This window comes from Molothrus aeneus, chromosome 13 (assembly GCF_037042795.1).
Source record: "Molothrus aeneus isolate 106 chromosome 13, BPBGC_Maene_1.0, whole genome shotgun sequence".
Lineage (NCBI taxonomy): Eukaryota > Metazoa > Chordata > Aves > Passeriformes > Icteridae > Molothrus > Molothrus aeneus.
The window spans coordinates 19,223,812-19,334,062 of NC_089658.1; the positions used below are offsets into that span (position 1 = coordinate 19,223,812).

The 110,251-nt window shown below is 48.6% G+C and overlaps 3 protein-coding genes across 3 annotated transcripts in view; all 3 read left to right on the forward strand.

Annotated features, from left to right (window-relative positions):
• Positions 1 to 16,652, forward strand: part of MAP2K5 (mitogen-activated protein kinase kinase 5) — a 120,135-nt gene extending 103,483 nt beyond the window's left edge. The window contains exons 21-22 of the mRNA XM_066558594.1: positions 543 to 588; positions 16,441 to 16,652. Coding sequence (XP_066414691.1) covers positions 543 to 588; positions 16,441 to 16,542 — 148 coding nt within the window. The 3' untranslated portion in view covers positions 16,543 to 16,652. The remainder of the gene's footprint in view (positions 1 to 542; positions 589 to 16,440) is intronic.
• Positions 16,653 to 24,229: 7,577 nt separating this feature from the next.
• SKOR1 (SKI family transcriptional corepressor 1) lies at positions 24,230 to 29,520 on the forward strand. Its single transcript, XM_066558857.1, has 9 exons — positions 24,230 to 24,287; positions 25,104 to 27,100; positions 27,177 to 27,273; positions 27,614 to 27,721; positions 27,802 to 27,873; positions 28,073 to 28,147; positions 28,226 to 28,300; positions 28,832 to 28,897; positions 28,979 to 29,520. The coding sequence occupies exons 2-9, from the start codon at positions 25,121 to 25,123 to the stop codon at positions 29,074 to 29,076; spliced, it is 2,571 nt and encodes an 856-aa protein (XP_066414954.1). The 5' UTR covers positions 24,230 to 24,287; positions 25,104 to 25,120; the 3' UTR covers positions 29,077 to 29,520.
• A 20,513-nt stretch (positions 29,521 to 50,033) lies between these two features.
• PIAS1 (protein inhibitor of activated STAT 1) lies at positions 50,034 to 104,980 on the forward strand. Its single transcript, XM_066559128.1, is given in 15 exon segments — positions 50,034 to 50,079; positions 50,082 to 50,158; positions 73,513 to 73,957; positions 86,986 to 87,070; positions 87,807 to 87,854; positions 88,703 to 88,793; positions 89,302 to 89,436; positions 92,867 to 92,972; positions 94,468 to 94,541; positions 99,116 to 99,276; positions 100,793 to 100,923; positions 101,146 to 101,323; positions 102,797 to 102,939; positions 103,140 to 103,177; positions 104,684 to 104,980. Coding segments are annotated over 15 exon segments (2,055 nt in total).
• The last annotated feature ends 5,271 nt before the right edge of the window (positions 104,981 to 110,251 follow it).

Genomic DNA, 110,251 nt, shown 5'->3' on the forward strand with positions numbered 1-110,251 from the left:
AAGTACAATTGAAAAAAAGGGGAATCAGATCCACATACCTGCTGTTTTTCAGGGGTTTCTGTATTTACACACCTTTCTTGGTTACAAACAGTGTGGAGCCCTACATCCCATAAGGGAAGGCTGGGAGGGACAAAAAAATCCCTTAATATTTGGGGACTGTTAGGAACCCCATGACTGAAATTCTGAAACCCCATACACTGAAATTCTTCACTCTGTGATAAAAGGGATAAAATACAATTGGAAAAATGGGAATCAGCTCTCTGTACCTCCAGGTTTTTGGGGATCTCTGTATTTACACAGTTTTCATGGTGACAAACAGTGTGGAGCCCTACACCCCCTAAGGGAAGGCTGGGAGGGAGGAAAAACCCAAAATTAATATTTTGGTTACTGGTAGGAACCCTGTCTTCCATCAGCACCTGCTAAATTTAAGAAATACACTGGAACTCTTCACTCTGTGATAAAAAGGATAAAATACAATTCAATCTTTCAACATTTCAAAACAAGCAGTTGTTTTGATACAAACATTTTGTTTTATGACACAGCATGAAGAAGCAGCCAAAGGAAAGGCCAGCACCTGAAGATTTAATGGTGAGTGAAACCTCAGTTTGGATTTGTCAGTGAATATTTCTATTTACATAGAAATTTATCTCTTTTTTCCTGCATTTTTCAGTGTGCTCAGTGTATTTCTCTCTAAACTCTTCTGCTTGTGCAGCAATTCCATATTTGCACCCAAAGCAAGGGTGGAATTGTGGTTCTGAAGTTGGTGGGTATTTTGCTGTTGCCTTCATTTGTGATTTGGGGAGTTAATTCAGAACTTTCACAGCCATTATCGAGGTTCAGTCAAAACCATTTTGGTGCTTGATACACATTTTCTTGCAGTTTGGATGTCCAGGGATTACAGCTTAATGTAGGTCACTTCTTGTCAGCATTTGCCAGCCTGAACCTTCCCAAAAGTGAGGATTGAAAACAGAGAGTGGGGTTAAAATGTGTATTTTAATGAAATGCAAGAGCCACTGTTTTCAGTGATGGTCATATAAAAGGAAACCAGATTGGCTGCAGGAGAATGAGAATATTTGGTGAGGTGTGTCCATGGAAGGGCTTGAAATCTGAGCTCAGAGCCCACTTCTTGTGCAATTGTCATTTTTCAGTTATTAATTATTGCTAAATACAGCAATTTATGTAGACTCCCAATCCCCTCTGGCTCGTGTCAAACACCTTTAATTTTAAAATGTTTCCTTACTTCCCTTTATATTCCGCTCGCTGTAACTCAAAAGCCTCTCTAAAATCATCATGATTTATTTGAAATGAAATATACATTTCAATATACATATTTATTTGAAATGAACATACATGTGTGCATGAAATATACAGGGATAATTGGAAGACTGGAATAATTGTAAGGGACTTGGACAGGATCAGGACACTGGTGCATCCTCTCATTTCTTGCTACTAAGAAAGAGAATATTCTCATTGCTTCTGTGAGAATAAACAAGTTTTTCTCCTGCAGCAGTTCTCTAGTTAAAGGCTAATCTGTGAAGATGCCCAGGGGCAGGTGTCTCAAATCCAGACCAGTCTCTCTCCTGGTTAGGAGGTATTTAACTGTGAATCTCATTTTAGGGATATTGACTCCACCAAATCTGCACTTGGAGTTGGGCACCTGCTTAAATATCTCACTGAAATGAAACCTTCAGGTTTATCAGAGCCCCTCCACTTTGGGTTTTCTCCCACCAAAGGCCAATTTTTGTCTTTTTTATGAACTTTTGATGGCTGGGGAATTCTTGCAGTTAGTCACATCTGAGAAAACTTGGAGCAGGTTCTGGAGCTGCAGCCACATTTACCTCGTGCTCTGTTCTGCCATGGCTGGGTGCCTCAGCTATTAAAACAATGGAATGGGCTTTCAGAAAACCTCTCTCTGCTTGCAAATGCACATTTTGGTGATGCAATAGGCCTGCCACTTATAAATAAAACATCTGCAGATCCCAGCGCCCCCCAGAAGTGTGCGTGGGGATGGTTGTGAGCAATAACACCACTCCAGGGTGTAGAGCCATAAAAATGAGGCCAAAGGGTGAGTGCCTGCAGTAGCAGGGAAGTGCACAGATTTATCTTTCCAACTACATGCCCTGGAGTGTGCTGGGCCCCTTTAAAGGAGGTGTTTTGTGAAATTATTTGGAAATTCCGGCGCCTCTGGGAAAAAAAAAAAAAAATAAAAAAGGAGCGTTCCTACTTTTTAAACAATTTAATGCATTTTTTTTCCCCACCTCCTTTTTAGTCAGTTAGAAATGAGCTTGCAACAACGAGTAGTAAAACAGGAGCTGCTCACTCCTTTAGATTATAGAGGATATATGTAATATTATATATATTATATATTATATATTTATACTTTTATTTAATATTACATATAAACATAATTATAATTAATTATTAATTATACTTCATTATTAATTATATTAACTATAACATTAATTATATTATTATATACTGTGGTTTCTTTTATCTTGTATTATAATTAATAATAATTAATGGTTTTATAATTGATATTATTTATATAATATGTTTATAGGTTTCTTTTTATTTATATATTATATATTTATGGAGTCAAACCCTTTGTATTTTTGCTTTTTCTCAGTCTTCTCAGGGAGCACTTTATTTATGAAATCAATATGAATATACACATTAGCATTATGTGTCTGTGTACACAGATATGCACACACCATATCTGTGCCTAAATATGTGTGCAGAAATTAATTTATAGTTTCTGGAAAACGGGGCCGGAAAAAAACCAAAACTTTAAATATTGTGGAATTAATGAGGTTGGAGAAGCTCTCCAAGGTCATGGAGTCCTCACCTTGAGCAGAGCACTGAGTGCCACATTCCCTGGGCACAAAAATCCTGTGAATTCTGGAATTCCTCACCACTGCATCCTTTAATTCCATCTTGCTGAAATTGCCACGTGGCTCTGGTGGATGGAAGGAATGCACAGAGGGATGCAGTGAAGCCCTGCATCTTCAAGGTCACCTTCTCACTGATTTAAACCAGAGCAGGGTTTCACCTTGTTATTGCAGTTGGGGTTGGTTTATTTTAATTAAAAGCAATGTTCCAGCAATGATGGGAGGTGTCACACACACCCATCCTCACCTGCAGACACAGCTGTGCTGGGAGTCACTGGTTTGTGACCAGTTTAGGATAACTAAGTACTGAAAGCAAGTTGAAGGGAGCAGAAGATGAATCTTTCCCTCCTCTGCTGAAAATCAGTGGATTTTAGGGGCATTTGAGGAGCTGAGTGCCAATATCTGAAGTGCCAGGTTGGCACCCCCACCAGAGTCCTGGGATGGATTTCCCCTGCCTGTCATGCATAAAGCCCTTTTTTATAAAACCCAAAATGTTCATTTTGTCAGGAAATAGGGCCAAAGCTGAGGCTGAGTGAAATTCCTGTTTGAAGGCAGGTTTTTCATTACCACAGATGTCTATGTTCAGGTGGATCAGGCTCCTGTACTTATTTATTTCATTATTTATTTACTCACTGCCCTTTCTTCCCTGCAGCCATGCCCAAAATAAGATATCCCATTGGTTTTTCTGGATGTACATAATCAAATCAACTGACTTCTTCCACAGCAGTGAAATAAGGAACTTCACCAAGTAATGAGAGAAAGATTGTCCATTCAGGGAAAGGAACAACCTCAGAATTTACCAGTGGTCATCCTGAACTTGCTCTAAAATGCTGCTCTTTTATCTCCAGTTTGTTCCCTCTTAAGAGAAAGGCAGAGAGCCAATTAAATGAATCTATTCCTGTATTATCACAGGGAGGGCTGCACAGCACATTCCTCTCTGTCTCTCCCCTCCCTTTCTAACATGAAAATCTCAACAATTCTTCTGTAGAAAGAGATTTTCCCCCTTTGCTGTTGCGTTTTTTGCCAGAAACACAGAGTTTTTCTGGCTCTCAGGGCAGTGCTCATTCAGGAGTTGTGCTGTGGCAGCTGCAGGAAGGTTTCTATTCTTGTTTAAACCCAGGGAAGGTTTAAACTCCTGTTCCTGTTTTTAATTCCCTTGTTGTACTTGTGGGAGGTGTGGGAACAGGCAGCCAGAATGCATTTCTGAGTCTCTTAACATCTTGACACGTGTCTTAAGATATTTAAATATACAAACTAACTGTTTGTCTGGGAAAAAATACCCATTACAGCCAATAAAATCAGGGTGCCTGGTCCAGAGCCACTGCTGGAATGGAGAAGGGGGATTGCTGGATGCATAGGAGTAGGAAATTTCAAAATTGCATTAGGCATTGAAATAAATAAAATACCAAAGGAGAACCAAAGGTTTTCCAGTATGTCAGTGGCTTTGACAGAGATGATATACAATTTATCACACAATGTTTAAATGGACACATTTAATTTTTTTTAATTTTAATAACTTAAACTAAATTTATTTTAAGCGATTTAAAATTTGTTTTAAAATGAAATTAAGTATCAACGTAAGAAACATCAGTAATTTAAATTTTTTACTCCTGTTTAAGCCCAGGGAAGGTTTAAAGTCTTGTTTAAAGCCAGGGAAGGTTTAACTCCAGTTTAAGCCCAGGGATGGTTTAAAGTCTTGTTTAAAGCCAGGGAAGGTTTAACTCCTGTTTAAACCCAGGGATGGTTTAAAGTCTTGTTTAAAGCCAGGGAAGGTTTAACTCCTGTTTAAACCCAGGGAAGGTTTAAAGTCCTGTTTGAAGCCAGGACAGGTTTAACTGCTGTTTGAAGGCAGGGAAGGTTTAACTCCTGTTTAAACCCAGGGAAGGTTTAACTCCTGTTTAAACCCAGGGAAGGTTTAACTCCTGTTTAAACCCAGAGTCCAGGGCAGCAGCCAGGCTGGGGCTGGGCCTGTATTTACGGTATTTTCCCAAAGCTTTCCATCCTAAGCTCTATTTAATGGAATCTATGCATAGTAAGTAATCAGGTCAGAGAGAAGCAGCATCCCCTGTTTGAGATCAATCGCTGGCTAATACTTTATCTAGGCCACTTTATTATCTCATGCTGATTCCATTCCCATTCTCCTCCTCCTTTGTAGTGTGCACTTCAGCTGTGGTAAAACTACGCCTGGCATACATATTAAAAACATATACCCATTCTATCTGTATGTAAATGGGGGAGGCACAGCTGGATATTGCAGGAGTTTGATTTACTAATAGTTATTATCTGTTCTAGCTGTTCAGAGGCAGGGAGAGTTGCAGAAAACAAGCTAGCGCAGAAATTGCCTTTATGATATCACTGCCCTGCTTTGGTAATTGTTTAAAATCTCTTCTTTAGCTGCAAGCTTGGCCCCGGCTGCTGCAGATTGTTGGTGCTTTTTTTGGAATTGCTGGAGCCTCTTGGTGAGGGGTTTTTTGTTGTTAGTGCAGCACTGAACTCCTCCGTGATGGTTATTGGAACGAAAGGTGTTTACGTAAAAAATGGTATTTGAAGCACCAAAAGTCAGGAATGGAGCAGTTATTCTGTTGTGCTCTCCTGTGGAGGCATCAAAGCACAGCCTTTAGGGTTTCTCAAGGAAAAATTGGGCAGGGAGATGATGCAGTCACCTCCTGCACTCCATTACTTTTGCACAGATCTAATGATTCTTCTTCAAGTTGTCAGCACAACCAGGAGCTTGTCTCCTTCTTAAAATTTAAATTACTGGTGCTTCTTATGTTAATATATTATCAATTTAAATTGTATCAATTTAAACATTGTGTGATAAATTCTACATCATCTGTGTCAAAGCCACTGACATGCTGGAAAACCTGTTCTCCTTTGGTATTTTATTTATTTCAATGCCTAATACAATTTTGAAATTTCCCATTCCTATGCATCCAGCAATCCCCCTCCCCATTCCAGGAATGGCTCTGGACCAGGCACCCTGATTTTATTGGCTGTAATGGGTATTTTTTCCCAGATAAACAGTTAGCTTGTATATTTAAATATCTTAAGACGTGTCAAGATATTAGAGACTCAGAAATGCATTCTGGCTGCCTGTTCCCACATCTCCCACAAGATGAAATTAAAAATGTAAGGTTTTACGTAGCTGGATTTTAAGTAGCTATATTTTATGTAGCTTTATTTCAGAGGGTCTGCACAGTAGCTAAACATATTTGCAAGTTAGTTGTGTTAAACCCCTGCTTTCAGCTCTCAGGAAGCACTTTTATGGTTTAAACAAACAAATGGAGGATCAGCATAATCCTGCCTGGATTTTCATCTAAAGCCCCAGAATAAAGCCAATAAAACACTGGTGCTTAGGTTTGTCAATTAAGGGCTTTCCCCCAGTGGTATCAGTGAGGAGCCAGGGCTGGGGTTTGGATGATGATGGTTTTTGGGATGGACCAGAGGGCTCTCAGCACTTCCCTGTGCACAGACACAGAGATCCATGCTTGTTGTGTGCACCTATCCAGATGTTTGGGCACCCTTGCTGAATCACAGGGAGCCAAGAATTTTCCCTCTTTGGCTACTTTGTTTTATCCTGGGCTGGTGCAGGATCTCCCATCAGGGCTGATAGAATTGTCTGTGCTTGGAGCTGTGATGAATGGCTTTGTTTGCAGATGTGCAGCCTCTCCTCTGTCACAACGATCCCAGTTATTCACTCCATGACAAGGGGAAGTTCTGACAGACACCAAACACAAGCAGATGTGAAGGAAAGGGCTCTCTCCTGGTTTCTCAAGGAAAAAAAAATACAGAGCCAAGTATTTTAGCTGTTGTAAACATAGAATTGTGTAGGTTGGGAAAGAATTTTTAGGATCAGCCAGTTCAATCATGAAATATATGTGGTAAATAATGAACTGGGTCTTCAGTCTCTCAGTTCAGACATGCAGTGGACGAAGAGTTCTGGATCAAATCTTGGATACACTGAAGACAAATCAGAATTTATATTGAAGCAAGGATTTCACAGCAGAGCTCAGGATGCTCCTGTCACTGCGTGCTCAGTATCTTCCTTGCCCAAGGTAGCTTAAGAGGAAAAAAATCTGTGTTTCTTCAGGTGGCAGCATTCCTCACTGAGCTGAAATTGGGAGAGGTGGGTCAGGGATATTTCCCCTTCTGTCTTTCAAAAAAAAAAAAGCGGGGGGAAAGCCATCTCTGTCCTTTGGGGTGTGAGTTCATCTGTGCCACTTGAGAAATCAGCTCTTGAAATGGAGACATCCATTCTATCAGTGTCACTAAATCCAGCAACCACCCAAGAGCAGGATGGTGACAGGTTATGGGGTGGTGCCTTCATTCCCTGCCTGCTGCACCCATTGCCATGGGATCACCCAGTTCCCCCAGCAAATGGGAATATCTGGGAATAATATCTGGGAATAAATGGGAATATTCCCCTCCTACCATGCCATAGAGCTGCACAAAACAGCAGCACTTCCCTGTGAAATGTGAAAAGGAGTAACTCGAGTAGGCTCAAAGGTGTTGAAAATCTAAGGAAATTGGACAAAAACGAATTGGCAACAGCTTAGAGGGATACAGTTCATATTTTTTGGTTACTTGAGTCTCCTGGGCTTTGCAGTTTAATTTGAGCAAATGTTTCATTTGGCACTGCTGGTTGTTCAGTAGTTCTCCAGGCACAGGGACAAATATTTACATCTCACTCATTTTGGTAGCAGAATTGCAAATCTTTCAATTACTGGATATTGAGAAATTGTGCATTTGCCTTGTTGATACTTGATTTCAGCTGTCTTCCTTATGTATTTATTTTGAAAAATTGAGGAAAACAAAAATGCTAGCAGTTCCAAAATAAGACCCCTATCTTTAAATCCCAGAATACTGTCCTTTCTATTCATTCCAAATCCATCAAGGAATTTGCTCTAACAGGCAACTGTTGAAATCCACATACGATTTTTATTTGTGTAGTGAAACTGGCATTTTAAATCTATTCAGACACTCTGCATAGATTAAAATGGCTGGTGCTTGTGCACTACCAGCTACATGTGGGTCTCTAGTCCAATTAGCACCTCAGGACACTCCTGCAGTATTAAATAAGAGTAATAATTGCCTATGAATAAGCAGAGTATAAAGCAGGAGATAGAGATATGGCTTCTTAGTGACCTGTGTGCATTATGCCTCAAATCCCTTAATCAGATTTGTGCCGCTTGATTCTTCCATCCGCAGAAATTCTGCTGGAGGATCAGGGCCTAAAGTAGTAAAAAATCAATTAATACGACTTTCTAATTTGTGCAGTTGACAAAAAAAAAAAAAGGAAAAAAAACCCCGCATATAAATAGGGGACATTTTTCTCCTGAAGAGGGGCCGTGCTGAAAGATTTTTTAATTGGATTTTCATTGTGATTGACAGCGCTTGATTATGACAGTAACTTTATTTGGCTGGACTGTTAGAGCCCCCTTGTTCAGGGTGGTTTTTTTCCCTTTTTTCCCCATCAAAGGCCTTTTTTTCTCGGTGGCATTCCCGGCGGAGAGGCAGAGTTTGTGAAAGAGCCTTTTAGCACCTTTGTTGCCGCCATCCCTGGTGACGATTGGGCCCAGCTGGTTGCAGGTCGCAAAATGCTCCTCTCACAAAGAGAAATCTCCCTGGCCTCCATCATTTTAAGAGCTCCAGAAACCTGTTGAGGATTAGAAGTAGCTTTAGATGTGAAATGAGTGTTAAGTATTAGTAATCGGGAGATTAGGGCCCCGGGGACAACGGGAGATAAACAACCGCAATTAAGGCAAATCTGCCAGAGTAAACAAAATTGAGCAGAAACAGATGCCCTCGCCATTTTGGGGGATTGATTGGAGGGCACCGAGGAATCGATTTTTGTCTTGTTTACACTTCCAAACCCCGGTGATAAACTGGGAGGCTAAATATTTCATAGCGCCTGATTTTAGTTAATTTTTCTCGGCTCCTCACAGTGACCAGGCCCGGCCTCGCTCAGCCTTCACAGGGAGCAGCTAATTGCCTATGAAGGGCCCCTGTGTTTAAATGGGCTTGACAGGAATTTAAATTTTGTTTCAATCAACCTCTGTGCTCACAGCCTGCTCCAGTTTCTAATTTTTAAATTAAACATGATTTCTTTTTTATTTATTTTCCTTTTTTTAAGCCGCAGCCTCCCCTCTGGAGCTGGCTGCTGGCGCTTCCACCCGGGGCAGAGCTTGGAGCATGTGGCTTTATTGAGGCTGAAACCCCAAAATATAACCCTGGAAAAGTTCATTGTCCCATCAATGGGCATCTGCCTGCTTGGATTTGATGGGAGAGGTTGGGGAAACACTCAGCTGCTGTAAATCGGGATGGGCCTGTGCCTGCTGGGCTGGGGACAGCCAGGTTTCCACCAGGGAAAGGCTCCCCTGGATTAAAACACAGCTCTGAGCAGGGAAATGGTGCTGGTGGCCTCGGTCCTCGCTCAGTGACCTTGGGAGGGATTCAAAGGAATTTATTTTTTTTCCCCAAGCCAACTAGTAGTGATGTATTTTGCTCTCTCTGTGTTTTCAGCAGGGCTCTGTGCGTTTATTCCAGCATTGTTTCACACCTGAGCTTTCTCTGCTCCTCAGACAAGGGGATTTGGCAGCACCTTCCCCTCCATCATTTAATACTTTACTGAGTCCCTTCACAGAGCCTGCCAAACACGGGGATGTCATTTTGCACTCCGTGCAGGCAGTGTGCAGCCATGGAATGCAGGATGATCGTAGTGGTACTTCTAAAAACAACTTGTTCATTTGCAGAAACTTCATCACAAAAATGCTAACGAAGTACGAGCTGTTCCATTCTCCCTTTTTGCTTCCAGCCACATCATTTTCAGAGTTTTTTTTTTGCTTTTGTTAATTGTTGTTATTTGTGCGTGTGTGCACACAGCATTTTCTTCTCCAAGGTTTGGGTAAAAAACATTTAGGAGATTGTTTCAGTTTACTTCAGCTTAGTAATTTGCTTAGCAATTTTTTTTTTTCCCCAGCACAAAAACTTGGGGAAAACAGTTGTTTTCTTCACCCTTCCCCCTGAGTCTAGGGGAGCACTTAGTCCTTGTTTGAGGGAAATTCTGTGTCAGCTTTGAATTCCTGAGGAGCTCTGTTTGGTGTCACTGAGACCATTCCTGTGCAGGAGCTGAGGACACTTCTGCAGGTGCAGCTCCACCAGAGTTGAGGTCAGGTGTGCCTTTCTGGTGTGAATCTCTGCTCTTTCTGAGCCCCCACTCCCTCGTTCTCATCACAGCCAGGTCTTGAAGCTCACGAACTGCCTCGATTTCAAATGAAGCCCCACCAGAAGATGTGCTCCAGGCACACACCTAATGAGCTCCAGCTACTAATGGGCACTGAGGCCACAAACCAGACCAGAGCTGGGCAAAAGTCAAAGCTCTTCCATCCCCAAAATGTTGCACCGAGCGTTTCACTCAGCAGAGCTGCTTCTGTTGTCGACAGCTTGCTAATGTTGACAGACTCCATCAGCCTTGGGCCACTCTCCCCATTCCTCCTCTGCAGCTCTCCTTAACCTCAGCAGCACTTGCAGAAGTAAACTCCAGTTAGATTTCGGTTGCTTTAGTTTGTTTTAAGAGTTTTTAAGAGTCATAACACAAAAAGTGAAATACCTTTGCTGGGAGCTGGCTTGTTTTTAGCCGAGCAGCGCGAGGAGTGCCAAGGACAGTTTCTGCTTTAACAACTAATATCAAAAGCAAAGCTGCTGTGGAAAGAATGGTCTGCAGATGGGCAAATAGATTCCTCTGTGCCACAGCCAAACCCTAAACCCTGTAGTAAATTTCAGACCAGTCTTTGCCACAGGAAGGGAGCAAATACAGACCCAGGGTCCTGCAGGAGGAGGGGGTGAGGGGTTTGAAGCCAGGGCCAGCTGGGGAGTGGAGCTGCTCCAATTCCTGCTGTTCTCACCTGAAAAATTCCCTCTTGACCCTTTGTCTGCTGATGAGTTGCCAGCTTGGACACATCAGTCAAGTGCACGAGGGGTCTCTGAGCTCTGTTTTGGGGTCACCAGCTGTCCAAAGCCTGGGAAAATAATATTTTAATCATAATAAAGAATCTGTGTTGCTGTTTAAAAATGGTAATTTGGGTGAGGTGCGTAGACAGTTGCTGTTCAGGTTAAGGTGTTGAGGTCAAAGTTAAGGTGTTTTTCCTCTTGGTCCATCCATCAAGCCTGGGGACTGTTGTTATTTGAATACAAATTCTGTAAATTCCAGGAGAGTTTTGGTGCCTCAACAAAACTAAACCAGCTGAAAATCGTTTGCAATTAACTTTATCATATAAAAAGGAGAAATGCATTGGTGAAAGTCAATCTACAAACAAATAATAGGGGAAAAAAGTACTTCTTTAAAAAAAAAAAAAAGGAAGAAATATAACCCCAGGGCTTCAGTGCTTAGTTGTGTTATCCATTTATCTTTGTTTTGCACCATCTTTTCACTGTCTCACATATCATCAGAGGGATAAAATCATTAGTGTGCTAATCTAGGTAGCCATAGTTCTAAGGCTGACCTAGGCTAATCTGCCTTTGCAATTGCAAGTACTATGTTTGACTCCTCTGAAAGTAACCTTAAATTGTAGTCTTGTAAGAATTCCAGAGCTGTATCCTTCACTCCTTCTCCTAATGAGGTTATGACCAAATGCTCATTATAATTGCTTTAGACTCCTTTTAATTTTCAAGCTTATTAATCATAAGAAGAGTTATTTAAAATTGCATAAATTAATCTTAGATTAAAAGCCCATCAAAGCCTCGAAACAATTAAGAATAAGTAGGATTTCCCTGGGGCAGCAAGTTTTATTTTAATAGTGTAGTCAGGTGGATATCAGAACATTGAAGTATGGTAGTGATTAATGTATGCAAAATTTAAATGAGAGTTTTTAAATGGCAAATCTAAATCACATATTGACCTAACTGTAGGCTTTAACTGCATTGTCTGTCATATATTTAAACTGTTTAGTAATCAACATTTTAATTACAGTGTATGTTAGGGAGGCCATGCAACAAACAAAACTCCCCACTTCCCGAGTGGAGCTGCTCAGCAGGCTGGGCTCTGCTCTCAGCTGAGGAGAGAGGAAGGAGCAGAAACTTGCAGGAAAATAACCAGACTTGGTTTTCCCTATGGATGTGTTCCTGTTCCTGCCTCATCTCCAGCCAGAAAACGCCACTGGTCCATGCTGGGAGGGCCCAGGGTTGGATGGGAGCAGCCTGGGCTGGTGGCAGGTGTGGGAGGAGGAGGAATGGGTGGGTGTTAAGGTCCTTCCAGCCCATGAGTGGGGGATGCCATGGTTCTGTGGTGCCATGGTTTCACCCCCTGCTCTGGGGCTTTGTCTCCAGTGCCCAGCTGAGCACAGCTCTGGGGTGCTGGAGCCTCTCTGGTGCAGTGAGCACAGTCCTTGCCCTCAATAGTCTGAGGACAGAACAGTGAGAGAGAACTGGGCCAGCAAACCTCGCTCCCAGATCAGGCACAGTCCCAAGGAGGAGCTGCAGTTTTAGGGTTAAGCTCAATCTGTGATCTGCAATCCCGTTTGGAAGAGACAAGGAGGCTGCAGCTGACCTTGCTGCAGCTTTGGGACACTGGGGACACTCTTGGCAGACGCACAGACTGAGCCTCCCAGTCCCTGCTGTTCCAAGCACTTCAGGTGCTCACACTTCCCTTAAAAGGGTTTTAAAAATCCCAAAATTTCAAAAGGAAAACAAGAGATGGAGCAGCTGGATCACACTGGAATAGTGTCCTGCAGGGCCCTTTCACCCATAGGAATGTTCTGTGTCTCTGTGGATTCACCTGTGCTCTGCCTTCAGAGTTCTCACCCCACTCAGGCCTCAGAAGCTGCGTGGAGCATCCCCTGAGGATGCCCTGCCACCTTCTGTGCCTGTGAATTAGCCATGTTTTGGGAGTCTGCAGTGAGAGAATTGGCCTGAGGATTCCTCGCTGCTATTCCTGGCTGTGGGAGCCGCAGTTGGATCCTGTGGATAGCTGGCACAGATAATTAGAGCAGCTTTTAGTGTGGCTTGTCCTTGGAGGCAGCAGCTCGAGATGGAAAATCTTCCAACACTGGAGGCAGGGCTGGAGTGATGAAATCCTGACACGTGCTGAGGGCACTGCAGGGGGACCCGGGGTCAGTTCGGGGTGTTTGGGTTACTCAGCACTTTGTGTTTCCAGGAATTCTGGGAAGCTCTTTGGGTCACTCAGCACTTTGTGTTTCCAGGAATTCTGGGAAGCTGGTACAGCTCTAGAGCTGAGCTTTGTGTTTGTCCTGTTGGAGGTGGGACTTGACCCCGTTAAACATGAGGATGGGCAGGATTTCCCATCAAATCCATACCCTGAGTTTGTACAAGAGCCATGCACAGCACAGGCACCTCAGGAGCAATGGGAGAACCAACTGGGATGTGCTGCTAGACAGCCAAGTTGGAATTCTTTGGAGTTGGAGGGATGAGCTGCTAGCCAGGCTTTCCTGATTTAACATTTGAACAGAGCACCTGGAGTGGGGGAAGGCCTGGAACATCCCACCTGCTCTGGGAGCAGCAGGGATTTGGTGTTTTACTCATGTTTCACATGGAGTTGGTGCTGGCAGGGCTGGAATTCTGCTCAGGGGCTGGAATTCTGCTCAGGTGAAACGGGGAAAAACAGATCCCAGGTGTCCAACAGAGAGCTGGGTCAGAGGCTGCTCTTCCCATTCCCAACTCCTGCTGCCAGGGAGGAATTAGGGAATGGCAGGGAAGGGGAGCAGGCTTCCAGCTTACACTCTGTTCTTCCCAGGTGCTGCTGTGTTTTGTGCAGGAAAAGCTGCATCTGATGCATTCAGGGCATGCCAAGACCACCCAATAAACTGCTCCATCTTCCTGATCCCCCCTCTAAAAAGCTGCAAGTTAAGCAGCGAGTGAGCTTCCCTCAGAGCAGCCTGCAGCCAGCAGTAATATTTATTTTCTCTATTTGTTTTAAGCCTGGGAAGGCTGTGGTTTCCTGCACACTGTCCTGATGGAGCCCTGCCCAGCGAGCGTGCAGTGCCCCCAGCCCTAATGTGCCATTAATGATAGGTTAATGTACAGTATAATGTTTTTTGGACTATGGGTTCATTACACTTCTGAGTGCAAGGTCCTTCTGCAGAGCGCCCAAGGTCCCATTGCATTATATCATGCAATAAAAATACCCTTTTCATATCACACACTAATAAACTGTATTTGAAATGCTGTCTGAGGACAAGGCCATTGTCTTCATAGGCTGTGGCTGCAACAGTTGGGATCTTTTTTATTGTGGTTTTTTGTGGCGTTGAGTTCAGAATTTTTTTAAATGGAAGGCATGGTTTGTCTGTGCTGCTTGGTGATAAATGGAGTTCAGGCTGGGAGGGTTCCTGGAAAAAGGAATGGTAGAAGGGTGGCACCACTGCAAGCAGTGCAGTGCCACTCATTTCCCAACCTTCCTTGCATAAGCATGAGGAATTTTATTATCATTTTTAATTTGCTGCCCTCCCCAGTCAGCCTCTAACTGTGCCAGGGGAAAAAAATATAAGGAGGTGCTGGAGTGGGTTAGATCTCATGTTCTCCCACCATTTGGATCCAGGCTCCTGCCATGTTCTGGGCCCCAGGGAGCACCACCCTGGGGAGGAAAATCTCTCATTTTTGGGGGTTTCCAAGGAAATCTGTGGCTGAGTGGCATTTCACTCTGGAAGTGTCCTTTGTCACCATTCCAGGCTGGTAGCTGCCTGTTCCATGGACCTTTAGAGCAGTCTGACATAAACACTGACACCTTTTGTGCCTGGGATCCCAGGCATTGCATGAGGGGCACTGTTGATGGTCTGCCTGTCCTTTGGCATTGGTCTGAGCCTCCCTGGTGCTCTCCAAACACAAACATTTTATGGCCAGAGGGTCCTGTTGGTGGGAGAGGCTTTCCTGAAGCTCTGCTCTTCCCTGGATTTGTGTGTGAGAGGCAGTGGAAGCTGTTCCCTGTGCTTTAGACTGAAGAGCTGAAGGGATTCGGAGCTGTGGGTGATTATTTTGTGTCCCAGAGGGAATTTCATCCACCTGGAGCAGAGCTGCACTCTCCAGGTGGGCACTTGGAGCTGGAAAAGGCCCATGCACCTGCAGCCCTGCTCAGGATGCCATGCAAGCTCTGTGGCAGTAAGCTCAGGGTGGGTTATTGTCAGAAACAAAGATTTTTTTATAGGCCAGAGGAGAAGGCCATGGAAGCAAATTGCTGAATTTTAGGGGTAGATAAAATGATGGAACTTTTACCCTTGAATAATGGGGATTTAATTGACTGGGCTAAATGATTGATGGTTGGTGAGCACTGAGTTGGAATTACCAGGGCTCTGTGTTCAGGGGGGCACTGCCCTTTTAATTTCCTGTCAGGTATTTAAATCCTTCACCTCCCCCTCTGCCAGGAGCTGCCCTGTGAAAGAGTTAAACCTGTCTGGTGGGACACTGCACCTCGAGAAATGTACCCTTTATCAAGAGAACCAGAAGAGACAAGTTCATTTAAAAAGCCTGGTTTGTCATTGTTTATCTCATTTTCAGGCTTGACACACAAAATTAGGCTGCCTGACACTCACTGGGGGCCAGCCCTGGCCCTGTCCTGCCTGATCTTTCCAGCTCCAGGCTCTGCAGCAGCCACTTCCCACTCCCTGTAGGATTCCCAGTGCATCCCACTGAGCCAGGGCACAGCACACCAGTACCAGGCCAGTAAGAAAAACCACTTTGGTGCTGGATTTTCTACCTCTCTCCTGCTGGCTGTGATGAGTTCCAGGTGTTTCTAAGGCTGAATATTTAAAAACCTGGCATCTGAGGTTTCAGAGCTGATATTTCATTTGGAGCAGCCTAAATGGAGGGAAATCCTGGGGGTGAGGGGGCTCTGGCTGCGGGGTCTCTCCATCCTAAAGGGGAAGGGACTGGCTGGAGTATTTGGGTTTGGCTGCCCCAGAGCATCTGCTTTGCCCTGTCTGTGCCTCCTGAGTGTTCTCTGCTGCTTCTCTCTGGTGTCCTTGGCTGTTCTGCTGAAGAGGTGAAACAGCTGCTTCTAGGCTGTGTTGGAAATAAAAGCATTTATCTTATTCCTGCACTTTTCTACCCAAAACCACCCCAGTGCTGGGGCAGAACACCTCATCCTGTCACTCCCTGCCTTGTCCAGTCCCTCTCCAGCTCTCCTGGATCCCCTTTAAGCTCTGGAAGGTCAGTGCATGTGAAGGATGCACGGTTGTTTGTTAAAAAGGTGAATTTTAGGACATCACATGCATTTACAAGCAGAGGGGCAGATTAACAGGGTTTTTTTGGTTTATCATTTTACCCAAACACCATTCAGCGACTGCTCAGCTGTCCTGGAAAGGGGCTGGCTCAAAACACAACGAGCAAATGGAATAACAAAACCAAAAAGAGCATTTCCAAGGAGTCTGGGCTGCCTCTTCCTGCTCAGAACAGGCTGTGTGGGTACCACGGATCTGCAGGGAAATCCACTGCTCTGAGCCGGTGCTTTATGGCCCTGCTGTGGCTGTAAGCGTGGGATGCTGCAGGGGCTTTGTGCTGCAGAAGGGCTGTGTGTCTGTCCTGGCTGACCCTGGCTGTCCCCTTGCAGGGCCACCCCTTCGTGGTGCAGTACAACGACGGCAATGCTGAGGTGGTGTCCATGTGGGTGTGCAGGATGCTGGAGGAGCGGCGAGCCCAGGGAGCCCAGTGAGCCCTGCAGCACCCCAGGGGCTCTTCCCACACCAGGATCTCCACCTTTGGACTCCCAGCTTATCCAGATCCTGTTCTACTCCAACTGTTTCCTAGAAGCATCAACAAAATCAGGGTGTTTGTTGGCTGCCTTTCCCTCACCGCCGCGTTAAGGAATTTTCTTAATTGTTTCTTTTGTTGCTGAGCAATTTCCAGGTTTACCTTCAGTTATACTGTACACAGCCTTAAAGCAAGTATTTTATATCTCTATTTTTGGGTTACTGAATGTTCTGTTTCCTGACTCCAGAGTATTTTTTAACTGCTGCTCCTATCCAAGTGTCCAGAGGATTTCCTGACGAGTTGGTGGCTGTCTCTGAGTGCAGGCAGCCACTAAATACTGGGTTTAAGTGTAAAACAAAAGCAAACAGACAAAAAAAAGAGAAATATTTGGCTTGCCCACCCTGTGAGGAGGTGAGGGGTGCCAGGAGGGTCAGCATCACACCAGTGAATGACTGGGAATGCCCTCTCTGCTCCCAGTGCCAGCTGCTGGGGCATGAGGAGCACCCATGGCCAGGCTCTGCAGGCTGAACCAGAGAGGGTTTGCTGAGGTGGAAAAGGGGAGGGGAAAGAGGACAGGGCTCTGGTCTGGAGCCGAGCTGGGAATGTTTCCCTGGAGAAGGGAAGGATCCAGGAACCCTCAGAGCCCTTGCAGGGCCTGAAGGGGCTCCAGGAGAGCTGGAGAGGGGCTGGGGACAAGGGATGGAGGGACAGGACACAGGGAATGGCTCCCAGTGCCAGAGGGCAGGGATGGATGGGACATTGGGAATAATCCTTCCCTGGGAGCGGGGGGAGGCCCTGGCACAGCTGTGGGTTCAGCCAGGCCAAGCACAGGCTCCAGGTTTGGTGTTCCAGGAAAAAGGAATGGCTGCAATGTCCTGCAATTCCTGGGGACGTTTCCACAACAGACCAACACAGGTTGAGTCATTCCTTGTGTAAAAATGCTTATTAAAAGGAAAAAAAAACATAAACCATGGATGTGAGAGGCAGGTTTGGGGTGAGCGAGTTGGGTGGGAGGAGGTTGGGGTTTGTTTGCTTGTCTTTGCATTAGAAATAAACTTTTGCTAAAAAATAAAAAAAGACTCAGGTGGTTTATTTTCTACCAGCAGCTTCAACCCCCCCCACAATTCAGTGAATTATTCCTCCCGAACCACTGCAAATCCTAAATGTTATTCTGGAAGCAGCCTGGAAAAGACTTGCTTTCCTTCCTTGGAGGGATCGTTTGTCTTCTTTTGAAGTGTAGAGGTTGCAGGCATGAACTTACAGACTAAAGTTTGTCTTAATTGCTCTGATGTCACAACCTCGCTGGCAGATAACAGGCAATGAATGAGGCAGCAGCCCCCGTTCCTCCAGGTCCTTTTGCTAAAGTGAGACAAATTCCCTCCCTGTGAGCCAGGCAGGGCATGGCAGCGCTGCCATTTATTTATCCCTAACAGTTCCAGCAGCTTTCCCTGGATAAAAGGGCTCTCTCTCCCTCTCTCTCTCAGATTTGGTTTAAAACTCAGCAATCCCAGGGCTTTTCCTGCTGCTTTTCCTGCCAGGGAGTTTGGGAGGGGAGGACTCGCCCTGAAAATCCGTGTGGGATGGAGCTGGGAAAAACCTCCTGGTTAAAGCAGGGACAGAATTAACCTTCATGTGGTTCATCAGGGGGGATGAGTCCAGGGGAACTGGGGGCTCCATCCCTTCCCTCTCCCAAATCCTGGGATTCAGTGCAGCCAGGGATCTGCTCATCTGCCTCTTCCCAGCAGAATCTGGGCAGTGGGGTTGGATGAGAGGGCAGAGGAGGGAAGTTTGGGATTGAGCAGCTCCTCTCAACCTTGCTGGCGTTCCCAGCTGAGACCTTCCCAAAGCCCCCCCTCCTGCCTGGATATGGGCTCTGGGCTGGTTTGTCCCCATGTGGACCCCAATTCCTGCACCACCCATCAGCACCGAGGGGCACAGCTCAGGGGGAGGGGGAATGCAGGAAATGTGGCCAGGACTGAGCTCACCCGCGTCCTGAACCCGGCCCAGGCTCCCCTCCCTGCACCAAGAACATCCCAGTCCGTGTCTGTGCCCTGTGGGATGCGGGTGAGCCTGGCCTGGGGCACCCCAGCAGTGCAGGAACCCCAAACCTGCCCCAAGGGATCCCCCAGCACCACCGGGCTGCTTTGGGGCTGAGCAAATCCTGCCTCAGGACACTCGGAGATGACACCAAACATGCCCCGGGCTCTGCCTTGTGTGTAACATCACCCTGTTCCCAAAACGTCCAGCGATGGGAATGAAGCTCCAGGGAGGTTTTCCTGGAAGTGCTGGGTGCAGGGAAGGGGCTCAGCAGTGCTGCTCTCCCCACAGGCAGGAGCTGACCCAAACCTGGGGCTGCTCAGGGATGTTTTTTCCCTCTCTCCTCTTTCCTGCTGCATTTTTTTTTTAGGGGGGGTCTGAATTGTGGCATTTCTTGGCTGGAAAGGTTGCAGGAAGTGCAGCAATATCACACCCTACAGCTGAGTCCTGCACAGAGGATGGCATCAGGGGTGTGTAATGAATTCAGCAGAGGATCCACAGCTGCAGAGTGAACCCCAATCCCACTCCTCACCCCAGCAGCCCCACAGCAGTGTCACCTCTGTCTCCCCTCCTATAACCTCAGTGATGATGATCCCCATGGGAGTGTGCATGTGGGAAAGACGGAATATGTCCCGTCTGTGCCAAAACTTCCAATATTTTCCACATTTCCCTTTCCCACTGCCAGGCAAAGCTCCCGTGAGAAGAGCCCGTGGAAGATCGCCTTTAAATCGGCACAGAATTAGAAAATATTTTGTTTCTCGCATCCCGTGGCCAAACCCAGCCCGCTGTCAGCATTCCAAAGGCAAAGCGCCCGTCTTTGTTTTCCGGAGAGCAGCCCGAACAGCCGGGAGGGGAGGCGGGGTCCTTTACCTGCCGCTGTCCCCCGGCCCCCAGTGTGGTGGCGTTAATACCTGAGCCATCGCCGGGAGCAGCTCTCGGGAGCTGCATTTGATCCCTGGATACCCGAGAGGAAAAGCCAGCGGGAGGGTTGGAGCTGTGGGTGCCCTGGGTGCTTTCCTGCCGGTCCTGCGGGGAAAGTTCACCTGGAGGCATCCACGGCACAGGGATGGACCGCGGGAGCGTGCGGGCAAAACCTGGGAATCTGGGGCTTTGCTGGGGGAAAAAAACCTCCTGCAGGGAGCCAAATGCACTGGTGGAGAGCGAGAGCTGCGGGAGAAGCGGGGACAGAGGGGGCGATGGCACCGCAGCGGGCACTGGCCTGGCTCGGCTCTGTGGCCCCGGCAGGACAACCCGGGAGCCACCACATCCCACAGGAGCTGCCCTGGGAACCCCCGGGAGCTGCAGCCTGGGCTGGGCAGGGGCAGGAGGGGCAGAGGGCAGAGCAGGGACTGTCCCAGGTCGCGGCTCCGCTCTGCCGGGGCTGCTCCGGGGGCAGGGCACACACACAGAGCCCCTTCGGGCAGGGAACAGGAGCGGCCAGTCCCGCCTCCAGGACGTTCCAGGGGTGCCCAGGCTCCTCAGCTTCTCGGACACATCTCCGTGCTCTTCATCTCACTCCCGTTGGGATGTGACAAACACAGAGAGAACCCCGGGGAGCCGTCCTTGCCCAGCTGCCACGGGCCCATCAGGGCACAAACACAGCCCAGGTGCCCCCGGTTACCCGAGAGCCTCAGAGGATCCAGCCGTGCCCCTCAGCCCCTCCCGAGGTGCCCCTCTGCCCCCCGGGCAGGGTATTTATGGTGCCTCTGCCCGGGGAAGCAGGCAAGGAGCAGCCCGAATGCTGCAGCTGGGTGGGAGCGATGTCCCCGCGGGGACAGCCAGGCCTGGGGGGCACAGGGGCTCTCCAGGGGAGGACTGGAGCCCACGGGATGATGGTGAGGTCCTGAGCTGTAACCGGGGCTTTAGGGCACCTCATCGTCAGCATTCCCGGGGGGTTTCACAGGCACCAGAATTTGGGGTCTGTCCTCTAAACTTTGTGGCCTCCTCCTGCTCCCCCAGCTCACCAGCCTGGACTGGGAAAACCTAACGGGGAAAAAAGAAATTTAAAAATCTCCTATTCCGGTATTTGGTCGCACCGAATAAAAAAAAAAAAAAGGTTGTGCAAGCTGCTCTAGAGGAAGGTGTCCCTGCCCATGGAGGTGGGGTTGGAACGAGAGGAGCTTTAAGGTCTCTCCTAACTCAAAGCAGCCACAGCGAGCCTGTGATCCTGCTCCTTTCCCGTCGGGAAGCTGCAGCCGGAGCTGCAGGAGCGGCGCTGACCCGGGGCTGCGTTACCTTCGGCAGAGGCTCTGTCTGTCCATAAAGCACCGTGCGCGCCCGGGACAGGATTTATGGATTGAGCCTTCCCGGCTGCGGCTGCTCCCGGCGCCGGGCCCGCGGCGCAAGTTCAAGGTTGGTGAGAGCCGGAGAGCCCGGGAGGTGTTTAATGGCAAATGGATGTCTGGGGCTTTTATGGGCAGCAGCAGCAGGAGGAGGAGGAAAACTTCCCCGCGGCCGAGCAGAGCGGCCAGGCCCGCGCAGGTGAGTGCGGCTCCGTCCCGGAGCGGGCACGGCACGGACTGAAGCGCTGCCCTGGCCTCGTCCTGCTCCATCCCTGCCCGGTGCTCGGCTCCACCCCATCAGTGAATTCGTGCCTATCGATCCCGCACTCTCCGCAGCCGCTCCGGCCCAGGAACACCGGGAGGTTCAGAGGCGCAGGGAGGGCTCGGGGGGCCACAGAGGTGAGGGGAGGGGGACAAGGGGACAGCAGCTGCGGGTTGGGCCTGGGGCACACTGGGGACAGCCAGGGCTGTGTTGTGGGGATGAAGGATGTGTGGGGTGTCATGGGAGGCACGGAGGGGGCCATGGGAAAGGGGGTGCACACACTGGGGATGCACGGAGGAGGCGCAGCGGGTGGGGGTCAGGTGTGCCCAGCCCTGGGAAGGGATCCCGGGGCGCTCCGAGAGGAAGCCCCAGGCTCCCCGGAGCCCCGCACGGCTCCCCCCGGCCCGCGGGGGCTCGGCAGCCGGGTCAGGCGGAGTGTGCCCGGCCTGCAGAGAGCCGCCGCCCGCTCCCTTTGTCAATGTCCAGTAATTAAAATGTCACCGTTTAATTTTCAGGCCTCTCGGAGCAATCTTTTCCTAATAAAGGGTCTAATCGAAACGCTCCTTCCCCCGCCTCGGCGGGAAGGGCCGCGGAAGAGGCTGCGGAGGTGCAGAGCCGCCGCGGATCGATGGAGAGAAGCCCGGATTGATCGGCCTCTAAAATTAAATTTATTGGGGTCATGGTTTTATATGGTGCTGATACAACTGTTAAATGGGGAACATTCATTTCCAATAGGAGGCGTTTATTAAACTTCCACTGAATTAGACCGCCGTGATTTATGTGGCAATCTCGGCTCAGCCCTCCAGGAGCGCGGGGCCTTCCGCGCCCGCCACGCGTGATTATTTATTTATACACCCGTGACACGGCTCCCTAAGTTTTAACCTAAATTATCCCCCGGCTTCGTCTGCCAGCGGCACCGGCCCGGGGAACGGGGAAGGATGGGGGGTCCCGTCGGGGCGCTGCGCCCTCCCCGCCGGCCGCGGCCCCTCCGCGCCCCCCGGCCCCGGGGGTGTCCCCGGGGGGGGTCCCCGGTTTGGGGGGCGGCGGAGCCCGCAAACGTCCCGGCTCTCGCGTGCGGCGATCGTTGAGCGTTAATTAGAAATTCATTACAATTAAAAGCCGCGCGCACACGCCTTAATTACATCTGATTTTTAATTCCGAATCCGTGTTTACACAGTAAGCGAGACGTACCTCCTGATTATCCCCAATACTCTTTATACTGTACTAATTATGTAAATTAAACCTAATTAACTGACAAAAACTGCAGTCAATTCAACTGTTAAAAGATACGGCGATTGCGAGGAGCGGGGAGCGCGGCCGGGGCGGCGGGGCCGGGGTCGGGCCCGGGGCCGCTCCCCTCCCCGGGGCTCCGCGCCGCCGTCGGGGCGAGCTGGGGGCCGCCTCCGCCGCTGCGGGCTCGGGCTGAGCTCCGCGGACACCGGGCAGAGGCAGGGCCCGGGCAAGGGCACGGCGGAGGGAACCGGGGCAGAGCCGCGTCCTCCCGGAGCGCCCCCCTCTCCTCCCGGTCCCGGCGGCACCGGCTCGGTCCGCGCCGCCGCCCGCTCCCGGTGCCTCGCAGCCTGGCGCGGCTCCTGCGGCTCCCGGGCGCGGCGGGATCGCCCCAAACGCGGTGCCGAGAGGGGCAGCGGGGCTCGACCAGCGCGGGAGCGTCTCACCGCGCTCCTGCCTCCGTATGGCTGGAGGAGGGGGGGCTGGCGAGGATAAATAATTAAAAGGCGAGGAATAATTACCGGCTCGGGTTGCGATCATTGCGGGAAGGCCGCGCCGCAAGGCCCGGCCGGCAGCGCCCGGTCCGCGTCCCCCCCGACGGGGCGTCCCGGGGGGAGCCGCGGCCGCTGTCCCGCGTGGGAGCGCGGCCGGAGCTCGGCTCTCCGCGGAGGAGAAGGGCGGCTCCGCACCCGCGTTCCGCTCCGCGCCGGCTCCGCCGCATCCTCCCGGTGCCGCCGGTGATGGCGGGGAAGGAAGGCGCGGGGGCACACACAAAAGTGATAGCTGGGGGCGATCCGCGCCGTTATTAACTTCTGTTTGATCGCTGTAATTGCGCCGATCGCGGCCGGACGCGATGATTAATTACAGTTTAATTAACGTGGCCGTGACGAGCGCCGCATGCGGGAACCCAACCCGGGCAGGGATGCGGCGAGAGGCCCCCGCCACGCCGGCACGACCGGCGGACACCGGAGCGCCGGGTCCCCCAAGCCGCTCCGCCGGTCCTGTCGGCCGGTCCTGCCGGTGTGGCGTGAGCCCCCGTGGGGAACGAAAAACCCGAGCTCGCCCCTCTCCGCCCCCTCCTCCCGGCGATTTCGTTGCCGCCCGATGTCCCCCGCTCGGCCCCGGTACCGCTCCCGCACCCGCGCCCCGCACCGGAGCGCGCATCCCGGCTGCGAGAGGGATGCGCGGTAGCAGCGCATCCCCGATTTCGATGGGGTCCCTCCGCCGCTCTCCCCGGGCTCCTCTTTTCGTTACCGCCCGCTCCCCGCGCAAACTTTCAACGAGCATCGCTCCCCCCGGGCTGGCGGCACGGCGGGAGGCGGGCGCGGGGGGGGACACGGGGGCGCGGATTCCCACGCAGGTGCGGCGCGGAGCTGATCCCCGCTCTTACCTCGCGCTGCCCGGGCGGGTCCCCGCTCGGTGGCGGCCCCCCACGCCCTCCCCCCCCCCCCCGCTCCCTCCCCGTTCCGCCGTGCCTTAAAGCCGCGCCGTGATTGACTGGAGCGCATCGGTGATTGACGGCGGCGGGGTCCCGGAGGCCGTTAATGTAAATATGCTGGTGCTAAGTGGGTGTGTCTTCCCGTTATTTTAGCTGTCACCGGATCAATGTGCAGCGTCTCCAAGTACGGATCCGGATCCTCCCTCGGTGGCGCGGCTGGTCACTCGCTCTTGTTGCATCTCGCCCGGGCGGACGCGGCGGCGGCGGGGCGGGCGGCGGCCCCGAGGCGTCGGTGAAGGGCGCGCCCGCTGCCCGCCCGCCCCGCGCCCCGCAGCTCCGGCTGCCCCGGGAACGGGCTCGCTGCGGACGGGCCCCCCCGGCCGATGGCGGCCCCGGCTCCGGGCTGCGGCCCCTAGTCCCGAGCAGAGCCTGCACGTCCAGCCGGGCTCCGCGGCGCGGTGAGTGCGAGCGGGAGGCGGATGGAGGGGTGGGCACGGGGATGGGGGGGGGCGCAAAGCTGGGCGCGTTTTCGGGACTCGCTCCCCGTTATTTTGTGTAATTACCACGGAAGCGGCTTAAGCACCGGGAGCCCTCCCCGCTAAGCCAATTTGCCTGGCTCGCTACTGCCCTTCTGCTACGTGCGGCGGGCGCTGCCCGCCCCGGCCCCTAATCCGCCCGCGCCTAATCGCCTGCCGGGGACACCACAAAGGGGCTCCGGGCCACCGCGCCCGCTGCCCCGCTCCGCCCGCGGGCACCGAGCGCCAAGTTTGGGCCCGCCCGCTCCGGCCCGCGGCTCGGGCCCCCGGGACGCGCCGGCCGCATCCTCCGGCGCGTTTCGTTGGAAGCCGCCCGGAGCCCGCCGCAAACCCGGCACGGCACGGCCCGGCGAGCCGGCACAAAGGGAAGGGACGCGGCACCTCCCGGGAACTCGGCGAGGGAGAAAGCGGAGGTGGTGACCCCCCCGGGGTGCCCTTGCCCCGGGCTCCCGGGGCCGCTCAGCCGCGGGGCCGCGCCCGGCGGGCGGATGCGGCGGCGCTCGGTACCGGCAGCCGCGGCGCGGGGGATGCGCTCCGGCCTCGCCGGACCCCGCCGGCCGGGGAGGGTCCTGCGGCAGCGCCCGAGGGGCTCCGGGTCAAGGCCGGCAGCGCCGAGCGAGGAGCGGGGGGGATCGGGCGCGCCGCGGAGCGCGGGGCCCCGGGAGCGGCGGGCCGGGAGCGGCGGCGGGGCCCGGGGAGCGCCTCTAACCTGCGCCTTTCCCCGATCTCGTTTTGCAGGGGCGTTTTGGGGGGGAATGGAGGCGATCGCCAGTCAGATGGGAAATGGGAGAGATGCAAGCTCCTCCCCAAATTCAAAGCAAGAGCTGCAGCCGTACCAGGGCTCCAATACCCTCAAGCCCAACCAAGTGGGTGAGACCTCCCTGTACGGCGTGCCCATCGTGTCCCTGGTCATCGACGGGCAGGAGCGGCTGTGCCTGGCGCAGATCTCCAACACGCTGCTCAAGAACTACAGCTACAATGAGATCCACAACCGGCGCGTGGCCCTGGGCATCACCTGCGTGCAGTGCACGCCGGTGCAGCTGGAGATCCTGCGGCGGGCCGGGGCCATGCCCATCTCCTCCCGCCGCTGCGGCATGATCACCAAGAGGGAGGCGGAGCGGCTCTGCAAGTCCTTCCTGGGCGAGCACAAGCCGCCCAAGCTGCCCGAGAACTTCGCCTTCGACGTGGTGCACGAGTGCGCCTGGGGCTCCCGGGGCAGCTTCATCCCGGCGCGCTACAACAGCTCCCGCGCCAAGTGCATCAAGTGCAGCTACTGCAGCATGTACTTCTCGCCCAACAAGTTCATCTTCCACTCCCACCGCACCCCGGACTCCAAGTACACCCAGCCCGACGCCGCCAACTTCAACTCCTGGCGCCGCCACCTCAAGCTCAGCGACAAGACGGCCACGGAGGAGCTGTCGCACGCCTGGGAGGATGTCAAGGCCATGTTCAACGGCGGCACCCGCAAGCGGACCTTCTCCCTGCAAGGGGCGGCCGCCGGCGGGCCCGGGGCCGGCTCCCCCGCCGCCAAGGCCGCCCTGCACCCGGCGCCGCCCGCCGGCCCCGAGCTGGCCCCGGCGCACAAGAGCCTCCGGTGCAGCGGGCAGGAGGCGGCGGGCGAGCGCGGCGCGCTGGGGCTGGCGGCGGCGCACGGCGGGGCCGCGGGCGCGCACGGCGGGGCGGGCGCGGTGCGCAGCTACCCGGTGATCCCGGTGCCCAGCAAGGGCTTCGGGATGCTGCAGAAGCTGCCGCCGCCGCTCTTCCCGCACCCCTACGGCTTCCCCGCCGCCGCGTTCGGACTGTGCCCCAAGAAGCAGGAGGAGGCGCTGGGCGGCGCGGGGGGCGGCGAGGCGGGTAAGGGCGGCGCGCTGCCCCCCGGCATGTTCTGGGGACCCCCGCACCCCCACCCGCACCAGCCGGCCCAGCCGCCGCACCAGCCCGGCGCCGCCAAGGACACCGGCGTGTACCCCTCGTTCCCCGTGTTCTGGCCGGCCGCCGGCAGCCTGCCCGTGCCGCCCTACCCCGCGCAGAGCCCGGCCAAGGCGGCCGCCACCGCCGTGGTGGTGGCGGCGGCGGCAGCGGCGGCGGCGGCGGCGGCCGAGCCGGCGGGGCTGGCGGGGCGGCACGGGGAGCTGGAGGGCTCGGAGCCCTCGGGCAGCGGCCGCAGCAGCGCCACCCCGCAGGAGGGCGCGGGCGCCGAGGGCGAGCGCTGCCCCAGCGCCCTGTCGCGGGCGGCGGGCGAGGAGGAGCGCTCCGGGGACGAGGCGCTGCTGGCCCCGCTGCCGCTGCCCAGGAAGGGCAGTTACCTGTCCGCCTTCCGCCCGGTGGTGAAGGACGCCGAGAGCATCGCCAAGCTCTACGGCACCCGCGAGGCGTTCGGCGGCGCGGGGCCCCGCGGCCCCGGCTACCTCTCGCCGGACTTCCTCAGCGAGGGCAGCTCCAGCTACCGCTCGCTGTCCCCCGGCGGCGACACGGCCGAGGAGCCCGAGGTGGACGTGGAGTCCAACCGCTTCCCGGAGGACGAGGAGGAGGAGGCCGCCGCCGTGCCCGCCGTGGCCCCCGCCGAGGGCCGGGAGCCGCCGCCGCCGCGGCTGCTGGCCGGGCCCGAGGAGCCGCCGCCGCCGCCCGCCGGGGCCGAGGGGCCCGAGGAGAAGCCGGGCGAGGCGGGGGCGCAGGAGGGCGGCCCAGCCCCCGACGGCAGCCCCGAGCGCAGCGGCAGCAGCGGCGCCTACGAGGTGTGGGGCCGGGGGGGGGATCTGCCCTCGGGGGTCCCCGCGGGGCCGGGCCCGCTCCTGACTCGCTCTTTTGTAGGTGTTCGCGCCCGAGAGGGGGGAGCTCCTGCAGCCGCTGAAGCCCGCAGCCTCCCTGGGAGCCCCCGCCGCCTTCCTCTGCACCCCCGAGGCCAAGGGTAACGCGGGCCGGGCTGCGCAGCGAGGGCTCAGCCCCGGGGGGGGCGCCGAGGGGCCGCTTTCGTTTGGGGCTTTCGGGAGAAAAGCGAAACAAACGGGATCCGGGCGGGGAACGGGGCCGGGGCCCCCCCGGGCCCGGGGATGCCGCGGCCGGTGCGGCGGGGATGGGCCGGGGGGCCGAGCTCCTGCCCACAAGCTACTTACTTTCCAACGGCAAAGCGATTAGGATGTCCGCTAAGAAGGTTTTAACGAGGGCTTTGTCCGTAATTATGTAATTAAGGATATATCAGGACCATACTTTCATTGCTTACGGTTGAAAATCGGTTTATTAACTTTAAGAGCAAGATAAAGAAGACAATCACTCCGCGGCGGAGGATTTAGAGAGCAGAAAATCCTATCAGGACCAAAGGAATGTCTCTCATGCCAGCCCTGTAAATACCGACAGAGGTAAGCACCGCTCCGCGGGGCGATGCGCGGCCCCTCCGCGGGCCCCCCCGGCGGGGCTGACGCCGCTCTGGCCCCCGCAGGCGAGGAAGGGCTCGCCATGGATGTCACCGGCACGCAGCTGGTGGAGAAGGACATCGAGAACCTGGCCCGAGGTGAGGAGCGGGGCTCGGGGTGCGGGGCTGGGGTCACGGCACCCCTCGGCCTCTCCCCGCGGCCCGAGGTATTTGTGTTTTGTGCAGGAGTGATTAACTCCTGTGATTAATGTAACGTAATGCGATTAGCGCCGCGCCGAGCCGCCTCCAGATGGAAAAGTGCGGGTTCCCCTCAACCCCGCCGTGTATTTTTAAACAGATGAGTTACAAAAACTGGTCCTGGAGCAAATGGAGCTGAGGAAAAAGCTGGAGAGGGACTTCCAGAGCCTGAAAGGTACCGGTGCCCCATCCCCTGCCCACGGCCCGCCCCGGCCGGGCAGGGGGGGCGCGGCGCTGACCCCCGGCCCCACAGATAACTTCCAGGACCAGATGAAGCGGGAGCTGGCGTACCGGGAGGAGATGGTGCAGCAGCTGCAGATCGTGCGAGGTAAGGCCGAGCCCGTTAGTACTTTTATTTTTGTTTTATTTCTTTTATTTTCCTTTTTAAAATTTTAATTTCATTTTATTTATTTCTGCTTTTTTGTTTGTTTGGCCGAGGGGGTTACAGTTTATTTTTGTGTTTTTTGTTTGTGTGGGGTTTTGTTTGTTTGGAGTTTTTTTGGTTTTGAGATTTTCTTTTCTTTTTTCCTGTTCGTTGTTGGTTTTGTTTGTTTTTTTCTTGTTTGTTTGTTTGGTTTGGTTTGGTTTTGCTTTTGTTTCGTTCTGTACCTTTTCCTGCCCTCCAACTCCTCTCGCGATTCCGAGCTGCCCCGCAAAGGGCTGCGAGGCATCGTTCGCAAGGCAGCGAGCGAGCCTCCCCTCCCGCAATCGCTCCCACTCGGGCTAAACTAAAAACCCGAGCCGTGAAACGCCTCACCTGGCGAGCCGGGAAAGCCGTGCCCGGCTCTGCGCCCCTGTCCCCCCGTCCCCCTGCCCTGGGCGGGCTCAGCCCTCAGCCAGCGCCGCTCCCCCGTCGCAGACACGCTGTGCAACGAGCTGGACCAGGAGCGGAAAGCGCGCTACGCCATCCAGCAGAAGTTGAAAGGTACCGGGGGCGTCTCGGAGGTCTCGGGGGGACCCTCCCCGCCCGGGGGAGCCCCGGGGCTGACGGCTCGGTCCCTTGCAGAGGCTCACGACGCGCTGCACCACTTCTCCTGCAAGATGCTGACCCCGCGGCACTGCACCGGGAACTGCTCCTTCAAGCCGCCGCTGCTGCCCCAGTGAGCCCCCCGGGCCCCCACCCCGAAGCCATGCGGGCAGAGCCCACACAAGCCATTCCCACGAGGAGCCACCTGTACATAGAGGACTCGGAGCCCGGCTTTGCTCGGACTGGCGCCAGGGCGGGGGGCGGCCCCCGCTCCGCCTCCCCCTCCCTCCCCGTGTGTCCGCTTCTTCCACCCTCGTCCAGACTGGAAACAAAAGTGGCTATGTGCAATGGATATAAATGTACTGTGATTCTCTTGGTACAGTATTTGTCGGATTTTTATTTATTTATGATGTATATCTATCTCCCCCTGCCCTCCTTTCCCCCCATCCCTGTAAATTCTGGATGTAACGGCACTTTAACGGGCGGCCCGCGACTCCCGAGGCACAACAACGCTCGCCCGCTCTGGGGACAGCCCCCTCTGTACGTGACTTTGGTTCTTTAATAAAAACACGCTTGGAGAAGCCGCCTGGTGCGTGGGGCTGGCCCGGGGCTCGGGGGTCCCCGGCCGGGCCGGCGGCGGGAGGGGCTGTCCCGGGGCCCCGCCGGGCTCCCCGCGCAGCCGGAGCTCATTAATGCCCACTTATATGCTCCTTTCACACATGAAGGTACCGCATTAATGAGCTCGGAGAGCGGGCGCGGAGGTGCGCGCACACCTATTGGCCCGAAATAGCCGTTTTTTAGCCCAGAAATAACCTGGCAGCGCTGCGGGGCCGGGCTGGGGAGCGGGGCGGCACCGGGGGATGCAGAGAGCACCGCGGGACCGGGACCGGGGCAGGGATGCGGGCCCGGAGCATCCCGGGGCTCGGGGCCGAGGGAGGCAGCGGAGGGGCCCGGGGCTGCCCATGGCGGGGTCCGGCCGACCCCGGGAGCCAGGTGGACAAGGAGCCGCTGTTAATTAGCGCCGGGCTCATTAGGCCGTTCCGCGGCCTGCGCCGCCACCGCGTGGGCGCAGCCGGAGGTGCAGCGCCTCAATTCTCCCCCTAATTCCGAGCTCGGGATCAGCTGAGCGGGGGCAGCATCGCCCACCCAGCCCCGAGCGGGAGGAGGAGGAGGAGGAGGCACTCCCAGCCAGCGCAGGGGGGCACGGTCGGGGGGGGATGAAGGCTAAAAACCCTCGGGGCTTAGCCCCTCGGGGGATGAAGGCTAAAAACCCCGATGAGGTTTTTGGGGTTTTGTCTGTCTGGGTCTCAGAGAACGTTCTCAAGGCTCCTCTGCCCCATCCCTGGAGTGCCCAAGGCCGGGTTGGACGGGGCTTGGAGCAGCCTGGAGTAGCGGGAGGTTCCCTGTTCATGGCAGGGGCTGGAATGGGATGAGCTTTAAGGTCTCTTCCCAGCCATTCTGGGATTCTGGGATTCTCCCTTCGGTCTCGGCCACCCTGCACAGGACATCCCGAGTGTGACCCTGGGCAGAGCAGCGGGGCTGGCGGCGCCCCCAGGCAGGTGAGTGCAGGGGGGATCACCCTGCAGGACACGGAGGGGACCCAGGTGTGACCCAGGGAGGTGAATTCAGGGTCTGAGTTGAGCCGAGAGGCCCTCATTGAGGGAATGAAACATTTGGACACTTTGGAGTTTGTAGAGGGGTAGCAGAACATTTCCCTCTGCCTTTTGTGCCTCTCTGAGTCGTTGGTGCCACCTCACAGAAGTGGCACTGGGTGACCCCACGGAGGAGGTGCCCTGGGTGTCTCTCCAGCCCATAATTTCACCCAGGCCCCGCTGAGCCCACCTGCCCCAGCGGTGCCTCCCGACACAGGCACAGAAATGAGCCATTAGGTTGTATTAATATTGCCCCACTACTTAGTGCTCATTAAAATGTGCTTTGCAGAATTTAATATGCGGCTTGAAATGACACAACGTATTAAGTGCTTAATATACTAGAAATTATGAAACTATTACAGTCTAAGTAATATGAAATAATTAGAGTGAATTAAACTTCACTGGCAGAATGAGGGAAAGGCTTCAATTTTTTTATAGTTGGTGGGTTTTTTTTTTTTGTTGCTGTTGTTTAGTCTCAAAACAGTTGAATGCGATAACAGCCCCTGAAAATAAACAGCCAGAGTCAGGATTTTTAAATAATTAAAGCAGGAAGGAGCCCGGAGCGCCTGTGTGTGAGGAACCGGGGACGGGGGAAGGAGAAGCTCCGCGGATGGAGCCGCTCTTTCGGGCGGGTGGCGGAGCGGCCCCGGAGCGGCCCAGCCCCGGCCCCATCTGCCGCTGCCGTCCCTGCCGGGGCTCCCGGGACAGAGCAGCGGCTCCCGCTGCCGCACGGCCCGGCCGGCAGCGCCCACCTCGGGGGGTGCAGGCACCGGGGACCCCCGGGAAAACCCCGGCAGGGATTCCCCCCTTGGGAAGCGCTCGGAGCCATCGCGCGGGTGCTGGGGTTGAATTCCGGGGGCTTTTCCTGGTGGGAGGGGATTCCTGGGGCCGGGGGATGCCCTCAGGAGGGTCTCCAGCAGCGATGCCAAGCGCCAGCTTTAAACAGGGGGGTGGGAATGGATGGGAGTGGGTGGGAATGCGCCACTGGGCACCGAGCGTGTCCCAAACCTCTGCTGCTCCCCGTGTGGATGAGTTTTAGATGGGATTTGGGGATGGAATTGTTCCCTGTGAGGGTGGGGAGGGCTGGGATGGAATTCCCAGCGCAGCTGTGGCTGCCCCTGGATCCCTGGCAGTGCCCGAGGCCAGGCCGGAGCACCCTGGGATGGTGGCAGGGATGGCCCTGGATGGGCTCTAAGCTCCTTCCCACCCCAATTCCCGATTCCAGGAAGGCGCCAGGAGGTGGCGGCTCAGCCCAGCGCTCTCCTCCGGCGCTGGGATCGAGCGGAGCTTTTGTGCTCCTGCCCCGGCGAGTGCCCGGGCTGCCCCTGGGCAGGCACGGGCTGGTGCCAGCCCGGGCAGGACGCGACATTTGCGCTCCCCAGGTGCCTGTCCCCATCTCTGGGGATGTCCCAGCCCTGCCCGCTGCTCCCCGCTCGCTGTGGCCCCACCGGGGTGGCAGATAAGGGACAGCGCTGCCCCCGGTGCCAGCGGGACTTTGTGCCCGGGACCATCACAGCCCGGCCAGTTCCGCTGCTCGTCCCCTTATCCCGTCCCCAGATCGGCGCTTTGGCCACGAGGATCCCGCGGACGCTGCCGGAGCCGAGGTACACAAACCCCGCTGTCCCTTCCCTGCATCCCGAGCGCCTCAGGAACGATCCGTGCCCGGGGGGCTGCACCGGCTGCTCCCAGCCCCAGCGCTCCCTTGGGATGCATCCAGCAGGATCCGCTCCATCGCCTTCCCGGGGCATCCTCTGGGCATCCTCCTCCTCCTCCTCCTCCTCCTCCTCTCCCGGCCCAAGGCTGTGAGCCCCCGGGGCTTTTTCCCCGCCCCAGCCCTGCTGCGACCCTTTGGGGACGATCCCGTGGTCCCGCAGGGATGCTGGCAGATTCCCAGGATCCTGCCCACCCTGGATGCGTTTGTCCAGGATCTCAGGAGCACCTGGAGGGTTCAGGTGTGACCAGAATGATCCCGTGAACTGTTGGCTGCCTGCAAATCCACAAAGATCTTCCTTGGGGAAAATCCCAGGGTCTGGCTGAGGACAAGGTGATGTTTACACAAGGAACCTCCTTGGCTGGCCAGTGTCCTTTGGGTTGAAATCCAGCATTTTAGGGGTGAGTGTGAACAGGACAGCAAGGGCCTGTGCATGAACAGGGCAGTCCACATGCGAGGAGGGGTGGCTTCAATTAAATTGATTGAATTTTGGATGCTAATAAGACTTTTTGTGCGTGCATTGTGAGAAGGGAGTGAGCAGGGCAGCCCTGCCTTGCTTACAGAACCACTTTTATTTTCACACAGCAAATCGAACGCTGTGATTCTCCTGGAAACTTAAAGCACATTTTCCTGGGGTTTTTTTTTTGCCCCTCAAAAGCTGACAATCCCTCCCTTTGATTTCTTCTGTGACTCTTAACAAAGCTGTGGGATCTGCTCCTTTTGGAGGGACTGTTTATTGGAGATCTTGCACCTTAAGATGCAATCATAAGGTTCTGCATCTTATTTGATGTTATTTGGAGATCTCCAGGCTGAGCAGCTCCATCTCCTCCCCCTGTCCTCCCAAGGGGGGTGTTCCAGTCCCCCCACCTTCACAGCCACCTCCAGGAGCTCCCTGTCCCTCCTGTCCCTCCTGTCCCAGGGCTCCGGGCCCTTCTGCAGGTGAGGGCTGAGTGGGGCAGGATCCCCTCCCTGACCCCTGGTGCAGGTGGGAAATGCTGCAGAACTCCTGCCCCGAAGGAAAAACCCTTCGGAAGAGGCCAGGAGCACTTTTTGGGAATCCCTTGGAGCTGCCCTGGCTCTGGAGTGGGGCTCAGCTCGGGCTGGAAGGGCCATTAATGTCACCTTGCCCAGCCCTGTGCTCTCAGGGCCCTGCCAAGTCTAGCACGTTTTAATTTGCTCCTTTCCCAGGCATTCCTGGGTTTATGGCTCTGCTCAGCCGGCATGGAAAGCTCCCTCCAGAGGGTCACTCCACGCCATAACCTTTGCGGGCTCCCTGGAGGAAGCTGATGTGCTATTCCCTGGAAGGTTTCCACCTGAACAGGGGCTTTGGGCTGGATTTTGTGGGAATTTGGAAGCCGGCAGGAGCCGTGTCTCTGGTGATTCTGTCTGAAGCTGGGGTTGTTACTCTGCTGCCTGCTTTAAAGGCTCCCTTGTTTTCAGGTAGGACGGATTTGGGAACACGCTAATTGTGTAAAAATTAAAGAGAAAGGGGGGGGAAAAGGAGAAACCTGGGAGAAAATGGATTTTAGTGATGCCTGCACCACGTTGAGGAGCACATTTGGAGCTGGTTACCACCTGCAGCATGAGGCCAAAGCAAACACCACCAGCCCAGCCAGCTCTGGCTGCGTGGTTGCCATAAACCATTGCAAGGGCATCCAGACTAGCACAGCCCTGGAACCACTTCTAGGATTAGGCCTTACTCCCTTGAAAAATAAACCTTGGCAAGAGCTCCGTTCTCCCCAATAAAAATTCCGTTTTCACAGCTCTAATCAAGTTTTCCAGAGCCGTGGTCCAAATGAGAAACTGCACACAGAATCTCTGACCCGGGAGAAGGAGACGGAGCCCTGCATTTAGAGCTGTGCCAGGCTGGAAATTTCCAAAGTTCCCGGTGTCTCACCCGTGGCAGAGCCCTGGAGTGTCCCAGGAAATCTGCTCCTGGCACAGCAAAGCTCTGCCACGACCAAATTCCTGCTCCCAGGTGGGTGAGGCTCCTCTGCAGGGCTCTTCGGGGAGAGCTGGCACTGTCCAGCCTGGAGAAGAGAAGGTTCTGGAACATCTCAGAGCCCCCTGCAGGGCCTGAAGAGGCTCCAGGAGAGCTGGAGAGGGACTGGGGATGAGGGATGGAGGGACAGGACCCAGGGAATGGCTTCGAATTGGAAAATGGGAAATTTGGGTGGGACTTTGGGAAGGAATTGTTCCCTGGGAGGGTGGGCAGGGGCTGGGATGGAATTCTCAGAGCAGCTGGGGGATGTTCCCAGGGCCAGGCTGGACACTGGGGCTTGGAGCAGCCAGGGCCAGTGGAAGGAGTCCCTGCCCACGGAACTGGACGATTCCAGAACTCCACGATTCCATGAACTCCTCCATTGAGTCTACCCATGAAAGGAGGATCCACACCACACCTGATCTTCGTGTCTGAAGATGCTCAGGAACAAAAACCTGGGGTGAGGCTGGGGCTGGAATGCCCCTGTGGGCTCCCAGCTGTGGCAGCACGCTGGATTCCGTGGCACCAGGGGCTTACAGAACACCTTTTATGGAGCTCTTGGCAGGAAAACAACGTGTAGAAATAACAGATGTGGCAAATCACAACCACGTTCTGAGAGCTCGCTGCAGCTCGGTTTTCTGGAAACAATGGGCTGGGTTTAAATTGGTTTGGGGTTTTTGTTATTTTTTTTTCTTCAAGAAAACCTCCATGGGCAAAGAAATGGTTGAAAGAAGGGGGGAAAGGCTGAAAGTGCAGATGGGGATTCGTGCAGATTTGAAAGTGCAGATTTGTCTAAAGAGATGGGCAGGAGGGTTGAGCCTTGGAGAGCTCCTTGGGACCTGCAGTGAGATTTTCCTTCTGAGGCCACCAAGTTCCTGGGATGGATCCCAAGGGAATGAAGTAACCCAGTGTCCCCATAAGCAATTGTCCTTCTGGGACATCCCTGTGGAAATGTGGCACTGCCTGAGGCTGGAAGGACGGGGCTGGGGGTGTGGATTCTATCACATCTGTCAGAGCTGGGGCAGTTCTCTCTGTCCATGGGGCAGTTTTCTTTATCTCCCCCACAGCCAATCCTCCCTCCAGGAGATCTCTGCTCTTCATGGGCCATTCATTATTAATTATCTGCTGTCCATGGGCCAGTAATCATTAATTACCTGCTGTCCATGGCCACTGAGTGTCCCTGCATGGCTGATCCAATTCCATCATCCCATGGGGGGATGCTCCGCCCAGGGGGAGGAGCCAAGCATTCCTACCTGGATACAATCTGAATTTTGGAACACCCAGTGCATTGCCAGAGGAGCAGCTTCTGCTGCCCTGCATGGCCAGAGGGAGCCCAGGCCCATCTCCAGCAGCCCTGGAGCTGCAGAGGAAAACTCCCCCCTTGTGCAGGATCCCTGCTCCAGCAGAGCCACAGCTGGCACTGCAGGAGGGCTGAGCCCCCATGGGATGGGGCTGTGCCACCCCCTGACACACAGGTGGCAGGGACTGCTCTCACTCTGGCAGTGTTGGTTTGTATTACTGCATTTTTAAATTTTATTTTTTATTTTAATTTTCAATTTAATTTTTCAAATTTTTTAAAAATTTAATTCATTTTCATTTTTCCTAATGAATAACTGCTATTCCTACTCCCATATCTTTGCCCGAGAGCCCCTTAATTTCAAAATTACAATAATTCAAGAGGGAGAGGGTTTACATTTTCCATGTCAGGGGAGGCTCCTGCCCTCCTGAGCAGAGCAGGACAGGCCCTGGGGGCATGGCTGGGTCGGTGCCTGGACCATTCTTGCAGGGATTTTCCAGCCTGATGATTCCCCGATGGTCCCTTCTGCAAAGGCTGCGGGTTTGGGATGAGCTGGGATGACAGTGGCTGTATCCATGTTTTCCTGGGGTTTTCTGGGGTGGGCTGGCTCTGCAGCTCCTCAGAGGCGCTGGAAGCAGCAGCAATGTGGATTTTCCCCCAGGCCCCTCCCAGGGGAGCAGAGCAGAAGGGACAGGCTGTGCCTGCCCGGCTGATAAAGAGGAACAAACTCAATTGAGCACCACCAAACCTCTCTGTTTGTCACGGGACACGGCGTCCTGAGCACCTCCAACCAGACCCAGCCCTTTAAACCATGGCTATTGTGGGATAGTGCTGGGGGTTGGGTGCTTTTTTGGTTTTAAACCCTTTTTTTAAAATTTAAAACCTTTTTTTTTAATATTTAAACTCTTTTTTGTTTTTTTGTTCTAAACCTCTTTTCTGGCCATCACTTTACAGCTGATTTTTACTTGGACATATGGGAACATCCCTGGTACAGCAGGTCTGTCATAACCCTGCTTCCCAGAGGGGAATTTGGCCTCCAGTCTGCTCCAGGATGTGCCATTAATCCATAATTTATTGTTTGGGAGAGCCCAGATGTGAGCACAGGAGCAGCCACTCCGCAGCAATTTTGGCCAAGAGGTGCCAATTATTTGTTGGTATCATTTGAAAGAATTTTGGGTCCCCAGACAGGAGAAAACTGCAGGACATCTTCAATGGGAAGGGGAAAAGCAGTGCTAACAGTCTGTCTTTATTAGCAGAGAAAAGAAAGATATTTTAGCTAAAGGCTTCCAACTTGGAAAAAAAAAAGGAAAAAAAAAGGAAAATTCAGCTGAAAGAGAGAAGTTACTGTTTTGAAAGAGTTCGCTGGGTGGAGACATCAAACAGAAAGGATCTTGTGTAATTCTGCTTTTTTAGTCTAATGCTAAATTCACCCCTTTATTCCTTGGCTTTCCCACAGGGAGATGGCTGAGGAATGCTCAGGGAAAAGCTGATTTTTGGAGAGGCTGGCAGCATGTGGCATCTCCCAGGATCAGCCCCAGCCACTGCTGTCTCTCATTTTTGCCCAGACAGCTGATATTCCCCAGCTCTTCCCACCCTCCAAGTCCTCTGCAAGTGTTAAGTATTTTTTTGCATCCAGCAAATGGAACAATAAGGGAGGACTTAATTTTCCCATCTGTCAACTCATCCCGAACAAATTGTGCGTCTTCCTCTTCGGAGTGAAATCTCAGCTAAATTAAAAGCTTTAGTGTTCATTTTCATGTAGCAGAGGTTCTGGAGGAAATTCTGTCATCACATTTCTGCCTGCTTTTTTGTTTGTTTGTTTTACTTTTTATTTTTATTTTTATTTTTTATTTTTTACATGTGTCGCGAATGGCGGATGGTTTGTTTCTGGAGCTTGGGTGGTGGCTCTGTCTGAGGTATCCAGCCTGGAATTGTGCTGGATTGTCCCCAGAGTAATGCTGGGCAGGTTGAAGCCAGAATTATCATGGAATTCTGGAAGAGTTGGGGCTGGAGGGACCTTAAATCCCATCATGGGATTTAGTGCCACAGCAGGGACACCTTCCCCTGTCCCAGGGTGCTCCAGCCTGGCCTTGGGCACTGCCAGGGATCCAGGGGCAGCCCCAGCTCCTCTGGGAATTCCATCCCAGCCCTCCCCACCCTCACAGGGAACAATTCCATCCCAAAATCCCATCCCTCCCTGCCCTCTGGAGTTCCCTGTGTCCTGTCCCTCCAAGTCCCTCTCCTGGAGCATCTCTGGGCTCTGCCAGGAGCCTCCCTCTCTTCTCCAGGCTGAAGTTTCGGGGCACAAACGCCGTGTTAAGGAAATCCAGGGTGAGTTTTTTTGGAGGTATTTCTGTGCTGCTGCAGAGCTCGAGGGTCAGGAGCCCCTGGTGGCAGCACAGCTGCCACCCTGCCCTGCTGAGGGCACAGCCAGGCCGGGGCGCGCTGCTCCCTTCTGCCTCTGAGCTGGGCCTGCAGCAGGGGGTGGCACCAGGGGCGTTTGGGGTGTCCCAAGAGGGGTCTTGGGTGTCCCAAGGGGCGTTTGGGGTGGCACAAGAAGCATTTTGGGCATCCCAGGGGGCATTTTGGGTGGCTCAAGAGGGGTTTTGGCTGTCACAAGAGGTGTTTTGGGTGCAGGAACCCCCTTTTCTCTCACAGTTTTATTTCCTTGCAGATGCTGTCTGTCCTCCCCTGGGCCTGTCCCTCCTGCTGTCCCAACGTCACCCTGCTGGCCGGCTCAGATAAGGGCTCCAGGGGCAGATAAGAAGTTCCTCCCCTTCTCCTCCCTCTTCTGGAGCAGCAGCAAATGGTGAGGCTGAGCTTTGACAGCCCCACAAACCCCCAGGAAAGTGAAACCAATCCCACCCCCTCCCAGGCTCTGGGAAAAACATTTGTCAACGCAAATCTTTGGTGAGAGAAGTGAAATAATAACAAAAAAAAAGTTGGCTCCTCTCGTCCTCAGCAGCCCTAAGCCACCCCTGAGGTTCCAGGGTTGGGTTACCTGGAGCAAAACCCTGCTCTGTGATGTGGCAAGGACACACCCTGCAGGAGACAGGTAGGAATTTGGCTCTGGAGCTGTTTTCATGGGAAAACAAAAGGGTTTCTGTGACAGTGCAGAACAAGTGCCAGCTCCAGGCTATGAACTCTCCCCAGCCCCTGGTAGCTGCAGGATGTCCCTCACAAGGGCCCTCCAAGCCAGCAGCAGCTTTTCCCACCCTTCCCAATCAGCCTGAGAGCAAGGGGGTGACAAATCCCAGGAAACTGGGAGAATTTCAGGGCAAATCAATGCCTTCTCCTCATTGCCTGGTGCTTGTCCCTCAGTGAGGCATTCCCAGGGGGCACCCATGGATGCAGGAGGAGCAGGAATCCTGCTGGGATGTTGGGAGGAGCTGTGGGACTGCCCCACGCTGATCATGATGCCTTGGGGAGGCTGCCCTGGAGCAGAGGCTGGGCAGAGCTCCAGAATAAAGCAGGGATTCATTCAAAGCATCTCCTCCATGGATGCACCTTGGGCAGCACCAGAGCCCAGCCAGGGCTGCACCCAAGATGAACCAAAATGGCCCCAAAATGCACGGCCGGGCACGGGCTCTGTCCCTGGGATCAGTTCTGCTCCATTTGCACCTTGCAGTTCATTGTCCCATCCCAGCTTTAGCCCCTGCAGTCCCACCCTGCTTGTTTTTCTCTCTCCAGCCCACGGGGTTTGTGCTCTGGGGCTGAGGTTTGGGTCATTTGTCCTTGGTGCCCAGCTGGAGCAGGAATTGTTTTGTCTCCCTGCTCTGTGCACAGAGCTCACCATCCCTCATGTGAAGCCCAGACTCCACTGAAGCAGCAGAGAACCTGGAAAATATAAAATCCAAACCTGAGGCATCAGGAGAAGGGGCAGAGGCAGCTCCTGCCTGGGCCAGGGGTGTTGGGAGCTGCTGGTGACTCCAGGCAGGATCCAGGCAGGAGCTTTGGAGCAGATCAGGGTCAGGAATTTGTCAGTGCTGATGTCAGAACAGGGATGCTGTCATGTTGATCTCCGCTGGTGGCTCAAGGCTGGGCTGTGCAGCCCCCAGTGAGTGAGAGCACAGGGGCAGGAAGGGGCAGGAAAAGCTCCGGAGTGTTTGGGTCAGAGCTGCAGACAAAGGGCTCTTTGTGCCCAGAGCTGACAATGACAAATAAAGAGGAACCTGTTGATCTAGGGGAGAAACGGAGGATTATGGACAGATCACATGGGGAGGAAAAGACCTTGGCTGCTTGTCTGGCTGTCAGTCTGGCCCTTCGTTAAAGCACTTTGCTTAAATTAAATATATTTTTAAAAAATTAAAATCTAAAATACAAAAAACTCTTAAAACTCTAAATCTATAAACTAAAACTTCAACACCAAATTTAATATAAAACCTTAAAAAAAACCTTCTAAACTTAAATATTAAAAATAATAAAAATTTATAACTTAAAATAAAAAATAAACACATTTAAAATTTAAAATAAAAGCACTTTAAATAAAAATAGTAAAATAAAAAATTAAAATATAAAAAATAACGACAAAAATAAAGAAAAATTTAAATACAATACTACAGAAATATTATCTAGTATAAATATAAATAATTATATAAATATTATGTTATGAATATATAAAGATAAAATATTATAAATGTATTCTAAATATATTATGTAATATATTAAAATTATGAATATATTTACATTTACGTTGATATAAGTTATAAATATAATATATAAAATATATTACGATTATGATTATATAAATATTATATATTATAAATATTAAAATTTAATATGAATTAAAATAGAGTACATTTAGATATCATAATTAAGTAAAAAACCTTAGACCATAACATAAATATAACATCAAAACTTAGGCTATAACCTATGGCACGAGCTCCTGTGCTTTTTCCTCAGCAGAGGGGATCTGCTCCTCGCTGGCTCCCAGCCAGCCCCGAGGCATCAGGACAAGAATCAGTGTTTGCAAAGCCCTGTGATGGCAGCAGCGAGGCTCAGCCCCACTGTCTGTCCATAAACCCAGGACACAAAGAAAAGCGGTAACAAAACGCCTGTAACTCAGCAAAGTTCCTGGAAGGAGCCCAAAAGCCGTGTCTAATGCTAATAATAAGCGTGTTTCCCAAAGGTAACATTTGATTTCTCTCCAAAACGAAACATATTTGAAGCCCTGCCTGGTTGGGGCTGTATAGGAGATTAACTGGGGCGCTTTAATGTGTGCCTGGGTTTGTAAAGCCTCCAGCCAGCTCTGGAGGAGCTGCCCCAGCCCTGACAAGATCCACAAAACACTTCCCAGATAGCGTGGTGTTTTTCACAGCAAGCCTGGAAAAATCCGGGGCAGGGCTTTGGGTCTGTGGCACGCACATCTGGCCCGTGCAGAGCCCAGAGTGGCGTGCACAGAGCATGCTGACCAGAAATATTTGTGCTGAGCATCGATGGGCTGCCCAAAATGACCTCCAGAGCCTGCAGAGCACCGTGGATTCCTAAAAAAATCTATCCCGGCCCATTATGTGCTGGAATGCATCTGAGTGCTCCAGGGGAGCCTCTGCTCGGGGAGACTGATGGAAATGGGGGGGATTTGGGATAAATCATGGTTGTGGGGGAATCACAACAGAATGTTTCCCCCTGTTTTATTTATTTATCTCGATTTATTTATCTTGATCTCGTTATCTTTCCAGCTGGGGGAGGGGAGGGGAGCCCCAGAGGGAGAGAGGCCCTGGGAGTGCTTGCCGTCAGTGCAGATAATGCACTTGCAAGTGCTCTCTCCTTTACTGGTTTTCCGTAAACCGCTGGGCACAGCTTCCCGGCGATAATGGCAGAGCTGTGCCTGTGCCAGCAAGGATTGACTTCCAAACAAAAAAGGAGAGCGCAGCTCCTTGGGATGGTTTAGTCTGGGAGCTCCCCCCGGGGTTCCACCTCTCCTTCCTGTGGAACAGAGCGTTCCTCCCTTCCCTGGAGTTCATCCCAAAGACACAACAAACCCAAACATCCTCCTCCTCCTCCTCCTCCTCCTCCTCCTGGAAGTGCGTGCTCAGGGAGGCCTGGAGTCCCCAGCCCTGGATGCTGAGCCTCCAGAATCCTGGAATGGTTTGGCTCGGAAGGCACCTCAGAGCTCCCCTCATTGTCCCAGGTATCCAAGGAATTCTGGATGTGGCACTGAGGTGACAAGGTGGGGATGGGGCACAGCCTGGACTCGATGACCTTGGAGGGCTTTTCCAGCCTCAGGGATTCTGGAATTCCTGCTCACCAACCACAGCCTTTTTCCAAGCACTGCTCTTCCTTCCCCTTTGCCATCCTGATTTTCCACCCTGGTAGTGGGTGATACATTCCCAGAACAGCTGGATTAGGCCTAGGGTTCAATTAGCCTCATTAAAAGTATAAAATAATAATTCCTCATTAAAAGTATAAAATAATAATTCCTCATTAAAAATATAAACTAATAATTCTTTGTTCGAAGTGTAAACTAATAATTCCTTGTTCCAAGTTGGTTTGCTATGGACAGCCCCACCAGGGCTTTGGTGCCTGATGATGGAGTGGGGGCTGAGTTTTTCTTTTAATGCTATTTTTTAACTGGAGGCAGCTCTATTTATGTGATGTGGGAGGGTAATTTTTAGGACTGGATGACCTTGGAGGGCTTTTCCAGCCTCAGGGATTCTGGAATTCCTGCTCACCAACCAGAGCCTTTTTCCAAGCATTGCTCTTCCTTCCCCCTTTGCCATCCTGATTTTTCACCCTGGTTGTGCTGGATTAGGCCTAGGGTCCAATCAACCTCATTAGAAGTTAAAATCATTACACTAATAATTCCTCATTAAAAATATAAACTAATAGTTCCTCATTCAGAATATAAACTAAGAGAATTCCTCGTTCCAAGTTGGTTTTCCATGGACAGCCCCACCAGGGATTTAGTGCCTGACACTGGAGCTGGGGCTCAGCTTTTTTTTTTAGTACTATTTTTTATCTGGAGGCAGCTCTATTTATCTGTGCTTTGGGAGGGTAATTTAATGGGTAAATATAATCTTTATTAATATTTTCTTTGTTAACTCATTGATGTTGGTAAAGAGCTTTGAAGATGAAAGCGCTGCGTGCAATAAATATTAACGTTATTCCAACTTATTTGAATGTTGCCAGCATTCCAGCTCCAACATCTTTCATCCAAGAATCTCAAAGTGCTTTTCCAAATGTTAATTAATTTCCTCTCAGCAGTCCAGGGAGACACCTTTTATCAGCAGCATCTTCCTTTCCCCAAGGAGTCCTTCCGAGTGCATTTCACCCCACGGATTTGGGCAAACTCAGGGAATGTGGCAGGAGTTTTTCTGGGATGGATCCAAGAATTCCTGCCTCCCGTTTTCCCAGCCCTGCTGCCCGACAGCATTCCCTTCCTGGGAGTGGGGTGTGACACTCAGCTGCTTTTATTGGTGGCTCTCGAAAGAAATAAAAACAGACAAGGATCACAGGCCCCACCCAGGGCAGGGGAGGAAATGGAACTCTTCCAAATCAGGATGGTCCCAATCAGGAATCCAGGAATTTTCAGGATTTTTGATGTGCAGGAGGAAATCCTGATGGGATGTTGAGTCAGAATCTTGTAATTCTTGCTTAAAAGATTATTAAAATGGAAATATTTTCGGAAATGCAGCACAGGTGAAGATCTGAGCTGAAGGAAATGAAACTCTTCCAAATCAGGATGGTCCCAATCAGGAATCCAGCATTTTTCAGGATTTTTGATATTTAATTTTTTGTTTTTTTCAGGAGGAAATCTTGATGGGATGTTGAGTCAGAATCTTCTAATTCTTACTTAAAAGATCATTAAAATGGATTTTTTTTCCTGAAATGCAGCACAGGTGAAGGTTTGAGCTGAAGGAAATGAAACTCTTCCAAATCATGATGATCAGGAATCCATGAATTTTCAGGATTGTTGATCTGCAGGACGAAATCTTGATGGGTTGTTGAGTCAGGATCTCGTAAATTTTATTTACAAGACCATTAAAATGGAAATATTTTCTCGGGTGAAGATCTAAGCTGAAGGAAATGAAACTTTTCAAAATCAGGATGATCCCAGTAAGGGATCCACCAATTTCCAGGATTTTTGATATTTCAGTTTTTGTTTTTTCAGGAGGAAATCTTGATGGGATGATGAGTCAGAATCTCGTAATCCTTATTGGAAAGACCATTAAAATGGAAATATTTTCTGAAATGCAGCACAGGTGAGGATCTGAACTGCAGGGCAAATGCTGCAGGTGAAAATTCCCCTGAAAAACCCTCCCCAGTCCAGAGGTGAGTGAGTGATGAGCCAAAAAAAGAGGATTTCGAGACAATGTGACTCCAGCAGGCCATGAGAACAATGAGAAGTTCAAAAATAGCACTATTGACTGGTGGAAAAACAACATACATATAATTTTCAGGTAATTACTGCAGCATAATTAGCTGGGTTGTTTTCACATGAGCCATCTGAAATGAGCTCTGCTTGCTGCTGGAGCTCAGCTTTATTTGCAGCATTCCCATGACTCAGGGGATGCTGGAAGAGGAGGGATTGGGTGAAAAATGAAGATTTTTTTTTTTTTCCCTAGCTGAGCCCATCTCAGGGCACAGCCTGGCTGCTGCTGCTTTATCCTGAGTTTATACTGGGTTTTAGGCAAAAAAAAAAAAAAAAAAAAAAAAAAGGAAATTTGGAGCAAAATCTACTCTGTAGGAATTCCTTGTGTGGTCCATAATGGGAATTATAGGACAGGAAAGAGACTCAAATTGGAACAGGCCTTTTTCTAGATCACTCTATAGGAAAAATTATTATAAATTCAGATTATATGATAATATCAGCATTTTATGTGCACTATGTGAATGGAGGGATGGGGGAACATCCTAAGGACTCACTCTCCAAGTTCTGGAAAATGTGAGTTATTTTTATTTCTTTGTTTTATTGCCACAGGCTTTGCTTATTAAGAATCATTTACTATCTGTAGAGAAACAACTTCTGACTTAAGCACTGGGGCCTAAAAAATCACTTTTAATTGGAATGAGAGAGTTCCTCCCAGTGACACCCTGGGTTTGTTGATGCTGGAAGTCTGGAGAGTGCAATTAAAAGCCTCCCTCACCTCTGTGATGATATTTGGGAAATAAATGCAGCTTTCTGGAGTTTTTCTCCTCATGTTTGAATAGTTTTTTGGCCAATTTGAAGCTTCTGGAGAATTTGATGTTTTCAGTTTTGCCTGGCTTTGAATTTCTGAGCTCCCCAGGACCTGCTGTGGTTGCCTTTTACTCTTTCTTTTTGTGCTGCATCCACAAATTATGAAAATGGGTGCTAATGACCAAAAAAAAAAAAAAAAATCCCAATCATGATTCATGGAAATGGAATTTTGTTGACAAAAAGAGGGGGATTTAACTTGGCCAAAGGAAATGCTTTTCCAACTGGAGATGAATATCTCAGGAATGACCATTTCTTCTCAGAGACAGAACTATTCCAGTTTTAATTTCAGAAAAAACAAAATAGAATAATTCAAATAAAGACCTGGAGAAAAGCAAGCAGATCCACCCAAAAGGGGCAGTTTTTCCAGACAGAGAAGTCCCAAAAGTGAATTTTGGGTGAGTAAAACGAAGGTGAGGAGGATGCTGGGGCAGGAAACGCTGTCACCTCCCCTGGGCTGGCCACACCTTGTCCCAGTACAAACCAGCAGCTCCCACAATCCTGGAATGGTTGGGCCTGGAAGGCACCTCAAAGCTCTCCTCCTCCTCCAGCTGTCCCCAAATCTGCTCCTGAGGTCCCCAGGCGTCCCCAAACCCCGTCCAGGTGTCCCTTAGACCCCCCTCAACCCCTTCCCCATGTCCCCAGGTGTCCCTAACCCTGTCCCTGATGTGCCTCAGTGTCCCCAGCCCTGGTCCTGGTGACCCCACGTGTCCACAGTCCTGGTCCCGGTGTCTCTGGGTGTCCCCAGCCCTGTTCCCAACATTCCCAGGAGTCCCCAAACCCTGTCCAGGTGTCCCTCACCATGTCCCCAGGTGTTGCCAATGCTGCTTTGGATGTCCCCAGGTGTCCCCAAACCCTGTCCAGGTGTCCCCAACCCTGTCCCCAGTGTCCCCCCCTCATCTGCAGGCAGGTGGCCCAGACCAGTACAGACATGGATGGGGGACTGGGGGATACTGGGATCTACTGGGAGCCCCTCCCACCCAAGATCATCCCGGGAATGCAAATCCTGGGCAAGAAGGGGCTGATTGTTGTGGCCACGGCCATTGTCCTGCAGCTGCAGGGCCCTGTGGGGCTGGGGAGTGACAGCGGCTGGGCTGGGAATTCTGTCACTCCAGGCTGGGAATACAGGTGGGAATTCTGTCATTCCAGGCTGGGAATACAGGTGGGAATTCTGTCATTCCAGGCTGGGAATTCTGTCATTCCAGGCTGGGAATACAGGTGGGAATTCTGTCATTCCAGGCTGGGAATTCTGTCATTCCAGGCTGGGAATACAGGTGGGAATTCTGTCATTCCAGGCTGGGAATTCTGTCATTCCAAGCTGGGAATACAGGTGGGAATTCTGTCATTCTAGGCTGGGAATTCTGTCATTCCAGGCTGGGAATATGGGCTGGGAATTCTGTCACTCCAAGCTGGGAATTCTCTCACTCCAGGCTGGGAATACAGCTGGGAATTCTGTCATTCCAGGCCAGGAATACAATCTAGGTGTGCAGGGCAGCCCCAAAATGAGGTGAGAAATGCAAATGTCTGTAAATGTTTGCAGAAATCGCAGCGGGGCAGAGTTTGTGCAAAGCCACAGCGGGGCGTGAACTCGAGCGGCGTGGGCAGAGCCTGGGTGCCAGAGGAGGGAAAATCCAGGGAGCAGGGAAATGAGGGATGTGTCACCCCGTGACACCGCTCACGTCATTAACAATTACACAAACTCATTTGCGTGCGCTTCCCACAGGGCCACGGCTGGGGTGACGTTCCCAAATGCTCCAGGATCCCTAAATTCAGGTCTGAGCTCCCCCTCTGGGAGTTCCCCCCACAGGAAAGTTTCCTTTCTGAGCAGCAGCCCTCGTTTGGGCCCAGTCTGGGAGAGGGTGGAAACACAACACGGTATAATTTGGTCTGATATTGCTCTTGGATGTGGGTTTTGGGGAGGTGTTTGTGCCAGCCCTCTCCACATCAACTTCCTGCTCAGCACAAGGAGCCACGTGTGTTGTTATAAAGTTAAAAATGGGTTTGTTTTATCAGATATGGGCTATTCCATTGTCTTCTCGTGCAGCCAAGTAATTTTCACTGAAATATTCCTCTTTTTGTCCCTCAGAAAAGGGTATTTCACACATTTCGTGCCTGCAACAACCTTGGCAATAAAGGGATTTGAAGGGCTTGGTTGTGTTTTCTATCAAGAAATAGTAACTGAGAGTCTCTCATTAAATCAGTTTTATTCAGGCTCAGAAATGCCCTTATATTACTTTAAAGCAAAGAGTAAATTTGGATTATTAGGCAAAAAGGGAAAACTCTTGGATACTGGGACTAATGAAAACAATATGTTCTGAGAAAAAAATGCATATCTTTAAAAAATATTATTGTGTCTGAACATGGCTTTGAGCGTGTGAGTTATGTGACACGAAACATTTTTGGGGAAGTTACGGAAGAGGAAAATAAAAGAAATGGGCGAGTAGGAGACAGATTCTTAAGTCATTTATTTTACTGTGATACGGCCAAAAGGGGGAAATGCAACTTTGGAAAATTGGGAATTGAAAATAACAAAATTTTGGAGGGTTGAGGGAAATCTTGGTCTTTCGTTTTCTCTCCCCACAGAGGTTAAAAATCAAAAAAATATCATAGCTTTAGCTCAGAAGCAGGACAACTGGAGGATTGTTTTGGGGCTGTTCTCCCCTACTCCATTTGCATCCCAGTATTTTCTTCTGGAAATGGAGAGAAAAGGAAAGATTTAACTTTCTGACAGATCTGAGTGCTGCCATCACTGCCACAGCTGGAGCCACTGAGAGCACCTCTGGAAATGACTGCGTGTTGACAAAGGCTTTTTTTGGCAATAAACCATCATCTGAGCCTCGGGAGCAGAGAGGAACAAAATTTCACTACATGTAAATAATAGCCTAAAAATAGAAGCGCAGATTGTTTTTCTCATTAAGTTCCTTCTCCATCCTCCAGTATATTCTGCACTGAAAAGGGAGTGACTATCAAAAAGCCCAAACTAAAAAAAAAAAAAAAAAAGAAGAGCCTGGGTGAGGTTTGGCTGTAAAAAACACTGGCAGGACCATTTTAAACCTGATTTTCTGTATCCCCTTTTTTAGTTCTCTTCCTTATTTTAATGCAGCTGAAGCCATTCTGGGGCTGTTTTATTTAAGTGAGTTTTGAGAGAGGACGCTGTGGTTTATGGCCATGTGTCAAGTTTGATAGTGTTGTGCCATGATTTAGCAAAACACTTTGAAGCACATGTCCACATCCCACTGAATTTGGTAGGAAGTGAAGAAGCAGAGGAAAAGCTGTTTGGCTGTGCAGCAGCTTCATTCAGGGGGAAAAAAATACAAAAGTGATCGAAATAAACCAAGGATTTGTCTCCACACAATTACAGAGCTTTAAGGCCAATTTCTCTCAACTTGATGTGAGCTCATTGATCATATTAGATCATGATTATGACGTGTGTTTAATAATTTCAAATGAAAGGGTTCTGCACTGGGCTGCCTCAGACCACTGAAATAGACGGGCTAATTATGGGAGCCGTGGGCGTTCTGGAGTCATCTGACTTTTATTTTTTTTAGCAATCTCACCGAGCACCCTGCCCCCTCCCCAAACCAGCCTTTCAGACACTGGGAGAAATCTTCATTACACACAGGATTATCAGAGTGCTGCTCGTCAGCCTCCTCTAATTGCTGCTCATTTTCCGAGTGCTTCGTTTGAGCGTGGCAGAGCTCCAGGAGAACAGTGGCCATCCATGGAACTGGGATGAGGAAAGAGGGGTGTCAGCCAGGAGTTCCCCCGATTTTCTGCCAGGCTGGAGAAGATTTCTGGGTGAAATGCTTGGAAATGAAAAGTTTGGAAAGAGATACGAGTTGTTTGCTTTGTATCAGGACTTCATATATCCTCACCATAAACAGGATGCCATCAAAAATCTGCTTATTGAAGACATAAAATTTATATATATATATGTTCATATATTTATTTATATATGTTTAAATAATTTATATATGTTCCTTTTCTAGGTTAAGTGTATGTGACTTGTCCACCTTGGTCAAAATCCATACAGTTTTGTCCTGAAATGATGGGATGTGACACATCCTGATACCATTCCATTGTCATCCCTATTTACTAGGAGTTGTTTTCTTCAGGTCTTCATATAAATATTCTTACCAATAACCAGCATTGTATCAAAAAGCTCCTTAAACACATTTGACACCTCTCTCCCATTCTTCCCTTAACACAAACTACCTAATTTTAAATCCTGGGTAACCCTCTGAGTCAAATGTTTCAAATTTAAATTCTGTAACTACCTCTCGTGGTTATCTTACCCCAAGGTTCCCTGCACGCCTTGTTTGATTCTGCAGAGCTGGGACGTTAAAGCTTTATTTTATTTTCAGTGTCCATAATCTAAGTGCTTTCTGAATGTAGGATGATGGATTTTATGGCAGCTATGGAAAAATAGGAAATTTTGTTTTCTTTGTTCCATTCTGTGCATTAAGGTGAAGGCCAAGGAGAGAAATTGTCATGGTGATCTATATTTATGGAATAACACACAGGTAGAAAGAAGCTGAATCAAGCTATAGTGACTTAAATACTAATATTTAATCTACCCAAATTCACAACTAATGCCGTCATCTTGCCAGGCAGAATTTTGGTAGATATTTTCCCCTCTGGCTTGCTGTTGAAAGAGCACAAATTTTATTCAAAATTGACACGAAATGGGCGTATTTGGATCCAAATTCTCTGCTCTTTGGGACTCCTAAAACACCTGTAGTGCTGTTCCTCGGTAACAGGAAAACCCGGGAGAACTCACGGTGATTCCTGAACTTCTCGGCATTAGCCCAGGGAAATAAAAATTACAATTCCCCGAAATAAAGTTCATTATTTCCCGCTTGGTGCAGACCAGGAGCCGGAGGTTCCGCCGGCGCCCTCTGAGGTACCCCAGCCCCATCCCGTTCCACTCCTAAAGGTCTGAAGCCCGCGGATTAAGTAGCAGGAAGCGGAGTTCCAAAATCCCACTTTAATCAATTTATTTATTACTGCAGGAAGGCGCATCCACCGCTCCCCTGGGGCGATCCGCGGGGCTGAGGGGGGCTGAGGGGAGCCGGGGCCGCCCGGAGGGACCCGCGCCCCTCACGGAGCGCGCAGCGAGGCCGGCAGCACCGCGGGGGCCGCGCCGCGCACGGCGAAACTTTACGGGCAGGGCGGCGGCCCGGGGCGGCTCGGGAGCCGCAGCGAGAGCCCGGCGGGTGCGGCGGCCGCGGGCCGAGGGCTCGGAGCGGCGGGGACGGCCCGGCCGAGGAGGCACAAAATGGCGCCGCGATTCAAACGCTGCGCGCTGCGGGCGGGCGGGGCGGCGGGGGGGGGCGGTGTCCCGGCGGGGTTCACTGCGCCTGCGCGCAGAGTCGCAAGATGGCGGACAGTGCGGAACTAAAGGTAAAGCGCAGCTCCGGGTCCCCCCGCGGCGCCGCCGGGGCCGCGGCCGAGACCGGCCCGGGGCGAGACGAGCCCCGCCGGGGCGGCCGCGGCAGAGCCCCGCCGGCAGCGAGGGCTGAGGGGCGGGGTGGGTGGGGAGCGGAGCGCGGAGCTGCCTCCCCTCGCCGCCCCCCCTCGCCGGCCGCGCTCCGCCGGGCGGCCCCGCCGGCAACCGGGGCAGCGCGGGCGGCTCCGCTCCGCGCCCGCCGGGTCGGGCCGCGCCGCCGCGGGCTGAGGGCGGCGGCCGGGGGAGCCCCCGCGGGGGGCGGCGCGGCCGCTGCCGGGGCGGGGGACGGAGCCCCGGGCGCCCCGCGAAGTTTGCAGGGGAGTCCGGCGGGAGCGACCCCCGGCAGCGGCGGTGACAGCGGGGGCAGCGCGCCGGGGAGGCCGGCTCGCCGCCCCTCCGGTAAATAAAGAACGTCACAAGCAGATGTGGAGGAGTTCCGCGGTGTTGAGCTGGCGGCCGTCCCTGTCATCCTGCGGAACGCGTGCAAACGGGGCGCTCCGAGCCGCCCCGCAGCCCGGCCGGCGCTGCCCGGGCGGGGGTCGCTGCGTTTGGGGCGGTTTTGGAGGATTTTTGGGGGGGGTTTGGGCGCTCACCCGCGGGGCAGGAGCGGGAGGAGCTCTGCCGGACGCGGAACTTCGCGTTTCCTAACGCGCAGGAGAATCAGCAGTTCTGAGGAAGAGCAGCATGCATAGAGGGTGGTAAGGGTAAGCATCCGCCCCAAAATCCGAGGAAAGGACCCCCCGAAACTTTGCGGGAGCTTTGAGGCCGTGCGTGGGTGCAGACTGAGCCCTGCACGCCCTGCAGGGTGCTAAAAAGTTGCAGAGTTTCCTCGCAGTTGTCACAGGGTCGTTATTCACCAGGAGGGCTCCTGCCTCTTGAAGTTCGCAGAGTGAACGGCACGAATCAGGTGGATATGAAATGTGTACGGGCACGGGCGTGTTAAACGTGTAGCATAAACTACGGAATACGTCAAGTATGACTAAGGAGATACTTTGTCTTTCCCTCAGTTTTCTGTGTATCAAAGGTATTGTGCACTTTCGTTTTTAGATGCTTAAGGAGCTGTCAGCAGGCGAAGAAATATCAAATCTTGGGTGTGCTCTGGCTTGTGTGGGTCAGGAGCCTTCAGATCCTCCTTTAAATCCTCCCCTGGCCTTCGTTTTTCTGGGTATCTTCAGACCACATTGTATTGCTTGAGCTGTGTAGTCCTTAAGCCTTTTTTCTTTTCAAACTCAGCTTCCCACATAACGAGATCAAAGGGTTAAGATGTGATTCCAGTGCTCAACTTTTTTGTTAATTTTAGCGTGGCAAATGGAATAGTGTGTTTTGGTAAGTAACTGCGAGAGTTTCGTGGTGCACAGCAGCCAGCTTGGCTTTATGTGATGCCTTTATTAGCAAGAGGGATTCAAAAGGAGTTCAAAGAGATGGGAGATAGGGAATAAAGTCATTCCAAACCTCTTTATTGATCACGGTAAGAAATCTCCTTCTTGAGAATCAGCAGAGAAAAAGCAGATTTTTTTAAAATTTATGTTTCCTAAAGCGCCGTTGCTGCCTCAGGGTTGTGGAGGGCAAATGGCAAAGTTACTGTTTTACTGTCAATCTCAGTTTTCTGCTCAGGTTATGATCGGAGTGGCACTTGCAGGCAGGGGCTGGAGGGTGGCTCTCTGTGAAAAGTTGGGCTTTTTTTCTGTAGCGACAGGAGCTCGGCAGTTTGCTTAACAAAAAAGTCATTACTTCATAAATTCACACTTGGAAGACCTCAGGACATTTCTGAATTTTTTTTTTGTCTTTAAACTTCAAAAGGCGCGTGGGTGGGTCCTGCTCTGTCAGGAAGGAGAGGGGGGCACAGAATCTCCTGCTTGGGCTTGGAGCTGTCACCCTGCAGCTCTCCAGGCTCTCGGGTGCTGCAGGAGCTCAGTGCTCCTCAGAAAAATGTGGCTCGTGGGAAACCCTGACATCGTGGCTGGGGACACTGGCTATTTTTTCAAGCAGGAGTAAATCCCCAGAAAACGTGCTTTTCAAGTTCGTTGTTTTTTTTTTTTTTTTTTTTTTTGAGAGTTGAAAGGTAGCTAAGGGAGGGTTTGTGATTAAGACTCTGCTCTTTGAAGAATGACCAGTGAATTTCTTTAATTATTTTCTTAGGTAAAGCCTTGTACGGTTCTCCTCTGATTAATTAGCAAATGGGATTGATTTCAGGTTTAGTGACCTTTAAAAACTAAAATCAACTGTAATACTTGGGTTGGGACTCTTTTGCCTGGCCAGAAAAAGTTGGTCAGAAAAACTTACTCAAGTTTCTAAAACTTTGTTGCCTTCCTGTGCTAAGAACCCTGGGGCTATGTGTGGGGAGCATGTGGAAATTAGGGAATGTGATATGATGGGTGCTATTGCCAAAGGAAAATTAAAGTTCTTGCTCCCTCCAGAAAAACAGTGGTCAGTCTTACTTGCCACAATTTTTCATGGAGTTTTAATCATGAAATTGCCTTTCCTGTAATCTGTTTTCTTACCACAAGCAAGGGCCTTTCAGCCTTTTTTGCCCCCATTTGGGATTGTTTGTTCTGTGGGGAAAAAAAAAAAAAAGTCAGATAAGATGAAACACAACTTTGTAGATCCCAGCCTTGTGAGGTTCCTGAATTCCTGGGTACTCAGGAAGGTTGGGGTAAATTGAAGCAGTATGTTTTCCTTTCTGCTGCTGAAATAAGGTAACTGCAAAGTTTGTTCTTCTGCAGAGTTCTCCCTCACTCCATAGGCTGAGGCATATGTGAATTTTCCTGATCTTAATTACTATTCCTGTCTAATTGCACCCAGACTCTCATTTATCTCAAGGTAAGCTATTTAAAGCTCTTTCTAATTGGAAGGAGTATACTTGAGTGATTAAATCTTTCCTTCAATATTTCTTACATCTCTTTAAATTGGTTATTAGATTGTTGTGATCTTTGCCTTCCACTCCAGCATTTTGGAAATCATTACACAGTTTGCAATAATCAATTCAATTAACCACGGATCAAAGAATGAAAAAGAAAAGCTTATGTTCAAGTATTGTCATTCTTGATACTGTCCTAAGAAGTTGGTTTGGAAAGCACATGCTGGGAGGTTTTCTCCTTTGTTCTCTCTCCTTTTAAGAAAGTGCCTTTGGGGATTGAAGAGATCCCTGGTGTGTTTCTTGTTAGACATAATTTATACTTAAAAAAAAGTGAGCCAAGAGTTTGAATGAAAATTCATCACAGCATTTCCACACAATGGTGAGGAACACAAACCACTTAGAAATATTCTCAGTTGGGAAATACCCCTCCCTGAAATCCAGGGAGGCACTTTTGGGATAACAGTGACAAATGGACCTGTGGAATTGCATCCCTAATTTTAATAAACATAATCTACCTGTTTCAGTGTTCAATTAGAATTTTACACTTCTGCATTACGAGCTCTTCCTGCTTAATCCTTTTATAAGTTGCTGAGGTTGTGTGTTGCTGAGATTAAAGTAAATATAATCCACTTTTCATTGTTATCTGAGCCCTTGGATTACGTTTGCTCATGCTCTAATTTGGTGTGTGCCAGCACAATTGTATTTTTCACTGGTTTTTGGACTGGGTATCTTTTTTTTTGAGCCTTAGGTCATCAGCACTGGGGTTGCAGATATCAGAGGGATAAAATTGGCAGCTGAACTGTGCAAGCCTCAATCCATAACCCTTTTTTATGGCCATGAAACCGCAGATTGTTGCATGCTGCACATAAATACAGTGCCAGAGAACTCTGGGTAAACCTTCCCCATCCTGGGAGGATCTCTGGGTCTGTGCAAGTCAAATTCACTTGAGGAGGAAGGTATCAGCACCAGCATTTTGTAGTGGTTATTTTGAATGGATATACAGATGATTTTCTTTTGGCTATAAGGGTATTTAGGAATCCCAGTTAGAAGCAGGCAGGAAATGCACCTTATTCAGCTTTATTGGGCAAGAAAAATGATCCTGCAGGGAGGAGAAGTGCTCAGGATTGCCTGGCCATTGGTGAGAATGTTCATGGATGGGGGCACACAAGAGAAACAGTGAACAGCATCCCACGGAGCAGGGTGTGGGGAGCTGGGCTGCCTCTGATACTGGGGCTATTTATAGGGATGGAGCCTGAGTGCTGTGGTTTAGAGCCTGCCCTGCATCCAGCAGAGCCCAGGGAGGGCAGACTGGTCCCTAATGCGTTTGGCACGGTGGGCTGGAGTTCCTGGAATCTCTTCTCAGGGAAATCAGCCTCTCATCAGCTCTCTTCAGTGCCATTAGAGTGAAAACCAAACCAGAGCTTCAGGCACTTGAGGCTCGAGTGCTCCCTGTAATTGTTCTGAGATACCCCCAGCCCTGTCCTTTCTCTGGAGCATCTCCTGGAAACCTTGTTTGTCCTAAAGCTTGGGGTGAGGTGAGGGCTGACCCTTTGGAGCATCTCCTGGAATTCTTGTTTGTCTTAAAGCTTAGAGTAAGGGTGGTTCTGACCCTTTGGAGCATCTCCTGGAATTCTTGTTTGTCTTAAAGCTTAGGGTGGTTCTGACCCTTTGGAGCATCTCCTGGAATTCTTGTTTGTCTTAAAGCTTAGAGTAAGGGTGGTTCTGACCCTTTGGAGCATCTCCTGGAATTCTTGTTTGTCCTAAAGCTTAGGGTGGTTCTGACCCTTTAGAGCATCTCCTGGAATTCTTGTTTGTCCTAAAGCTTAGGGTGCTTCTGACCCTTTGGAGCATCTCCTGGAATTCCTGTTTGTCCTAAAGCTTGAAGTGAGTTGGGGGCTGACCCTTTGGAGCATCTCCTGGGATTGTTTGTCCTAAAGCTTGGAGTGAGGTGGGCTGGTGCTCTCCATCCCTGTGGCATTGGGCTGTGCTGAAACGATGGAATTTGAAGCCGTAGTCCTTTGGTTGCTTGGGAACCAGCATTTTGAGAGGGTTAAGTTTTGGATCTCTCAGTGTCCCAGAGGATTTGTGGCTGGAGAATGGATTTTTTCTCTTGGGGCTTTTCTCTTACGCGGGGTGTTGGTGTTTGGCTCTTGGCTCCACGAGGAGAGAATTTCACCTCCAGAGCTGAAGTTGTGTCAGAAATGTCTCTTTGCTTTTGCTGCTGTGCTTTCAGTGTAGAAACTTCTGCTTTACAGGTGCCCTTCTAATGGAAAACTTGGCTTTATCACCCTCCATAAAAAGTAGTAAAAGCCTTTTGAAAACCCCAGATTTCAGGGAAGAATGCAAACAAGGCTTTTACGTGAAAAACTTCTCTGTAAATACCTTGTGTGCCTCAGCTTGTGCTGCCCCCCTTCACCTCTGGTTAACAGAATTTTGCCTGCAAGAATCACAAATAAATGTTTGTGTTGGTTGTTCTTGAGCAGGAGAAAAGGGGAAATGCCCATCTGGAGTGACTGCTGGGGCAGCTGGATTTTGGGATCCTCTTGCTGAAGCTCAGGTATTGATTGTGCTCTGTCACTGCTCCAGCTCTGTGCAGACCAGTAAGTGCTGAGAGTGTTGGTTTGGACTTTTTAAAGTGGAGATGATTGGATTTTATGATGCAGAAATTGCACGTAGTACCTTCAGTAGCAGTCTGTTCATGGAAACAAATGCCTTTCTTAAAAGTAGAGTGAGTAGAGAGAGCAGATATTCAAAAATCTTTTGCAAGGGAGGGGGATGAGGAGGAGAAAGGAGCCTACAAAGGGCTGCTTATTTCTGTAATTTTACTCAACGCTATCAAAGCCATTTCAAACGTAGTCACTGCCATAAAATGTGGCTATTTCAAAGTAAATTAAAAGCTTGGGGGCTACAAGACAAACTAGAAGTATTAAAGCTTTGAGAATAGATGGAGCTGAGGATGGGGCCAGGAGATGGTAGTTTTGCTCTGATCTTGCAGGTTTTCAGGCAGAATTCTGTGGAACCAGGTGAACAGGATGTTATTGTCCCTTCAAACCTTTTCTTCTCCCTCTTTGGCTGAGGCTCCTGTGGCTGGTTCAGCTGCATTGATCCAGGAGCTGCTCAGCAATTTGCTTCATCTGGTTTTCCCTTTGGGACTGGGGCTGGCTGTGGCTGTCCCTGTCTGTTGTGTCCCTTCAGAGCGCTCTGCAGATTGGATTCCAAGGCTGGGGAGGAGTGGGAGGGTATTATGGGCTTGTCTGGAATATGGGAAACAAAGAAATGAAAAACCAGGGTACAATTAGACCAGAGGTCAGCCTGAGCTTGACCTTCACGTCTACGGGAGATGATATACAAGAGATTTATATGGGAAGTGGCAGGATAATTAATGGGAAGGAAGAGGAGCCTCCTAAAGGCTGTGCTTGGGGAGAAGGGAGCCCTGGGCCCTGCAGCAGAGCAGGGACTCTGTGGCCACGTGGAGGTTTATTTAGGGGACAGAGATAAGTGCTGTCACCTCATGGGCTGCACTGCAGATGCTCCACAGTGAACTTCCCGTGTTTGGGTTAGGAAATGGGAATGAGCTGGCTGGACCCATGGGAGTAAACATGGCTGGGCCCTGCCTGGGCTGCAGGAAATGCTCCAGTGGCCATTTCCATCCGGGAAGGACGCCTGACAGCAGGACAGGGAGCAGGGGGCGGCTCCTGTCTCTGCCCTGCTTTGGGGCTCACACAGCCAGCAGCTCCTCCTGCACAAATGGTGGAGCATCCCTTTATCTCTGTAGGGACTTCCTTCCCTGTCCCTTATCTGGTGGTGGTGTATCCTGAGTGCTTTTTCCCAGTTTCCAGCCCCAATATAAATGCTCATGCTGAATTCTTTAAACCAGAGTTCAGCAGGGATCTCCCATTGGTTTTTCATGGTGTTTCTTTCCATTTGACACCTTCTTGATCCTGACCACAGATCATTCAGTGATTCTGGTTGGGAGGCAATCTCCAGCCCAGGCTGGATCAGCTGTGGGGTCAGAACAGGTCACTCAGGGCTTGGTCCAGTCTGGTCTGTGAAACTTGAGGGATGGAGATGGCACCACTTCTGTGGGCAGCCTCTTCCCTGGCTTAGCTGCTTTCATGGTGAAAACAGGGTTGGTTTGGCCTTTTTGGTCTCCATGCTGGGCCTCCTCCTTCAGCTTGTGCTGTGTTTCAGTGGGAGGATCGTGGCTGTTTCCGTGGTGACCTCCTGGACACGTTGGAAGGTTGCCAGGAGGTTGCTCCAAAGCCTTCTCTGCACCAGGCTGAACGAGTCCTGTTCCCAAACCTGCTGCCAGGTCATCCTGCTGGACCTCACCTCTTTGACACAGAATTTCTGGGAACGGGATTTGGGCAGGTGATTCCATGCCACGGCGTCGTTCTTGAGGAGTTTGTACTCCTGAGGGTTTCTGTTCGTGCACATCCTCAGCAGCGTGCAAAAGTAGTTCCTGAGACTGTCCACTGATACCAAGGGAAAGGTGGGAATTGCTCCCAAAAATTGAAATTTCATAAGAGGGGAGAAGGTGACACGCAGCTCTTCACCAGGAGGCTCCATGAAATTAATGTTCATGTTGAACCCCTCCTACTCCTTCCCCTTCTCCGTTAAATCCATGGCTCTAAAGCACCTGGAAAACTGAGCTCAATCTCCTCCTTGCTTGGCTGCAACACCTGAAGCTGCATCTTTTGTGGTCACAGTCAGTGGAGTGTGCAAACATGTGAGAAATGTTCTCAGGAATTCGTGCTGGGCACAACTTAGAGGCCTGGCTTTTCTGAGCTGGGCTTATACGAGATATTCAACTGCAAATGGGATATACAGGATGGTTTATAGAAGATACCCAACTGAGAAATGATTAGTTAGTGTGCAAAATAGAATATAGGATGAAAATAGCAGCAAAGTGAGTTTTCCTTGGCAGTTTAGCTTAGGTGCAGCTCCCTATTCTGTATTTTTTTTTTTTTTTGTAAAAAGCAGAAGCCAAATGCAGTAGGGATAATTTGGTTCAGGTAAAATCCGTGGTGTGAGCTGCAGGAGAGTCCTGTGAAGAGTTGTGTGGATGAGAATGTTTTTGATACATTCATTCCTCATCTTGTTTCTCGAGACTCCCTTGACAAAATGATCTCACTTCTGTGCAGATGTTGTATCTCGTTTCCCTGGTGCAAAATAAGAGCCTTTGAAGCAGTCCAAGTATTTGTGGAGATTTTCAGCTTCCTGGAAAAGCTGTTGGAGGCAGCTCTGCTCAGGCTCTGGATGGAGCTGTGAGTGCACCTAGAAATGCACAGCACCAGGAACGTGGGACAGAAACAAAGCTGTTCTTTTTGGTAGGTTCTGTGTTGATTTAACAGCCTCTCATCTGTGAATCTGCTGAGGCCACTCCATGGCAGGGCTTCAGGATTTTTTTTTTTTATTTCAAGTATCAGAACTGTTGTTGGTTTGAATCACAAGGATTTGAAATAATATTTTTCTAAGGGTGTCCACCCAGGTTTTCATTCAGCTAATTTCTACTTTTGCCTCTTTGCTGCTAAAATGTCTCTTTCTGTTCTGCAGTGACATTTTTATTTGAGGCCCTCGACAATGTCACTTGGCTTTTAGAGGAAATGGCTGAAAACAAACGTGTTAGAAACTGATTTTTGGGGATGGAAAAGTGGCTGTGGTGGTTCAGACCAAGGGTCCATCCGGCCTGGCGGTGTCTCCTGCAGCTCCTAGAAATGTGTGAGTGAGGAGAAGCAGCAACAGGGCAAAGTGGGAGAAATCCCCTCCCTGCAATATTCTCCCATCTGCAGCCACTTCCAGCTCAGCCCTCTGCATCCAGTGGGATGCATGAGCCATCCTAGATCTATTTTCAAGTGCCTTTCCAGGTTTCCTTGAACCTTTATAACCTGATATTGTTCCCAGTATTTTGGAAGGGATTTCTGACCCTGCTTGTGTAGTTTGGAGCCCAGTTCCATCCCTGGGTGTTGTGATGGAGGAGGACAGACACCTCCTCCCTGTCCATCTCCGTGTGCTGCTCATGGTTTCCTAGATTGGATCACAGCTGTCCCCAGGTCCTCTATTTTTAGGTTGAAAACTCTGAGCTTTCATTATTTCTTCATTAGGGAAGTCATGCTGGACTTCTGCCATCTTCTGACATTTCCACTTCTCATCTGTGTATATATGTATATATAATTATTTTATATGTTTCTTGTGATGATACCACCGAACCCACCCACATTTGGACCTTTGGATGAAGCAGGAATTGACATAATTTAGAATAATTTTTCTTTTTGCTCTGTGCTCCCTCCCAGCCATTTCTCCCAGTGATCTGTGTGCTCGCAGCTGAGCTGATGTTCCCATACCTGTGTTTACCTTGGGCCCAGCAGTGGCAAAGGCCACCCTGCAAAGCTCTGGGCTGGCTGCTCTGCTTTCCCCACAAGTTCTGCACATTAAACTGGGCTCTGCCAGCGATGCTCCATCCTTCAAACCCTGCAGACCCAGGCTTTTCTGGCTGTGCAGGAACAGGTTAAGCCCAGAGTGCCAGTGCAGGGACTCCATGCATGACCTTCCCCTATTGTTTGCTCAGAACAGCTCAGCCCCACGGTAACAGAAGAACTTTGAATAGCTGAGCATCCAGGGCCTGCCTTCACTGTCTTAAAGGAGTTCTCGATGCTGGAGGAATGCTCAGCTCGTGTGTGCAGAGTGGGTTTTCATCGTTTCCTTTGACCTGTTCTGCTGTTCTTAAACACGTGGAGGACTCTGAGCTGGTGCCAGGCTGCGTGGAGGGGAAGCTGAGATGTGTTGGAACTTGTTTCCCACGTTCAGTTCACTCCAAAAGTTTGGTAGAATGTGCCTCTGTTTTTTAGAGGCCATTCACACAGTTTGGTAAAAGGCTTGAGATAATTAATAATTAATTAACTGCGTGGACTCCACTTCTTGGGCCCACACGATGATGTCTTGATGTCTTTATTTGTATTTTTCCTTTTGACATGGAGGCTGAGCAGTATTGTGAAGCAGTTAAAACATCCTTACCTGGAAGCAGGAGCTGTAGGTTGTTACCTAGTGAGTGGATCAGGAGGCACAAAGGTGAACTCAGTTCATACAAAAAATCTCTACTGAAACCCAGAAATTGCCTTGTTTTGTCAGCAGACCCTAAATAATCCTGTGTGTGTAAAAGAGACAGGCAGGGTATAAATTCATGAACGTGTGAGAGTTATTCAGAGGCCATTAATGAGCTGCAAAAGCCTTGTCTATATGCAAATTCCTATTCAGGGTGGGATTTGGATGAGGTGCTTAATGAGGTGGGGCAGAGGTTTGGTCAGTCAGGATGAAAAGGAGCAGTGATGGAACATCCTCCTCCCTCTGCCCCCAGAGTGGGATGGGAATGGGGGGAGGAGGGCTTGGAAAACCGAGGGAATGTGGAAGCAGAAACTGCAGCTCTGCCTCTCTCACTTGGTTGGGATTTTGATCATTTTGCTATCAGAGTTTTCTCTTTGGATCCCGGTTCATTCCCAGCGAATGCAGGATCCCGTTTGAGTTTACTTGCAGTGCTTTTCATGGATTTGAAATCCTAGGTGTGGCTGAAACTTGGCTTCTAAAAATCCCCTCATTCCATCGAGGGGTTTGTCTCTGTGCAGGGTAGGGGTTATTGTGGCAATAAATTAACTGGATTCAGTCTGATTGTGAGGAAGAGTGTCTGGAGGATGAGGTGTGGGGTTAGGGGAATGAAATCTCCCTCTTCCACCAAGCAATGGCCTTAGCATGTGCCAGAGTGCTGGGAAAATGTTCCTAAAGGCCCTGCTGAGCTCTGTGTGGGCCAGGAAAATATTGCATACAGAATATATAGAATTTCCTAACTCGCTGCGTGCTTGAGCCTATAGGTAACACTCTGGTAATACACATAAAAATGCAGTTTTCTGGCATGGACAGCTCTGGAAGCTGGAAGGACAGAATAGCCCAGATTTTGAGGGCTGAAATAGGATTGTTGTGTTGGGATCAGCTTTGCCAGCAGTCCAGGCCTTGCCTAAGATGCATCTTCGGCTGTGTTTTCATTCCAAACCGATTGGAATCTCCTCATTGAGGGCTGAAGAAAAGCAGGAAGATCTGCTCCCTCTGCCATTCTTCTGCCCTCTCGGTGCACTTTGCACAGTGGGGAGAAGCCCTGCTTGGGGCTGATATGAAAAACTGAATTTCCTGCTCCCCCTTTCCCTTTCTGTGTGCCCGAGGCTCTTTGGGCTCCAGCCCTGGGAGCTGCATTCGGGCCTTGGCACGTGCTGCTGCCATGTAGAGTGTAGAATTTATTTATTTAATTTATTAAATTAATATATTAACATTTATTTATTTATTTATTTATTTATTTATTTATTTATTATACATAACTAACTAACTAAATAAATAGCAGTTCTGTGAGGACATGAGGTTTTTTTTTTTCAATGGGAGCTGAACTTTTCCCTGCCAGGATTTTCACCTGGGCTTGAATTCGCATCATAGAAGTCCTTTTGCTGATTTCTCTAATTATAAAATACATTTCAACACTTTATCTGTGTCAATATATGATGTAAATTTAAATTCTGTACTATAAATATAGATTTTGATTATCATATTTATTTATTTATAACAAATAAATAAATTGCAGTTCTGTCGTGACAGAATCTTTTCAATGGGAGCTGAAGAACTCCCTGCCAGGATTTTCACCTGGGCTTGAATTCGCATCATAGAACTCCTTTTGCTGATTTCTCTAATTATAAAATACATTTCAACACTTTATCTGTGTCAATATATGATGTAAATTTAAATTCTGTACTATAAATATAGATTTTGATTATCATATTTATTTATTTATAACAAATAAATAAATTGCAGTTCTGTCGTGACAGAATCTTTTCAATGGGAGCTGAAGAACTCCCTGCCAGGATTTTCACCTGGGCTTGGATTCACATCACAGAATTTATTTTTTTTTCTGATTTCTTTAATAATAAAATACATTTTAGCACTTTAATCAGTATCATTATGGGATGTAAATGTAAATCCTATACCATATAATAAATAAATTGCAATAAGTAAATCATTCCAGACTCATGGAAACACAAGTTTCTTGGTGCAGGTACCTAAAAACCTGACCCTGTGGATCCACAAGTAGATGCTTCTATAAAATAGAAAGGGGCAGCAATTCTAATAGAACAATCAAATTCTTAACTAATACAGTGGGAAAACATCTCAGAGGCACAAATCCTTTATTTAAATATCATAAGAACAGAATGTAAAAAGACAATTTCTCAGGATCCTTCAAGCTCTTCATTAATCTTGCTGACTTATGACTACATAAAAAACTCCAAACCTGTGTACTTTGGCTGCCTGAGGTAATTGCTGTGCGTGGCTTTGAAGACCTTAGGAAATAAAGAAATGTGGAATTTTCTTTGAAATTTGCCTTTTTCCATGCAGGTGCCAGGGTGGTTGCTTGGTGGAATCCTTGCTCTCTGCTGGTGTTTGCAGAGGGAACTCCAGGGCTCGTTTCTGTGATCACATTCAGGCTAATTGGTGGCAGTAATCAATTATTATTTCAGTGCTGCTAGAGGGGCACAGGCTGCTTGGCCAGGGGATTTCAGAGGCATTTGTTTGTCAGCAGATTTATTTCCTTTGGGAAGGGGAATCTTTTAGTGATAAATTATCATTTCCCATATCTGATGTTTTAGCTTATGTCATACTTTCCCCCCTTTTTTTCCCCCTTTTCCCCCCCTTTTTTTCCCCCCCTTTTTTTCCCCCCCTTTTTTTCCCCCCTTTTTTTCCCCCCCTTTTTTTCCCCCCCTTTTTTTCCCCCCCTTTTTTTCCCCCCCTTTTTTTCCCCCCCTTTTTCCCCCCCCCCTTTTCCCCCCCCTTTTTTCTCCCCCCCCTTTTTTCCCCCCTTTTTCCCCCCCCGTTTCCCCCCCCGTTTCCCCCCCCGTTTCCCCCCCCCGTTTCCCCCCCCGTTTCCCCCCCCCGTTTCCCCCCCCCGTTTCCCCCCCCCGTTTCCCCCCCCCGTTTCCCCCCCCCGTTTTCCCCCCCCGTTTTCCCCCCCCGTTTTCCCCCCCCGTTTTCCCCCCCCTTTTCCCCCCCCTTTTCCCCCCCCTTTTTTCTCTCCCCCTTTTCTCCCCCCTTTTTCCCCCCCCTTTTTCCCCCCCCTTTTTCCCCCCCCCTTTTTCCCCCCCCTTTTTCCCCCCCTTTTTTCCCCCCCCTTTTTCCCCCCCCCTTTTTCCCCCCCCCTTTTTCCCCCCCCCTTTTTCCCCCCCCTTTTTTCCCCCATTTTAAGCTGTTTTGGAGCTGTTAGTGGAGGTTTTTTCTGTATTCCAGGGAAAATCCCAACAAACCTCCAGTGGGATGGATGTGACCAGGGTGATCCTGGTCCTTGGTACCCCCTGACAAAGCCTGAGCTCCAGCCTTGGGAATTAATTTCTTGAAGGGAATTTTGTCTCAAATTCCGAAAGAAACCATGAATTTTGTCATGTTCCAGTTTGGCTTTCGTGATTTTTTCCTTTTTCCAGTGTGAATTGTGAGCTGATCACTCCAGTTTTGCAGTTTTCCCTCTCTTGGGGCATTAGCAGAGCCATTGGTTACTTTTCAGGGAAATGAGATTCAATTATGTACTGCCTTCACCCTGCTGTTCAGCACTTTGCAATTCAGTATCCAAATTTAATATGATTCTTAATTAAAACTTCTTGAGATACCAGAATAATAGTCAGGGCTGATGTCGTCTGTCTCCTGTGCTGCATCCTGGAAAATGGGACAAATGAGGAGAAAAAAGGGGATAGTTTGGGTGTATTTGAGTGCATAATCTCATCTCTTGAAGTGTTAGCTCATTTGGAGCTAATTAATAGCAAAGTTTTAGTGGATAACTAATTTTTCACTTAGGCCACGTGGGGAATAAATCACTTTGCAAGGTACAGAAATAAGATAGTATTTTCAAATCTTGGAGGCACATCCGCATCTCTTATGTCAGTAATTTATTTTAATCAGGCTGGAGGTGACCAACACAGGCCAAGCAATGCTGGCTGTTGGTGCAGCAGAGATTTCCAGAGTTTTACCAGCAAACATCCCCCTGGGTGTGGGAATGTTGCTCTTGGTGAGTGTGTCCTGCTGCTGACAGGCTCTGGGAGCTGCTCCTGGAGTACATTCATGGAATTCCAGGTGCATTCTTCTCCAGCTTTCCCTCCAAATTCACTTACAAAAGCTCCCTGTGCTTCACGCAGGTATTTGAGATATTTAGGAAGTGAGCAGAGCTTGTCTCTGGTTGGGAAAGGGAGTCTGACAGGAAAATCCAGTCTGGAAATCCCAAATCACCCCAAGAGCTGCTGGGACCATTTCTTCTGTGTTAATTGTGGATTCCACAGCGGATATTTTATTGTTTTAAACCACGGAGGGAGGGGAAATCCATGTGCATTTGTGACCTCCCATGTGGCTTCTTGGTCCCATCTTTTTTTACAGACAGACAGCATTTCAGACTGTGCCTGAGTGCTCTGACAGTTGTTTTATTTTGATTAGAAGCTGTGATCCTGAGTGGACACTGGGTTTAGGAAGCTCTTTGCACATCTGTCTGCATCTGCCTGGGGCTCCAGTGCACCTCATCCCAGAGGAGCTGGCTCTTGTGTCAGCCAGCAAGGCTTTGGTGAAGAATATCCTTCATAAAAAGTCAATTTGTCTGGCAGTGACCCTCTCCCAAATAATTGTCTTCACCCTTAGCCTCAGGTGTGTTTGCAGAGAGGCTCCTGTGTCAGATCCAGGAATTCCTAAACTGGAATTTCTGCCTTTGCTCGAAATCATTCCCAGCTGCTAAGAGAAAAAACACCAGGCACAATTAAGTTTAAGCATGGCTGAAAAGAACCTGGAGTCTCCAAGAAAATGGAGATTACCACTGTGTCAGCAACCTTATTTAATACCAAAAGCAATAATATCCTTCACCTAGCAGGGAAATTCTCCTGGGCCTGGTAAAACTTTCGTTACGGATTAAGATAAAACGGGGCTTGCTTTAAATCAAACCTGCTTTAGACATGACTTAAGTCTTGGCAGACTTCTCCTAACAAATCTCTCTCACAGCTGGAGCAAATCCCTGCCCCAGCAGCTCTGCCCAGCGTGGCTGGTGTGTCCTCATTGTCACCACACAAAAACCCCGCAGGGCTCAGGGGAAAACTCTGAATTTGGGGGCTCTGCCTGGATCCTACAGAAAACCCCACAGGCTTCAGTGGAAAACTCTGAATTTGGGGGCTCTGGCTGGATCCTACAAAAAACCCCGCAGGGCTCAGGGGAAAACTCTGAATTTGGGGGCTCTGGCTGGATCCTACGAAAAAACCCACAGGGCTCAGTGAGCAAACTCTGAATTTGGGGGTCTGGTCACACACTTGGGCTGAATACCACAAAAGCCCCACAGGGCTCAAGTGGGCAAACTCTGAATTTGGGGTGTGTGGTTGTCCAGTTTGGCCCGATCTCCCTCTGAGAGGAAAAAACTGTAGGAAAAGGGCTGGATTTGAGGTCTAGAAGGGCACTAAAGTGCCAGGTTTAGGTATTTCCCATCTCCCAGAGCACAGCCAAATCCCACAGGCATCTGCCAAAAGCACAGGACAACCTGTAAGAGATGGGGATTATGTTAAAAATTGCAAATTCTGCCTTTGGCCAGCAGCAGTTCAGGGGGCTGGAGCTGCCTCTGTTTGTTTTTCCAATATCCTGTCACTCGTCACTGAGTTTTGGGACTTTCATCACTGTGGGTTTTTGGGATCCAGGCAGTGACAGACATGCCAAAGAACTCGGTAACATCACTGGGGTGGGATCAGCTGGAGAGCTCTGGCTGGAATTTACAGGCTGGAATTTCAATTTATCGGTGTTCAGGTATGAAACAGCATCACTGGGCTTCCTAAAACTGAATTTGGGCATTTATTCAGGTATGAAAAAAAGCATCACTGAGCTTCCTAAAACTCACTGAATTTGGGGATAGTCAGGTTTCACCAACATAATAAACTAGAAGAAGTGCTTGCCAGGGGAATATTCCTTGGATTAATTATTATCTGTGGAATTCCAAGTTCTGTACCAGTCCCATGGGCAGGTGCAGAAGGATTTTGGTGGGAGATCCTGCCCAGAAGCTTCCACTTCAAGTGCTGCAGTTTTTATGATCTCCTCCCTGCCAGCTTCTTCATGTTAGCACTGAGCTTAAAGCTATAGAACCTGAGCTTAAAATGGCACGATCACAGAATGGTTAAGGCTGAAAAGGCTGGTTCGAGGGTCAGAATGTTTCTATAAATAGGTTTGCAGCCATGGAATTGAGAAGGAAATCTGCTGTTTGTGAGCCTGCAAAGGTAAATAACACCTGCTGGCTGCAGCTCTGTGGCAGGGAATGCATTGCTGGGGAAAATCAGGAATGCAGCTTGAATTTAAGGAAGCCCAGATCTCTGGGGGCGCCCTCAGCAGCTCTGCCCAGGCTGTTTGGGCATTTCCAGCGTTGTTTGGTTGGCTGATTTTCACTGTTTCAAGCCTGTTTTTCTTGTTAGCTGTTCAGTTTGCTCCCACAGTTACGACCTGGCCTTTCAGCACTGATACCCTGTGTAAACAGAGCTTTCTTTGATGAGGAAAGCCTCCTGTATGTGCAACAAAATCATATTTATACCTGCTACTGCCTGGTTCCTTTACTCCTCTAGTTCTGCCTTCATTCCCAAAACCTTGCAGGTGCCACTCCAGCCGAAGAAGAGCTTTTCCTGATGAAACCCTCCTTAAAGGATGTTGCATCTTTATGATTGTTCTCCTGTGCCTCTGCTCTGCTTTGAATTGCAGGGGCTCCAACCTGTGGCTGTTTTGGTTGCTGGACAAAGGCAGGAAGTCCCAGGCTGTCACTGCAGCTTCCCGGGGCTTGCTTCGCTCCCTCCTGCAGATTTTTGGGAGAAAGAGCTCGATTTTTATAGTTCAGCACTGAGAGTTCCTTCCCTTGGGTGAGCCTTGCAGGTGGGATTTAGGGTTAGGGGATGGGGGTTATTAAAAATGGGGATGTTTTAACCTTTGTGATTGGCCAGGTTCACAAATCTGAAATATGCCAGAAGCCAGGAGTTCTGTGTGAGTGTCACTTTTCCAGAACATTCCTCGCAGGGTTAAGGAGGCTGCTCAGAGCTTGCAGGAGCTGTATTTTTACAGCTGGGGGCTGGAGTTTACTGGGATTCATTCAGAACCATTTCCATACTCATCTGACACTTCCTTGTTGCTTTTGTTAGAGAAAAAAAAGATCAATTTTAATTTTTTTTTAACCTGTCTTTTAGAAGTGATTACAGAATTCCTTTTTGATAAGGGAGAGATTTCCATTTGTGTTGGCCTTCACCTTTGAAGGAATTTGCTGCTCTCTTCTGTCATAATGACCCTTAATTACTAAAAGATCACTAAAGCTAATCACTGTGTTTCAATAACAAATTTACTGTCACTGCCTGAAATTGATGTTTATAAATCAGTGATCTCCCATTTCTTTTTTTCTCTCTTTTTACTCATTCTCTTCCATCTTTTCACTGGGGTTTGAGGTGATTTTTTTATTTCATTCCTATTTTTCTCCCCCCTTAATCTTTCAGGTTAATGCTTGGAGGACTGGGGAGAACCTGCTGGATTGCTTTAGGCACAGAATGTGGTGTGGGCCCAAGCCAAATGCTTCTTCTTGTGCTGGCAAATAATTTAAATATGTTTTGGAGCTTATTCCCTGCTTCTACTTATCATAAACATCCAGGAATAACTCGTTGGATTCTCCTGATAGATCCTAGGGTTGATAACTGGAGAAATATCTTTAAAAAAAAAAAAAACATGGATCAAACTTGGATTTGAATATTCTGCTTTGAGGACGGTTTTGGTGCTGCTGGATGGGTGAAAAATGCTCAGCCTTGTCCATCACTCTGTGGATGCTGCACAGTTTATTAAAAATATAACTAAATATTGGTTTTTACCTCTCAGATAAATCCCTCCCTTCTAAAAATGGGGGAAATAATTCAGGTTCACAGATTATTTGCCTGAATAATCAGTGCCTGTGAGACCAGCCACAGGTTATCCAGGGAATGTCTTATCCAGAGGCACCAACACTTGGATTTTATTTATTTTTAAGCTTAATTCCCAATTTTCATGGGTCATGGAGACAAGATGCTACTCCTGAAATGCTCTGTGCTGAGGGCTGGAATTCCTTGAGCTCAGTTTGGGAATTTTTCCTTGGCTGGAACATCTGGGTTTGTGTGGAAAGCCAAATTTCATCCCTGCTGTTGCAGAGAAAATCCAAGTAAATGATTCTTACCTTCACCAGTTTTCATCTTGAATAGCTTTTTAAAAAATGTCCTGATTATTTTGGGCAAGAGCTGTAGGTAGAAGATCCCTTCCCTATGGATGATCACCCAGAGAGCCTGAGGGCAATGACATCAGTGCTGCCCATGGATTACTCCCATGTATTTCAATTATTTGGTTTCAATTATTATATTTCAACATATACTTCAATTATTTCTTTTCCAAATCTCCTGGGTGGAATACTCCTTGTTTCCAGGTGGATTCTTTCCGAGTGTTTCCTCAACACACAGAAATTTGGGATGCATGGGATGACACAGCCGGAAAAATGGCCCAGGTTGGACCCAGTGAGCACAGGGAGGTGGGAAAACAGCCTGGCCTCTGTCCCACCTCTCACAGACAGTTGTGGGGCTGGTTGGATGGCAGCAAACGCCCTGAGGGGTTTGGGAAGGCTGTGCTGCTGGGATGTTGGGATGCAGGGATAAGGAATCCATGGGTGATGCAGTTTTGGTGCAGGAACACGCGGTTGGGTTGGGTTGGGTTGGGTTGTGGAGCAGGAAATGTCAGGGGTGTGTTCAGAGATCCCTTCCTCACTCCAGGAAGGTCTTCACAGGCAGGCAGAGCAGAAATGTGCCACCACCCCCTGCCAAGCTGGGTTTTTGGAAAGCATCTTCTGACTTTCGCTCTCTGAAAAATGTTTCTCACCATCCTCATCCTCTTTTTGAGCCCTGAGTGCTCCCTCAGTGCCAGAATGCACAATACCAGTGCGTGCTTGATGCTGGGATTTGTTGGAAACCAGTTTGAAACTGAGTGCCAAAACCTCGACCTTTTTAGAGCCAAACAGCATCAGCTCCTCGTGCACTGCAGTGCTGTTTGCAGGAATGAATGTTCCCCCAGCCCAACACCTGGAATTGCAGCGTGCAGGATTTCTCTGCAGCCAGTCCTTGGGAGCCCTGCCTGTCCTTTCATTTCTCTGCAGTTCAGCTTTTTGCCGTTGTTTTGTTACTTTATTTCCTGTTAGGATAGAGAAATCCCCACATTTTGCTCGTTCTGCTCAGCAGCCAGGGCTGGGGCAGTTGTTTGTTATTTGGGGGCAGTCTTTGTGCTGGGGTTTGTACCTGGCAGGTGCCAGTGATCTCTGTGCTCCACTGCTGCAGGCAACAGGAGAGAAAAGCAACATTTCCTGCAGCAAAACTCTTTGTGTCTTTGCCCTTCAGCTCTGCTGCTGCAGCTGAGCCAGCGAGCGCTTGGAGTTGAGGTGAGGTGAGATGTGACAGAGAAAATGGGAGAAATTGAGGCTTTTCCTGGATTTTCCTGGTGTGTTTGGCAGCACTTGGGTTGTTCCCCTGCTGTGTTATCCTGCCTGTCCCAGGCTCAGGATACCATGGATCAGAGCATGGAGAGGGCTTGGGTTTCTGCTGGTGGAGCTGGCTTGGTGTCAGATTATGCCCTTTTCTGACCCTGAGATGGGGCAACTGAGAGGTGGTTTAAAACTTTTATTCCATTTTCAGTCTCATGTGAAGGGTGAGACAATACAGATGTTATAATTCACACCATCACAGTCAGAGGCCAACTATTTCCTAATTACATTAAAGTGTTTCTTGGACTATCAGCTTTAGCCACACCATGCTGTAAATGCCTTAAAGCTAATAGTCTAAAATTACCCCTTGTGGGTCCTACCACAATGCATCTTTCACAGTTCTATTTCTCTAAAATATCTAGTTTTATTTGTAAGGCCATCCTTTGAAATTGTTTCTAGTTCTTTCTCTGTCAGCAGTGTCTGTCCTGTTCCATGGCATTTCTGAGTCAGCATTTCTTATCTCTTACAAATCCATTTCCCACAGGTTGGGTCCTGTAAACCACAGCTGGATTGGAGGAGGGACAGGAATTCTCCTGTGGATGTTGTAGGAGACTTTTCCCAGCTCAGCTTCCCAGGGGCACCGACCCCTGGCAGTGCCCTGTGCAAGGTGGGCATGGTTTGAGGCATTGCCTCCCTGTGATGTGGATAGGAGGTTTATCTATAAATTACGAAAGTATAATAAACACACCAGGTTTATTGCTGGTTTTAAGGATGGATCTGTCAGGGCCCTGAACGCTGCAAACAAAATTGTTCTTGTCCTCCTGTGCGAGGAATGCGCCGGGTGGGGAAGATGTGGGGATTTTGTTTGTTTTGGGCTCTGAGGCTGGCTCCAGCATGGCCCCTGCTCTCTGTGTGCTCATTCCAGCTCGCCTTTACCTTAAAAATGGAAATGATCCAGCGTGGAGCAGGAGCTTCTCCCTTGCCTCGGTTATTTCTTAATCCTCTTGTGCTCTTGGCGAGCTGAGCCCGTGAGTTTATCGCAAAACAAGAACAGAGTGAAGCTCTGAGAGGTTCTGCCTGTTCAGGAAGTGACTTTTAATGGTGGTGGCATGAAACCCTTCAGCTGTAACTACTCATTCTGTTGAAGAAGTGTTTGTATAGCATTATAAATAGTGTTTTTCCATGTTTCAAATCTATTTGTTTCACTTTCCTTTCAGCTGTCAACACTTCAGATTGGAGCTGAAATGCCTTATTCTTTTAAGACATCTTCATTTCTTACCAAGTACCTCGTCTGTTCTCATTAGTGGCTCTCTGACAGTCTCAGAGTTAAGTGTGAAGAAGGTTCTTGGGGTATTCAGGGAAAGAAAAGAACTCCAGTTCTATCCAAAGGGTTTGTGGAAGGCTGCAGCAAGGATTTGCAGCAAGGTTCCCGAGCTGTGGTTCAGCAGAGCAGAAATCTTGTGGCAAATTTGACTGCAAACCTCATTAAAGACATGAATCATCTCATTTAGGGCTTTTAAATACCAGGAGCAGTTTCAGTGGAGGGAAAACCTCCCGTGGACACCTGGGCAGTGAAGATCTCTTGCAGGTACTGAAGCTCTGAGGAGATGGTGGGAGTTTTGGGCTGGTTTTCTTAAAGCCAAGGGTAGCACCTTTCTAGTCTTGGCACTTGAGGTTTGAGGAATTAATGTGGAAAAAATCAGAGCAGTGTTGGAGACTGAGCACTTTGCACAGTTTGAAGGACCAGAGAGGATGGGAGCATTTGTAGTCAAATTCAGAGATGTCAAATGGAAATTCTGGTCTGGGTCTCCATCCTTCAGTGGCTGGGAAATTGCAGAGCCCTCCCTCGTGTCCTGCATTAGCTGCTTTGGTCCCAAATCCATCCATCAAGTGTTGTTTGGAATCAGATCTTCTGGGGTTTGCTACAGAATGCTCAGGGTGTTTCATGCAGAAGATTCAGGCAGCCTGTCACATCGATGGCTTGTAGGCATTGCATTTCTGTACGATTCCTTGGGAATCCAAACTTCTGCAGGGATATCATCCTCCCAGCTGGTGTCTCAGGCCTTCTGATGATGAGCAAGCCCCTGTCGAGCTCTGAAATGTATTTTTCAATAAAAACCAGGCCCTGAAGTTGATTTTCTGGCTCCTGCCTGCCCAGTTGATGCACACTGGTGCTTACTGGTTTCACTGGTTTGGGAAGTGTTTTTCTCAGTTCCGGGAGAAGTGGAACAGGTGACAAGTTGTACCGGTGTGATTCATTGGATCCTGTTGGGAGGCACTAAATGGCTGTGCTAATGAAGATGCTAATTAGCAGAGGGCAAAGCCCAGCTTCCCACTCAAACAGGACCCACAGCTCTGCTGGGAGAAGAGCAGAGCTGGAAGGGGAGGAAGTTTCCTTTAACCCAGGAAGGTGACAAGGCTCAAATGGGATTATGTTCTCTCTCCTTGCACTGTCATTGATCTCCTTGCTTTGAACCTGTGTGGACCAGTTCTGCTGCATGGCAGAAGCTGAGGGAGGCTCGTGGAATTGCTGTTTGGAGTTGAGGACTGGCACAGCTTGGATGTTGTCAGTGTACAACTGCTTTTACATCCAGCTAGAGCAAGAAAAAAATCCGTACCATCAAAGATTCTAGCAAGCGATTAAAAAATAATTAGTTACAACCTTTATTTTGCACCGAGTCCTTTGCTCAGCTTTTTGCCCACGGAATGGAAATGCCTTTAGAAATCTCTCATTGCAGACTCGAAAATAAACACTGAGCATTGTAATAACTACTGAGCATTGTATTAAATACCTGAGCAGTGTAAAAGGGGGCAGAGCAGGGGCACAGAGCCTTGAAAACTTAATGCTTAACGGGCTTCAAGCCCTTTCTGGTGTCGTGAGGATGCTGAAGTCACCTGTTAATTCTTTTGTTTTGTTTCTGCTGAGGATTCTGGAATTCACCTGTTAACCCTTTGTTTTGTTTCTTTGAAGCAAATGGTTCTGAGCCTTGGCGAGGGTGCTGAATTTACCTGTTAAGCCTTTGGTTTGTTTCTTTGAAGCAAACGGTTATAAGCCCTGGGTGAGGGGGGTGAAAGTCACCTGTTAACCCTTTGTTTTGTTTATGGTGAGGATACTGAAGTCAGCTGTTAACCCTTTGTTTTGTTTCTGGTGAGGGTGCTGAATTCACCTGATAACCCTTTGGGGTTTTTTATGGTGAGGACACTGAAGTCACCTGTTAACTCTTTGTTTTGCTTCTTCGAAGCGAATGGTTTTGAGCCTTGGGTGAGGATGCTCAAGTCCCCTGTTAACCCTTTGTTTTGTTTCTGGTGAGGGTGCTGAATTCACCTGTTAACCCTTTGGTTTGTTTCTTTGAAACAAATGGTTCTGAGCCTTGGTGAGGGGGCTAAAGTCACCTGTTAACCCTTTGTTTTATTTCTGATGAGAATGCTCAAGTCACCTGTTAACCCTTTGATTTGTTTCTTTGAAGTAAATGATTATAAGCCTTGGGTGAGGGTGCTGAATTCACCTGTTAACCCTTTGTTTTGTTTCTTTGAAGTAAATGGTTCTGAGCCCTGTTGAGGGTGCTGAAAGTCACCTGTTAACCCTTTGGTTTGTTTCTTTGAAGCAAATGGTTATAAGCCTGGGTAAGGGTGCTGAAGTCCCCTGTTAACCCTTTGTTTTGTTTCTGGTGAGGGTGCTGAATTCACCTGTTAACCCTTTGTTTTGTTTGTGAGGATGCTGAAGGTCACCTGTTGACGCTCTGTTTTGTTTCTGGTGAGGGTGCTGAATTCACCTGTTAACCCTTTGTTTTGTTTCTTTGAAGCAAATGGTTACAAGCCTTGGGTGAGGGTGCTGAATTCCCCCGTTAACCCTTTGTTTTGTTTCTGGTGAGGATTCTGGGAGTCACCTGCTAACCCTCTGTTTTGTTTCTTTGAAGCAAATGGTTATGAGCCTTCGAGTTTCGGAGCTGCAGGTGCTGCTGGGCTACGCGGGCAGGAACAAGCACGGCCGCAAACACGAACTGCTGACCAAAGCCCTGCACCTGCTCAAGGCCGGCTGCAGCCCCGCCGTCCAGATGAAAATCAAAGAACTCTATAGGAGAAGGTTCCCCCAGAAAATCATGACCCCAGCAGACCTGTCCATCCCCAGCGTGCACTCGAGCTCCATGCCGGCCACGCTGTCGCCTTCCACCATTCCACAGCTGGGCTACGACGGCCACCCCGCCACGTCCCCCCTGCTCCCCGTGTCGCTGCTGGGACCCAAACACGAACTGGAACTGCCCCACCTCACCTCGGCCCTGCACCCCGTGCACCCCGACATCAAGCTGCAGAAACTCCCCTTTTACGACTTGCTGGATGAGCTGATCAAACCGACCAGCCTGGGTAAGGAGAGCTCCTGCAGCGCTCGCTGGGTTTGGGGGAAAATGGTCAGATTCAGCTGCTGCTGCAGCAGCAGCAAAGGGTTAAATATTGCATCACAGCAGTGTTTAGAGAATTGCTATTTTTGGTAACTTTTGGAACAGATTGTTCTACATGGAGAGACATCTTACCTAACACTCATTAGTTGCTTTAGCTGAGCCTCTAAATATGGTTTAAACATCCGTTATTTTAAGGGGGGGGCTTTGAGAAAAAACAAACTAAATCTTAGGGAAAAAAAAAGGGAAAAAAAAAACCCGGTCTGCTTATAAACCACAGAGTTTCATTATTAAAAAAAAACACCCCAAAGTAAACAGAACTATCCCCAAATCCGTCAGGCTTCTAGAATGTTCTCTCCGTGCTGGGAAGGAGTGCCAGGCTGGAAATTTGCTGGATCCATTACAGCCTGAGCATCTGAATTTAGGGTTCTTTTGCAGTTGTGGCCACTTCCCTTGCAGCTGATTTTTGTGTGCAGGTATAAATCACTGGTGGAGCTGCTGAGGAGAATCTGCTGCTCCCAGAGCGTTATATAATGTGTGATTTTCCAGGCTCCATGGAGCCCTGCACAGCATGGTTAACTTCTAATACTCCTCAGTATTGCCTAAATGCACCAGGCCTGGTGGTTTCTGTGTGGTGGAACCTTCTGCTGGCTTGAAACCCCGGGAAAGATTCCCTGCTGGTAGGAGGAGCAGATTGGTGAGAGGAGATCTGGGGAGAGAGGGTGGGTGAGTGAGAAAAAAAAAAAGTCCTTAGCAGAAGAAATCCCTTGTAAACAAAGCTGAGCAGGTACTTTCCAGTGACAGTCTGGAGGGCTGGGGGATGTGGGAGGCCTGATGTGTGACTGCTGAGGTTGTCTGTGCATTTCTGAAGGATCTGGCACAGTATTTTGCCTTTTTTTTTTTAATTTTTTTTTTTTAGCTTTAGCTGCTGTAATTGAGGGAAAAGCAGAGAGATTTTTGGTAATTTGATCTCGTGGTTCAGGTGTTCTTTGCAGAGGTGCACTGTATCTGTTTAGCTTTAATCTGAGCCCTAATTGCTGAATAACCATTCCAGGCAGTGCTGGTGCTGGGAGCTAACGAGGTGCTCAGTATGAGTCTCATCACTTTTACGGCAGAAATACTTCAGAATAAGGCTGTAATTTCCACAAGACATTCCAGTGCAGGAGTGATGGTGTGCATTTATTTATTTGTCTATTTATTCCTGGATGTGGGAAGAGCCCCTTGCTGTCAGCTCTGAGTAGGACAGAGCACCCCAAACCCAGGGATCATCCTTCACTCCCTGCCAGGTCTCAGGCCTCAGGAGCTGATGGACAGTGGGATATTCCTCCCCTTTGTGGAGTGTCAGGGTAAGAAAATGGGAAGTGCAATTCCAAACAGATACCTTTGGAAGCAATCCCTGCCCTTTCTGGTAACATCAGGAATGTTTGGGGCTTGTTTTGTGTGGGGATTCTGTTTGTCTGAAGGAATCCTATTGAAAAGCCTTTGAGTTGAGAGTTTGGGGGGGAGAGCTTCAGTATCCACCATAAAATTCTGGAATGGTTTGGCTTGGAAAGGACCTTAAGGCCCATCCCCACACCTCCCACTGTCCCTGGCCTTGGACACTGCAGGGATCCAGGGCAGCCACAGCTCCTCTGGGAATTCATCCCAGCCCCTCCCCAGCCTGTTCAGGCTCAGATTCATTTTCTCCATTTATGCATTTGCTGATACTTTGACTACAAAATCTGGAATCATTTGTAGAACGTTTGCCCCAGATGGTCTGGGCATCCTTCTGTGTGCTGCCAGCAGTGTGGGTTTCCTCAAGTGTCCCATGTGTGGGTTCCCTGGTTTGTTTTCCACTGGCAGATATTACTGCAGCCACTCAGAACTTGGAATTTAGCCATTGTTTCAGCATCTCCCGCTTGCTTTTTCCCATCAGATTACTCATGGGATAGGGATAAAGGACTTTTGAATTGACTCTGGTTCCCTCCCCCACAAGGGTGAACTGGTGACCCGATGTGGGGTTTGGAATAATTCTCTGCTTGCTTGAGACAGAAGGGAAAGAAAATGTGTGTGTGAGAGAGAAGAATCTGTGTAATTCAAACTTCACACCCTCCTGAAATGACATAAAACCGGGCAAAGCCGGTCCTTGGGTGCTGGGATCGCCCCTGGTCGTTCCCAAGTGCAGGTGGCACAGCTGGCAAGGCTTGCTCCAGTTTTCTGTCCCTTTGAGAAGTGATGGTTGGTTGAAGAAGCAATAACTCGAGCGAGCCTCAGGGCAGGGAGTTGCCCAGCAGGGCACTTGAGCAGGCATTCTGTACCCAAATATTTCGTGTGGGTGGGTAGCACACAGCTAATGCGAGGAACAGATAAGGAAATGAAATCTGCTAACTCTTATTCGTGCCATCAGGAACAAAAGGAGGAAATAGAAATTCTTATATATTTAAATAGAAATTTTTATATTTGAATGCAGCCCCAGCCTGGGATTCAGAGGGATGTGCTGGGCTGGGTTCATGGAATGCAGGGATTTCTCCATGCCTGCCCTTCTCACCAGCAACCTGGGATTCTGGGCCGGATCCCGGAATCCCTGAGGCTGGAAAAGCCCTCCAGGATCAGAGTCCAGCCTTTGCTCATCACCTTGTCCCCAGCCCCGGCCCTGAGTGCCACGTCCAGTGCTCCTTGGCCACTGCAGGGGTGAGACAAAGAGCCATTTGTTCCTTTGCAGTGGAGCTGTTGAATTTGATCCACATTTATTAGTCACCCTCCCTGCCAAGTGCAGAAAGCACGGGGATGGGATGGGTTTGTGTCCCAGCCAGCCAGGAAAGCTCCTCGTTCTGAAATGTGTGCTTGCAGCTCTCTGCCCCTGCTTAACCACCATTTTCAGGGACTTTACATTTTTTAATAAGGATTTTTTTGTGTTTGGAGGAAAAGCTGTCCACTCTGGCTTTGATGGAATGTTTGCCTTATTCCTGTGCTTCTCTGTTGTTCTCCTAATAGGATCAAAAGAGGAGAATTAAGGTTGTTTGTCAAGTGAAGCTGCAGCTCTCCCTTAATTCCCCCATTTCCAGCCCCCAGAGCACAGACATTGCTAATTGGTTGTTTTTTAAGCACATTTTCTAAAAGTAACTCCTAACACACAGATAAGATCTCTTTTGTGTGCTGAGATATGTTTGCTGTGAGTAGCAAGGCCCAGAATTTGCCAGATTATTGTGGAAGGGACACGAGATAGTTAAACAGCATCTTAAAAATGCCTCTTGTTACAGCAAATGTCATTCCTAATTGCTGGAGCTGTGTAGTTGTTCCAAAAAACATTTTAACTGGCTTAGGGGTCTTTACTTACCTGTAAGGGAAATGAAGCTGTTTTATTTTTTTTTTCCAATTGAAAGGATTAAAGAGGCTGTGAGCTCTCCTCCTGTTTAAAATCAGTCCAAACGGCACAAGGATCATCCTCCTGCAGTTTATTTGCTGTGCTTCAGCTCTCAGTGATACAAACACAGCCCTGGAAGTTGGATCTGAGCCAGAGAAATGAGAATTTTTACCTGCGGCCTCCTGGAAGGAAGAGGCACAGATCAGTCATTATCCCTCAGAGGCAGCAGAATTCCAGCTCCATCAGAGCTTCCAGTGAGGCACTCTTGATGGAGGGCTCAGGTTAATTCCTTCATTTCTGTGCTCTGCTACCAGGGTTTCTGCAGGCAGCAGCATTTCCCCCTCAGGGGCTGATTCCCACCCTGCATTTGTGCCTTGCACTTCCCGTGGATTTTCCTGTGGCTGTGAGTGATCCTGGTGCCTCAGACCTGGAGCCAGATCTTGCACTGAGCTGCCTAAAATCTCGAGGGTGCCTGTAGTTCAAGGTACAGCCATTAAACAATTAAACAATTCAGTGCACGAGAAAGCTGGGCTGGAACCCATGAAAGTTTTGTTTGGCAAGAATTTCTCCTTTTTCTCTATCAGCGAGCTGATCTCGTGCTCTGTGCAATTGCTATTATGGTTTATATGAAAGTCACGCTTTTACTGTCTGCTGTGTTTATTATTTTTTTGAAATGTACTTTGTGGGAGGAAGTTCAACAAAACACTAAATTCTCAACTCAGCTTTGAGTTCTCTGACTTCCGGCCCTGCAGCTTTTAACTGTGCAAGAATGGGGTGAAATATTGGCTCTGTGCTGGGGCTGAGCTGGAATTACAGCACATTTGGGGTTCTTTAGTTGCATTTGCATGTGCTGGGCCCCAGGTTGGGCTTTCCACAGTTGAGAGTTTCTTTTGAGAGAGCTTCAAGCAACTGGGTAGCTCCTAAAAAAAAAGGATTTATTGAGGTTTTCTTCAGCTGATTGCTCAATCTCCTTGTGTGTGCAGCTGAGGTCAGTGAGGTTCCAGGCCATGGATGTCCCCAAGATTCCAGGCCATGGAGTCTTTTGAGAGAGCTTTAAGCTACTGGGTAACTCCTAAAAAAATGGATTTATTCAGGTTTTCTTCAGCTGATTGCTCAATCTCCTCGTGCGTGGAGCTGAGGTCAGTGAGGTTCCAGGCCATGGATGTCCCCAGGGTTCCAGGCCATGGATGTCCCCAGGGTTCCAGGCCATGGATGTCCTGAAGATTCCAGGCCATGGATGTCCTGAAGATTCCAGGCCATGGATGTCCCGAAGATTCCAGGCCATGGATGTCCTGAAGATTCCAGGCCATGGATGTCCCCAGGGTTCCAGGCCATGGATGTCCCCAAGATTCCAGGCCCTGACAAAGTTTCCAGGCCCTGCAAAGGACTTTCTTTGGACGTGGATGTCCAAAGGTTCCATGAGAGGACATGGATGTTTCCAGGCATGGCTGGAATGGAGCTGGGAAGCCATTTGGCTTCCAGAGAATCACAGAGAATATAAAGTATCCTGAGTTAGGACAAACAAGGGACAAAACCCATCTCCCTGGCCCAGCAATCCTGTCTTGTGCCTAAGGAAAAAACTTTTCTTGTTGAGAGAAGAACTTCTTCAGAACAGGGATGTGGCAGTGCTGCCTTTGTGCTGCTCCTTTGAAGTGGCTGACTTGGTGCTTTTAGCAATAAAAGTTCAAATATCAAAGCCTGAAAGCAGCATTGGAGTTGTGGGACGTAATTCAGGTGTCTGCAGGAATCAAGGGGCTGAATTTGAGTAAGGAGGATCCTCTGGTGTTCCTTCCCTCTGGAAAAATGATGGGTCAGGTGAGACCCAGGGATACAGGAGAGGAGAGCTGGAATCCATCCCCAGAGGTGGCTGGGAGAGTGAAGGGTTTGGCCATGGAATGTTGGCATGGAAGTGTCCCCTGATCTTCCTGCAGGTCTTCAGGAATGCTCCACCCCACGAGTGATTTAAAGAATGAATAATCACACATAAATGTCTGTCCAATTGCACATAATTTCCAGCTGATCTCTTCTGTCTTCTGTTTATACAACATATCAGAAAGAGTTATAAAATCCATAATATTTATGGATTAATTGTAGCCCTTGGAGTATTTCCAGGCTATTTTCATATATATCTTTAGGCACAATTTCAAATAAGCTCCTTCACATCTCTTTACTCCCTTCCTTTCCCACCCCCAGGGTGGCTCTGCCTGTTCCTCCTGAGGATTAACTGTGAGTTGAACAGAATCTAAAATTGATTTGAAGGGATGAATGCAGCAGCTGACCAGAGCCAGGGCTCAGTTTTTCACCCGTTCCAAGGTGGAGAACGTGGCCCTGGCACTTTCCTTTCCTCAGGGTGTTTGTGGGCACAGCTGTGACCTCTGGGGGTCCCAGAAGGGCTCCTCAGGGGAAGAAGGATTTGGGTGTTTACCAAAATCCTTCCCCTCAAGTGGTTTTGAAGCGTTTGGAAAGGTCAGGGGTGCAGCATCCATTGTGATAATTGGAATGAAGCAGAATGGCCAAGGTGGGACAAAAAGCAGCGGGAATTTGGGATTTCTCTTGGCTCTGGAGCTCAGATCTCCTGAATCCCACAGCTTGTGTAGGGCATGGCTGAAGGGTGTCAGGTATTGGATTTTGGGGTGCAGAGTCCTGCTTTGGCAGGGGCTGGGATGGATTTAGTGGTGGCTGAGAGGCTTTCCCAGGGAGAGGATCTGGCTGCTCCCAGCCCCATCCTGCTCACTCCAGCTGCATTTAATGCAGCAGGAAATGCAGGAATGGTGGGTGTGGGCTGGAAGTGCTGCTGCTTCCAGAACGTGACAGAGCTGGGGGCTCAGAGGCAGGAAGTGTTGATGTATAAATAAACACTGGGTTACTGGGGAACTCCAGAATTTGGGGTGGCTTTAAAGGCCATCCTGAGATTGATGCCTCAGGTTTGGATTTTATATTTTCCAGGTTCTCTGCTGCTTCAGTGGGTGGGTCTGGGCTTCACATGAGGGATGGTGAGCTCTGTGCACAGAGCAGGGACACAAAACAATTCCTGCTCCAGCTGGGCACCAAGGACCAATGACCCAAACCTCAGCCCCAGAGCACAAACCCCGTGGGCTGGAGAGAGAAAAACAAGCAGGGTGGGACTGCAGGGGCTAAAGCTGGGATGGGACAATGAACTGCAAGGTGCAAATGGAGCAGAACTGATCCCAGGGACAGAGCCCGTGCCCGGCCGTGCATTTTGGGGCCATTTTGGTTCATCTTGGGTGCAGCCCTGGCTGGGCTCTGGTGCTGCCCAGGGTGGATCCATGGAGGAGATGCTTGGAATGAATCCCTGCTTTATTCTGGAGCTCTGCCCAGCCTCTGCTCCAGGGCAGCCTTCCCAAGGCATCAATTTGAGCTCCCTCATCAAGGTGGATCCTCTCAGCATTTTCCTCCCCCAGAGCCCCTTGGATTGAGCTTCTCCTCAGCTCCAGCACAGCCTCAGCTGCTGCTCCAGGGGCAGCTGGGGAAGGAGCCCTGGGCAGGGGGATCCCAGGGCTCCCCACACTTGGGGTGCTGTCACAGATTTCCTGCCCTGCAGCAGGCTTTGCACTCAAACCTCTCTGAATTCTCACATTTTCAAAGCTGTGCCCTCATCTGAGCACAGTTTTGGTCTGGTTGGGAGGCAGAGGTGAAATTTTCAGCAGCGGTGTTTGATAGAGGATTGAACATGAATTGATAAAATGCCTTCTGTTGTTTAAAGGAAAAGCAGAATGAGGCACCTCACCTGTCTGGGGAGGGAAAACAAGAACTGGGGAATGTCCTGGGCTGGGAACAGACACCCCAACCTCCCACCCTGTGCATCCCTGAGAGCATTGCCCCAGTATTCCTGGAGTTGTTGGGAATGTGCCCATTCCCCGGGGAGCTGTCCCAGTCCCCCCCAGCCTCAGGGGAAAATCCTTGTCCTGATTCCCATCCCAAACCCCAGACCCAGCATCCCTCCTGCCCCTGGGCACATGAGGAAGCTGGAAACTCCGTGAGGAATTATGGAAGCCCCAGGAAATTCCACATTTCTGGTTAATATTTGGACAAATTTAGCTATTCCAGACCATTAGTTAGTGAATAACCAATGGGGCATCTCTTGTTTTTCTTACAGCATGCAGCAAAAGTTTCCTCTGCTCCTCATCCTCTTCCTTACAGCTCTTTTTGCCTTTGGAAACGAACACAATTATTGGGAATCATTGGGAATGGGCCCGTGTAATGATATCTTAGATAATTCTTGTGTAAAGTGCAAGTTTAATTTTAGTCCAGGCCTTTCTTTAATACATTCCCTTCAGTATTTAATAATTGGCGATGCTGGCAGGAAGATGAACCTCAGTTTATTGGTGCTTAGGGGGCATCACCATCCCAACTCCGAGATCCCAAAAATTCCTGAAGGATTTGAAGGTGTCTGTGCCTGAGTGGAAATTGAGAGAGTGGCTTTTTCTCAAGACAGCAAGAGGTGTTTTACTGCAGAAAGATTGTGTGGCTATTTTTAGCCCTGGGTACTGGTGAGGTGGAACAGAATATTTTTAGAGCTGTAGAAAATGCAGCCACTCAAGCTGGGTTCTTTTTTTCACGCTGGTGCTGGAGGGGTTTTCCAAAATAAAGAGCAGAATTAGTGGAAAATGGCTTTTCTGGACCATTTTTATTTATTAAATAGGTGATCGATGGATATACATATATATTTATATATACGTACATGTACAGTGCATATTTATATTTATATTTATATTTATATTTATATTTATATTTATATTTATATTTATATTTATATTTATATTTATATTTATATTTATATTTATATTTATATTTATATTTATACTCCTATACGATTTTAAGTGGTTTGACCCTGTGAATACCGTGTGTTAAAACAGTTTTCCCTCAAATTTTGGAAACTTTTTACCTCAGTGAAGTGTTTTAAGGAAATCCACAACCAGCAGGGCATAATTTTGTCCCTCAGTTAATCTGTACCAATCCTGGATCATTCCTGGAGTGAGGGAAGCCTGGAATAATTTAGGAAATGTTGATGAAATTAGGAAAAGAAAAGTTTGGGAGAAGAAACTCTGTAACTTTTTAGGTATTTTGACTTTTCCAAACTCTGTTGCATTCACGGTGCAAAAGAAAATGTTTTGATATTTAATAAATCATAGTTCTGGAAAAGAAACAATGAACCCAACCCCCCAGAAACATTTCTGGCATCTTTCTGAAGAATGTCCATATTAACTCTGTTGTCCTGGCTTGATTCCAGCTTTATTGGATTATAAATTCTATTTCCATCCTCTTGGTTTTCAATTGCAGATCTATTTTTACCTTTCTTTTGTTAAATCATAATCGTTGTTTGCAGGGCACAGTTGTTTTTGTAGCCATCAGAATGATTTTTTTTTTTGTCTAAAACTGTATTTTTCTAGTTTTAATCATCCTCCAGAACTTCAAAAAGTAAATTATGTGCTTGATTTGCCAGGATCTGTTCGGTGTTTTAAACACAGCAGATACACCAGATGAATTAACAGAAATCTGTCAGCTTTTCTGCACCCTGAAATTCCAAATTCCCAGTATTCCTGCCTTGAAGAATCTCGGATCTTTGGGAATAGAGGAGTTGGAGGCGGAGATAAACACAGAAATTTGGTTTTTAGGGGAACAGCTGCTCAGTGTTTAATGTGGTTTGGTGGGATCCTCCCGCATCGTTTGTGGGGTCAGCAGATCTGGAAGGGCTCGATGTGGGCATAGAAAGATGATAAGGGAGAAGATTAGAGAAAACCACAAAGAAAAATCAGATTTTGTCTCTTTTTTAGAGGCAGCTGCACATGCAAGGGGCAGAGTGGTATCCTGGGAGTAGCTGAGGAGCCTGACCATAGCTCAGTTGTAGTTTCAGGGAGCTCCTTGCCGCCTCCCCGTGCCTGCTCTGCTCCGTCTGTCAGGAGTTTGGAAATATTTTGATTGCCTTTTGGAGCATCTTTGCCTAATTAGCAGCTTTTCCTTCCCTTCCCTCCTTGCAATCTGGCCAGGCTCCCGTGGCAGTCACAGCGAGGGCTGCGCACAGAGCAGGGCTGGGGAGCAGGGGAGGCAGAGCTGCCCTCCAGGGATCAGGGATCCAGCAGGGATCAGGGATCCAGCAGGGATCAGGGATCCAGCACGGATCAGGGATCCAGCAGGGATCAGGGTTTGCTCACAGGCACTGGGACACAGTCAGCGAGCACAGAACTCCAGGAGGATTTGGGTTGGAGGGGGGAGCTGAAATCCCATCCCCATCCCATGGATCCCATCCCCATCCCATGGATCCCATCCCATGGATCCCATGGATCCCATGGATCCCATCCCCATCCCATGGATCCCATGGATCCCATCCCATGGATCCCATCCCCATCCCATGGATCCCATGGATCCGATCCCATCCCCATCCCATGGATCCCATCCGATGGATCCCATCCCATCTCATGAATCCCATGGATTGTATTCCCATCCCATCCCCATCCCATGGATCCCATCCCCATCCCATGGATCCCATCCCCATCCCATGGATCCCATCCCATCCCATGGATCCCATCCCCATCCCATGGATCCCATCCCATCCCATGGATCCCATCCCCATCCCATCTCATCTCATGGATCCCATCCCCATCTCATGGATCCCATCCCATCTCATGGATCCCATCCCATCTCATGGATTTCATGGATCCCATCCCCATCCCATGGATCCCATCCCCATCCCATGGATCCCATCCCCATCTCATGGATCCCATGGATCCCATCCCCATCCCATGGATCCCATCCCATCCCATGGATCCCATCTCATCTCATGGATCCCATCCCCATCCCATGGATCCCATCCCATCCCATGGATCCCATCTCATCCCATGGATCCCATCCCCATCCCATGGATCCCATCCCATCCCATGGATCCCATCCCATCTCATGGATCCCATGGATCCCATCCCCATCCCATGGATCCCATCCCATCCCATGGATCCCATCCCCATCCCATGGATCCCATCCCCATCCCATGTATCCCATGGATCCCATCCCCATCTCATGGATCCCATCCCCATCCCATGGATCCCATGGATCCCATCCCATCTCATGGATCCCATCCCATCTCATGGATTTCATGGATCCCATCCCCACACCCTCCACTATCCCAGGGTGTTCCAAGCCTTCTCTTGGACATCCCAGGGATCCAGGGAGCTTCTCTGGGAATTCCATCCCAGCCCCTCAGAGTTTCTCTGGGAATTCCATCCCATCCCCTCCCCACAATCCCAGGGAGGAATTCCTTCCCAAATCCCATCTAACCCCATTTCCTGGCCATTTAAACCCATCCCTCTTGACCTAAAGTCCCTTTCCAAATCTCCTCTTTGAGGCTGCAGCAGTAACTGCACCAACACAAAATAAATACAAAAATACAAAACAACCCCAAATCTCAAGAAGAACCGTCAGAGGCCTTTTTGAATTCAGTTTTTGGTTCAAGCAGAGGCTTTTTGAAGTTTTCTGTCCTGGCACAGCTCCTGAGGGAGAGCTGGAGCAGGGAAAGCTCCCATGGCAGCACTCAGGGGATGTCCTTTCCCATTTTCTCCCAAACAAAAGTATAAATGCTTTAATCTGACAAGTACTACAGTTGGATGTTAGGAAATATTATTTCCTGGGAGAGTGGATAAGTATTGAAAGAGCTTTCCCAGGGAAGGGCTCAAAAAATCCAATTTTGATTTAATCGCCAAGGTGCTCTTCAGTCAGGAGTTGAACCTGGTGAGCTTTGAGGTCTTTTCCAACCTTAATAACTCAGATTCTGTGAATATGGAAGTTCAAGCCCCATTTTTCATATCACTGTTTAGTAAAGATAAATCTGTTACCAACACGAGCAGAGGAAAAAGGATTGAATTTCAGAACCTTGGGTCAAAACTTTGGCACAGTTTTCCTGCTGCACACAAATTCAGTTCCTCCTCTTTGCCCATTTCCCTGCTGGATTTTTTATTGCAAAAAAAGATGGGAAAGGGAAAATATTGGGAGATCCAAGGAATTTTGGTAGTTGCTGGTTGGCTTCTCTGGATAATTGAGCTTTAAATGAAGGTGGCATTAGTTAAATAGTCAGCAGTTTTTAATTAGTGAAGTGCTGGAGCTCACACCAAAGGTTCCCAAAAACCTTCCAGAACTTTTCTAATAAAGCCAAAATTGACCGTTTCCAGGCTAAAGCAAATAATACCTGGGAGAAAAATCAACCTAGCAGAAAAACCCATGGAAAAGGAGGAAATAACAACTGGAATTCCCTCATTTCTCTGCAGTGCATGAGCTTGGCTAATTCAGCTTTTGTTAATTAGAGTTTGTAATTGTGATCTTGCCATTTATAGCTAAAAATAGGTGTCAAATTCTATGGAAGAGCAAATGTGAAAGCAGATTTTCATTGTTAATTGTATACATTGTGTCTGTTTCCTGCAGACATTGGATGCAGGAAATGTATGCATTTCAAAATCCGAGTTATTTATAAAAGTTAATTCTTTCTCAAAGATTCCAAACAGCAGCTTCATGTCCCTGTTCCTGCTCATGCACAGCAGCAAATCATGGGATCAGTGAAGGATTTTGGAGCAGTGTGATGCAGGAAAGATTAAAAAAATGGAATTTTGGGAGGTTCCTGCTGCAATATTTACACTCAGTGTCTTTGCTATTGTTGGTTTCAACCCACCACACGCTGCTTGGAACAAAATCTCAATTCTCACCCTGAAATACTCACTCAGCTGTCACTCAGGGATGAGTCAAGAATGCATTATAGTAAACCAAAAAATGGGAAATTTATCCAGTGTTTAGTGCACAGATAATTATATTGATTTATTCAGAATAACTGTATTATATTATATAATATTTATTCAGATATTTATTCAGAACTTACAAAATGATGAAGAATAATGAGATTGAAGTGCAACTTAGGAGCAGCTTTTCATTCACTGTGTGTTGGTGAGTGTGTGGAATCATTCTCTGGGGAGGTGATGCTTTCGGTTGATGATTTAAAAAACCTTTTTCATTGCTGCAGTGGCCCTGTGAAGGGCTGTGTTTTAGCTAAAACCACTATTTTAGAGATATTTAACATTAGTTTCCAGCAGGAGCATTTTACTCTTGAGCACTGTTTGGTTCTGGAGCGCTGTGGCACAGAGTGGGAAGGCTTTAAAATCAGATTTTATGGCTGCGGATCTCATGAGTTCTTGGCTTATTCTGCATATATTTAGTGCATTGAAGTCCAAAAAACATCAAACTGAAATGTGAGATGTCCCACGTGTTGTGCTCAGCCCCTCTGTGAACTTTGACAGGCCGAGCCTGATCTGGTGCATGGAGGGAAATAAAAAAGTGATTGATGAGAAATCCTCAGATGTATTTTTATTTCATATCAGGGCACGTTTGACATGAAATTACAGCGATAAAAAGCCTTGATTTGCCTCAGCTCTGCTGTTATCTCCAGCCCCATTTTAATGTACACTTTATAGGCACATAAAGTTTGTTCATTGTATTTTTATTTACAGGAGGCTTCCAATGGCAACTTCCTCAAAAGCTCTTCAGAGCCAGATGTGTCTGATGCTCCTGGAGTTAAAAAAAAAACCCCTGTGTGTTCTGACTCGATGTAATTATTTCCTGATTGCCCTGGCTGCTTTTTGATGCTCTCTGCTCTCTTGCAGCCTCAGACAACAGCCAGAGGTTTCGAGAAACCTGCTTTGCCTTCGCGCTGACGCCGCAGCAAGTGCAGCAGATCAGCAGCTCCATGTGAGTGGGCTCCAGCAGCCCTGAAATCCCAACAATCCGCCCCAAATCCACCCAGCTTTCCACAGCCCTGCTTGGGGACCGCAGGGGAAAACTCCTCTGGGGGATTTGTTTGTCTTGTTGTATGGGGAGCAGAGAATTCAGCCCCACCACTGAGTTTGGGGTGGGTTTCGCTGGTGTTAAGCGCCCTGAAAATCCAGAATTCTGCTTCCTGCAGCTCTTCCTTGCCACCACTTTCTCTGTTAATTCGTTATAAAGTTGTGACTTCATGGTGATCCATCAGAATTTTCTTTCTAATATACAAAAAAGCCAAAAAATCCCACAGAAACAACCCATAAAACGCATAACTCACCAAAACAAAAAAAAACTAAACAAAATCCCCCCAAAAAACCAGCAAAAAACCCCAGCAAACAAACAAAACAAAACCAAAACAAAAAACCTAAAAAATGAAAACAAGAAAAAACCTCTAACAAAAACCCCCACAAAAATAGAGGTCAGACACAAATTTATTTACCTCAAAAAATAAAAACTCTTCCTTTTAACCTCTCTTGAGAGTGGTGGTTTGAGCAGGAGCGGCAAAGTCTGGTGTGCATTACATACATACCTGAAAGTGTGAATTTTCCATTTTTTTATGTAAAGATAAGATGAACTTCCAGCAAACTCTTGAGGAATCTGTATTGCAATACTGAGAAGTCTTGTGAACAGCAGGATATTTTAATCCATTTTCTCTTGTTTCCAGGGATATTTCTGGGACCAAATGTGACTTCACAGTACAGGTCCAGCTAAGGTAGGGATTTTGCTGCCTGTTGGTTTTTAGGATTTACCTGCCCAGCAGGTTGGGAATTCCTGGATGGAAAAGAGCTGATTTTCCTCATCCTGGTTGATTTTCTTGTCAGTGAATCCTTCCTGTAATTCCACCTTGGTCATTCCAAATCCATGAGCAGGGAGGGTTGTTTTTCTTAGCATGGGCATTCCAAGATCTGCTTCTTTAGGCACTTTGGGAGTCACCAGCCTGGTGAATTTGGGGGATTTTTAATCAATCATAAATGGATTAAATCTTGTGTCTCAGCCTGGTGGGGTGGGATGGACCAAGGGTGAGGAGGGGATGAGGGAAACCAACCCCTCTTGGATGATCCATGGGCAGGGATGGGGCAGGTCCCTGGAAGGAAGCCAGGGCAGCTGAGAGGTTCTGCTGCTCCTTGGGATGATGCTCATGGTCCTGCTGGCAGCAGGAAGGGTGTGTCCTGCTGGGACCCAGCAGCAAAAACACCTCTTTGAGCTGGAAAGAAATAAATCCAACAGCAGAAACCGCCTGGAGCTGCAGCTGGGACGGGGGAAATGGCGTTTGTGACACCTTGGTCTTGTGTGGAGAGGTCAGGCTGCAGAAGAGGCAAAGAAGAAATTGGGGGTGGGATGAGTCAGGCTGAGGAATTCAAGGAATCTGAGGAGGAACCTCCAGGCTGCTGAAGCACTGTGATTTTGGGGGGTTTTCCTGCTCAGTGGCATCATTGGAGGGCTGTGTTTAGCAAGATCTGTCGTGATTTCAGAGCTCCGTGGAAAAACAATTCCTTCTGGGAAGAGATGATCTTTAGATCAGTGTAGAAGTGAAAGATGATGGCAGCTCTTTGCTTTTAGGTTTTGTTTATCAGAAACCAGTTGTCCACAAGAAGATCACTTCCCACCCAATCTGTGTGTGAAAGTCAATGGGAAACCATGCAGCCTTCCAGTAAGTGAAATCTCCTTTTAGTACTCATTTTGGGATGCACTGTTAGGAATTATCTGCCTGAAAATTTATCCCAGTCTTCGTTTTCACATTCTGGAGCATTGGAATGAACAGAAAAGATCAATTTGTTTTAGCCAGTAGATCCAGAGTTCATATGGAAGTTAAAATGCATCATCCCTTTTCGAGATGATACATTGATACATTTAGTAATATTCACATGAGCAGAGAAAAAAAGGATTGAATTTTAGGAACTCTGGTCCAAAGTTCGGGGGTTTCTGTTTAGTTTTGCTGGGACAGGAGAGGTGGCAAAGTTCCCTTTAATATTCTGTGGGCAGGGTTAGGATTTTGAATTTCCATCAGGAGAAAGAGCTTCTAAAATGCTCCATATTTTATTGTCTGATCCTTCTCTCTTTGAATTAACCACAGAGCCTGGTCCAGGTGTATCGGGAGGGGCAGGAGGCAAAAGCACCGTGGGATTCTTTTTTCTGAGAGCTGAAATTTTGCTTTTCAGGGCTACCTGCCACCAACCAAAAACGGTGTTGAACCAAAGCGCCCCAGCCGACCAATCAACATTACCTCACTCGTCCGCCTGTCCACCACGGTCCCCAACACCATTGTCGTGTCCTGGACTGCAGAGATTGGCAGGGTGAGTGCCTCTGGGGGCTCTCCTGCCTGCTTGAGAGATAATCCTGGGCAGAAAAGCCTTGCTGGGCTGGCCACGGATGTCCTTGTCTATGGCGGTGTTCACGGGGGTCCCAGGAAGAGGGAGGAGACGAGGATCTGACTCTGTGCTTCAGAAGGCTGATTTATTATTTTATGATATATATTATATTAAAACTGTACTACAAGAATAGAAGAAAGGATTTCATCAGAAGGCTGGCTAAGAATAGAAAAAGAAGGAACGATAACAAAAGCTTTTGTCTTGGACAAGGAGTCTGAGCCAGCTGGCTGTGATTGGCCGTTAATTAGAAACAACCACATGAGACCAATCCCAGATCCACCTGTTGCATTCCACAGCAGCAGATAACCATTGGTTACATTTTGTTTCTGAAGCTTCTCAGGAGAAAAAATCCTAAAGAAAGGATTTTTCATAATTTATCATAGCTGCACTTGTCCAGCTGGAATTCCATGCTGCCGGGATGTGCTCCCTCAGATCCCCCCCTCACCTCGGGGTGGGATCTCTCCCTCCTCATCTCTGTGACTCAGGGAGGGCCCAGATAAAGAGATAAAGGCATCCTCTAAGCCTTTTGTTTGTTGATTTGGCCAAACTTCAGACTTTGAAGCTTTTCCTGACTGCAGGGACTTGGCAAAGCTTGGCTTGGACTTGCAAGGAGCGGGTGCCATCGAGCGCAGAGTGGCCCTTCAGAGCTGTGAGTGTGGACACAGCACAGCCCAGCTGATTCCATTGACCTTTTCTACATTTCTCCCAGCTGCTCTCCTTATCCTTCACATTTAAAACCTCATGTTTTTACCATTTTTTTTTTGTGGCTGTGGGGGAGAAGGTTACAACCAGTGTCAGAAAATCGCTGATGCTCCACCGGGCTAATGAAATCTGGAACATACTGGAAAAAGTGACTCCAGTAAATCAGCCATGAATTACTGAGCTGCTTTCAGTGCTGGCACCAAAGCTGCTGGGTGGGCATTCCAGAGGCACCGTGTGCTGCTGCCACTGCCCCCATCCTGTTTTTAGAAGTGCCCAGAATTGTCCTGAGGTGAAACTTTGGCCAAGAATTTGTCAGCGTGCAAAGCCCAGCGTGGAAAAATGCTTACACTCCAGTCAGGGACAATGGGCAGCTCTGAAACACCAGGGTGGGATTTCGGGGTGGATTTCTTGTGGAACAGAAAACAATCTCCATTCAGATGATGGCTGAGTTACTCTGGTCCAAAATATCCTCTTTTATCTAATGAGAGCTGCAGGTATCAGAAAGTAGCAGTTCCAAATCAGCCTCTTGGGTTTGCGTGCTGAACTGCAGGTGGGTGAGTCCCAGATGCTGCTCTGAGGGATTCACAATTCAGGATTTAGGGACAAGAAGTGCCTCAAGTTTGACTCAGTCCCTTGGGAGCTGGCTGCTTCTCAGGTTTCACAGATTAATCAGTTATAAAGAGCATTTTGGGGAAGTTCTGGCATAAATAAGCATTATAGGGCAGGGTTGGAGCAGTCTGGGACAGGGGAAGGTGTCCCTGCCCATGGCAGGGGTGGAATGGGACAGGATTTAAGATCCTTTCCAACCCAAACCATCCTGGAATTCTATAAAAAACAATCCTTCCTAAACAGATTCTTTAAGACACGACCTTTCCTGATTTGATTCTTTGAGACTTTGACAGTGAAATGTGAAGAATTATTTTATATTTGGCTGTGCCTGTGTAGCACAAAATCTGAGTTCCCCTCTCCCCCTTCCCTCAAGAGTCAGTTCTGGTCCCAACTGTGCTCCCTACCTTTGCTGGAGTCCTCACTGTGATTTTTACACAATCTGTTTCAAGAGCCTTCTGTACAAGATGCCTTGGGCAAGTTCCTGCCTTTGTAGATTCAAGCTGTCGGTAAATAATTTCACAACGTTAATTAGCATTTTTCTAACTCCTCTCCTAATTGAGGCATTAAACAAACAAGTTAAGGCAGTAGTGGTTTTTAACGATGTGAGAAGCGTTCATTGTGAGAATAAAATATTTAAAATGTGGTGTTTCTGATGCTGCTCCAATTGGTGTGATTTTGTGGTGAGATATATCACTGAGAGCCTGCCTTCAGATCCTAAATAAAGGATGGGGGATGTCACAATTGCATGGATTTTTTTTAAAGTGGAAACATGTGGCACTTGCTGAGGGAAGCCTTTTATTTTTCAATTTAAATTGTAAGAATTCAGCTCCAGGTTTAGCCAATGTTCAAATCAAAAAATAATTGATGTGTCCTAACGTGAGAACACGGATTTGGTCCTTTCCATTCTGGGGGATGAGAGGTGTTGCTGCTGAGTCACATTTTTAGAAAGACATTTATAACCTGATTTTTCTGGAGATTATAAGAAAAATGAGAGCTTCAGAAATCCCAGGAATTTGGGCTCCATGGCAGGAAGACTTCATTCCATGAGGGAAGGTTCACCTGAGTTGTGGCACTTGACAGAGTTGGGTTCTGCCTCTGACCTGCTTTGGTGGTGAAATTCACATTTCAGAGACAATTGAGTGCAGGGAGAGAAGAAAAAGATGGCCAGTGCTTCAGGTGATACTGCAGGTGATGCATCTTGGGAAGAGGCATCACTGTTCCTTTTCCTATTTTGAAAACAAAATAGGCTTTTATTAAAAACAAGAAAAACTTCTGATCATATTTGACCTGACAGCTTTCCTTAAATGCACTGACACCAGTGCAGTGCTGAACATTATCCATATAAAATTAAATATACTGACACAAGTGCAGTACTGAATATTATCCATATAAAATTAAATATACTGACACAAGTGCAATGCTGAACATTATCCATGTGAAATTCAGTGTACTGACACCAGTGCAGTGCTGAACATTATCCATATAAAATTAAATATACTGACACAAGTGCAATGCTGAACATTATCCATGTGAAATTCAGTGTACTGATACAAGTGTACTGAATATTATCAATATAAAATTGAAGTAGCTCTCCTCCATGGTGCTCTGCAATCCCATAACAAACTGTTGAGTGCTGCAGACAGGGTTTTCCCTGATGTTTTTGGGGTTTTCCCTGATGTTTTTGGTGTTTTCTCTGATGTTTTTGGGTTTTCTCTGAGGTTTTGTGGTGTTTTCCAGAACTATTCCATGGCAGTGTACCTGGTGAAGCAGCTCTCCTCAGCAATCCCATAACAAGCTGTTATTTGCTGCAGACAGGGTTTTCCCTGATGTTTTTGGGTTTTCCCTGATGTTTTTGGGTTTTTGCAGATGTTTTTGGGTTTCCCTGATGTTTTTGGTGTTTTCCAGAACTATTCCATGGCAGTGTACCTGGTGAAGCAGCTCTCCTCAGCAGTGCCCTGCAATCCCATAACAAAATGTTATTTGCTGCAGACAGGGTTTTCCCTGATGTTTTTGGGTTTTCCCTGATGTTTTTGGTGTTTTCCAGAACTATTCCATGGCAGTGTACCTGGTGAAGCAGCTCTCCTCCACGGTGCTCCTGCAGAGGTTGCGGGCCAAGGGAATCCGGAACCCGGATCACTCCAGAGCACTGAGTATGTGTCTGCCGGGCTTCTGTAAAAAAGGACAAAAATTCACTTTTTGTGAGGGGAGATTGGGAATTAGGACTGTGCTAACCGAGCTTTGGACTTCCTACAGCCCTCTGGGCTTTGGGCATGTGATAGTGGTGTTCTTTGTGTTCAGCTCCAATTCAAAGACTCGGAGCCTTTGTTTGCACTAGGAGCCAGTCCAGGAACCCTGTTGACACTGTGAGGGGAAAAATGCAAGAGAATCTCTTTCAGCTCAGCCATCCTGGCTTTGTTTGTGCAGAATGGCACAACTGTGCTCTGCAGTCAAGTGGGCATTCAGTACCTCAGGAGCAGGAATTGGTGGAAGTTTGTGGCATAAAATCAGCACAAACTGCTGCGGGTTTGGTTTTCAGGGAAAGGGGAAAATCCCAGCCCCTGATAATAGTGGTGGTACTCTTTAATTAATGCTCTCATCAGGGGCTGTACCTTCTACAGAGGGGAAAAATTAGTGCAGCAGCAAAAAATGGTGCAGAATGGCACAAGTTCTACCATGTTTTACAGTGAGGTGGGAGTTCAGCACCTCAGGGCTGAAGCCTCCCCCTGGGCCTGGGTCTGGGCATTTTTGTTCCCAAAGTTGTGGGGTGAGCCTGGGAGAGTGCCCAGCACAGAGCCCCTCCTCACTACAGAGTGAATTTGCTGCCTTTCTGTTTCCTCTGACAAGAAATTGATGGAAGTTTGTGGCATAAAAACATAAAAACTGCTGCAGGTTTGGTTTTCAGAGAGAGGGGGAAATCCCAGCACCTGATCCATATAAAATTACTCTTTAATTAATGCTCATATCAGGCATTGTACCTTCTCCAGAGGGGAAGAAATGAGTCCAGCTAAATAATAATGCTGGGCATTAATTTGCCATAATGCAGTTTGATGATTTATGAACAAAATGCACAAAAATCTACAGATTTATGCACAAAATGCACAAAAATGTACAAAGTTCCAGGTGGCAGCTGCTCTGCAGGGTGAGGATGAAGGTGTAGGTCCAGTTCTTAGAGCAGGAATAAAATGACTCTGACTTGTTCATTTTACCAATGGCTGCTCATGAAGCAGGCCTTGTAAATAAAAATAGAGGATGAAAAACTCCAGGGATCAAAGACTTCAGTGTTTCACTGCAGTTATTTGAATCTCAGATTTTGTCAGGGCACTGCTGACTGCCTATTGCTCAATTTGCTTTTCAGTTTGAAATCACTTGATGATGATTTTGGGGGTTATAGTGGTGCCTGTCCATGTGAGAGTTGTTAACAAGTTTAACTTGGAGTTGGAAGGGAAATTAATGTGATATTAAATAGTAAATAATGGTCAGGTACAAAGTTGCATGCAATTGAGTGAAGGCATTTCCGGACAAACACATTTTTAGGGGTCTCGAATTCAAAGTTTACTCTGCCATTTCAGATTTATTTTATTTCTTTATCATCCAATTAATGTTTGATTTAACCTAAAATAAACCTTTTCTTCTTTCGAATACCAGTTAAAGAGAAACTAACTGCTGATCCAGACAGTGAAATAGCAACAACCAGCCTAAGAGTGTCTCTGCTTTGTCCAGTAAGTTGATTTTTTTATTCCCTCAAAAGTGATTCTGATGGAAATGTGGCTGTTGTGGGAGAAGTTACCTTGTGTTTACCTGGTGTAACTTTGTGGGGACAGAGAGCAGCTGAAATTGTCTGTGCTGAAAAGCTTCTGAAATGCCCCAGGGAAAATGAATATTCCATTAGCTTGGAAATGTTACTCAAAATATATGTAAGCATACATTTAATGTGTCACTGGATCCTCTTGAGAGTGCAGCTTGGGCTTGGGTTGATGAAAACTCTCACAAAAAGGGGGAAAAGGGGGGAATCTGATGTTCAAAGCAGCCAAAGGGAGGCAGCACCTCCTGGAATTGTGCGAATGCACGCTTGGATTTAATAATCTGAATTTAAAACCAAAGCAGTGTCCTAGAATTGTTCACACCAAATGTTTGGATCCCACAGGAACTGAGCAGCAGCACAACTGTTGAAACTCTTACCAAAATTAATGACACATTAAATTAATCTGTTTCTTGTTTTGTCTCGATCTGCTCCGGCTCGACACAAAATTCTCAGTTTTAAAATCTAAACAAGAAAATTGGAGTTTATTCCTCCAAAATTGGAGCTTATTTTATTTTTCCAGTTATTACATATGTTCTTAGACTCTAAAAAGATCAACTTTTAGAGGTGTAAGCTTTGCCTCATAAGAAGGACAATCAACTGTGTGGTTACTTTATATTTATATAAAGTGTATATATATAAAATAAATATATAGATAAAATTATAATACAATTAATAATGAAATATAAAATATAAATAGAAATTTATATATATTTTTATATATATTTATATTTTTATTTTATATATATATATGTGTGTGTATATATATATATATATATGTATATATAAAATATTCTTGCAAATGCTTAAGTGTGATATTGTCACGATCTTCAGTTTTATTCCTTTCTCCGTGCCAACATTGATTCTGGCTAAGGAAGATAAGGAATTTATAAGGTAGATAAAATTAATTAATCTGTGGAAAGATCCAGGAATTTCATTCACCAAATTAAATCCTGATCTGTAGAGTTAAAACCTCAGAATTGATAATCTCAAAAAGCTGTAACTTCCATGTCATATTTTGGAACACTGAAGCATTAATTAATTATTTTAAGTAACTTGGTGCATCTGGTGGAATTACAGATTTTATTCCATTTATTTGATTTGTCAGGGTGGTTTTTTGGATTTTTCTCTTTGTCCTGATTGCCTCCATCACTGATCAAGCTCTCCTTCAGTGCTTTTGGGTTCCCTTTTTCCCACTTTTTCCTCCTTCAGTGCTGCCTGATTTCCCTGCAGCTCTTGGAATAATCCATCCAGGCTCAGTGGGATGAGGCTTCACCTTCCAGGCTTTTACCTGGATCCAGCTCTGGATGGAATTCCATTTTCAGCCCTGTATTTTCACTTGCTAATCTACAACCTTTTGGCTCAGGGAGAAATTTTAATCTGTGTTTTGTGGTTGTCTTCTGATGTTTAAATGCTCTGAAGCTGCACCTTGAAAATGCTGATTTGCTCTCCAGCAGCAGAATGGAAAATTCAGGAATTTCGCATCACTCTGGGATTGGGATGGTGCTGCTCTCCTCTCTGCTGGCTGTGATTCTCCCTGGGAATAGCCAGGAAATAAAGGAGGGTGGTGGGTTTAGCCTTTATAACTTTAATTTTAGTTTTAATTTCAAATTTAGTTTTAAATTTTAATTTTTATTTTTAATTTTGCCCTCCAAGCTGCTCAGAGCTTCCTTGGAATTTGGCATCCAGGATCCACAGGGGCTGCTCTGAGCCTGGACTTCAGAGCACACTCAAATTCATGTTCATTTTTCCCCCCGAAAGCACAAAGAAATAAATCCTCAGGCCCTGCAGCAGGACCAAATACTTAACTGGAGGAAAATTCCAAATCCAGGGGTGCTCTGGAGGTTCTGCAGCTTTGTTTACAAATCCTCAACTCCCGTTTTTTAGCAGGGAAATAGAAATGTTTTGTGTGCTCGTAAAAGAAATTAATGCAGTGGTTTTTTGGCTGCCAGCAGGCAGGAGTCAGTCCCAGTGATGGGAATGCAGCTTTTCCACACTTGGGATGCATCCCTGCTTCTTTTGGTTTTGTGTGGCAGAGCTGATCCAGGAGGTTCAGTGCCAACAATGGGAAAAAAGCATCAACCTGGGAACCCTGAGCATGGTTAAATCCCATCACAGGCAGAGGTTTTTTTACCAAAACTCTGGGAAAAAAATCTTACTGTTTTTTAAATCTGTTTTCTTTTTCCTCAGGGACATCACAGGCAGAGGTTTTCTACCAAAACCTTGGGAAAAATCTTCCTGGTTTTTAAATTTTGGGGTTTTTTTCCCTCAGGGACATCACAGGCAGAGATTTTCTACTAAAATGTTGGGCAAATCTTCTTGGTTTTTAATCTGCTTTTTTCCCTCTGAGTAGATGGGGGTTTAAGTCCTTCCTGCCTTTGACTTTCCTTATTTTCCTTTTGAAGCATCCAGGTTTTCCCTCTGATGCTCCTGAGCTGGGGGTCTGGGCCCAAAAATCAAATGAGCCATTGCCCCAGCAGCTGGGAGATGAGAATGCCTGACACACACAGGGCAGGGGAGGGGAGTTGGTTTTGGGATGGGAAGAATGCAGGTTTTGGGATGGGAAGAATGCAGGTTTTGGGATGGGAAGAATGCAGGTTTTGGGATGGGAAGAATGCAGGTTTTGGGATGGGAAGAATGTGATTTTTGGGATGGGAAGAATGCAGGTTTTGGGATGGGAAGAATGTGATTTTTGGGATGGGAAGAATGTGCTTTGGTCATGGATTTGGGGGGAGGAGTTGCTGAACACCTGGCACCAGAGGATCTCCTGTGGGAATTCTGTCCCCAGGGAATTCTGTGTCCCCTCCCATCGCTGGGGACAGGGTGACAGTCACTGAGAGCCAGGGGGAAGGAAAATAAATGAGGTTTCAGTTCAGAGGGAATAAAAACAAGGCCTCACCATCAGGCTGGAGGAAGTGGTGGCCTGTGAGAAGAGCCTTTGTTTGTGGTGTGGGTTTGGGTTTGGGGATATTCTGGTGCCATCCTGTGGCATCCTCCCTGTACTGCTCAGCATCAGCTGGATTGAGCCACATCCCAAAAATCCCACTGCCAGCCCTGGGAGCAGCCAGAGCTGCTCAGGTGCAGCCTTGTGGATGTTTTAGCCAAATAAACACAACTTCAAACTCCTCAGTGGGAACAATTACCCTCCTGATGCCTCAGGTTTGGATTTTTATATTTTTCAGGTTCTGTGCTGCTTCAGTGGGTGGGTCTGGGCTTCACATGAGGCATGCTGAGCTCTGTGCACAGAGCAGGGACACAAAACAATTCCTGCTCCAGCTGGGCACCAAGGACAAATGACCCAAACCTCAGCCCAGGAGCACAAACCCCGTGGGCTGGAGAGAGAAAAACAAGGATGGGACTGCAGGGGCTAAAGCTGGAATGGGACAATGAACTGCAAGGTGCAAATGGAGCAGAACTGATCCCAGGGACAGAGCCCGTGCCCGGCCGTGCATTTTGGGGCCATTTTGGTTCATCTTGGGTGCAGCCCTGGCTGGGCTCTGGTGCTGCCCAAGGTGGATCCATGGAGGAGATGCTTTGAATGAATCCCTGCTTTATTCTGGAGCTCTGCCCAGCCTCTGCTCCAGGGCAGCCCAAGGCATCACTCCATAAATTGTTGTTCTGTTGGGTTTTCGTGTGGTGAAAATCCTGTTCAGACCTTGCTGCTCTCACCTTTGGTGTGGTCGGTCCAGGCCCCTCCTGAGCTGCACTTGGCTGCAGCAATGCTTAAAACAAAGAAGTGATTCAAATAAACAAAAATACATATTATAGTAGAGCCATGTAGCATGAAGTAGTCAATAGACAACAAAGTTCAAAGAGTTTGTTTTTAGTTGCACCAAGAGGAAGAAATGTGGGAAATAGTAAAGGTAAGATTTTCAGAAAGCTGTAAAAACAAGCCTTAGAAATAGAACAGAGAAAAAGGAACTAACTACAGCTGCACAATCTGAAAGTAGAAAAATTACAATAGTAATTTTTAAAATAGTAATAAAAAATGACAATAGTATAGCAAGCAAGAACATTTGGGGTTTTTTGAGCAACTGCTGGGGTTTTGTGAGGTGATGTTTATTTCAGATAAAAGTGAGATTCCTTTTGCTGTCTGCTGTCCTTTCAGTGTAATGATGCTTTCATGATAATGAAGGATAATTCTGGTTTTGGTTGATATAATACATTGAATAATATATAATAATTCTATTTTTGGTCCATCCAGGACACTGCTATTTACAGGTGCTCAGTGCATTTTTGTTACAGGAATATGGCAGGATGTATTCTTTCAGCTTCCTGGGTCAAATAAAACTCAAAACATGATTTTTATTCACTTTTATGCCATTTCAAACATACAGGGAGGAGGGAACTGTGTGCATGTGACAAAACTCAGATTTCTGAGAGTTCTTTCTGGAATAAATCTCAACCTGACTCGTGTCTCTTTTCAGGCAGGAAAGCCCTGGTGCTTAATTTAACTCCAAGGTAATAAAATCCTGGTTTTTTTATCTCTTCCAGCTTGGCAAGATGCGCCTGACCATCCCCTGCAGGGCCCTGACCTGCTCCCACCTGCAGTGTTTTGATGCCACCCTCTATATCCAAATGAACGAGAAAAAGCCCACCTGGGTGTGCCCTGTGTGTGACAAGAAAGCTCCTTACGAGCATCTCATCATTGATGGGTGAGTAAAGCTGAAATCAGAACCCAAGTGGGATGGTCCTGTCTGAAACCAAGTGGGTTTCCCTCCTGGTTGGAGCTCCCCGTGCTGGATTTCCCTGCTGCTGGTCAGGAATTCCTGAGCAGCTCCTTCTCAAGGATTCTGCTCCTTCAAACTCAACTTGATAATAATGAGAGCAATTCTCAGTGAATTCCTGAGCTTTCCTAGGTGCAAACAGCACATGTTGTATTTCCTTTTAATGGAGCAGCTGTACAAATCTGGCAGGGCTGATAACAGACAGAGCAAATCAATGCTGCCACCCCTCTGAGTGCCTGCACAATTCCGTGTACAATTTCACACTCGGGGAGTTGCTATCTATAGAAAGTGACACACAGATTGATTCCCTGGCTCTGCCTGCCTGCAAAACACTAAAAAAAATAAACAAATCTCACCTCAGGCTGGGCCAAGTGTGCATTTCTGGGGTTGCATTTTAATTTCTTTAAGAGAGAAATTTTTCTTTTTTTTTTATAAAGGGAGAGAACGGGTTGAGAGGTTTCTGAGAATACTCTCACTATAAAAAAAAAAGCCCAAAAATGGATGAAACACACCCACAAAAACCCCAAAAGCAAAGCTGAAAACCCCCAAGAAACACCAAAATCTTAAAAAAACACCTCACGAACGATGAGTCTCTCAGGAAAGGTGTGTTTTATTCTGCCAGGGAAGGATGAGGTCACTCAGGATCCCTTTAGAGCCTTGCAAGAGATATTCAGGCTGTTCTGGACTCCTGCATCCCCAGATTTCCAGGGATAAATCTGCCTTGGATCAAAGAGCTTGGGGGCTCCTGCTTGAGGTTTCTGCCTAAAACAGCAAAGCCAAAAAGCAGGAATAATGCAAACCCCACATTTTCCTATTTCTCCTGGTGCTGCCAGGTGCAGATGTTGGGTCTGATCTAACTGGAGCATCCCAAAGAGAAAATTATTGGTGGAAAATGCTCCAATCTGGAAAAGAGGGAGCTAATTAAACCAAGCTCTAATTAAAGCCAAGCTCTTCTCTGCAGAACCACATGAATGGGCCTGGTCAGAAGCTGGAATTCCCACTGGCAGTGATGTGCTGCCAGGATCCTAAAATTTTAGGACATGCCTGTGGGAGAAGAGGCTTGCAAATTGAGATTCCCAGCATTTGCTAGGAAGTTTCACAAGTCCTTAAATCCTCATATTTAAGAGAGGTTTCCTCAGTTAAGTTTTGTCAGGATTTTTTTATCAACTCTGGTTCTCAGAATTCCTTTGTTTTGGGAAATAGATAGTTCTGTGTCACGAGCTCTGCAGGATTCCATTCTCAGTGCTTTTAAATAAAAATCTTCATTTTTGCAGATTTTTATTTTAGGTAATGCTTGAGTTTTTGTCAGTGATTCCTTTTTATCAAGGAGGCACTGAAAGAAGAGCAGAACAGTAAAAGCTTCACCACAAATTCAGACTTACACTGACTAATAAAGGGAAAAAAGCTCTTTTCTAGGACTGATATGAAATATTTTTATGGACAGGTTGTTCATGGAGATCCTGAAGTTCTGTACAGATTGTGATGAAATCCAGTTCAAGGAGGATGGGTCCTGGGCTCCCATGAGGTCCAAGAAGGAAGTGCAGGAGGTGACAGCATCCTACAACGGCGTGGATGGTGAGCCAAGGCTGGGCTCTGAAGGGCACTCTGGGACCTCCCAAAATGCTCATTTTTAAGCATGTATTTATAGCTTCATTCGTTTCTGTTCAGTTAATTGGGTCACACCTGTCTGGGGCTGGTGGTGTTTAAAGTTACCAGCGTTCTGTGATTATTTTTAATTTTAATTTGGAGCTTTTTAACGAGCTGTGGCTGTAACCGATTGTTGTTGGTTCTGTGCAGGGTGCATCAGCTCCTCCTTGGAGCACCAGGTGTCCTCTCACCAACAATCCAACAAGAACAAGAAGGTGGAAGTGATCGACCTGACCATCGACAGCTCCTCAGATGAGGAGGAGGAGGAGCCCTCAGCCAAGAGGAGCTGTCCCTCCATATCCCCAGCATCACCCATGAACAACAAGGGGTGAGCACGCAGCACTGCAGGGGGCACTCAGAGATTCCAGAAAAAAATCGGCTCTAGAAACTTCTGGGATTGGGTTAGAGCCTCATTTGGTAGCTCTGGGTTTGCTTCCAGCACGAGGCCTCAGGTTGGGATCACAGCTTTGAGTGAAATGAAATATTTCTGTTGCGTTTGTGAATTGGTGCAAAGGGGAGTCAAAACTTTAAGTGTGCAACACAAAATATTTCAATTGTGTTTGTGAAGTGGTGCACAGGGAATCAAAGATTTAAGTGTGCAACATAAATATTTATGTTGTGTTTGTGAATTGGTGCAAAGGGAAATCTCAGCTTTGAGTGTGGAGCACCATGAAATGTTTCAGTTGTGTTTGTGAATTTGTGCAAGGGGAATCACAGCTTTGAGCGTGCAACACAAATATTTCTGTTGTGCTTTTGAAATGATGCACAGGGAATCAAGATTTAAGTCTGCAACATAAATATTTCTGTTGTGTTTGTGAAATGGTGCACAGGGAATCAAAGATTTAAGTGTGGAACACAATGAAATATTTCTGTTGTGTTTGTGAATTGATGGAAAGGGAATCAGAGCTTTGAGTGTGGAACACAATAAAATGTTTTAGTTGTGTTCGTGAAATTGTGCAAAGAGAAATCACAGCTTTAAGTGTGGAGCACCATGAAATATTTCAGTTGTGTTTGTGAAATGTGCAAGGGGAATCACAGTTTTAAGTGTGCAGCATAATAAAATATTTCAGCTGTTTGTGAATTGGTGCAAATGGAATCTTAAATTTGAGTGTGCAACACAGAATATTTCAGCTGTATTTGAAAAAATGAGTGTAAAATGATGCAGATCTGGGAATGTTTTTCTCCCATTGGGAAATGTGGAAGCAGCGGCCAGGGAGGAGCAGGGCTGTGGGAATGGGGAGTGCCACAAGCACCTGGGCACACCTGAGCAGCCAGGCTGGAAATAGCTCCTGGTTTGCATAAATACTCTGGGATGGAAGCCAGGGATCCTGTGGGAAGTGTTCCTGCTCCACAGTGGGAATCGCTCAGGGACCACTCCGACCCCTCAAGGCCTTTTCCAGCTGGAATCACCTGGGAGGGTGCCAGTGCTGTGGGGTCACACAGGTCCCTGTGGGGTTTTGGATTCAGTGTTCCTTCAGGATTGTCTTGTCCTTGTGGAAAACACCTGTAACACATTGCCAGAGATTCCAACACCCATTTCCAGTTCCTGCTGTTTGGGAATGAACTTTCCCAAATTCCAGCTGTGCTGGGCTGAAGGGATGTTCCTGATGGAATTCTGTGAGGAGAAGCTTGGGGAATGTGTGATGCAGCTTTGGAGTGGCTGCACATCCTCCAGGAAGTTCAGAATGTGCTTTGAATTGAAGTTCAAATTGAAAATATGCAAACAAGCATCCCCTGATGGGACAGCAATAAACCCAGAGTGTATTTTATGCTTTTAACAAGCCTTTTTTTCCCCTTCCAGCATTTTAAATTTACCCCACCAAGCTTCTCCCGTGTCAAGAACCCCAAGCCTTCCTGCTGTGGACACCAGCTACATCAACACATCACTCATCCAGGACTACAGGCATCCATTCCACATGACACCCATGCCTTACGACCTGCAAGGTGAGTTCTGGCTGCACCTGCACAGCTCTCCAGGCACACATTTAATTATAAAATTAAAAAAATGATGAGGTTAATATATCTGGTAACAAAGAGAATTTGGAGTGTCATCAGTGTTTGGCTGGTTTATTTCAAAATAAGTGGTGAAAAAATGGACAGGGGCTATTTTGAGAAGCTGAATTTTGTTTTTTGTCTCTTGACAGGTTTAGATTTCTTCCCTTTCCTGTCAGGTGACAATCAGGTAAGTCAGGGAGAACCAAATCCTGCGGCAAACACTTTTCCAAGCAGGATTTGCTGTGTGGGAAGCAGCAGCAGCATTATCTGAACACAGGTGTGGGATGAGGCACAGCAAAAATAAATATTTGGACAGTTTTAAAATTTTAAACTCAGCAGCCACTTCATTGTGGAATGAAGGTGCAGCTTGATCCCTTCTCCTCCAAAAAAAGGGTGCTGGGGTGTCTCCCTGCCCTTTCTGCCCTCCCAAGGAGGGAAATTGCACTAAAATTGCCCTGAAAGCTGAGGGACACTTTGGTATCCTCATGGAGAGCAGAGCCTGCACTGGGAATTTGGGCCAGGAAATCTGGCTGAATATCCAAGATCTGAGAGTGATTCTGATCCAAGGAATGCTGCTCTGGTTGTGGAGAAATCTTTGGGAACAAGGCTGGGACAGCCTGGATGTTCAGTCATGGTGGGAAGGAGCACTGAGGGCAGAGTTCCCCCTCAGGGAGGTTGTGTTTAAATGGGATTTTTGGCTGCTCCAGCTCCTGCCCTTTGGGGCTGCAGCAGAGAGGAGGACCTGGGACAGCCCCTGCTCCACCCCGTGGCACCGAGCTGGCCCTAAATGCATTTCCCAGGATTGTGCCTTGCTGCCAGCAGGGATCAGCACAGCTCCACCTCTCCGCTGGGCTCGCCCTCACTTCTGGGGCTGGCAAAATGAATTTGGGGGAGTTTCACCCCCAAGGAATTTTTTAAACAGCTAAACAAACAAAAAGCCCCAAAAGTGCTGCTGCTTGCCCTTTTTCCTGGTTTGGGTGCTGTGACCCCATTCCTGCTTCCCCTTTTTTGTGGTTTGGGCTCTCTGATCCCATTCCTGCTTGCCCTTTTCCTGGTTGAGGTTCTCCAATCCCATTCCTGCTTGCCCTTTTCCTGCTTTGAGTTCTCTGATCCCATTCCCTCTCCGCTGGTCTGTGGGGTTTGGGTTTACAAACCACGTTTGTAACCCCAACATCCCCCAACTCCTTTCGGCTTCAAAACTGGGGGAACCACAGAACTAAAAATCCATTTCACATCCCACTGCCCGAGCTGCTGTGAAACCCAGAACTGCCAAAACCTCCCCTTGACAAAACCCCTTGATTTCCTGCTGCAAAACCTGAATTTTAACCCCTTTATTCCCTTCTGCAAAACCTGAATTTTAACCCCTTGATTTCCTGCTGCAAAACCTGAATTTTAACCCCTTTATTTCCTGCTGCAAAACCTCAATTTTAACCCCTTTTTCCCTGCTGCAAAACCTGAGTTTTAACCCCTTTATTCCCTTCTGCAAAACCTCAATTTTAACCCCTTTATTCCCTGCTGCAAAACCTCAATTTTAACCCCTTGATTTCCTGCTGCAAAACCTGAGTTTTAACCCCTTTATTCCCTGCTGCAAAACCTGAATTTTAACCCCTTGATTTCCTGCTGCAAAACCTCAATTTTAACCCCTTTATTCCCTGCTGCAAAACCTGCATTTCAACCCTTTCTCTCCCCCCAGCATTACAACACCTCCCTCCTCGCTGCCGCCGCCGCCGCCGTCTCGGCCTCGGACGATCAGGAACTTTTGCACTCCCGCTTTTTCCCCTACACCTCGTCCCAGATGTTCCTGGATCAGCTGAACGCGGGGGGCAGCAGCTCCCTGCCAGCCACCAATGGCAGCAGCAGCGGCAGCAACAGCAGCCTGGTCTCCTCCAACAGCCTGCGGGACAACCACGGGCACCCCGTGCCCAGCAGGAGCAGCACGGACACGGCCTCAATCTTTGGTATCATACCAGATATTATCTCCTTGGACTGATTTATTTCTATTTTTTTTTTTTTTTTGGGGTGGGGGGTGGGATTTGGGGTGGGTTTTGGGGACAGAGGAAATCTTCGTGCTCGGTTTTCCTTTCTGTTCGGAGAGAAAAAAAAAAAAAAAGTTAAGACAAGGTGGTTTTTTTTTTCCTTTTTTTAAAAAAGGGGAAAAAAAATTTATGTGTACAGAGAACAAAAAAAAAAGTCTATTTTCAGTTTTACTTTTGTATATAAACCTAAGATGGCCTCGCTGGTAAAAATATGAAAAAAAAAAAAGACAAAAGAGAAAAAAAAATTAAGAAAAACAAGGAGCTTCAGTTCATTTTTATGGATGCTGAAGATTTTACACCTGTGCATTTGTCATGTGAGTTTCTTTCCTTTTCTTTTTTCCCCCCTATAGTTTGGACACCAATGGCATTATTTTCTCCACAGTTACAGAAACAGGAGAGGAGCTGAGCTTCTAAAGTTCAAGCTTGGGGAGAGGGGCTTTGTCTCCTCTTGGAGAATTTCCCTTGGCTGGTGGAATCTAATTCCCCCATCCCATATTTAGTGCAGATTTTATAATTCTGGCAGCAGAGCAGGCCCTGCTCTGTCTGCAGCCCAGAGCCTTTCAGGAGTGGGGTTGTTTTTTTGGGATTTTTTTGGCATTTCTGGTTCTATGTCCCCTCTACCCAAGCAAATTCTCCTTTTGAATTCCATGCTTTAGTCAGGAATGTTGCAAATTCATCCAGGGAACCACACAAAGCTGACTTGGGAGATTTAGGTTGGATTTCAGGGAAAATTCCACCTCCAGAGGGTGTGGGGCACTGCCCAGGCTCCCCAGGGAATGCTGACATTCCCAAGGCTGCCAGAGCTCCAGGAATGCTGGGACAAAGCTCCCAGGGATGCACAGGGTGGGACTTTGAGATGCCCTGTGCAAGGACTTTGATCCTCGTGGGTCCCTCCCAACTCAGAATATTCCACATTTCTGGGCTTCAGTTACTCCTGAGGGCTTGACCCCATCAGATCCCAGCTGAGCAGCGACCTGTGGGACAAGGTGTTCCATTTCTGTGCAGTGGAGCCCCAAATCAACATCAGATCCCAGCTGAGGAGTGACTTGTTGAGGAATTCATTGAGAAATGAATCTGATTTGGTCGAGATGTTCCATTTTTGTGGCGTGGAGCCCCAGCTCCCAGCTGAGGAATGACCTGTGGCACGAGATGCTCCATTTTCATGGGGCAAAGCCCCAGACCAACGCCTCACTCGGGCTGGAGGGCTTTGCTCCTCAGAGCTTCAGTCCTGCTCAGGGAACTTCAGCTGTTCCCTGAGCATGTGTGGGTGGAGCTGCTGTGTTTAGACTCAGCCTAAGCCCCCTGCAGCTGGGCCTGGCCTGGCAGGGTTCAGCATTGCAGGGTTCAGCACTGCAGAGTTCAGCACTGCTGGGTTCAGCATTGCAGGGTTCAGCACTGCAGAGTTCAGCACTGCAGGGTTCAGCACTGCAGGGTTCAGCATTGCAGGGTTCAGCATTGCAGGGTTCCACACTGCAGGGTTCAGCATTGCAGGTTCAGCATTGCAGGGTTCAGCATTGCAGGTTCAGCATTGCAGGTTCAGCATTGCAGGGTTCAGCATTGCAGGGTTCAGCGCAGGTTCAGCATTGCAGGTTCAGCACTGCAGGGTTCAGCATTGCAGGGTTCAGCGCAGGTTCAGCAGTGCAGGGTTCAGCACTGCAGGTTTCAGCGCAGGTTCAGCACTGCAGGTTTCAGCACCGCAGGTTTCAGCACCGCAGGTTTCAGCACCGCAGGTTTCAGCGCAGGTTCAGCACTGCAGGTTTCAGTGCAGGGTTCAGTGCAGGTTTCAGCACTGCAGGTTTCAGCACTGCGGGGTTCAGCATTGCAGGTTTCAGCACCGCAGGTTTCAGCACCGCAGGTTTCAGCACTGCAGGTTTCAGCACCACAGGTTTCAGCACAGGTTTCAGCACTGCAGGGTTCAGCACTGCAGGGCTCAGCGCAGGTTTCAGCACCGCAGGTTTCAGCGCAGGTTCAGCACTGCAGCGTTCAGCACTGCAGCGTTCAGCACTGCAGGTTTCAGCACAGGGTTCAGCACTGCAGGGTTCAGCACTGCAGGTTTCAGCACTGCAGGGTTCAGCACTGCAGGGTTCAGCACTGCAGGGTTCAGCATTGCAGGGTTCAGCACTGCAGGTTTCAGCGCAGGGTTCAGCAGTGCAGGTTTCAGTGCTGCAGGTGAGGCTGTGCCCCAGCACCCCCTGCATGCTCAGAGCTGAGTGCTCCCCCCTGGATATTCCCTGCTCAGTGCCAGCCTGAGCCCCAAACCCACCAGGAAAACCCAAACTGTTCCTCCCCCATCCTGCTCCTTTAGGGGTAGTGGCCTCCAAAATTCACTTTTCCCTCAGAGTTCTTTGGATTCCTCAGATTTTTTTTTTCAGCCATATTTAATTCCTGGTTTCTTTTCTCATTGTTCTTAAGTTGTGCATGACATAGGAAAAAAAAATTTTTTTTTTTTGGTCATTTGGGCTGATCCGTTCTTCTTAAGGAGTGGAATGTGTAAATAGCTGGAATGCAGATTTTTTTCAGGAGATTCTTTTAAGTCAGAGAAAGGGGGAGGGAAGGAAGTGATTCTCTTGTGTCCCAAAGTCCATGTCAGAGAGAGTAAATATTTCCTCTGGTGTGAAAAATATTTTTATAACTGGTTGAAAGTGCAGGTATTGAGTTTATCAGGAAAAAGAGAGTTAAGGAATACTAAAATTAGCAGATTCTTGTCTGAACTTTTTCATGTCCAAAACAACTGTTGATTGCAAATAGTTGCTTCAAGCATTGACAAGGGCCACCTTTTGCCTATGAAGTCGTCTCAAAAAAACATACATAACTATAAATCTTGCATTGATTTAAAAAAAAAGGAAAAAAAAACAGGAAAAAATTTTAAAAAATACAAGAAAAAAAAGAAAAAAATCTTTAATCCAAGTAGCATTAGGTATTGCTGTCTGATCAGTCGTATGGTTATTTGAAAGGTTCACATGATGTGGCATCAAAAATCGTTTTTAGTGTTTTTACAGCATCCCTCTGCCACTAAATAGTTGACTTGAATTTTGGAAAAAGGAAACTGTTGGTGTTTATATGTATATGTGTGTGTATATATGTATTTATAGATCTGTGTGTGTGAGTTCCAGGTGAGTTCAATAGTTTTTTCCCACGCATGTGTATTTCATACATATCTGGCTGATATATTCTATTTCACCATACACCGATTTTATAATTTATTAAATGTCAGTTAAAAAAAGAAAAAAAAAGAAATAAAAGGATAGAAAATGGGAAAGACTTATTTTTGAAACAGTCTGATTTTGAAGTGATTCAACCTCTGCTAGGAATATCTCTTATCCCAGTTTAGGAGAAGATTTTTCGTGGATAAGCTTGAGGATTTCTCTGGAATTGGGAGTGTGAGTGCCGTGGTTTGCCTGGAGCCTGCGGGTCCCAGCTCCTGGAGCATCCAGCAGGAATTTGGGATTGCTCACAGCTCCTTTCCCACTTTTCCATGGAGTCTGTGAAGGGCGACCCCAAGAGCAGCGGGATCAAAACCCTGTGAATCCCGTGGGAAATGGAATGTGGTGGTGGTGGTGGTGGTGATGGTATCCCAGGATTCGGCACTTTGGGAATGGCAGCTTGGACAGGAGCATTCCCCATTCCCTGTGATCCTGCTGTGGGGGGAGGCTCCAGGCTCAGGGCTGGTGTTTGTGCCCTGTGCCCTGCCAGGAGGGACAGGGGCCCTGCAGGATCCACGGCCTGGGAGCATTCCCGAGGCTGGAATTCCTCTGTGCCTGCAAGCACACGTGAGCCTTGTGCTACAGCCTCAGCCTGCCTCTCCCCATTCCCTGCCAGAGTCACTCCCAAATCCCCAAACTTCCAAATATCCAAATGCCCAAATCCCCAAACTCCCAAATGCTCAAACTCCTAAATTGCCGAACTCCCAACTTCCCAAACTCCCCAGCTTCCAAACTTCCAAATTCCCAAACTCCCAGACTCCCAAACTCCAGCTCTGTGGTCTCCAGCCCTGCAGTGGAGGCCTGGGCCGTGCTCCTGCTGTGATCCCTGGAATTGCAGGTGGGATTGTCCTTGGAGCAGGGTGTGCGCACACCTGGGGGGGTTTCACAGAGCTGGGGTGTGCAGATGGGCCTGGGATGTGCACATCTGTCTGGGGATGCGCAGACACAGCTGTGGGATGTGTGCACACGCGTGTCTGGGACGTGCACGCGTGTGTCTGGGATGTGCATGGTTTTGGGATGTGACGCGTGTCTGTGGGATGTGCACACATCTGGGACGTGTTTGTGTGTTTGGGACGTGCACAGATGTGTGGGGGTGCACACGTGTGTCTGATCACACACATCTGGGACGTGCACCCTTGTGTGCGTGACGTGCACACCTCTGGGAAGAGCAGACACCCCTGTGGGATGTGCAGACACATCTGGGGTGTGCAGCCACCTGTGGGACAGGCACACACGTCTGTGGGATGTGCACAGGTGTGTCTGGGGTGTGCACACACCTGTGGGACAGGCACACACATCTGTGGGACAGGCATCTGTGTGTGTGTAGGGCACATCCACACACGTGTCTGGGACATCCACACGTGTTTGGCGTGTGCACGTGTGTGTCACACACACACACTCAGGTTTGGGACATGCACAGAGGTGTCTGTGGGACATTCACACGTGTTTGGCATGTTCACACGTGTCAGACGTGCACACACACATTTGGGATGTGCACTCACGTGTGTCACACCCTCACACCTGGATGTGCACTCACGTGTGTCACCCTCATACCTGGGATGTGCACACGTGTGTCACCCTCATACCTGGGATGTGCACTCACGTGTGTCACACACCTGGGATGTGCACTCACTCACGTGTGTCACCCTCACACCTGGGATGTGCACACGTGTGTCACACTCACACCTGGGATGTGCACACGTGTGTCACCCTCACACCTGGATGTGCACACGTGTGTCACACTCACACCTGGGATGTGCACACGTGTGTCACCCTCACACCTGGATGTGCACACGTGTGTCACACTCACACCTGGGATGTGCACACGTGTGTCACACTCACACCTGGGATGTGCACTCACGTGTGTCACACTCACACCTGGATGCGCACTCACGTGTGTCACACTCACACCTGGATGCGCACTCACGTGTGTCACACTCACACCTGGACGTGCACACGTGTGTCACACTCACACCTGGATGTGCACTCACTCACGTGTGTCACACTCACACCTGGGATGTG

Excerpts from the sequence above, each read along its gene's own strand:
- SKOR1 (XM_066558857.1), top strand. The coding sequence starts at position 25,121 with ATGGAGGCGATCGCCAGTCAGATGGGAAATGGGAGAGATGCAAGCTCC. Across the intron at positions 28,301-28,831 it reads GCAGCTGCAGATCGTGCGAG|ACACGCTGTGCAACGAGCTG; the intron begins GTAAGGCCGAGC and ends CCCCCGTCGCAG. Across the intron at positions 28,898-28,978 it reads CATCCAGCAGAAGTTGAAAG|AGGCTCACGACGCGCTGCAC; the intron begins GTACCGGGGGCG and ends GGTCCCTTGCAG.